This window comes from Lipophrys pholis, assembly GCF_963383615.2.
Source record: "Lipophrys pholis genome assembly, chromosome: 13".
Classification (NCBI taxonomy): domain Eukaryota; kingdom Metazoa; phylum Chordata; class Actinopteri; order Blenniiformes; family Blenniidae; genus Lipophrys; species Lipophrys pholis.
Genome location: NC_137632.1, coordinates 664387 through 808565, shown reverse-complemented (window position 1 = coordinate 808565; position 144179 = coordinate 664387). Strand labels below are relative to the sequence as shown.

General features: G+C 43.6%; 2 protein-coding genes across 4 annotated transcripts; both read right to left on the bottom strand.

Annotated features, from left to right (window-relative positions):
* Positions 1–1631: 1631 nt before the first annotated feature.
* sec22a (SEC22 homolog A, vesicle trafficking protein) lies at positions 1632–16656 on the bottom strand. 3 transcript variants are annotated; one of them, XR_013935892.1, is made up of 8 exons: positions 16529–16656; positions 14700–14910; positions 11554–11717; positions 10485–10664; positions 9863–9981; positions 8135–8200; positions 3586–3868; positions 1632–2894 (listed from the first exon to the last, which is right to left on the bottom strand). XR_013935892.1 is itself a non-coding variant. In XM_080478011.1 (7 exons), the coding sequence occupies exons 2-7, from the start codon at positions 14879–14881 to the stop codon at positions 3668–3670; spliced, it is 912 nt and encodes a 303-aa protein (XP_080334137.1). In that variant the 5' UTR covers positions 14882–14910; positions 16529–16651; the 3' UTR covers positions 3075–3667. The 3 variants fall into 3 exon arrangements, 2 of the variants coding, with proteins under 2 accessions (XP_080334137.1, XP_080334138.1); XM_080478011.1 differs by lacking the exon at positions 1632–2894 and having other exon boundaries at positions 3075–3868; positions 16529–16651; XM_080478012.1 differs by lacking the exons at positions 1632–2894; positions 3586–3868 and adding an exon at positions 6273–7308 and having other exon boundaries at positions 16529–16651.
* An 8096-nt stretch (positions 16657–24752) lies between these two features.
* Positions 24753–143175, bottom strand: pdia5 (protein disulfide isomerase family A, member 5). The gene is made up of 17 exons (XM_080477918.1): positions 143072–143175; positions 124413–124539; positions 119595–119682; positions 95064–95147; positions 94409–94454; positions 86323–86415; positions 84158–84218; positions 82212–82279; positions 75707–75798; positions 65705–65776; positions 58847–58983; positions 49678–49748; positions 47849–48012; positions 47369–47499; positions 43771–43841; positions 29035–29169; positions 24753–26505 (listed from the first exon to the last, which is right to left on the bottom strand). Exons 1-17 carry the CDS (start codon positions 143135–143137, stop codon positions 26425–26427), a joined length of 1587 nt encoding a protein of 528 aa, XP_080334044.1. The 5' UTR covers positions 143138–143175; the 3' UTR covers positions 24753–26424.
* Positions 143176–144179: the final 1004 nt, after the last annotated feature.

Genomic DNA, 144179 nt, shown 5'->3' with positions numbered 1-144179 from the left:
TTGGGTCCACTTGGTGCTCTCTTTACCGTCCCGAGGCAGCAGAGACGTGTGTCCCTCTCGGTGGCTGGGGTGACAGTTGGTCGGAAAGGAGTCTCACCAAGTTGAGTTTTGGACCCCTGTGGTGTCTGGGTCGGGTTCGGGGTTGACACAGTCCTCACTGTAGCTTTAGTAAATAGAAAAGTCTTGAGTAGAACCTTAAAAGTAGAGCCTGTTTCAGCCTCCCTAACTGAAACTGGGATCTGGTTCCACATCAGAGGAACCTGAAAGCTGAAAGCTCCGCCTCCATTCTACTTTTAGAAAACCTAGGAACCTCCAGTAAGCCAGCACTGTGAGAACCAAGAGTTCTTCTGGGGAGATCTGGGACCAGCAGTTCTTTAAGATATAATGGAACCTGGTTGTTAAGAGCTTTAGAAGTTAGAAGGAGGATTTTAAATTCTCTTCTAGATTGAACAGGGAACCAATGAAGCGAGGTTAGTATTGGAGTGAGGTGCTCTCTGGTGCTGGTTCTTGTCACGACTCTGGCTGCAGCATTTTGAATCAGTTGAAGAGTTTTTAAGCAGTTATTGTTTCAACCTGATAATAGCGAGTTACAATAATCTACTCTCAAAGTAACAAATGCATGTGGTAGTTTTCAAAGAGCTTGATTCTCTCAATTCTAGGACAAATGACCATATCTCTCAATGAAAGGCAGAATGTTCCAGGCCACTGATCCTCATCCTCTGTCAATCTGTTTTTGTCCCATTTTTGACAAGTAATGATCCTGAGTTCTGCTCGTCAACAGAAAGAAGCCAGACTACGAAGCATGAACTATGAACACTGAGAAGAATAAAACTATCGCTTTCAGAATACATAAAAGCAGATAGATTTCTTTTCCTAAAGTCTCACTGATGTCTCACAGCCGGTCTGCCTCTACCAAAGGATCGCATGTGGGACCCGGGCTGGACTTTACCTTGGTCTGCTCTTGACCATTCAGACTTTGGACACTGTGTCTTTGAGACAAAGGATTTTTGAAAACCCAACTTCTGATTGTAGACTCTGGATCTGAAACTGTTGACTCTTGGATTTGAGATTGGAGAAATCCATCCTTTGACTCAAAGCTGGAGTGTCTTTAACTCCAAACTCTATTTCCTCGAATTCAACTCTTGACCCTCTGGATTCAAAACTCTGGAAACTTCTCAAGACTTCGGTCATAGTTCTGTAGACATGGCCCTGAACATTAGATCACTGGTGTCCACCTCTGGTCCAGGAGAGATTTTAGATGCCTGCTTGCTTCAACACACCTTAATCTAACAATTCTTTCTTCAATAGGCTCCTCAGACAGCCCAATAAGGAGCTGCAGAAGATGTAAAACATGGCTGGATGGGGGACTCTCCAGGACCCGGGCTGTAGACCCCTGCTCTAGGTCCTTTCACTCTAAAATTTTGAAGTTTAAAGGTTCCGGTATCCCCCTGTCCTGCCATATTTTCCCTAATGCCCTAGAACATCTGAGGTGACCACCAAAGGACACCAACCCCACACTTTATATTCCACTGTTCCAGTCATCCATCTTTCCCTTATTTTCTTTAATTTGCCATTTCAAACCTTGAATTTCATTTCTTTTCCCACGAAACGCCCACACAACACTGTCTCTTGTGCAGTCTTTGCTTTTATTTCCCTGATAAGATATGTAACAGTACATTAACAAATGTCCAGAGAAAGCAGACCTGCAGGTCCTCTTCAAAGCTGGATTGGAAAGCATTGATTATCAGAAGGTATTTCATCAGGAAGAAGATGACCTGAACATGTTTGCTGGAGGTCAATGATGTCTCAGCGCACTTGATGTCATAAATAGTCTTTGGTTTAGGAGAAAACTCCCGAAGCGAAGCTTGCACTACATGCTGTTGACTGAGCTTAAGGAACTGAAACCACTTAATATCAAACACCAACAGTGCTGATGGGTTTGAACAACCACAAATGTGTCTGCAAATCCAAAGTGGGAGACTGTTAAGTGGTAAAAAGCTCTCCTCAAATATTTGGTCAAATTCCCTGATGTGCCTGAAGACACACATGCATCTGGCGGAGAGCTGCGGCAGACTGCAGTTGATCCATATGGATGCAGCCCCAGGGTCCGGCGCGCTCGTGAGCTGCAGATTAATTGCAAAGTTTATTCTTGAAAGTGGTGGAAGATTAACTTTGACTGGGGCTGTAACTTTTTAAAGATTTCACGACTTAAACCTGGATGTGGTTTGATCGAGAAGATAAAAAAATGTGGCTGTATGAAGAGAGTCTGTCTGAAATATGAACAGAGATCTGCCAGTCGAACAGTCCAAAGGTTTGAATTTCAAAAAGAGAGGCTGAAACTCCCGGGGGTGCGGCGGGCCTCGCCGCCGGAGTTGGGGGGGCTCTCGGCCCGCTCGGCCCTGTGCCCTTTATCCTTCTCTTGTGGGCTCCTCTTGCCTGGGGGGGAATTCCTCTCTGCATTCTCCGTCGGGGGGCTCACTCTGAGAACTACTGCTATTATAGACGACTACAAACGTTTTGTCCAGCTGTCATTTTGCACCCAATGTTTTATGTTTTCTGTTCTGCTACAAGAAGTCGGCGTTTACCCGTCTTCTGGATAAAAAGAGGTTAGAGAAGAAATGTGGTGGACGCTGTGGACACGTTCTGCTTTTCCATATCACACTTGAACCAAAGGTGGGATTTATTAGCGTCTGCTGAAAAGATTTGAGTCTTCATCAGTAAACATTTTATATGGAAACAGGAAAAGAAGAATTGTTTTTGATGCAGTTAAAAAAAGTGACATTTTATTTCACGGTGTAGTTTGTGTATCGCGTAACAGATCCAATGTGTTGACTTTGAAGCGAGGTGGAGGGTGAAGGAGGGTGGAGGAGGGTGGAGGAGGACAAGAGGCAGCACTGTAGGGAGTAAAAAAATATTCATCAAACACAAGAAGGGAGGAGACGTCAGATTCCGTCAGTGTCTATTCAGATGTTTTCTCTTGCACCAGACGGGGGGGGGGGGGGGGGGGGGGGGGGGACTGATCCCGATGCTTCCGGACAGAGTCTCGTTAGAAAAAGAAGATATGGACACAGATTCACAAACTCGTGATTTATATATAAAAGCATGTCTTCAAAAGAAAGAAAACAAAGTCAGTCCACAAAACAAATACATAAAAGTGATATGCACTAATGAAACCTTGATGATCTTCTGGCACTTAAATAACACGAAACATATCTGTAGATTCTGATCATACATATAATAAATAAAAATTTAAAAAAACGTGAAAGCAAAAACTGAAAATACAGATTTTTATTCTGCTCATCTGAATCATTTTTGCGTGAATTGTTTGCATAAATCCATGGAACAAGGATTGTTTGTCAAAAAGCCACATTTTGTTTGTATCTTCATACGATTAGCTACCCCCCCACCCCCCCCCCACACACACACACAGTGTTTACATGGAAAATGATCTTTTAAAACACATGCTTTAATATATAAATACCCCGACATATTCATGAATCCTTTATGTGTATCCACTGGTGTTGAATAGAGATCAGAGTTTTATGAAGGTCAATAAATGATGCACAAGTGAGATGAGAGTTTTACCAGAGTCTTGGTTTCTGCTGTTTTTGTCCAGTGCTTCCAGCACCACAACATGTCCCTGTGTTTTTTCTGTCGACAACCTGTGTCAGACGTTGTAGTCCGGTGCCTTGCCCAGCGGCTGCCTCAGTCTGATCTGCAGCGTCATGAAGGCTCCCACCGCCACGTGGAAGAGGATCTGCCACATGTTCCTCAGTTCATACAGATACATGTTGGACAGGCAGATGAGTGCGAACGCCAGGAAAGATTTACTGTTCCTCCACACAGAGAAGTAGGCAAACAGGTAACACTGTGTAGAGAGGAGCAGAGGACAAGTCAAGTGGCCTTCCTCACACTTCCAGATACACCATATGAGGAAGAGTCATCACCCACTTAGTGCACAATTATTATGTAACACTAATTCCTAAAAGCAGAATGTAATGACTTCCAAGTGTCAGAAATCCACTAAAGTTTATTCCCAGCAGAACATAAACAACAAATATTTTACACATTGTATTATTCTATTAAACCCAGTCGCTCTTTTTGAAATCGATGGCACCAAAACATCTTCTAAGAATTAGAAGAGAAGGCAAACCAAAATTGAGTAAAATTTAGATTTGAGTATTGTAATCGTTTAAATATTGTGTCAACTAAAAGCCCTTTAAAGCCTTTAATCACAATGTTCAACAAGCAACATGAAAGGGGCGGAGCTTGCAGCGTCTGACCAATCAGACACACAGAGAAATCCCGCAGAGCAGTTCCCAGATTACTGAAGGAGCAGTTAATCTCAAAGATTATGAAGAATTCAAACACATCCAGCAGCTAAAAGCAACACTGCTGCTGCAGCCGAAGCCAGAACATTCCTGACTTGGTGAGATTAAACCATTTTAATTCATGCGTGATATAAACGCTGATCGCTCAATTTCACTTTATTCCAGCAGAAACGTTTCAGGCTGAACTTCTCACTTCTCTTCTTTTAGTTTAGATTTTCCATCACTTGTTTTGATGCTGAGTTTCTCTTGTGTTTTATGTTGGAATATTAATTCATCACCATGACGACAAGAGTAGTTCTGGTTCCATAAATTCATGGTTCTGCAGTTCTGTCAGGTGTGATCATGAACCTCATTATTCCAGATCAACCCTCATGGAGATAAACTGACCTGGAACAAGTCAAGAACAAGAACCTCCTTCAAAGCCTCAGAGACCAGGATTTATTTTATTATGTCAAAAAGATTGTTCTGAATAGATCGTTTGCACTGACGTCACCAATTTCCCATGATCCTCTCTGATTCGCGAGTGTCCGCCATCTTTTATGACAGCTTTTATTTACCACACACCGGTAACTGTTGAGGAAGGCGCAAAATGTTTTGTTTCATATTGTGTTGGTGCTTTTTTGAGGGGATTTTCAACACAGAATGATCTCATACATAGACTTACAGTAGTAGACTTCTACTAGATTGTAGACATACTATTATAGATCATTAACAATACAGTGTAGACTGGAGGCTCTCTACACATATAGTTTGGATCTACTAGCATATGTCTACACTGTCGGCTCGTTGGAGCAGACACTGACACACGGGACAGATTGACGGCAGAGTTCATTGAATAAAAGTCCCTCATTAGTCCTCTGACAGGACATTTCTTCACCAAATGGAACCGTCTTCAGCAGCCACACAGCGCACAGGAGGAGGTGATGGAGGCCGGGGGTGTAGCTCAGGAAGTTACGGTTGTATTGACTATCGGAGTAAACCAGAGTACCGGAGAGAACCTGAAAACTCCACACAGAAAGGCTCCTGCCGGGATTTGCACAAGGACCCTTATTTATTTTTTTAACTGGGACCTTCTGGCTGTGAGGAGAGAAGCTGTGGACTAATTTACATCGTGTCTACATCGTCCTCACATTTTAACAAATTGCTGTAGTGGTCAACCCCACCGCACTCCTCAATCTTTACCTCGCTTTATCTGGAATATTCAATCCCTGATAAATTTGGGAAAAATCACATGAATCCGATACGAAGATATGTTCTTATGCAGCTGTATACATAAAAGATGGCGGACCCAAGTGAATCAAAGAGGATCATGGGAAATGTGACATCATGTGCAAATGATTTATTACATCATTTTCCAAGATATCTGATTGGTCAGGAGGCGGAGCTCTGACTGCTTATCGAGAACATATCCTGGTCCAGAGCAGGTTAGACTTTCAGCGTCAGTCACCGGGATGGTTTATCCCGGTGAGAAGTGAGCGAGTGTCGTAGTACAGAAAACCCAGGGTTAAACCTTGAAGTTATCTGGATAAGAGAAAGCCCAGCTTCGTAGTACTGTAGTACTCAGGACCACAGTGTCTCTGGGCCCCATTTACACAACAGTGCTTACACAAAAATGTTGCAAGAGAAATCTATAAAACTACCAAGTCCCAGGAGAACAATGGAGTCCTGACGAGGGATGGGAATTGATAAGATTTTTCTGATTCCGATTCCATTTTCGATTCGGTTTAACAATTCAATTCTTTATCGATTTATTTATTTCTTTATTATAATTTTTTTTAAATAAGGAGTATAAGCAGGTAGATTAGTACGGGTGGGAATTGATAAGATTTTATCAATATCAATGCCATTATCAATTCTGCTTGTTAATCCAATTCCTTATCAATTCTCCTAACAATTCCTGAGTATTGTTTTGAGGGGAAAAAAGTAGTTTTACAGTTTTCTGCACCAAAAAGAACAATTTTATTTTTTCCAAACATGAAACTTGAATTATAATTTTTCCTTTAAAAAAGAACAGTCAAATGTGTATTTGCCTTCATTGCCCCCTGGAATTTACACTTTTTCGAATTTTGCAATGTTGACAAGCGAACCCTCTCTGGGAGGCGGAGCCTGGAGAGGAAGGAGGAAGTGACGTAGCAGGAGGAACGTTCTCTCGGTCTGCAGGGAATGCTGTGTTTTCATTTTGTGTTGGTGCTTTTTTTGAGGCTATTTTCAACATAGAATGATCTAATACATAGACATACAGTAGTAGCCCAAACCTCTACTAGATTGTGTATGTCTAAACAGGAGACATACTCTAGCAGATCGTTTCTCACTGTATGGTGTGAAAACTAGAGGCTCACACATCTAGTCAAGGATCTACTAGCATATGTCTACACTGTCGGCTCGTTGGAGCAGACATTCACACACGGGACAGATTGATGGCAGAGTTCATTTATTAAAAGTCCCTCATTAGTCCTCTGACAGGACATTTCTTCACCAAATGGAACCGTCTTCAGCAGCCACACAGCGCAGCGCTCTGGGGAGGTGATGGAGGCCGGGGGTGTAGCTCAGGAGGAGGTGATAGAGGCCGGGGGTGTAGCTCAGGAGGAGGTGATGGAGGCCAGAGGTGTAGCTCAGGAGGAGGTGATGGAGGCCGGGGGTGTAGCTCAGGGGGAGGTGATGGAGGCCGGGGGTGTAGCTCAGGAGGAGGTGATGGAGGCCGGGGGTGTAGCTCAGGAGGAGGTGATGGAGGCCGGGGGTGTAGCTCAGGAGGAGGTGATGGAGGCCAGAGGTGTAGCTCAGGAGGAGGTGATGGAGGCCGGGGGTGTAGCTCAGGGAGCCATGGTGCAGGTTGTTTTGACTATTGGAGTAAACCGGAGTACCGCAGGAGAACCAGCACACTCGGAGAGAGAACATGAGAACTCCAGACAGAAAGGCTCCTGCCGGGATTTTCTGTTTTAACTGGACCTTGTGGCTGTGAGGCGAGAGGCTGTGGACTCTGTGGATTCAGGACGTGGTGAGTGAACATGTATTAACGTGTCGTATTATTTAGTCCTTTATCGTCTCCCACTTTAGACCTTCTTCCTCCATGTTTCCTCCTGGTTGAAGGAGCTCTGCGTAGCAGTGTGTGACGTCATGCTACGTACCGCAACACGATTTGACGTCGTGCTGGAAATCAATCGTTAAGAAGAATCGAACACATATAAGGTGGACGATTCCCATGGAATTGATCGATTGCAACCGGTTTGCGACTCCCATCCCTAGTCCTGACACTCTTGAGGAAACATGGTTCTGATCGTCCAGCTACTGAGCATGTGCACAATAACCATTAACTACAGCCGTGGTGCGCACGTGTAGTAGCAGCGTTTCAGAAAAGTTGTGTTTTCCCTCCGTTTCCATGGAGACGAATTCAGAGCAAAAGTTCCACCTTGTGAGTCATTTTCAAAAAGTTGCATGTTTCCCACCATAAAATCTAATATTTTCACAAAAAATTCCCACTTACAATGTTGTATTGGACAAACTATGGTCAATTCATGCTATTCTGTTTTTATTCACTTTTAAAACTGCGTCTCAACTTTTTGTGAGGAGCTGTTGAATTTAGTGCCGTTTTCATATGAAACCAAAGCCGCCCGCCTCTGTCGACCAATTTGCGCTGGTCCATTTGGTGTTGGAAGTGGCGTGAAAGCGGTTGATGAAAAGATTTTGGGAGAAGCCGGGCTGAAAGGCATGGAGCTTCTACTAATGTGAGTGTGTCTGACAAGCTGCTGAGCTGTAAAGTGCAGGGCTGTTAGTCAGCCAGGCCCGCTCCACACACCATCACTGACCTGATACAGACAGGCTGCTGTGCCCAGGAAGAAGGCAATCACGTAATTAAAGTCCTCGTCGTCGTTCTGCGTACAGGAAGAGGAGACACAGAGAGAGGAATGAAGTTGTTATGAAACAGATATTTAATCCAGTGAATTCATATTGTTTGTTTCATACGCTGTGTTCACTGCGTACACACACAAGGTCCTACACCTGCACCACCCTGGTCTCTGACGGTAATGGTGCATCACTATGTTAGTGGAATAAGGGGGAATTGTGACGCACCTGAAGATAAGCTGCACCCACCAAATTAAAAAAAACTAAAAAATGGAAGATATACAGACCTCACTTTTCTAAAAGCCGCAGGAGTCCCCGTTGTAACAGGGCATGAATTTCACTGCAGGATTGCAGTTTTTTTGTTTGTTTGTTTTTTCCTTCAAGAAAAAAAAATGAAACATGGCTACCGTGGTGGGGGGGCAGGCGGGAGAGGGAGAAGAAGAGAGAAAGTGAATTCCAGCAAAAATACAAACACTGAGGGTGTTATCTCAATTATTTGCCCATTGTGATTCTGAGGAGGAAGATTTTCTTCTGAGGGGGATGTTGATTAGCCACGGAGCGCAGCAGGTCGGAGTTACATGATGTACCTGAACGCATCACCCAGGGCGTGGAATATTTCAATGATGAGGGTGTGTGCCTGAAGCGCTAAACGACATTTGATGTACCAGTAATTCCACTGGACAGTTTCATTGATCCACTGTGACTTGTTCAGAAATTTCATTGGTCTGATGCAAAGAGGCTAAACGTATCAGCAGCATGAAGCGTGTTAACCCCTAAAAATCCATAAGTAAGCCGCGTCATTGTTCAAGCTACAGGGTTCCAAGCGTGTGAAAAAGGGAGCAGTTTAAATTACAGTAAGTGGGGGAAAAAAAACACTTGGACAATTGTCAAAGTGGAAAATTTCAAAGAGCTTCAATATCATCTGATATCAGCCAAGGTGAAATAAGCAAAGGTCATTCATCCTGCAGGAATACTGGCAGACCATTCATTTCTATTGGTGTGCAGGCTCACAGGCATCCTGCAGACTACGTTCAGATCAGAGCCTTTCCACACTGGTAACTTTAAATATCCCATCTACAAGAATCAGAACTGGAAATATTCAAGTTCCCGAAATGGTAAATATACATGTTTCCAAGGATCACAACCGGTAAATATCTAAGTATAATAACTGGTAAACATCTAAGTCTCCAAGGATCAAACCTGGTAAATTTCCCAGCTTCCTTAGATCAGAACTGGTGACTTTCCAGTTAACAAGTATCATAAATTGTAAATTTCCCAGTTTCCATGTGCATGAACAAAACTTAAAACTCATACCTTTCCAAGATCCAAACAGCAATGACATAGACTGGCAACATTTTGGGTGAATGAAAGCATCTTAAACTAGTAACTTGAAAAGCTCCCAGCTGCATGAATGGAACAGCTGGCCAGTGTCACTAACTCTCCACAAGGCAGAGACTTGGAACTATCACAGTTCCCACCTGCAAAGCCACACATGGGATTGTTGAGAGTCCTCAGCTGCAACCTTTGCTGCTCCAAGCTGTTCAGAAGTATAACGGACCAAATCTGGTAACGTTGCATTTTCCCAGCCGCATGAAGAAACCAAAACATGACAACTGGAAACTCTCCATCTTCCATCTGCAGGGTTCCATCTTTACAACAGGGTGTATAAGTGTATAAATGTAATGTCTGACCTGTAGGATGCTCTCGATAGCGTGGACTCCACGCAGCAGGTTCAGACCTCCACACAGCACACTGAGGACACAGGACACGATGCCTGGGAGTGTCACCGGCTCCAACAACTGCGTGGGAGCTAAGAGAGAGCAAAGACGCTGAATTACAACCTCAGCAATATTAGAAGAAAAACTCTACAGTACACTTGTTGTGAGAAAACCGAGGCGAACAAAGCGGCTCTGATGGATGTCGAAGGGACCGCAGCAGCTGAAGTGACCTGAGGAGGCGTCGCTCAGCTGGGGCAGCTGAGGTGTGACAGTGTACAGACCGGGGGGTCTGACAGAAGTACTCACTGCTTTGTTACCCTTCTTTATCCCCAAGAACTTCAGATTTAAACAAAACTGGCTTGAATGTAGCAAATCCTTGTTCAGTCTTCATCGTTATTAGAACGTTCCACACAGCGAGCCACACTGTACAACTGGAATCACGTGAAGTTTACTGTCTGCTGATTGGACGATGAAAACAAGCTGAATCACAGCCTACGATGTCCGTGAGTCGACGTGAAGGCGAGTTGTCCCGTTAGCAGAGCAAACCCTGATTGGACTTTGTGAGTATATGTATGCAGCTGGAGGTGGTATCTACCTATGCCCTTGTACTTGGCGGCGACGTGCACAGAGAGGCCATTGATAGCCTGCAGGTCCTCAGGGGAGAGCTGGTAGGGCGGTCGCAGCCGGATCTCTGTCTGCATGTCAGCCAGGTTGATCTTGGTGGACAGGGAACGAGGGCTGTTGTATCGCTGTTTGGTCTTCTGGATGAAGGTGTCTGACGGACGACAACAACAAGCGGTTAATAATACAAAGAGGAACGAGGGAGACAAACTGATCCCAAACAGGTCGACTGTCAGAGCAACGGCAGGATCTCAATCTTTCAAACTCTGGCTTCAGCGTAGGAAGATTTGCTTATCAACAGAAAGAAGCACTTTGATCAATTATGGAACAAAGTTCTTTCCAACGAGCCAAACGAGGAGATTTGCTTTTCCCGGAGGTTGGCATCGTGGGTTCTGCCTACAACGTTTGGCAGCACATCAGCTGCAGCACATAGCCGGAGCCAAGCGGACTGTTGGATTTTTATTACTCTTCTACGACTTGTTAACCAACATTGTGATCGATCAGCCACCATGTGGAGTGCAAATTGAGCGAGAACATGGAGCAGCTGCCGTCAGTTCATACAGTTTTCACTTTGTCCCTGCATCGACTCCATACCGGGGTTAAGAGGTGTACTGAGGGTTTACAACATTAAGGGTTTAATATAAAACTAATATCTGACAAGAAATTACAAACAACTCAAAATAAAACAGTACAGAAGAGGTTGGGAAATATCCCAGTCTCCAAGGACCACAACAGGCAAATTTCGCAGTTTTCATTTGCATGAACAAGCAAAAAACTTAAAACTCATAATTTTTCAAGTTCCCAGCAGCAAGGACCAAGACTGGTAAAGTTACGAATTCTCAACAGTAATAAAAACCAAAAAGAAGAAATGAAAAACAGGAGGGATTCAGAGGGTTGGTGAGGTTCAGTTTCAGGGGTCGTCTCAGCAATTATTAGCAACTTCCACAGTCGATTGGTCTCATTTTTATATTAGACAGCTTTTCTGCTTCAACGGGGATTCAAACTCGGAACCTTCACACTCGAGGTCGGCCACGAAGACTCACCAAACTCGATGAGGGAGTACGGCCGCACGGCGCCGACGATGCGTTTGGTTTCATAGGTAACGATGAACTCCTTCATCAGCTCGTCCAGGAAGCAGAAGGCCAGCACGTTGGGGTAACTGGCCGTACACACCATCATGTAGCCTACGCCGAGCGAGCTGGTGAAGCTGAGACACACACAAGCAGGATTTTAATGCAGCGCTCATCTTCTTCCTCTGTGATTAGAAGGAGTTCTATACACTGACAATTACACTTTCATGGTTAATTAAACCCAAAAACTACGTTCTCTGCAGACACACCGTCGAATAGCCTCGCCGTGTTAATGACATCGACTACAAAGTAAATCCCCGACCCAGGTGAGAAGACTCTTACATTATCAGAGATGCTAGTGAAACAATGGAGAGGAGAGCCGGTTATCACAAAATAAATGTCAACAAGCAGGAGAGAGTGCTGCGATGATTATCAGAGGGATGAATGAAGGAGAGAAAAAGCCCAAAGCGCCGACGATATCTGGACAACCAGCAGCAATCTGACGCTACAGTCCGTCACCGAGCAGCTGCAGCACAGCACTGACTCCTGGGTAATACCATGTCCTCCAATCAAAAGGTTCACAATGACAAAAACACTTCCCACTTGGCTTTGAGCCAACCGTGCATCGTTCCAGTAAATATTCATCAAGCTTGACCAGCGTAAAACGACTGACTCAAACTGGACGTCGTTTAACTGGAGACACTGTGAGAAGACAACGCTGCTCGTCATGACGAAGAACGTTTTCGAGTAAGAAGGGACAACTTCCGTTGTGTTTTGGGGTCTGTTAATGCTACAATGGCGCTCGGAGACACTGAAAAGGCCATTAAAAAAAAAAAGAAGCTCAGAAAATTGGGGGAAAATGCAACTTTTCTGAAACACTGCACTGCGCATGCACATCACGGTCATCCTCACTAGTTACTCTGCACATGCTCAGTAGATGGAGAATAACAACAACGTGCTAAGCACGTCGTTTTCAGCATTTCCATGTAAATGGACCATCCGTCCATCTTCTATCCTGCTTATCCAGCTGAGGGTGGCAGGGTTCTGCAGTGGGCGAGGGCAGGCTCACCTGGACAGGTCGCCAGTTTCCTGGTAAATTTAAAACTTTTCTGAAATGAAAACACACAAATGTTTTCACTTGAACTTCTTTACAAGGTTAGTTGTTTTCTGAGCGTTTTCCCCTTTTCTTATTTTTAAACTAGTAACCAAATTAACATTTCAAATGACACTTCATCATTAGAGTCCTTCAAAGATTCGCTGCCATATAAAGCCATACACTGCTATAGGCAGAGTACTTCATTACGACTATGACAGTCAGTCAGCGTTTACAATTTAACAGAATCTTGTACTAGTTGATATTCTGGTTATTTTCCTAGATTCCTCTGACCCTAGTTATCTTTCAACATTCCAACATTAGTATCACCACTTTATTCTTGGTTTGATCACATTTAGAGACTTTTCCTCTGTTATAACATTTTATATGGAGCTTTGCTCAGTGTGCATGTCACTATTAAGGTCCAAATATGACATAAAGCTTTAGTTACACTGTAAAGACTCACGGTGTTGGAGTTGGGAAACACCTGGAATCCTTGATCATAGCTTGAGGTTATAAATGTGGAGTGTGGAAATCCTCCTGCCTGGACCCAGAACATCACAGGACAGATTAACCTGTGACTTCAAACACTTCCTTCCTCATTTGGACTCTTCAGATGCTTGGGGCGCTCATTGATTAAAAGAGATTCTAATCAAAGGGAAGCCGGGTTTGCTGAAAGGTAAAGCCGCCTCATTGATGGCTGATGGGTTTCTCCCTGAAGGTCGCGTCCTCCGCCTTATTAAGACTAATTAGCTCTGAACAAACACTGCAGGACTGAGTTTCAAAGACTTTCCCCCAGCAGCAGCTGGACGTTTAGAAAGTCTTTGACCCGTCAAGTGAAGCCGGATTTATGAAAATCACTGACGGTAAAGACAATTTTAAATCAGAACTGTGTCTGAGAGATGAAGAGAAGGGCGGAGAACCTCCGTCAGTACGAGGTCAGTGTGAAGGAAGACAAATCAACTACATTTAGACCTGAACAGATCTTTAAATAACAAATCAGATTCATGAGCTTTTCTTTATTTTTTTTGGGGGGGGGGTTTACAGAGCAACAATTTAATAGCGAAAACGCAAAACTTTGGTTGTATTTTGAGGGGTCCGTTTGCTAGGGCTGATCCAAAGAGCAATTTCCGTGCTCCAGATATTCAAGGCTTAATTATTGACATATATGAAATATTCAGCTCATGCAGCAGCGGTTGTTGACTTTGTAGCCAGCCCCTCAAAACATGCCCTCCGACGTGCTGGAAGTGAGCACAGGCAGCATTCGTTGAAAGTCAAGTAGTGACAGCGGCGTTGCAGCAATATCAATATGGGGATTTCACCACAACGACCGAACATTCCCTTCCAGCCCTGTCGTTTACACCACCGCGCTCGAAGCCACTGAAAACACAACCGTTTAAAAACGAAAGGCCCCTGCACACTGAACAAGAAGAAAGTTTGGTTGCTGACTCCAGCCAACAGCAAGAAGAACGTCGTCTTCGTCAGGACATATCATAGCTCCCATTCATGCTACATGCTACATGCTAATGAGCTCCAGGACTCACACAGTAGCGAGGCGACGTGCTAAACACGATTAAAGTGTGACTGATAGGATCATTAGTGAGCTGGGATGTTTGTGCAGCACACGGCACTGCAAAGCTTCTTCTGACAGAAGGAGCCGAGTCATCCTGCCAGCTTACCTTTTGTGTGTATTGGACACACTTTTTAACTGTATATTTTTAAAGAATGTTTTTAAATGAATGATACACTTCTAATGTAAACGCTTGAACTTCGTAGTTCTGTGGCATAAATGAAGACATTTTGACTCACCTATTTTTAAAACATATGTATTAGTTCTGAAGGGCTTTACAAGCGCTTATGAATTATTAAAGTTAACCAGGGTTAATATAAATGCATACATAAACAGTAAGGACTCCCAGTGTCCCTCCAGGATGAAAACACCACAATACAAAGACATGACAAATATCAAAACCGCCCTCATATTTCTGGGCCTGTTGAACTTTTTTCTTCTTCACTGAAGACTTACTTGACATTATACGGTCCGGTCTTCAGCGTGCAGCGGTCAGGAAACTGCCCCAGTTTCTTGGAGAGACCTTTAAGGTGTTTCTTGGTTTCCTGAAGCTCTTTGTCCTGCTCGTAGTCCGTGGAGGCGGAGAGAGGCAGGCCGTCCCCGACCCGGACCACAGAGGCAAACAGCACCATCGACATCCTACAGCTCGGCCAGTCTCATCAAGGCCCTGCAAACAAATAAACAAACAAACAAACAAGTCAGAAACTCATCAAGGCCCTGCAAACAAACAAACAAACAAGTAAACAAGTCAGAAACTCATCAAGGCCCTGCAAACAAACAAACAAACAAACAAACAAGTCAGAAACTCATCAAGGCCCTGCAAACAAACAAACAAACAAGTAAACAAGTCAGAATCTCATCAGACACACACCAAATGTCAAAGACCCCATTCACACGACATTTCAAGTGAAAACTTAAATATTCTTCCTTTTCCTTTGCGAACAGTCGGGCATTCACATGGCAAAGTTTTGAAAACGATGTTCGTTTAAATGGAAAAGAAACGCAGAAAACAATGTTGTTTTCATGTTGGGCCACTAGTTGGTGCTGCTAGATGTTTTTATATTGAAACCACACACGTACGTTCAGAGAACAAAATGCTAGAAAGATTAACAACAGGAGAACACAGACAGATGACTAAGTTGGATTGTTACTACAGACTATACTTTACTTGACTATAAAACCACAAGTAGCAGCATCTTGGCCGTATGAGACACAGTCAGAGCCTTTTCAAATAGTTGGATTTTCCTCCATTTCCATGGAGATGAATTTGGAACGTTTTCAAACAGTTTAATCTTGGCAGCGGTTTTCAAAAAGAAATGTTTTCAGTGGCTTGGAGAACCGTTGTCATGTAAACGGACCTACAAAATGTAACCAAAGTTTAGCATTTCCACTAGGATATTTAGTCGCCTAAACCGGGTCTTAATGTTGAAAAGATTTAGGTTTACGTTTTTCTTTGGCACTTAGCCTGTTAGTCAAGCTTAAAAAACTACAATAGTCAACTTAAAATGTTGTATTGCATTGTATACACTCAACAAATAACAAGAATCATAATAGTAGTATATCTATCCATACAGCATGGACATGCGGTTATTGACTGACACCATGTGCATCACTGTGAATCTTGCAGAATGTACGACAAGTTTTGCACAGTTTCACCAATCGAAATAAATGTTGACTAGTTCTGTTGGAATAAGCTTGATTAGAATAAATTAGCCTGCAATCATCACATGTCAAACAAGACTTCTCAATGAGGCGTTCAGGTTCCTGTGTTTCTGAAGGTAAACTTGAGCTCCTCTATGAACAGAATGGGGGGTGAGAACCATGGACAGCTCCTCACACTGAATGAAGGGGCGCGAGGAGCAAAAAATCACTTTATTTCATCACAAAATCTGAAGTCCTCCCAGATTTCAAGACTCATTTGGAGCTCAGCCCCAGGAACAGAAAACATCGAAGAGACACTTACAGCTGAATGTCACATCAAATTAATCACCATATGGCACAATCACTTTACCATACATGAGCTTGGCTTCCACAACCCGAAAAATGTCGATGCAGAATAGATATACAACTTCAAACTTGAGGAAAAACATGTTTTAAAACCGAGCGAGCAGCCAACCAATGTTAGCCGATTAGCTCCAGCACAGCAGAAACAGGCTAACAGCTGCTTACTTTCAATTCCCTCAACTCGGATTAAAGCGACAGAAAGACAACAACCAGAGCGGCAATAATCCTAACCCTAACAAACCGACAGCTGTGTGCTTGCTTCTTTTTTTTTTTTTATTTACCTGGCAAACGGAGTTAGAATCATGAGGAAAGCTGAAAGATTCTCAGCTTTCAAATTGAATTGTTAGCATCAAGGCTGCTAACAGCTAACGAGCCAAGCAGTGTTTACGTGGCTGCGGCGCGGTGCATTGTGGGTCCGCTACTGTCCCGGCAGCTGCATAAAATAAAACAAAATCCAATTCAATATAAAGAAAGAAAACAAAAATCATAAAAGAAAAAAGGATCCTATGTACAAAACATGAAATATAATAAACATACATATATAACAAAATGAAAAGAAAATATAAAAGAAAAAAAATCACAATAAAACAAAGTTTAAATATCAATTCAAAAAACTAAATCCCAGTCCAACTATGGATGAATGAATGAAGGAAAAAAAATAATAATAAAGAATGAAAAAATAGATGGATAGAAAGCTTATAAAACAGTCCAAGCAAAGTTCTTGTGCATAATAAAATACGGGTTTATGAGAAATGCAAATCAGCACGTCCTGTTCTGAAAAAGTGCACACGGATTAAATAACACAGAGCAACACATTACAGACTGAATGTCCATAAAAGATGGACTCTAACGCGACTATGTGGGTTATACTATGACTCCATCCGGTTGGCTGATAGATAAACAGGCTGCTGCTGCTCTCGAACCGTGATGGTTAATATTCATGATCTCATTATCTTTGGAAGAGACACTGTTATATTATTTAACTTTTTTATACATTTGGGCTCTCTTTATATTCTGATTTCAAGCCGCAGGAGGCCAGTAACAAATGATCCCGCCTCTCTAATGCTTGAATTAAAACATGAAAAATAAATGGCGTGTACACGGAACTCGGACCAGAAGTAGGCCAATCGCTCCAATCAGCATTTTCCTTCATTTCTCTGAACGTCCTGCTGGAGGAGGGAATGAAAACCACAGTGCAGAGATGGTTAGAGGCCTCATCCCTCACACGTCTCCCCCGAGCCCTGGCACTGGCACTGGGACAGCCTGGGGGGGGGGGGGGGGGGGGGGGGGGGGGGGGGGGGGGGGGGGTGGAAAGTGAGGAAGACAAACACACAGAGGGATGATGGATGTCTGCCGCTGCTGACAGCTTGATGGATCGCCGCAGGTTGTCGGTGAGAGTTTAGTGGAGAAAATGTGAGGTGAGGGGAAGACGGTGTCGTCGTTCACACTAAACTCTCAGCATTCACATGCATCCCTCACGATTGTCTCTTTCCTGGGATGTCATCATTACAGCTTTCAGCGAGCAGGGTGACGTCTCTAAAAATACATCTGTGGAGCAGTTTCTCAGCCTGACACCATTCTGACTGCTGTTTTTAGTCATTTCTTCCAGAGCAGAGAAATGAAGTGATTACCTGGATGATTCCAACAAGCGGAGCAGGGAGTCGGATCAGGTGTGACTGAAGACGGGTCGGAGACAAATAAATAGCTAAATGTTTTTAACAAAAGGGATTTTATATGTTGGGTGTTGCTTTTGTTGAATGTTACTTGGTAAGAATTGCAGTAATCAGAAGGTAAAACCAACATTTTATTAATGAAAAAAACAGATTCAGGGGTTTTCATAAAAATGTAAAATATCATTATGATTTTGATATAATTTGGTATTTATATGATTTAGTCCAGGAGTCTGCAACCTGCGGCTCCTTGGACCTTCTGCAGTGGCTCCCTGAGCCTTTCATAAAATCTCACCTAAATAATATCTTGGTTTTCATCTTGTTTTATTCTGGATGTGCACAAAGTCTTTTTCAAAAGGCTGCTTTTGCCAAAAATGGCTTTTAAAAGAGGCACAAATGAAATAAGGAAAAATAGCTACAACCACAACAAATTGGTGGGAAAATTCAAAAACAGTTTAAATAAAACCCTAAAATGAGGATTTTTTTTTAAAACAAAAAAGCTTCAAAATGGCAACAAAAAAAAAAAATCCTAAAAAAGACTTAAAATGGTTAAAACAGCTAAAATGTCTAAAAAGTTCTGCAAAAGAAGGTTTCACCTGTAGAATCAAGAAGTAAAGCAGCCGGAGATGTGGGGAAATGTTTCTCATCTTAAATTCTAAATGAAACTTTACAGTTTATGTTCAAATCCCAAAACTACATGTAACTTTTTAAGAGCTGCATCGGACTCATTTTATTTTAATGCTTAAACTTGTTTGCAACTCCAGTTAAATGTGATTTGGAAAATTAAAAAAAGCTCTTTTGGTCATGAAGGTTACAGACTACATGATGTTTATGGTACGTGTACAATGCTTGTGTAATACTTTGCATATATTTTCTTGTTTAATTCTGTTCCCATTATTTATTCTTATATCATTATAACTTGTGTGTATTGCTCATACATTATCTAATACTATATGATATATACATCATTTTGTATACAATTCTGTGTGCAAGAAAATCCATAACTGATTTTTTATTATAATGAGTATCTCCATTACTATAATTATTGCAATTAAAGTAACTCAATAAATCTTGAGTATTTACTGAAGACTAGAATAGAATGAGTTTATGAATGGAATCTACTTGGTGGTGGCTTGGTGGTGTAGTGGTTTGTTCTCTCTGGACATGAGTTTGATTCCAGCCTCAGCTGTTAGTGTGAAGTTTGCATGTTTTGCTTTTAGGGTTGTATTTATGTTTGTATATGAAAAAATGGTTTTCTAATAAAGACAAGTTGAAAAAACTGATTTTCTAGCAGAAGAAATGCTTGTAGAGAAAATCTCAGCAGACTGAACACCACTGAGTGACGAGGTCATCCTCAGGTGAGGTGAAACCCCAAACTACCTCAACACCATCATCCATAAAGGGAGAATTGCCTCTGAGTGGGGCAATCGAGTCTGAGCCGACCTCCATCCACTAACTACCCTCTGCCCCTCTTTGCTTTCCTCAGGCTGAAAGGTTCGATCAAGGAAGAACAATGTGGTCTGTCAGAAATGAGGCAGGAAAGCAGCAGTCCTCCACCTCTTTGTGAACCTTAAAGTGGAAGTGAGGGATTAATGCCTCCTCCTCCTCCTCCTCCTCCTCCGAACAGAGTCCAGTGGAGAGCAAGGTTCTCCACCTTCATCCTGGAGTCATGACTTCCATCCCGACGTGTTTGTCGTCCTTCAACTGGAGCCCAAGTTTGATGGCGGTCACTGAGGAAGGCGGTTTCTTGATGCAGTTCTGGAGCCATTTGTCCAGATCAAGACGTCACCATCAGGTCTGCCGAGGACCCGTCTCGTTTGTCCTCCGTCAGAGACGCAGAGAAAAACAGTCAAAAACAATCAGGCACAAAGAAACTGCATCCATTAGTCTGGAACCCAGCAAGGACAAGCTTTTCCTTTTTTTGTAATGTTTTCATCATGAAGCTTCATTCTGCTGCTGGTCTGTCTGAAATACTCAGATTACTCCCATCATGTTATTCAAAGTGAGAAAACTCCATCGAGTTTAAATCTATTACACATAACAGATGTTCTACACCTTTTATTAGTTTGATTCAGTTTATGGATCAGGACAATGAGTCGGTTTCAAACCACTGTCAAGCTTCTTTTTCCTTCAATGCTCGCCCAGCTTGAAAGGACATGGATGGAGCACAGATACGACGACGTGAGGCCAACTCAGTTTCAAAAAGTGTATTTGGTTTTTCCAGCTTTTTATAAACAGGTTGAAAACCTTAAAGAAAAGGGTGAAAAGGAGAGTAAGGAAGACGAGTTCTATTCCAATGTTTTACATGAAAGAACAACCTGAGCTTTTTACTATCTTACATCATGTATTTATTAAATAAATTAATTTCCTTCCGATTAATATTTAACGGTTTCAACCCAAAACATTTAACTTATTCTACTTGTAAAATCAAATCATGTACTTTGATGTACATATCTTAACTGTTTTAATCAAAGTCTAACTTTAACAATGTTTTTTACCCATAGACTTATTTATTCATTTTAATCTTTATGTAAACTTATTTATCCAAACTCTTAACCAAATTTTATTACTCTTCTCTTACCAATTAGTAATTTTATTCTTCATTGTTTACCATAAATTGCACTATGAAATCACAATATGTATCAATTGGATCAAACAGTAACTTAATATATTTTGACTAAGACATTTCTAGACAAACAAATTGGTCAGGCAAACACTGGCTGTAGAGTTGACTCTTAAATTCAGGTCAAATGACATATAAACATGGAATCAACCTGAGTACTTTGAGATTACATATATTTCAACTTAAATACTTGCTTTTCAGAGCTTTAACTTTAAAACAAAGCATAATAATTCAATAAATCTGAAGCCACTCACCAACAACGTCCCTGAGCTCCTCCACTGCATTTCCTGAGTGTCTAATCACACAGGTGCACCTGATTTTAAGGGCAGGAGGCACATGGGAGGAGCTTGGAGCTTAAACCCAACACTTGTGTTGGGGCTTCATGTTGGGGCTCCATCTAGTGTTTGAATGTGGAACTAACCTTACACCTGACTCAAGGTGGAGTGGAAAGGTTAGTAGTGATGGGAGAGGTCTTCTTCTCTTCATTTTTGGCAAACCAACCACTATTTGACAGATGGCGCGGTGGAGTAGTGGTTTGCCGCCCGTCCCGCCTCGCCGTATTCAACCTATGTGGAGACTGCACGTTTTCTCCAGCTGCATGTCAACATGCATGGAGGGATTTGTAGCACCGTGTTATGTAATAATGGTGCAATATGTAATAAATGTTCACGTCATCATGTAATAACACTGCAGTTTGTAATAACCTGTTCCATGTTGCCAGTTATTACAAAATGAGAGCGTTTCACTTATTTTTAGAAAAATTTAAGAATTTGGTGCACCATGTAATAAATCTTGTTCTTATCTGTAAAGATGATTCTTTGTTTAATAATTAGGAAAAATTCTCACAATAATTGGGAAAAGTTCAATTCCCTGGTTGGGCGAGTGTTATAAGTCAGTCCTTGTTATTACTCAATCAGGTGGAACTTTTAGATCAGCTGCTGATGTGGCTGGTGACGGTTTTTTTTTCTTGAAGAAATTAAACCAGATTGTAAGTTTATTACAAAATGCGTTCAAGACTTTCATTACAAAATTTGGCAGATTATTATATTATTACATAATGAGATGAAAATATATTACATTATTACATAATGCCACGCTCCAGGGTATTTGGTTATTCTACTCTTACGTTACACAAAGTAGTGAACCTGAGGCCCCGTTTACATGTTTCAAGTGAAAACGCTTCATTTTTGCGTTTCAAAAAAGTCCCATGTTTACACCGAAACATTCTAAGAACAACGGCCGTTTCCATGGAAACAGGAGAAACAGGAGAAACTCTGAAAACGATGTGGTTAACATGTTGGACCACGAGTTGGTGCTGTTGGTTGTTTTTAGAAAGAATGAATATTTCAGGTACAGTTTACAGTGCAAAACTTGAAATGTTGTGCATTCAGTTGATAGTAGTGAAATGTTTTCACTTTTCATTTATTTATTTTATTATAATTGCTGTAGCCGAAATGAGTCTCGACTGAAGCCAAGGCTTCTTTTTGCCTTTCTCCTAAAACGTCCATAAAGTTCCCCTGAACACCAGAAACACAAAGAAGAGGGGAAAAACTGAAAAACTACATAACAGAAGTAAAATAAAAGAAGAGAAAAAACTAAAATTTACTTTAAGTTATTCTTCTTAATCATTTCTGCTTTCAGTCATTTTTCATTGTAACATTTATTATTTTACCTTTCAATGTTTTTTTGAACCACAACAGAGATTTATACAATTTTAAGTCGCCACTAAGTCCGTTCCATAAAATGACCCCCAGAAAGGAAACACATCTATATTTAACATTAGTTCTTACATTACCTCTGTCAAAGGCACCATTCCTCTTTAATTATAATTATTTTCTCTTAATTTAAAACATTTTTCAATTCGAGTGTTAAGACTTTTATTTTTCACTGGAAATAGTCTTTCTAATGTTTTTAAGTATACAATATCTATGAATCTTAAGGTGCAAGATTCTATGAATAGTTTCTTTGTGTTTTCCCGATAGGAAGCTTTATTTATTCTAATAATTCTTTTCCAGAGTTTAATGAGGGTCTATATGTCTTCTATATTTATTTACCCAAACCTCAACACAATATGTCATATATGGCATAATATGTGAGAAATACAATAAATGCAAACATTTCTTGTTCAGAAAGTCGCTTGTTTTATAAATAATACCAATACTTTTAGATCAATCTTTTTCCTATATTCTATATGTGGCTTCTAACTGAATTTATCTTCCAGGAATTTGCTCTTATACTCTCTTTCAATTCTTACTCCATTTAGGATTAATTGACTGTCACAATTTGTCCGAGCCCCACCAAACACCATACATTTTGTTTTATTTTCATTTAATGATAACTTATTAATAAACCATTCATATAATGCGATCATCTCCCTTTCTACGATTGTAAACAATTCTTTAGTGTCTGGTCCTGTGGAATACAAAGTTGTATCATCCGCAAATATTATACATTTCAATTTATTAAATATTGTACAGATATCTTTTAAATAACGTCAAAATAACTGAGGTCCCAATACAGAACCTTGTGGAACACCTCACATTACTTTTTATACTGTGACACTGTATTATTAATTTTTACAAACTGACATCTATTATCTAAGTAACTTCTTCTCCAGTGTAGTGTAACACCTCTTATGTCATAAGGATCCAGTTTCTGCAGAAGTAAGGAGATTAATCATGTCGAATGCTTCACGTAGATCAATAAAAGCACTTACAGAGTATTGTCTCTTATTGTTTCTTGTCTATAGCTGAAGATATATCTTCTATAAATACCATCACTGCTAAGGAAGTTGATCAGTTACTGCTGAACACACATTGATGATCACTCAATAACTCAGGTCTGTAATTTGATAATATATATTTGCCATCTTTTTTAAAGATTGGGACCACCTTAGCCATTTTCATACTGTCCAGAAAAATACCAGTTTGAAATGATTTGTTGCATATGTAAGTGAATAGTTTAAGGCAGGACACAGTCCGTTACTTCCCTTATACGTGACATATCAATGGTATTATCTTCCGTAGACTTTTTACTCTTAAACTTTCAGACCACTTCTGATACGTCACTCTCACAGACTCCCCCCAGGAACATTGAATGCTGAATGCTGAATGCTGAATCACAGTTATGGTCTACATTTCCTTTGCTAAATAAGTATGAGGAATATTTTCAATAACTGAATTATTTCTAAAATATGTTAGAAAGTCATTTTTACTATAACCTTTTATCATACCATTGAGCACTGAATGATGACTAATGAAAGCACACACACACACACACACACACACACACACACACACACACACACACACACACACACACACACACACACACACACACACACACACACACACACACACACACACACACACACACACACACACACGGAGCAGAGAACAAGACTATAAACATTAACAATGGGAGATCACAGACATTCTACTGGACAGACCACCAAGTTGGGTTGTTATTACGGTGACTATCAAAATAAAATTCCATGTGCAGAATGTGCAGTAGCAGCGTTTTAGAAGACTTGTTTTCTGCCATCGACATGGAGATGCAGTCAGAGCTTTTCCAAAAGTTGTGTTTTGCATTAATAGTGTTCCAAGTAAAACCAGTCAGGTACGGGAAGTCTTTGTGGACTACATAAGGGGGGGTAAGTCCTTAAAGGAGTGCAAGGCATTGTGGGAAGGATAGGTATTGTTTTACATATGATGATATGTAAGCGTTGAATATGTATGAATCATCATCTTTATTCATCTTATATGTTTGTTTCTTCGTTTTACTTTCTTAAACAGGCTAATAATCTGCTTATACAACACCTGTGACATGTGAAAATGTCTGTTCAGATATTATCTTAAAACAAGTAAAAATTTAAACGACAAAACAAGTTGTGTTTCCTCCCGGTTTCCATGGAGATGAATATGAGTGTTTTCCTCCCGGTTTCCATGGAGACAAGTTAAAGCGTTTCCCAAACATTTCCACGGAGATGAGTTTGAGCGTTTTCAAAAAGTTGAAAATGCTCGATTCAGTGTCTCCGAGCATCATTGTGGTTTCCATGGAAACCTAAAACAAAAGGAAAGTGTTGACAAAGCGTTGAGGAGTAAACGGATGATGAAGTGGTGACCCGTCTGAACCCGGGACCCTGAATTAAAGAACAGAGGTTTAAACAAACTCCATTTCATTCGTCCATACGACACAAAAACAAGCGGAAAAGCATCTTTGGAAAAGGTTTGGTTTTTATTTGTGATCTCCTTGCTGCGTGGGGCAAGCTGTACATATGGCTGAGCACAGACAGAACAAAGTCAACAAAGGCAACAATGACTTCTTGGCATAAGTGTGAAAAACATTTCCACACGACACAGATTCCTTTGGGATACGGGACGAAGCCTCTACGATCGAACCAGTGTCTCATGTGAAGAAACAAAGAAGGAATCAGAGGTTGTGATTACAGCGATATGTCACCAAAAACACCCTGGAAACACAAAGAGGAGGAAACAGCTCAGTAACGTCTCATTTGGACGAGTTGACATCACACAGATCGTCGGGGTACGGATGTAAACAACACACGACTCGGATCCACTCCAAATGATTCGTCTGGAATGCAGAAATGAGAAAACAGCAGTTCCCTTTAACCGTGATTCGCTTTCCCTGAGAACGTTTTTCATACTGAAAGACACCAAAGTCTGGGACAAGAAGAGACGAGTCCCGCTGCAGATAAGACTGAATATTCACCGAGGACAAAACTCCAAACTAAAGTCCCAAAGGTAAAATGAGGGCGGGGCCAGAGGCTGACCGACTCCTCCGGGTGGCCGCCCTTTAAAATGCAATGAAGTGAAGGAACTACAATGCAAATGAATGGCAGGGACACGGCGCTGTCATTTAGCACCTGGATCCTTCCAGAAACACCATAAAAAGAAAACAGTCACCATGGCGACTCATTACAACTTAAGCTGTTTGGATTTCAGGATTCAACCCAGGGCCCACACACTCAAACTTACAGCTCATAAAACAAGAAAATAAAACCCTGATTACTTATTATTCCAGCAACTTGTGACAGCAGGTGGGATTGTGGGATATTTGGGATTATGGAAACGAGGCTCCTTCTTGTGATGCTATATTTGGAATTTCATGTATTTGTTCATTTGTTATCCTTCACCTTCGACGCGCTTGTGAGAAGATTGTTTCAGTTCTTCTGCCCTACGGGCACCAGGCCTGGGATTTCTCACCATTCCAGATATTTCACTTCTTTTTCCTTTAAGGCCACAGTTTGAGGCGAACAGAGAAGTGTCCTCTAAAAGCAGACGCACACACAGTGAAGACCGTTCAGCCAAGAGTTCACCATTTGAGAGGAGACAAAGAATATTCTGGTTCTGGAGGGTCGTGGTGATCGATATGAAAACAAAAAGTGAAAAATCAGCAGAGACTGACAACCATGAAACACACACACACACACACACACACACACACACACACACACACACACACACACACACACACACACACACACACACACACACACACACACACACACACACACACACACACACACACACGGGTCAGTATTGCATAGATACAGAATCGGGTGTAGCTTTTCACATCAAGTCACAGTGTTTGGCAAAAAGAAAGAGAAAGAAAAAGAAAGAAACCATCTAGTTTGTTCTTGTATCTTCTGCCGTCAGTATCTTCATGGAAAAACTAAAAAACAAACTAAACAAAAAGAAGTCTCAAGTGGTTGGTCTGATTGCGAGTATTCTGTTGGTATCTTTACAAACCACGGTGTACAAAAATAGCCTTTTGCTGAGGTCATCAAGTCTCCCACATCAGTGCTGTTCGAGCCCCTGCCAGGGTCAAAGGTCACAGTGCATCGCCCCACCACGCGCCGCCCTCAGAGCTCCTCCTTCTTCTTCACCACCTTCTCCTGGTCGTGTCCTCGGAGGCTGCGCATGAAGCCGATGAATCCCGCCTCCTGAGAAGACAAGGGACAGTTAAAACCAGACGGAGTCCAACCTGAGGCTCGCAAGAGGCCGTGACCCGGCGCCAAAGAAACGGGAGATGACGCTGCTACGGCGCAGGCTCATGCAAATGATGTTTTGATGTGAAACGTTGTGGTGTAAACGGGATCTTAGTGTCTGTGGAGATGATCTAGACTGAAACACAACAGAGAACTGCTGGAGGACAATCTGCTGAGCTCCCCGCGACACATCAACATGGAACTGTGTGAAACCGGTACGCCACCGAAGGCTGCTGTGCATAACCCTCCACCGAGGACTACTTTACCATAAATAATGCAGTTAACATAATACATGTATTCAGTTGTGGCCATTTGTGGGAGTGAGACTGCTGGAGGAACACAGTGAAGCTGAACTAAACTGTGGCAGAGCGGTGATGAAGCCCCTGATGGGAATCAGGTGTGGTGCCTCACCTCTCTGCCCATAAAGGAGGAGAGGAGCCGCCAGACACTCGGGGTGGCAGGCGGGAGTGAACACAACCACGAAAGAGCCTGAACATTTTGATTTACTTTAATAAAAAGAAGTATGGTTTATGGATCTCTTGACTCCGCGTCTCTGTGGGGGAACCAGTCGGACTCACAGGGCAGAGGAGCGCCCCGGGAGCAGCGGCTCCCCAGAGGACAGCGGAGGAGACATGGGACAGCGGCTCCCCAGAGGACAGCGGAGGAGACATGGGACAGCGGCTCCCCAGAGGACAGCGGAGGAGACATGGGACAGCGGCTCCCCAGAGGACAGCGGAGGAGACATGGGACAGCGGCTCCCCAGAGGACAGTGGAGGAGACATGGGACAGCGGCTCCCCAGAGGACAGTGGAGGAGACATGGGACAGCGGCTCCCCAGAGGACAGCGGAGGAGACATGGGACAGGTACTCGTTAGCTTTGCCCGGCTGCAGCGGGAGCAGGCTCAGCAGAATGAGGAGTTGATGGCGGCGCTCTTACAGGCGAAGGAGAGGCAGGGATGTCTCCTGGAGGCTGCAGCCTTGCAAGGCGAAGTCACTCCAATGGAGCAGTTTGGGGTTCAGTGACTTGCCCAAGGACACTTCGGACGCAGGCAGAGATGGGAATCAAACCTGCAACCTTGCGATTTGGGAGACGACCGCTCTACCAACTGAGCTATGCCATCCCACTTTATCAAGGTTTGAAAGTAATTCAGAATGTTTTATATAAAGTACAGCCAGTAGTATCTAAATATGAATATTTGAATTATTAATGTATCCACAGTTGTAATGTAAGTAAATATTCCTCCAATGGCGCACCAACACCAACAATCATGAAGTTTCAAGTTTTCCATTTCAAGAATATTTATATTAGTTGTAAATGATTTTCTACCCTCTTGCTATGAGTAGAATTCTCACCCTGATAGACTTTTCAGAAGCTTGTTCGTTCAATTTCCCTTCATCACCTCCAGTGTCTCTGCAGTTTTTATTTTGTGCCTCCAGATGCTGCTGAACTTTCACTGGGCCCCGAAGACCACAAATAGATCCTTCTGAACCTAATTACAAGCACATACGTCGTCACACAGTTTAAATTAGGAGGAGAACTGTGTAGAAGGATGCCTACAAATCTCCAATTTATTCTGCAGTGCAGAAAACAGGTTGCATTGCACCTTTAACATCAAAGATACAAACGTGGAGCGCTTCACTCACGGCATGAAAAGACGGAGATGAAAGAGGAAAACAGTGTGAAAAGGGCTGTTGTGATTGTGATGAGAGCTGAGTGCTCATTCATGTCTTTGTAACGTGCCTTGAGGAGGTCAGTCCGACGTGTCAAAACAAGATTTTAATTGCATTTTATCCTCCAAGCCAGCCCGTGTCAAGTGGTAATAAATCATTGTTTTTTAAATCTTAAGGCTTTAAATGTTGTGTGGAGGTTACAGGTAGACTCACAAAACTTGTGTTAATGATGCACACTAATAAAAAAATAATAAAATAAATGTGCACATAAGAGTAAGAACTTTGCACAATGCTTTCTGTTTCATGATTTCAAGTGTAAATATTTCATCTTTAAAATGAACCTTAACACAAACTTCTTATTCATGTTAACGATAAAGTTCCCATCACTACTGCCAAAGTGCACTCCTCAGCAGGGTTCTATTCACATGAGCACAAACACTTTACTCAGTGTTTATGTCAACAGAAGGTGACGACTGTATTTTCTAGACAGTAAGTCACATTCCAGTATGCACTGTTTTGTTTTGACAGCTGCAGTTTTTATAAGTCCAGAGAAAAGCGATATTTAAAGGGTGGCGGTCTGGATGATTTCACATCAGCTGTTCGGTCACTTAGAACCCGTTTACACAACGTTTCAAATGAAAACGTCCTTTTTGCCTTTTCGTTTCTGAAACGTTTCCATAGCAACGTTATGAGAACGATGTCCGTTTATATGGAAACGAGAGAAAAGCTGATAATGCTGCAGTTGGATGTAGAGCCTCTAGTGGGTGCTGGTGGTTGTTTTGTTGTTTTCTAAAGCACTAAGTAGTGAACTTACCCCGCGATCGCCATTGTATTTCTCTACAAACTTTCCATAGTGGTAGTAATTGAAGGTGGGGTAGCCCTCCACTCCCTCCTGCTTACAGACGTCATGGTTCAGTCCTTTGGTGCAGTCCACGGCAGCGTACACAATCTGAAAAAAACGACAACAACTTTTAGTCTTTGAATGTGTTTGGGCCTAGACCACCATGCTCACCCCCACTCCGGACAGGGGGGGGGGGGGGGGGGGGGGGGGGGGCGGTGACCACGTTTCTTTGAGAACAAAGAAACATGTGGTCACCACTGGAAAAATTTGCCATTGGTCACGTGACCCCCCACCAGGGAGCCCCCACCTCGGAAGCTGCATCCCTGCAGCTCACCACCAGGGGGATTCATCAACTCCGCCAAACCCATGGTCTGGAACCCTGAGACCAGCCCAAGGAGATTGTCTAAGACACAGCCTGAGCGCAGCAGGGGTCGGACCATGACGCACAACTATAAAAGTCCAACACGCGAAAATTCAACCGTCTCCAAGACGGACTCGCGTTGATCCAGTCGCAGAACTTCATATGGGGACACAAAGGGCCACGTGTTGACTCAGACGGACTGGGCCGGAACTCTTCCAACTGGCAGGACGAGCTGGAGAAGCCGTGGAAACGTACTTTTGTTTCTCTTTTCTTTTTCTTCAACGGGACCCACACAGCTGCAAGCCAACTTCCTTCCCCTCCAGCCGTGCAGCTCTCCGTGCCTGCTCACCTGAAACTCGCTTCTGCACCCACGCAAGAAGTGCCAGGTCACTCACAGCGCGTTTGCAGGGTGGAACACGGGGGGTGTTCCACCCTGCAAAACGCAACTCAGGTCTTCCTGTCCCTGGGACACTCAGAGTGTTTAATGAGTAAATGACCATTTACTCCCATTAATAATTTCAATTTTTTATAAATTATTTCCAGTGATTTATTAATTTCAGTAATCTATTACTTACAGTAATTTAATGCTAATAACCAAGCATAAATCCCAACAAATGTAAGAAACTGTTAGAGCAGGGAAGGAAACTCCTTTTCCAAACCTGAAGTAAAAAAGATTGTCTATTAATAATAAGCAGAAGGTCTCATGGTCATGATAAGCTATTGCTTCCATTCTGCATCGGGAAAATTCAACAACAACAAACATGAACAAGCCGACTATATCCTAAATAGGTTTATGTCATGTTGACACTCATTTCCTTAAAGGACCACATTAACAATTAGCACGGCTGTTCAGTGATGAGACAAACCATGACTTGAATTTTGCTCAATAAGAATTATCTTTTTGATTAAAACACAATTCTGATGAGTTACTGAGTCTTTGTCAGGAAAACATGACATTTTTCAACATTTGGAGTTCAGTCAGTAAAAACACTTTTGGCTCCATTAAGCATCTTTTCTTTTCACGGTGAAAAAAACTATTTTGTGAGGTAACAATCGCTAAACCCAACCAATAATGTCATAATGGCCGATACGTGAAAAAGGTGATGTAATAAAGCCGTTAATAACAGTAAATCTCATGTGATTGAGGATTTCCCAGAGACACCCCGAGGGCCAGTCAAGCAGAACTAAAGGGCCACGTATTGCCCCCGAGCCTCAGGATACCCCAGTGGAGTACATTCTGTGTCTATGTGTATTGTATTTTTCTTCCTATTCTTAAGATCTCATTGATGCTGAAGGGCCAGTCAAGTACAACCAGGGGGCCTCAATTGCAAATGAAGCAGTCATATTTAATGAAACTCAAAAGGTTTTATCATTTAAAGAAAGACCATTACGAAACAAGGCTCCCACTGTTATGTCATCACTCCTGATAACAGGTATGTCAAATGTACCCCCAAAGGTTTACTGTTTTTCAGTTCCAGCAACATTCGGCCAAATGTTTTCTGCCTTTGAAGATGTAAATAGTTTAATCCACTTAATTCCACTGCGATCTGCAAGTTGTAAAACACATGGTGAACTGAGGGATGAGCTTGATGATGTACTGATATCTACTTAGGATATATCAATACTTTGTCGTACCAAATAAAGAAAAACTTATGTATCTACGTGGCCCCTGAGGTAAAGTGAGTTTGACAACCCTGCCTTATAATCTTTTTCCATCAGTAAAAGTTACACAATAGGATAAAAGTTTGGTAGAGCTGCAGTTCAATGATCTTTTTTAATAAAAACTCAGCCACCCATGGTGAAGTGTAATGTTGCTGCTCAAGCTGCTGGCCTCCCACATCTTCTAAAACCTTTTAAATGGAAGTTTATATAGCTCTTTTTCAATTATTACATGGCCCACTTATTACTGTTTTTGTTTGAAAATTATTTTAATTCAGATTAGACAGTTTAATTATTTTGGGAAGCACAATTAAAATAAACTTTATCATAGGTGTAGTTTAATAATACAGTATATGCCCTTAACACGGTGGATCCTCTAATAAAAGCTCTAAATAGATTCCGAGGAGTGACTAACACATCCAGCCACTGTGTTACTGTATAAATACTAAAGAAAGAATGGAGAAGACTGAAACCTGCCATCCATGTGCTCACATGTATTCCAAATTGAATTTCCAGGTGACTGGAATTGAACGATGCGGCGCTCTTCCGATAAAGTGTTTAGAGCGAGCTCACAACCACACAGCAATCAATGCTCCACAGAAAGCAGCAGCAGCAGAGATTTATGTTGCGTGGCTGTTGCACCGATTAGTGACGGGCCGTCCCGATGAGGCGTGATTGCTGCCTGCCTCGCACACGGCTGGCTCAGCATGTCCTTTTTGGACAGCTGAAGTGTCCCCCTCTCTCGGGGCGCTGAGCGCCGCACATTGAACACGTCACCGTGCAGGAGTCGCTCCTGCTCCAGCTGAAGACGGGCGAATGGAAAAAAAGAAGAGAGAAGTGACACCGTTCCACGCAGCTGACCGTGACAAGACCCCGAAAACTTCTTCTCTATTTACAGAATGCATGTCATTTGTTTTTAACGGGAGTATAAGAATGTAAAGACGAGAAAATCTGCACGAGAGACAATATTTGGTGAAACACGAAGATTAGGAGTCAAACACAGGTCCCCCTTGTAAACGAGATGTTGCATCTCAAGGGGCTTTCCTTACAAAATTATTATTTTTTTTTAAATTTAAAATAAAAAAATTCACACATTTTTTTCAGGGTGTTTGTAAAAACAACCATAATGCAACGGCTATAGTTTTTTTTTCTTCACATTAAAATTGGCTTTATGTTGAGACTGTAGTCATTTTCAATAGTAATTGTTCAGTTTGTAAAAACATTAACATTTTCATCATCTATGTTGGGATTTATGGTTGGTTATTAGCATTAAATTACTGTAAGTAATAGATTACTGAAAGTAATAAATCACTGGAAGTAATTTATGAAAAATTGAAATTATTAATGGAAGTAAATGGTCATTTACTCATTAACAACTCAAAGTAATAAATTATCAAAAATAACTTATTAATGAAAAATTATTACTTTGAATAAATTTATTATTTATCTATTAATAATACATTGGGGCACCACCAGATAAACTGGAAATCGCTAATACCGAAATATCAGTCTCGTTTGTAAAAGTTTACTTAAGTTAGTTAATATTTCTGCATAAAATATAACAATCTTAAATAGAATGGAAGGTGTGAGATCCGAGCACAGACTGTTCAGTGAATTATCAACAATAAATACACAATAATCACCAAGAATCATTCAATTCAGCTAACAGACGTCTATTAACAAAAATGTATTAATTCATTAATAATTCTGAAATCATCTCATAAATCAACAAATTTAAGTAGCAAACGACATCGAACACGGAGATCTAATCTATTAAACAGCAACACTATGTACAAAGAGTGTGTGTGTGTGTGTGTGTGTGTGTGTGTGTGTGTGTGTGTGTGTGTATAGTCTGGAGTGATGAGGGTGATGGGTGTAATGACCCCGAACGTCCACCAGGTGGAGGCAGACGTTGGCAGATCAATGTGAGTGGGTGTAGCAACCTCGAACGGACGCCAGAGGGAGGCAGGCGTCGGTTTCAGTGTGGTGACCGTGACGACTACTCGGGGCGTGCGGCGGCGCGCAGAGGGAGAGCGCAATGACCTGATGCGTCCACCAGGTGGACGTCAAGAGGGATTGCGATGACCCATGCGACCACTAGAGGCGTCTGACTCGCTCTTCCTGGTTGCTTAGCGGCCAGATAAACAAGATGTCCTTCGCCTGCACATGCGCGAGGACGGTCTCGGAGTGAACGGTCCACGGAAGCCGGTTATGTTACGGTGACAACCGGACGGCGTCGGTTTGGCTACTAAATGTGGCTATGTGTTTGCGCTTATCTGGATCAGATGAGACGAGCGGTAGCGGATGCGCGTGGTGCGCGTGAACGGGGTTAATGAACGAGAGAGAGAAAGAGAAGGAGAGTCCTGGTGAGGTTCTGTTCTGAACCCTGGTTCCTCCACACAGAGATTGAAGTAGCTTCTGGAAGCGACTTCATTCTCTGGTTTCTGTGGCGGGGGAACTCGAGTTCGTACTACGATGGCACACAGAGAGATGGGCTGCAGCGGTGTGGCTGTGGCTTAATGGCACATTAAAACACATTGCATATTAGCTTCACGCTAATCTAACAATTTCTGCCCACACAAAAGCTCTTACTGTCGCGGCTGCGTTGTTCAGCACCGTTCGTGGTGCTGTGCGGTTCTGTGAGGCTGCGGTAACTTGTCTGTTATTACCGGGTCTGAATGCAGCGCCGTGAATTCCACTTGGGCCTCACAGGGTTGCAGGAGTGGGGAAGAAGTTGGCTTGCAGCTGTGTGGGTCCGGTTGAAGAAACGGAAAAACACAAGAAAAAGTAACTCCACGGTTTTCTTGCATGACGCGAATCCGTCTTGGAGATGGTTGGATTTTCGCGTGTTGGACTTTTATAGTCATGGTCCCGCTCCCGCTGTGTTCAGGATGCCTCTCAGCCAATCTCCTTGGGCTGGTCTCAGGAGTTGGTGGATCCCCCTGGTGGTGAGCTGCAGGGATGCAGCTTCCGAGGTGGGGGCCTGGGGAATTTTTCCAGTGGTGACCACGTTTCTTTGTTCTCAAAGAAATGCGGTCGTCCCCCCCTTGTCCGGAGAGGGGTGAGCATGGTGGTCTCGGCCCAACATGTATATTCTGCGCCATAACAAAAAAAAATCTTTAAAGTTTAAATTTGAAGATCATTATAGCACTATTTCTCCAGTCTGGCTCACTCAGGATGACAGTGTTGTGCATGTGGCCCCTGAACTAAAACGTGTTTGACACTCCTGGTCCATATGTTCACAAAACCAAACAATAGAACAAATTCCTCATTCAACTTGTAATATCTGCACTGTGCCTTTAAACTGACGGAACACTCCCATGATGCATCACTGCAGCAGAAGATATGAAATGGGCTCACTTTCCCTCTGACTTTCCCCACAATATGAAAGATTTATGAAAAGTACTTTTTGATGTCACTTGGGCAGCTTTTGTGGGAACAAGAGGAACTGCATTTCTCTTTTATGGTGTTTTTCTACCTCAAAGTGGATTACATGACATTCACCCATTCCCACACACATTCACACACCAATGGAGGCGCTGCCATGCAAGGCGCTCAGTCCGTCCAATGGGAGCAGTTTGGTGTTCAGTGTCTTGCTGAACCTGCAACCTTCCTATTGAGAGACGACCTGCTCTACCAACTGAGCCATGGCCGCCCAAGAATAACCAGCCCCCTGAGCACCGGCGGTCCAGATCACGTCCTTAAGACGTCGACTCCATTCCTCCAGAAGACGTCTGCAAGGAACCAGAATGACAGTTCTGTCTACGTCTTTCCTGGACATTGTATGGATGTCCTGTCTGGGCGTCATATAAACGTCCAAACTGGACCTCTGGATCACATGACGCAATGAAATTTAAAAAAAAAAATTGCGACCACACCTGGAATTGAACCCAAACCTCTTTCATGACAGGTAAGCCTCTTGTCCACTGGACCAGGAGTCTGCTGTTGGTCTAGTGCATATGTGTGAAACTCCGGTCCTGGAGGGCCGTCGTCCTCCATGTTCCCCTGTCTCCCTGCTTCAGCATGGCTGATTGCAGTGAGCAGCTCGTAATCTGACTTTCTGTTGAGCTCAGTGATGAACCGTTCATGAGACTCAGGTGTGTTAAAGAAGGGAGACATGGACAACATGCAGGGTTGCGGCCCTCCAGGACCTGAGTTTGACACCCCTGGTCTAGTGGATAGCAGTCTTGCCTGACATGGTTTGAGTTTGATTCAAGGTGGGGTCGGAATAATGTTATTTATTTTCATGGCGCCACGTTTCATTCTGGTTCCCTCAAGACCTCTTCTGGATCAATGGAGTCCACGTCTCCTCGCTCAGTGGGGGGGTTTGTTTTACCCGGTGCAACTACACAGTCTACCAGACTCACCGTAAGATGTTCATATTTCACCTTTTTAAAATCAAGTTTTTGTTCATTATTTGAAGCCACTTATAGCAGCTGAGCGACAGCAGCTTTACTACGTTACTACTACTACGTACTTTCTCCAGCTACAGTCTAACTGCCGGCACTCATGTGGTCAATCAGAGTGGCTGTGAATCAACGAGAGAAGATGAAGCCGAACTGTTGTTGCTCTTTGAGGGTCTGCAGCCAATTCCGCTATTGACCCGTCTTCAAGTGACAGAGGACCCCACATCACGTCATCGATTGGACAGCAACATTTCAGAGGAGCAGCATGCTGGCCTGGTTCCCATCCCACCGAGGAGCGGAGCTGGACTAAAGTACACTCGTACACTCAGGGTTGGTCCACAATAGTGCCGACACTCACGCTGCTGAATATAGACCAGTGAAAGGAATAGGGAATATTTTAATGACTTCATCTTAAATCAAATCAAGATCTCCTTGATGTTATTCCTCCATGATGACACATTCTGAAGCAGCAGGACTGACATTATAAGAGGAGAACAGTGAAAGTGATGAGGAGAAGAAACGTAACACTACACGCACAATAAGAAAAGCCATTGGTGCACCTTTAAAATGAAGATAACAGCATACACTTTCTATTTTCCCCGGAGACAGCTCTCTTTTTTTGATTTCTTTCAGGATTAACTTATCAAGGGATCAGTCAGAAACTCAACATTAACGGTTAAGTGCAGTGAAAAGCAGGGGACATATTTTAATTAATAAAGAGCCCATCATCCCGAACACAGTCAGAACCTCTTCAGCCTGACCTACTGCCTCAATCAAGCATAATATGTTAAGTTGCTTTTAAAAAAAAGAATATTCCTTTTTTATATATTTTTTTGTTCAAAATAAAAGATCACCAGTCAATCATTTTTGTGCAATTTGTTTGAGAAATGTGCAAAAAAAAATATGTTTGTGGATATTCATGGACACACTGAATCGCATGCCTGCTACTGACAATGCAAGTGAATGTGGTTAAAAGTAACTCATAATTTGAGCAGTTTGTGAGTTTTGAACTCGGACAACTAGATGGCATTATCCATCCACAGATTCCTCCAGTTGCAGGAATCGGAGTACTACCATGAAAACCCCACACACACATGAAGTAAACATGCAAACTCCACACACAAAGACTTGAACCAGGAATCTTCTGGCTGTGAGAGGAGAGCACTCTCCACTACTCCAGCACGCCACCTCCAGGCAGCTCATATTGAATTCCTTGGAATGAAATGAACCTCAGTGACCAGAGAGCGGCTGGGTAAACAAGCTGCTCTGGCCTGCATGCACCTTTAACGCTGCTAATAATTGGAATGTGGGGAAAAGAACCAACCCAGCTCCCCAAGCTCCCCCAGCTCCCCCAGCTCCCCCAGCTCAGCCAGCTCCCCCAGCTCCCCCAGCTCAGCCAGCTCCCCCAGCTCCCCCAGCTCAGCCAGCTCACCCAGCTCCCCCAGCTCCCCCAGCTCAGCCAGCTCCCCCAGCTCAGCCAGCTCCCCCAGCTCAGCCAGCTCCCCCAGCTCCCCCAGCTCCCCCAGCTCAGCCAGCTCACCCAGCTCCCCCAGCTCAGCCAGCTCCCCCAGCTCAGCCAGCTCCCCCAGCTCCCCCAGCTCCCCCAGCTCAGCCAGCTCCACCAGCTCCCCCAGCTCAGCCAGCTCCCCCAGCTCAGCCAGCTCCCCCAGCTCACCCAGCTCCCCCAGCTCACCCAGCTCACCCAGCTCCCCCAGCTCACCCAGCTCCCCCAGCTCACCCAGCTCCCCCAGCTCACCCAGCTCACCCAGCTCCCCCAGCTCACCCAGCTCCCCCAGCTCAGCCAGCTCCCCCAGCTCCCACGCTGTCATACAACACAATGTGGACTTTTAATTGTTTGCATCTTTAAAGCTGCTGCTAAGCCCGTGTTTGTCTTTGCTAAATGAGGCAAAGGCAGCTAATAGACTGTGATCAACACCGGCCCGGTACAATACATTGGGGGCTTCGCTTTATAAATAGAGAGGACTGCCAAGTAAACACATGCCCACTTTGCAGATTTACTCCTGTTCAAACAAAACTTCAAACCTCCTCGAGCCACCGTAGGAAGACGGGAGAAAAAAGGTCTTCAACTTGTGAATTTAAATAGACTTCAGCGATGCAGCGGTGCCAAAGTGCCGGAAGCTGTTGTGGCCCCGAGACACCGACTCGCAAAAAACCCCAACTGTTCTCAAAGTCTCTCCAAAAATACAAAGTCAATATCTCTGTGGGTGGTGAGCAGTGTGGTGCAAGTTACTGAAAATTACTTACTGAGTATACCTGCTAGTTACTTCTATTCTATACATTACTATGGATTAATACAGGTACATCTCAAAAAATTTGAATATCATGAAAAATGTTTAATTGTTTTTGTCACTCACTTCAGAAAGTCAAACCCAGATATGATGGAGGATCATGACACAGTGAAATATTCAGCCTTTATTTCCTGAAATGATGATGATGATGTCTTACAGAGTGAAAACCCAAAATTCAGAAAATGAGAATCTTCTGTAAAGTCCTGGTGTCTCACCCTCATCAGCTGATGAAGTCCAAACCCCTGCAAAGGTTCCCTGAGCCTTTAAATGTCTCAGTCTGGGTCAGGAGGGGACACAATCATGGAGGAGACTGCTGACTGGACAGATGTCCAGAAGACAGTCATTGACACCGTCCACTGAAGGTCTTTGCTGAAGAAGCTGCTTGTTCACAGAGTGCTGGATCCATCATGTCCAGAGAAGGTGGAGTGGGAGGAAAAGGTGCAGCCTGGACAGGACTGTCCAGCAAAATACTGGACAAGGACGGACTGAGGCTGGAGTCAGTGCATCAAGAGCCACGAGGCACTGACCAATCCTAGACATGGGATCCTAATGTGTCTTCCTGGGGTCAAGACACTCCTGAACAAGAGACCAGGTCAGAAGAGTCTCACCTGGACTGTGGAGGACAAGAACTGGACTGTTGCTCAGTGGTCCAACGTCCTTTTGTCACAGGAAAGAACATTTTGATCTCATTTGGAACTCCAGGTCCCAGAGGGTGGAGGAAGAGTGAACTCCAGGTCCCAGAGGGTGGAGGAAGAGTGGACTCCAGGTCCCAGAGGGTGGAGGAAGAGTGAACTCCAGGTCCCAGAGGGTGGAGGAAGAGTGAACTCCAGGTCCCAGAGTGTGGAGGAAGAGTGGACTCCAGGTCCCAGAGGGTGGAGGAAGAGTGAACTCCAGGTCCCAGAGTGTGGAGGAAGAGTGGACTCCAGGTCCCAGAGGGTGGAGGAAGAGTGGACTCCAGGTCCCAGAGTGTGGAGGAAGAGTGAACTCCAGGTCCCAGAGGGTGGAGGAAGAGGGAACTCCAGGTCCCAGAGGGTGGAGGAAGAGTGGACTCCAGGTCCCAGAGGGGGGAGGAAGAGTGGACCCCAGGTCCCAGTGGGTGGAGGAAGAGTGAACTCCAGGTCCCAGTGTGGAGGAAAGGTGAACTCCAGGTCCCAGAGGGTGGAGGAAGAGTGAACTCCAGGTCCCAGAGGGTGGAGGAAGAGGGAACTCCAGGTCCCAGAGGGTGGAGGAAGAGTGGAGAGGCTCAGAATCCACCTTGCTTGAGGTCCAGAGTGAAGTGTCCTCAGTCTGTGATGATTTGTGCTGCCATGTCCTCTGCTGCTGTCCCTCCACTGGGTCTTCTGAAGTCCACAGTCCAGGCAGCGTCCAGCAGGAACCTTTAGAGCTCTTCATGCTTCCTCCTGCTGACGAGCTTTATGGAGATGCTGAGTTCATGTTCCAGCAGGACTTGGTACCTGCCCACACTGCCAAAGGTACCAAAGGTACCAAAGGTACCAAAGGTACCAGAAGCTGCTTCAATGACCCTGGTGTTAGTGCGCTGGACTGGCCAGAAGAACCCCAGAGACAATTTCTGGCTATTGTCCAGAGGACGGTGAGAGACACCAGATGACCTGAAGGCTGCTATCTAAGCTCCCTGGGCTTCAGTCCACCTGAGCAGTACCACAGGTTGATGGCCTCCAGGCCACGCCCCTAAGACACAGTACTTCATGGTAAAGGAGCAGCCAAGTATAGAGGGAAGAGAGATGAACAGACTTTTCAGAAGTCTTACAGTTTTGTTTAAAATACCTATAATCTGGATGTTAGTGAGGAAGATGCTCTATAATCTGATGTTAGAGGAGGGAGATGCTCTATAATCTGGATGTTAGTGAGGAATATGCATGTGAATGATGGGTGGATGAGAGCATGTGAATGATGGGTGGATGAGAGCGTGTGAATGATGGGTGGATGAGAGCGTGTGAATGATGGGTGGATGAGAGCGTGTGAATGATGGGTGGATGAGAGCGTGTGAATGATGGGTGGATGAGAGCGTGTGAATGATGGGTGGATGAGAGCGTGTGAATGATGGGTGGATGAGAGCGTGTGAATGATGGGTGGATGAGAGCGTGTGAATGATGGGTGGATGAGAGCGTGTGAATGATGGGTGGATGAGAGCGTGTGAAGCCTTCGGAGGCCGAGGTGAAATCATTTCTTTCTTGGTGCCATTTAAAAAATAGGAAGACAATAAATATTTGACAATCATGCATATCAGACCGAAAATGGTTGTTCCTGGTGAAGATACTGTAATTCTATGATGGAGAATATGACAAGATTAAGTGTTAACTTTAGGAAAAATCCAATCAATAGATAGTTAGGAAAGGCATGTTTTAATATCCTGATGTGCAAAACGAGGGGATTAAAAAAAACACTCAGTTTCATCTGTTTAAGATTAATATTATCAGGAAAAGTTACAGAGCATTGCCTCAGAACACTGGATGACTAAGTTGTTGAGGATACATCATTGATCTACACCAGCTGACACTGAGTTTGAGACATTCCAAACAAATGAGGGAGAGAGCGGGCTGGAACAATATTCTGATGACCATTTTCAATCAAAAGGCCTCATCTTGATGTTTTCTTCTTCACGCTTTCTAAATTACAGCATTGACGCGTGCCCCAACTTTCTACGTGTGTTAGTGTGTGTGTGTGTGTGTGGGGGGGGGGGGGGGGGGGGGGGGGGGGGGGGCTTGGGTGTAAGCCCTGCAGTCAGAGGGTATTAACAGGAGTGGGAGGGCATCAGGACATGAGTCCCTGAGGGAGGATGAGTGTGTCCTGTTATGACTGTTGAACCTTCAGTCACCTTCACGGTGGAGGAAACTGGGGGCTTCAGCTAAGCGGTCTCACTCCTCATCCCCATCATGGGGAGAAAAATACCGGCAAGGAGGCGGGAGGAAGTTCACCCATTTCATCACGCGACTGTAGAAAGATGTTATCAGAAAAGATAGTGAGTACAGTCACTGCTAAGTTCTGAAGAATGTACGAAACTCATGTTGTTGGCGAGAGTCAGAGGAGCTTGTGTGGTTTTTTCATGTATTTACAACCCAAATGTGCACAGCTCGTCAAAATAAAAGCATTCAGCTATTGTAGTAATGACACACATAAAAACCTCAGTATATTACTGTATGAACAGTATGCATTGGGCAGAGCTCAGCAGTTTGTGGGAGGAAGATGCTCTATGATCTGGATGTTAGAGGAGGAAGATGCTCTATGATCTGGATGTTAGAGGAGGAAGATGCTCTATGATCTGGATGTTAGAGGAGGAAGATGCTCTATGATCTGGATGTTAGAGGAGGAAGATGCTCTATGATCTGGATGTTAATGGTGAAATATGCTCTATAATCTGGGTGTTAGAGGAGGAAGATGCTCTATAATCTGGATGTTAATGGTGGAAGATGCTCTATAATCTGGGTATTAGAGGAGGAAGATGCTCTATAATCTGGATGTTAATGGAGGAAGATGCTCTGTAACGTAGATAAGGTTCTGTGTCCAGTTTGTTAACGAGTCTCTTTCACAATCTTAGATTTGCAGTGGCTCAGAACACCAGTCATGTAAACGGTTCCCTGACACGGAACGGAAGAAAAAATACCTGCATGTTTGTAGGCAACAACTTTCTTCATGTAACAATTCTTCTTCTCTTGTCATAAAGTCATGACAAAGCAAACGCATGCTTTCAAAGAAAACAAAAAACGAACTGAGGAATGGCTATCCCAAATCTGAAAGATTACTAAACGTATGTAACCAGATGGAAAGACGTAGAAAATAATCCAATCAAGGACCACCAATTCAAGCAGTTCTGCAGAATAAGGAAATAGACTGAATATTAAACAAGCTGGAAAATCCATGGCTAAAATTTCAACTTCAAAATTGGAACACAAATCAAATAAAGCAGAATCTAACCTGAGAGACAAATGATGGCTAATTAGGTAGAGTGCACAGGATCCAGACTTTAAACCAATTAACTCAACTATAGATTTAAAATATGGATCAACAAAGGAAAAATTATTTTCTCTTGAACAACAAAACTTTTACAGGCACTTATAATTACGGAATTATTACAATAATGAAATAAAGAACAGCCAATAGATGTGGAAGAACCAGCACCAAAAGAAGTCCTCGGGGCAGGTCCAGGTTAACCTGCTGAAGGTTCCATTCCAACTCTGTACAAAGCTTTGTTGACAAAAAAAAAGAAAAATCACAGACTATCAACAAAACTAATGGGGAATGGAAAAACTACTGAAACACAATGGAAATGTACTAATTCACACACAGAAGGAATTTGCCTGGAAATGTTTAACGAGGTTCTTTATCAAACCAAAAATAAAATCTTACTTTATAGGAGAAGATTCAAAATGTTAGAGAACAACTTAATGATGCTTCTCCTCTGGGAAACAGACTTTATCAAAGGAAATACTCATAAAAATCTCTACCAAATAATAATAATAATAATAATAATAATAATAATAATACTAAGAAGAAGAAGAAGAAGAAGATTAATATTAATAGTAATAATAACAATAATAATAATAATAATGCATAGGTTTGATTTAGCGTTTTTCTCGACCCTCTAAGACTCTTTCCATTGCATTATTCATTCCCTCCATCCTGGATGCTGGTGAACTATGTATGTAGCCACAGCTGCTCTGGAGCAGACTGACGGAGGAGAGGCTGCTAATCTGACCACCACCAACCACTCACTCTCTCACTACATTCACCCTCTGACCACCACCAACCACTCACTCTCTCACTACGTTCACCCTCTGACCACCACCAACCACTCACTCTCTCACTACATTCACCCTCTGACCACCACCAACCACTCACTCTCTCACTACATTCACCCTCTGACCACCACCAACCACTCACTCTCTCACTACATTCACCCTCTGACCACCACCAACTGACCAACTCACTCTCTCACCCTCAAAAGTAATAGAATACAATTCAATCAATGCACCAGCAGTTCAAGTCTTTCCAGCTGTGGCTGAGCTCTCCTCTGGTTTCAGGTGTCTCCTCACTCTGTCCTCCATCTTGAATCGTTCCCTCTGTGCCTCATCAAACTCCGCCGTCGCCGCCGTGTGTATTCGTGATGTGCTTTGTGTTGTCAGTTTCCATTTTGTTTCATTCACGTCAGGTCTGTCCTCGTCTGCTCGTTTTGTTGCGCCCGTTTATCAAAGTCTGTTCTCGTCTGTCTGTTTTTGACCCGGTTTGATCTACGTCTGGTTTTCTGCTGCTGCTGCTTTCTTTATGTGGCCGATCAGCGGGGTAACTGACCGAGGCCGGAGCCTCAGTCTGACCTGGAGATGAGACACATTAGCCGTGCTACACGCTCCATGATGAAGAGTGTCGGAGCTCACACACCAGCGATCCTACATGATTCAAACATGAATCATGTTCATTGAATCATCTTTGAATCATCTTAATCAATGGACATTGTGTGTATGTAAAGAGAAATAATGATTATTCCTCACATTGCTTGAGATCAAATTGCTTGTAGTTTTCTGTCTATTTAAGTAAAAAATATAACAGTTCCAGGTCCAAAATAGCAAAAATGTCAAATAGAGATCAATTAACCAATCGATGTTATGTCGGTGGATTTGTTTAAAATGAACAATGAGTGAGTGCTTTAGCCAATTTATCAAAACATCATTTCACAGTACTTGGTACAAGTTTGTTGTTGACGTCACTGAGAAGCTCTTGGCTCAATTGTACAGTCGTATTAACGAATATATTGGTGTAAAGTTAGAGTTTTCTACTTTCTGTGAGTTTTGGAGTTTCCGAGATATAAACTGCAGGATTGTGAACTTCTCATGTAAAATAAATGTTTATCTTCATTTTCTAAATGTGGTGGAAAATGTTAACATTTGAATCTGATCAGTGTTATTGTTGACTGCTACACGAGTGTGTAAGTTGAATGGTGAATAAAAGAAGCGTCACTCACCTTGCGGTCCTCCTTAAAGAGCTCTGCTGCTGTGGTGAAGTGAGGCACGGCGCTTTTACAGTGAGGACACCCTGAAGAAGACCACACAGAAATCACACGCTGTGGCAGATATTTACACCCACACTATAAAACCTCACTTCCAGTCCTGCACACAAGCTTTTACATGGAGCGTACAAACACTTATTGTTGACCGATGTAAGCAAAATCCCGTCAATACATCATTTCCCCATCACCTCTGTTCATATAGACTGTAGTTATCAACAGGCAATTTGCCACAAGGTCACATGCATGTTATGAGAGGCTGTAGATCTCTTTATTGACGCCATAAACACAACCTCAGGAATCCAATAACCATCTATATACAGAATGTCAATACACACAAATCACATTTATAGACAGCTTCTTCACTTTGAGTGTGTGGATTCATTTAACACTGTGGTGTATGACTCTGAACAAGGACAGCTGGTGGATGTCTTCCTGTCCCCCATATCGACTCGTCCAAGTGATGAAATGTCTATCAACAGTCAAAAATCTAGAGGAAAGCTTTTACATGTTGAGCATCATTCAACTGCAACAATTATTTGAAATAAGAAGGTTCTTGAATATGACTTACACAGGCGCTAATCCATTTTATATTCTCTGTTGTTTATGGGAATTAATGGAAATTTAAGGGAATAAAACAGAAATTTACTAAACTGAAGGTTGGCCTTCAACAAGGAACTTAAATATAGTTGGCTAAAACAACCAGACTTAATGCAAGTAGACTCCTCATTCACATGTAAACAGCACTACTTACTGCAGGGCTATTGAGGCCACACCCCCTGCATGCACTATGGAGGACACGCCCCCTGAATGCACTATGGAGACTATTGAAGCCACACAGTTGAGCCTGCGGTCAAGTGCGATTTTTATAATATCATGGGGTAAATATATATAATAATAATTAATAATAATTTAACTTGGAAAAATGTAATAAAAATGTATTGATACAGTAGCTAGACAGCTGGTATGTTAGGTGCTAAATGTAAGTTATTTTACATTTCATTGATCATTTAAGAGGCGAGCTTATTAGAGGACCTTCAATGTGACGCTGTTTCTTCTCCTTTCATTGAAAATTCTGAACGGGACTTTTTCTGGGGGTGGGGGGCATTTTACTTTTTGATTGGGTGGGGGAGTTCATGTTCATGTTTTTGTTGTTCATTAAAATAATTGATTGTTCAAGAATTAAAACTAAAGTTGTACTCAAATAAATCTGTTGAAATGTCATGTTTTGAATAGTATTATTTTACATGGATGTTTGCTTATGACTAAACACAAATATTTACATTTCTGTTTGTATATGATATGGTTTGTTTAAATTACCCGATTTTCCAGTTAATTCCGATAAATTCCCAATAATTCCCCAAAATTGCCAATTATTCCCATAATTCCTATATACAATTTCCAATTTGGAATATTTCCAAAATTCCCCATGGAAAGTTTCCGGAAATCTTCCGCCCTCTGCAACCCTAAGTTGCGGCACAGAGTACAGTATATGTGATGACAATGGCTATATTAGAATAAAAGGGCGAGGATAAAATATCAAACAATGCAGTTGATGAAGGAGAAAGGGGGGCTGGGCCTTCTCAGTAATCTCAGGGATTACTACTATGCTGCTCAAATTAGACCTTTAATCTGTTTATGTTCGCCCGTTTATTCAGCTGGATGGAAAGATGTTGAAGGGACTATTACAAAAGATATACCCATTATGGCCCTTTTACCTGACAAAAAATACAAATGAATAACAATATAACTGAAGACTTTATGTACGAGTCTCTTCTGAACTCTGAATAGAAATATGCAAATATGCAACTTAGAAAAATTGTCTAGAATTTTAAGGCGTTGTGCGTACGATTCTGACTTCAGACCAAATGCACTTGAAGGAAGGTTTAAGGGTTGGGTCTCAAAAGGAATTACAACCTATTATGCTTTTATCCACAAGGGGGCATTTATGACTTTTAAATTCTTACAGAACAAATATGGTTTAGGTCAAAACGATTTCTATAGATACTTACAGGTTTGGCATGATTTTGATCAAAATCTAAAAATAACTAGGGATGTCCCGATTCGATAGGTAGATATCGGATCGGGGCCAATATTGGTGATTTGTGAGTCATCGGGAATCGGCAAATCCAGCCGATCACCCCGCAGATCTAAAAAAAAAAAAAAAAAACCCAAACTTTTTCCCATCAGCTGCCGTAAAGCTGAACCGTGTGCGACCTGCCGTAAACTGAGGTGAGCAGCCTGAAGCCACTGAGAGGATCAACCTGCAGTCTGGAGGGAGTTTAAGGTGGATAACCAAACCAGTCCTGAGAGGTGGAGCACCAGAGCTTCACCACAGTCCTGAGAGGTGGAGCACCAGAGCTTCACCTCAGTCCTGAGAGGTGGAGCACCAGAGCTTCACCATAGTCCCGAGAGGTGGAGCACCAGAGCTTCACCTCAGTCCTGAGAGGTGGAGCACCAGAGCTTCACCACAGTCCTGAGAGGTGGAGCACCAGAGCTTCACCTCAGTCCTGAGAGGTGGAGCACCAGAGCTTCACCACAGTCCTGAGAGGTGGAGCACCAGAGCTTCACCACAGTCCTCCTGAGAGGTGGAGCACCAGAGCTTCACCACAGTCCTGAGAGGTGGAGCACCAGAGCTTCACCACAGTCCTCCTGAGAGGTGGAGCACCAGAGCTTCACCACAGTCCCGAGAGGTGGAGCACCAGAGCTTCACCACAGTCCTCCTGAGAGGTGGAGCACCAGAGCTTCACCACAGTCCTGAGAGGTGGAGCACCAGAGCTTCGTTTAACACAACTAATCTGATAAGACATCTAAAAAGTAAACATGCGGTGGAGTACGCTCAGCAAAGACCATCATCTGTGGACAAAAGATGACGTAATGGCCCCCCTCCTGCCCCACCGAGGTCCGCTACGTCACCTAATAACCACAACAATCAGGGACTAGAAGCTCCAGTGGAGCTGCAGAAGCTAGAAGCAGGCGGAGCGGGGCCATAGACCTATAAAACTAGAGTTATATATAGTGGGTTATGTGTTTATAGTTGGATCCTCCACTTTTCCTCCTTTAGCACTCCTTTATCTTTATCATGCAAATCTGTGTGAACAGAAACTTTTTAAATTAATTTTGATAGGTTTACCAAACCATAGCCGCCGTGCCGTTCATTGGAAGCCATGAAACACTTGTCCATTTGTGTTTTTCTCATCTTTAACTCGCTGGAGCCATTTTCAATGAATGTAATCATTCCTCAGTGTCCCTGTGGATTAGGTGGGGTTCACATACTGAGTAATGAGGCTCTTGGCCAGAAGCTGCACGTTCTGTACGCACACTGTTTTAAACCCAGGATATCATGACATGGAGCTCCACAGAGCTCAGCTGTGATTGCAGTGAGTTCCTGTGTTTATCTCTATGGCAGAGCATATGAAGGTTAACACTCAGTGAAAACAGTCAGTTATAGACGAGCCTATGAGGATTTACTTCAGAGCTTTGTGGAGGAGGCTCACTTCCAAACCAAGTTGTTAGTTAGCGGCCGTAGAGCTGAGTGGACGCTGCAGACACTTACAGGGGGCGTAGAACATCACCAGACCGTGCCTCTTCTTCTTCAGGGCCTCTCGGAAATCTTCGGATCCAAGATGGCTGACGCTGGACGGTTTGTCCTCCCAGGACTGCTCCGGCGGAGGAGGCGCCTGCGGACTGTGTGTGAAAGAGTGCAAATTAAAGCTTTTTGAGACGTGGATTTGAAAAAAAGCATGTGTAACACTTGGCAATGTTTTTCCCCAGAGAGAAGTTAGTCATGACGATTTAATGGAACTCACACGGAGCTTAATATAGAATCTCGTCTTGACCTGTGATTGTGTCTTTGTGCAGACTATATTGATGTCACTGCAGCTTTGACAAAAAGAGAAGTCTGCTCCAGTGAATGCAAACCTTGAAAAACAACACTGAAGCTAATCAAGGCTTCACCGAGCTTGAGGAGCGCGCAGAGTGTGATGTGTTGATGGTGCACCAGACACAAACAGGTACAGTGAGCTGTGTGACTCACTTGTGCATGAACTCGATGATCTTGTCTTTGTTGCGGATTTGCGGCAACGTGTACTTGTCTTCACCTTTCTCAAAATACTTCACAGTGGGGAAACCAGAGATCTTGAAACGATCCCCCACAGCCTTGTGCACCGTGGTATCCACTGCTGCTAACACACCAGGACTCTGAGGAGAGAAACACAACAACATCAACACAAACCCAATACTGCACTTTCAGCCAGGCTGAGGTTTTTTCTCCACATAGAGGGCTGGCCCACAACCTTTAGGGGTTGGAAGAGGCTGTAAAAATTAGCAAAACATTCTGGAGTTGACCTGGAAAAGGTGGAAAACCACAGATTGACAGCACTGATTCTCAAACTGTGGGATGAGAAGAGGAATAGGAATGCAATCAACTTATATCATACAAACATCTGTTCTTGCTTGCTTCATTTAGAAGAAAAGAGGTTCATCTTGTTAAAAGTGAAAATAAGGCCCAGATTACACAAAATGGTTCCAGTCATAATGCATCGTTTTTGCTTTTTCGTGTCTATATGGCAACGACTGTGGTGCTGTAAAATAGTGTGAGACCAGTAAAATGATGCCATAACACCCATTCAACTTCAATTTTCAAGTTTTTCTTGGATGTGGCACACAGTAGGGGTGAGGAAAACGTCGATATTTTCACAAAACCAAAGAGTTACGACAGAAAATTACAACAATTTCAACATAAATCCAATTTTAATGAAACCTTCTGGTGCAAAATAGTGAAATGTCCAATAAACTTCAACTCTTGCTGTTGCATTGTGGGAGTTTTTAAAAACTCACCTAACAGCATGACTTTGAGTTTAATGCTAGTTAGAGGTCTCAGCTCGGGTCTCAATGTTGTGTTTTGTCAACTAATCCTGAGAAAACAGTTTCTTTGAAATGCATTTTTACCATTTGCTTGGTGATTTGGCGGCCGGATTTTAATCTCTTGTGGGCCCACCAGTCTTGTGTTTGACACCCGATTTTGAGAAACAGTAGCTGGAAATGGCTTCAACTGACACCAAAGAAAACAGTCTGTTCAACTGAAGGCCGTAGACAGCAGCTCTACTGCTGTTTTAATGTACAACAGCAAAAAAACGAAGCTTTAGGGATCTTCAAAGTAGTAATTAGTTACCTGTGTGGCAACACGTGACAGCGTTTCTGGAGGTATGTTTCTATAAGGTCTGTGTTTGATGGCTTTTAAGAATAAATTAAGCATGATGAATGGTATTTTTACGCTTGTATTATATCACAAAACACAGCTTATCTGGCTCAAAACACAACTTTCGTGTAATTGTTTTTTTTAATCAGCATGACAAGCGGAGTAGTGAGGAGGAAGAAAATAAATGACATAGTGGGTCTAAGAAGCTCAGGGTAAGAGTGGCTCCCGTCCATCCATATGAGATAATGACTCGGCTTTTCCCATTGACCTCCAGTGCTGGGCAGAAAGCCACAAGGACAAGGTCCAAGCTGCGGACCGGGGGACGTTCATGGATGAGATAATTGCTCCAGTCACCAGGCAGGAGTTTTATAGGCCCTGCCCCTGGCTGGGGAGTATTAGATTACCATGGGGGCACGGCATGGTGGAGAGGAGAGAGGTGAGGAACACGCCCGACTAATCAGAAACACATCGAGAAGCCGGACTGTCGGAGCAGCCGGCGTGTCGGCCAGCAGCCTGCAGGCCAGGAGGAGGGATTAGTGCAACCTGCTAATGAGGCACTACCACAGGAATGTGTGTGTTCATCAGAGTGTGACATGTGAAACACAAGGGCCCGTCCACATGCGCACTCTACACATGTAAACACAAACAGAGGTCGTGTCACTTACGTCCGAGTCCTTGTTGAGGATTTCGGCTGCGTCGTCATACTCCGGCTTCATTTTCTTACAGTGGCCGCACCCTGAGAGAATAAAAGCACATAACGATTTGGAACATTTGGAACAATAAAGAGGGATTTCAACTGGAGCACAACAAAAAATACATGAAAAAATGCTCCCTGAAAAATGACCATGCATAGTAAAATGAATTAAACTTGTAAATCAATGGTAAATGAATCCCATTGTCAGCCAGCTCTAATGACACGTTGAATAAAGCTGTCAAACCTGCGTGAGTAAGTGAGACATTTTCCTGATTACAAAATCACCTCTCAATCTTACAGAAGGTATAATGTACACAAAAGGATAATCATATATTCCAGGAGAAATGGCATTGAACAACCCCATGAGTTGATTTATGGGCATCATCTCTGCACCCACAGAGCTGTCTGGTTGAATCAATGCGTCACCAGCTGTAATTCTCCTCCGCTCGCTGGTTTGCTGGAGGGTTTAAGTGCCATCGTGCTGATGGTGAAGCTGGAGTCTGGTATGTTTAGCAGGAGTCTGATGAGCAACGACATGTCAGGTATGAGTGTATCGGAGAGAACAAGGTCCAGACTAAAGGCCCCGTTTACACGACAACGTTTCAAGTGAAATGCATTGTTTTTATTTCAGAAAAAGTTTTGCATTGAAAATGATGTCTGTTTACACAGAAATGGCATAAACACTGAAAACGATGTAATTTTCATGTTGGGCCACTAGTGGGAGCTTTTGGTTGTTTTTGTAATGAAACCACATACATGTGTACAATAGCAGCATTGCTGCTGCCGTCGTTTTCAAGTAAAAACGGAAAAATTTAAGTGCATTCTAAGGGGTTCGTTTTTAGGCCAATGGTGGCCGGAGCCACTGAAAATGCAACTTTTCGAAATACTCCGACTGTGTCTCCGTAGAAACCGGGGAGAGCGCAGGTTTCTAAAACGATCTGGCTCCGTTTCCGTTTAGACAGCGAAAATGCTGCTCCTGCACATGCACACCACAGTCATGACAGAAGGTTCTTCTGCACATGCTCAGTAGATGGAACAATAACCTCCAGAGTGTCATGACTCTCAGTGCATATTCTCCTGGGACTTGGTAGTTTTATTTTGACAGTCACTGTTATAACAATCCAACTTGGCGGTCTGTCAATGTTTATAGTGTATTGTTCTCTGCTGTATGTGTGTGTGTGTGGTTTCATGACAATAAAAAACAACAGCGCCAACTTGTGGCCTGGCACATTAACGACATAGTTTTCAGCGGTTCTGTCATTACTGTGTAAACGAACATCTTTTACACTGCAACACACTCACACCTCCAGATTGTTTTTGGACTGTGGGTAGAAAAACTTGATGCCACACAGGGACAACACACAAAATCTCCAAGGCAAGGCCTTCAGATCCACAATTCACCAAACTGTATTTTAGAAAGATTTTACACAATTCACTCCAGTTCAAATTGTCTTAATTAAGAAGTAGAGCAGTTTTTCCTGTTAAGCCAGTGTTGCAACTGTTCTTTTAAACAAATCTGTTGGCTCTGAAGCACCATGAACACCCTCAGCGTTAGACCCTAACCCTAATCCAGTGTCGGAGGAATGTTACATATTGCATGAGCGGTGGAGGCACTGGCAAACTTGTTTTTATATTCGGACAGAAAAAGTGTTTTCAAATTTGTACCACAACTTTGGTCTCACACTGTATACAAGGTGCTTTGTCTTAAGATGTAATAAACATGCTGTTTGATCGGGGATGAGAAATGTGCTCACAGCACTGCTGTGCACAGATGCATGAAACAAACTTGGTCCATTTCCAAACCGGGTAAATTGCCCTTGTCATAACAGTTCAGGAACTCCTTTCTTCAATATACAAGGCAGCGCTGGCACGAGCTATAAATCAAGTGTGATATGCCTCGTGGGAAAGAAAAGCTGGTTCTCTTTCAACCGAGTCATTGTAGAGTGTCATCATGCAGATTGTGTTGCGGCTCGCCAGCAAACCGGAGTGACTAGAAGGACTTTGTCTGACCCTTGAAAGTGATGAGCAAGAGAGAAATCTGAATGTCCGTCCTGTGCCCTGCATCGGCGCCGCCCCGCATTCGAAACAAGCCACGCATGAGGGGCACGATTAGGAGGCGAGGGGTGGGGAGGGCTGACAGAAAAACACTGAAATATTGCTGAGTCAGACTTAATGTGGGGGAGAAGAGCTGAGAGTTAGGAGAGAGAACAAACTGGCTCCACACTGATACACAGTAGAAAAAAGAAAAGCGCTGCCTTGGCTGTCAGGGTGTTGAGAGGTCATCTGGTGTCTGCCTCCACTGCAGCAATTCACTGCTCCAAATACAACATTGTGACTCAAACACTTCCCAAACCGGAAATGAATGTAGTTTGCAAGGTGTCTCCAACTTCTAATTAGTAATTGTTAATAAAATAACTGTTTGTCCTGTGATGGACTGGTGAACGCGCAAATATACTTTAGGCCCCCATTTATACAACAACGTCTTCAACCTTTGTTCCATTTTGGTGTCTGTTGACATGACAACCGTGCTCGGAGCCACTGAAATGGCTCCCAAGGTGAAACTTTTGGAAAACGCTCCGCCTCCGGGGAAACGAAGGAAAACGCAACTTTTCTGAAACGCTCCTACTGTGCATGTGGACCACGGTCCTAGTAAATAGTTCCTCTGCACATGCCCAGTAGAGCCAATCAGAACAACCTTTCCTCCGTGGTGTCATGACTCCCAGTCCATATTCTCCTGGGACTTGGTACTTTTATTTTGACAGTCACCGTAATAACATACCAATTTTATCAGCTGACCAGTAGAATGTCTGTGTACTCCCATTGTTAGTGTTTATAGTGTACTGTTCTCTGTGTGCATGTGTGTGTGTGGTTTCATTACAAAAACTAACACCAGCACCCACCAAGGGACTAAAGATGGAAATTTGCTGTTATCTATAATCTTGTATATTTACATGTGTATGTTCATCAATATGTGTTGTCCCTGTTTTAGATAAATAAATAAACTTAAACTCAAACTGGTGGCCCAACATTAAAACTACATAATGTTCAGCGTTTCCATGTAAATGAACATCATTTTCAAAACGTTGATGTGTAAACGTGAAACTTTTCTGAAACGAAAACACAACGATTTCATTTGAAACGTCATGTAAACGGGGCTTCAATCCTGTCAGGGGTGAGACCGTAGGAATAAAAAGGGTTAAAATCGGACTTTTTGAACTGCTGATGCAGCAGAAACAACCAAACATTTGAGTAATCAAACATCATCATGTCACTCAATGTGTTTCTTCTCCAATCAGCCTGTGCTTGGACATGACCGCGCTTCGCCCCAATGCACACAGAGAGAAACTTTTGTTTTGGACCAGGACACGATCGGGCTCACTCTGGAAAAACAGAGCGTTCAGTCGGAGGTTTTGCTGCCGTAAGAACCTCCACGCAAACAACCCCCACTGAGCAGTGTTGAGAGGGTGGTGAGAATAGCTGCGCTGAGGGGTGGACAGAAATGCAAGCTGATGGCAGCGGCTGGGAGACCATTAATCTCACTCTGACAGCAGGGCCATTAAGAAACAGCACTGAAGCAGCAAGGCTGGGCATCTGTGCACATCTGCGTGTGTGTGTGTGTGTGTGTGTGTGTGTGTGTGTGTGTGTGTGTGTGTGTGTGTGTGTGTGTGTGTGCGTGTGTACGAGAGAGGAAGACAGGTAATTGTGTGCAATAAATGTTTCGTCAGGGTGTGAAATATGCGTTTGATTTGTTACAGGTAAACAGATACTTCAGTGTTGGCGCGCGTGTGTGTGTGTGTGTGTGTGTGTGTGTGTGTGTGTGTGTGTGTGTGTGTGTGTGTGTGTGTGTGTGTGTGTGTGTGTGTGTGTGTGTGTGTTTGAGCCAGCTGATCCTGATCTGAGAGTCTGGGTGACTGGCAGAGGAGGCAGGACCAGTTTGTTTCCTGCACTCACTTTATTCAATCATGTTCTTCCCTAAATATCAACATGAATATGTGCAATTTCCTTCTTGTTTTATACTTTAGCAGGCTCCCTGCAACTTCTAGTTGCAAGTCTCCACCATAATGTGTCCCGATTCTTATAGAAATGATTGTGGGAAATTGAAAATATGACAATGTTTTGGAGGTCCAGACCTGTGAAAATATACTCCACATTTAGTTTGGATACTAGAAACTCAAAGAAACATCCTTCCTAAGGGCGTGTTCACATTCCCCTGTTTGGTCGGGACCAGAGTCTCTTCAGTAAAAAAACATTTTGTTTGGGTGACGAGAACATTACCACGAACTCTGAACCGGAGCAAACAAGATCTCTGGTCCCCTTGAAAACTTCAGTATCGGTTTGGTTACAAACGATCCTTCCAGCGGGCGGGGTGAGACGACGTGACGTGGTGCGCAATGCATTATGGGTAGTAAACAAACAACGCTAACCGCGCAAATCAGAAGAAGCAGACGCAGAAAGAATAAGTTGGAAAATACCTCGCTGGTAGACGTGGAGTAGTGAGGAGGAAGTAGTGAGGAGGAAGTAGTGAGGAGGAAGTAGTGAGGAGTAAGTAGTGAGGAGGAAGTAGTGAGGAGGAAGTAGTGAGGAGGAAGTAGTGAGGAGGAAGAAGTGAGGAGGAAGTAGTGAGGAGGAAGTAGTGAGGAGGAAGTAGTGAGGAGAAAGTAGTGAGGAGGAAGTAGTGAGGAGAAAGTAGTGAGGAGGAAGTAGTGAGGAGGAAGTAGTGAGGAGGAAGTAGTGAGGAGGAAGTAGTGAGGAGAAAGTGGTGAGGAGAAAGTAGTGAGGAGGAAGTAGTGAGGAGGAAGTAGTGAGGAGGAAGTAGTGAGGAGGAAGTAGTGAGGAGGAAGTAGTGAGGAGGAAGTAGTGAGGAGGAAGTAGTGAGGAGAAAGTAGTGAGGAGGAAGTAGTGAGGAGGAAGTGGTGAGGAGGAAGTAGTGAGGAGGAAGTAGTGAGGAGGAAGTAGTGAGGAGGAAGTAGTGAGGAGGAAGTGGTGAGGAGGAAGTAGTGAGGAGGAAGTAGTGAGGAGGAAGTAGTGAGGAGAAAGTAGTGAGGAGGAAGTAGTGAGGAGGAAGTGGTGAGGAGGAAGTAGTGAGGAGAAAGTAGTGAGGAGGAAGTAGTGAGGAGGAAGTAGTGAGGAGGAAGTGGTGAGGAGGAAGTAGTGAGGAGGAAGTAGTGAGGAGGAAGTAGTGAGGAGGAAGTGGTGAGGAGGAAGTAGTGAGGAGGAAGTAGTGAGGAGGAAGTAGTGAGGAGGAAGTAGTGAGGAAGACTCATTGATTTCTGGTCTGAAGACGATATATCACGGTTGTTTGTGGCTACCCATTAGCCACAAGCTAACTAGCCTAGCCACCACAGGCTGAAGGGGTGGGACTTCCTCTTTCGGTCCGGACCAATCAACAAGCCGTGTTTCTTCTTTACTTCCTCTCTGCTCAGTGTTTGTTTCAGGCAACAGCGCCCCCTAACCAGCAGCTGGTGTAGCTGTGAGGTTTTCCAGGCAGTTTGGTGAATGTGAACGCCACCAACCAAATGAAGGGGTGAACATTCTCGGCTCCGCCCCTCCCCCCCAAGTGAACCGAGTCCCGGACTATCCAATGTGAAAGACCCCTTAGTCTGATCTAATTTTAAAATACAATTAATTAAGATTAATGGGATTGTTTAAAATAGAGTTTCATACTTTTTTTTCGTCGATGTAAAGATGTTTATTATAAATAAATCTTAGGCTCCATTTACAATACAACATTTTAAATGAAAACGTGTTTTTGCGTTTTCGTTTCAGGAAAGTTTCACATTTACAAAGCAACTTTTGGAAAACAATGTCCATTTACATGGAAACGGCAGAAACTCTGAAAACGATGTAGTTAGCATGCCTGGCTAAGAGATGGCGCTGTTGTTTGTTTTTGTAATAAAGCCACACACAGGTGAACAATATGCTGTAAACATTAACAATGGGAGTACACGGACATTTGTAAGTACAGACGACCAAGTTGGACTGTTATTACGGGAGAATATGGACGAGGCGCGCCACTCTGCAGGCTGCCATTGTCGTTATTGTCCATCTACTTACGTAAAAAACTTAATGCCGTACATTATTTTTTCTTCAGGCTTTAGTTTGGACACCTTTGACCTCGGGGAGAACTACCAGGTCTCCTCTTTGCTGACATACATGTTATACATTCATGTTACACGTTAAGAAAAATATAGCAGACAAAGGTAATATACACGGTAGCTCCAGAAAGTACGTTTGTTTGGGAAATACAAGAATTTTGTTGGATTAAATCAGCTTTACTTCCTTTTCTGACATGATTAATGTTTGTGTGTCCGTGTGCTTCTATAAACTACAACTGTAGGATTAAGGTACATTTTTAGACAAACTGTGTCTATAATAGTGTACATATGAAATGAATTATCATTCGTCTCTACATTCAACCTGATGCATGTAAAAATAAAGATGATCTCTGCTTTAGCAAAGCTTGGTTTTACACTACAAATATTTAAAAAAAAAACACAAACAAATCCATGTCATATTTGACGGATTATTGAAAGAACTTGAACTTTTTCTGGATTTTGGCAGTGAGTAATAGCACGGCGAGTTTACTGTAGTAGGTTCAACCTGCAAATATCTAAATGATTTCACTGGGTGTGGCGTGTGTTTGCCCTTAGGATTGAATCCTGGTTGCTCTGGAACAACCTGGAAGCAGAAAACTTGACAAAAAAATGCAAAGAAAAATATTGAATGGCCAAACACAGGAAAATGAGAGTGGATGAAAACTTGACCTGCTGCCAAAGTGTGGTATATGTAGAGAAGTGTGCAGACTGGCGTGTGAATACCAATGACAAGCAGGCGTATGTGAAGCATACGGTGACAGGGACGTGTGCGTTGAAGGCTGAATCGACTGCGGCCTGCTTGTTTTCACCTTCAGTCTTTAGTTACTCCCTCCAGCTGACTGGTGAGACGGAGCGTGACAGTACAATAGTGACGTAGCCTCTGTGGCTGGACAAGACTTCGACCCGAGAGGGATCCAGATTGTTTTCAACAGTCGGCCAGCTGCACATATTTTGGAAGTTAAACTATTTTCTCCAAGTTAAACACAACGTATTTTGAAAAGAGGATGAAAATACAACCCTGTTATATCACACCGTCATTCTTATTAAGACAACAGCAAAAGGTCATATCAGGTTTTTTGTTCTTCTTTATAATAAAACGAGCACTCTCCACCAGGGGTGTCCAACAAAAGGCCCATGGACCCAACCTGGCCCGCAAGAGGCTCTAATCCGGCCAAACCACCAAGCAAATTGTAAAAACTTCTAAGAAGATACAGATTATTATTTTTTTTTAAACAAAATTCTTAAGTGTAACGACACAACCCAACAACACAATACTGAGACCCAAACTGAGACATTAGTGATGAAAGATAGCAAACTAGCATTAGCCTCAAAGCCACGCCATCAGGATGAGTTTGTAAAAACTCCCATAATGCAACAGTTATAGAAGAAGTTTTCTGGACATTTCACTGTATGTCAACATTTTGATCACGTATACTGAGCCACAACAGAGGAATACTTTGAAGTTTATATTTAGAGATCACTATTTTACCTCAAGATGAAGTTGAGCTGTATGTGCAACCCTAATTAAAATACAGTCCTGACTGGCCTCCATTCAAACCCTTCATGTTGGAGGAGTTTCACTAATCTCCACACACTATTGGTCTATTGGTCAATATCTTTTCAGTCCGAGGTTTTCAGCGGTACTTAAAGTACTTAAAGGAGTCATATCGGACAGCTTTTCAACACTTTCACGTGATTCCTATTGGTCCAAAAACATTATATTCAAAGTTCGTTGCCCCAAATCCAGCTTGTCCTTGATTTTCAGCCGTCTGAAAATCCAATCATTCAAACTGCATTCAGAATCTGCTGTGTCTGTGTGAGCTGGACTGGCTCCGCCCACACATGCCCATCTTGGGAAGAGGAGGAAGTACTTCCTCTCGTGGTGCCATTGTTTACATTCTATCACTATGTCACGGAGAAATGCCGTTCAACCAAACCCATTTAGAACAGAATGTGAGCCAGACTCTGCAGCAGAAGAGTAGTAAAACGTATTGAGTGTCTGAATATGTTAATTAGTTTGGTTGTGTTGTTAGTTACTACCAAGTAGTAACGCTAGCTCCTGCTAACTGAAGGGTAACTTACGTTTTTTCATATTATACTGAATTTATTCAGTATATCATTACTCTTAATAAGTGTTTAAAATCATATCAGTCATAATAATGAATTTTTAAAATTTGAAAACACTGCATTCCTCTATAAACTATACTGCTGTCTACTTTACTTCTTTCTATTTCTCAAATTCAATAAGCTTTTTATTTGTAAGAGCATGAAATGTTCACTTTTTTTGTGATCGGTGCTCCAGTGCAAACTGTGTCACCATGACCACCGAAGCTGAGATTATCTGCTGTTCGGAGATACACCAGGGAGCAATCTCATCGCCAAACTAAAAAATCATTTGTCTGAGCGACTAGTGACACATTTCCTGTTTGTAATTCACTGCAGGTCACTGGACGCTACAGGAGGTGGAAGAAGGTGTCATGTGGTTGATCATCCTGGTTTGGAGCCTGTCTGCTCTAACATCTACTTCCTGCAGAATACTGCCACATGTACAGAGCGGAGGACAGTACTTTACAGCCCAGAGGAATACACCAGCATGTTGTGCTTTGTGAAAATCTCAGAGTCTGAATAGTCAAAGACGACTGTAGTCACACATACTAATTCAAGTATAGTACATTTTAATATACTGAATTTGCCTTGTTTTAATTTAGTTTTCCTAAACAGATGTGTATTTTTTTTCATGTATACACAAGAATAATTTCTGCAGACACTTTATTTACATATAATAAAATATGAAAAACAGCCACGCTTAAACTTAGGTCCAACCTTGTACAATCAAAACTAAAAGGGTGTGATACACACCACCAATAAATCTCTACCAGACTAAACATTTTGTCCATTGTGTTTAGTCCGCTTGAAAAGCAGTTCTATTCAGAACGACAGGAATGCAAATTCCTTGGGCTAAAGAAAATGTCAATCAAACTTTATGTTACACTTCAATCTTGTGAGTGTGGATCTTGCTCCTATTCACTTGGTTTTCAGACTCACATGGAGCATAGAACATGATCAGGGCGGCAGGGTGTTCCTCCAGGAAGCCGTCAAAGGACTCATCCGTCAGGTGAAAGACCGCCGAGTCCGTCTCCGACCACGGCACCTCGGGGGCCTTCGGCTGGGGGGGCTGAGGGCTGAACAGGAAGGACAAACAGTGAAGGCCACATCGGGGAAAGATATTTCACAGGAAGCACATGATCCAGCTGACGTGTATGAATCAGTATCGTGGATGGAGACACAATTAAAAAAAATACAACTCCACCCAGTGTGTCACACACACACACACACACACACACACACACACACACACACACACACACACACACACACACACACACACACACACACACACACACACACACACACACACACACACACACACACACACACACACACACACACACACACACACACACACACACACACACACACACACACACACATCTGGACTGAAGCGGCCCCGCCTCAGTGACGCAGCTCAGTGCTGCCATGCCAAAGTGTGAGTGGACGAGACATAAACAAATGCATACTCCCTTTGCTTGTGTACACACGCACACACGTCCTTTCAAAAACAAACAACACAATGACTCTTCTGCAATCTTTTTCTAATCATCACTGATCAAAGCTGAAGTGACAAGAGGAGAGAGCTTTGAAAAACACACAGATTGAGTCACTGGAGACCTAAAAAGTCTCCTACAAATGTTTCATTTGTATTCTGAATTCTATCTATTCATAAGCTTAGATTTAATATGATATATATATATATATGTCCTCCTCTATATATATATATATATATATATAGCTAAAAAAAATAAAGGGACCACTAAAATAACACATCCTAGATTTCAATTAATGAAATATCGCAGTTGAAAGTCTTTATTCAATATATAGTAGAGTGTGTTGAGAACAAAATAACATAAGAATAATCAATGTAAATCAAAGTGATTATTCCATGGAGGTCTGGATTTGGAATCCTATCAAAATAAAAGTGGAAAATCACATTGCAGGCTGATCCAATGTCAGGTAAAATTCCTCCAGACAAGTCAAGATGAGGCTCAGTAGTGTGTGTGGCCTCCCTACAACCCCTGGGCATGTTTCTGATGAGGCGGTTAATGTTCTCCTGAGGGACGTTCTCCTGAGGGATGTTCTCCTGAGGGACGTTCTCCTGAGGGATGGCCTCCTGAGGGACGGCCTCCTGAGGGATGTTCTCCTGAGGGACGGCCTCCTGAGGGACGTTCTCCTGAGGGACGTTCTCCTGAGGGATGGCCTCCTGAGGGATGGCCTCCTGAGGGATGGCCTCTTGAGGGATGTTCTCCTGAGGGACGTTCTCCTGAGGGATGTTCTCCTGAGGGACGTTCTCCTGAGGGATGGCCTCCTGAGGGACGTTCTCCTGAGGGATGTTCTCTTGAGGGATGGCCTCCTGAGGGACGTTCTCCTGAGGGATGTTCTCTTGAGGGATGGCCTCCTGAGGGACGTTCTCCTGAGGGACGTTCACCTGAGGGACGGCCTCCCAGACTTAGATTAAAGCATCAGTCAACTCCTGGACAGTCTGTGGTCAACGTTGGTTGGTAGATGGAACCAGACATGATGTCCAGATGTGCTCAGTTGGATTGAGGTCTGGGGAACGGGCAGGCCAGTCCAGAGCATCAAGGCCTTCATCATGGAAGAACTTCAGCCACATGAGGCCTGGCATTGTCCTGCATCACAAGGAACCCAGGAACCACTGGATCTGGTCTCACGATGGGTCTGAGGATCTCATCCTGGTACCTGATGGCAGTCAGGGTACCTCTGGCTGGAACATGGAGGGCTGTGAACCATCCAAAGAAATGCCTCCCCACACCATTAATGACCCACCGCCAAACCGCTCATGCTGGAGGATGTTGCTGCAGCAGAACGTTCTCCACATTCTCCAGACTCTGTCACGTCTGTCACATGTGCTCAGTGTGAAGCTGCTCTCATCTGTGAAGATCACAGGGCACCACTGGCAAATTTGCCAATATTGCTGTTCTCTGGCAAATGCCAATCGCCCTGCAGGGTGTGGGGCTGTAAGAACAGCCCCCCCTTGTGGACGTGGGCCCTCATAGCACCCTGGTGAAGTCTGTTTCTGACAGTTTGAGCAGAAACATCACATTAGTGGCCTACTGGAGGTCATCTTGCAGGGCTCTTGCAGGGCTCCTCCTGTTCCTTCTTGCTCAAAGGAGGAGGTAGTGGTCCTGCTGCTGGCTTGTTGCCCTCCTACGCCCCCCACCACGTCTCCTGGTGTCCTGGCCTGTCTCCTGGTATCTCCTCCATGCTCTGGAAACTGTGCTGGGAGACACAGCAGACCTTCTTGCCACAGCCCACATTGATGCGCCATCTTGGATGAGTTGCTCAACCTGAGGAACTTGTGTTGGTTGCAGACTCGCCTCCTGCTGCCTCCAGGACTGAGAACACTAACAACATTCACAAGTGACCAAAACATCAGCCAGAAACCAGGAGAACAGCATCGTGGTCTGTGGTCCGCACCTGCAGAACCACTCCTTTAAGGCCGTTTCATACTTCATAAGAACAAGAAGAAAGTTCGGCACTGTGGGATCCTCTCGAACTAAATGACGTCATTTCCTTCTTCCAGCGCCCTCTGGCCGAAGAAATGTGTTTCCGCTGTACCAACCGTCCTGGCCGGACTATGTAGGAGCTGCACTACTGAAACTTCTGCACTGCCGTGTGCTGCGCGTGCGTGTTCCAGCTCTCCAATGACTGTCAGTCATATCTTAATCATATTTAGCTTGTAACATCACTACCGTGTGAGCCGCTTCACAGACGAGTGGCTGCTGTGAGAGGGCGTGGCCTGCGAGTTTGACAGCTTCTCCTCGGAGTATGAACAGTGCTGCCGAAAAAGCAGCTGCCTGACGTCACTGCCAAATTTTCTTCATGTTCTTATGGCTTTATGGCAAATGGGAGTATGCAGGGGCCTTTATAGCAGTTGTCTTGCTAATTGCCTTTCATTTCCACGTTGTCTGATTCATTTGCACGACATTCGCCACTGGTCACGTGACCCCCACCAGGGGGCCCCCAGGCCCCCACCTCGGAAGCTGCATCCCTGCAGCTCACCACCAGGGGAATCCACCAACTCCGCCACACCCATGGTCTGGAACCCTGAGACCAGCCCAAGGAGATTGACTGAGACGCAGCCTGAGCACAGCAGGGGTCGCACCATGACGCACAACTATAAAAGTCCAACACACGAAAATTCAACCATCTCCAAGACGGACTCGCGTTGATCCAGACGCAGAACTTCATATGAGGACACGAAGGGCCGCGTGTTGACTCAGACGGACTGGGCCGGAACACTTCCAACTGGCAGGACGAGCTGGAGAAGCTGTGGAAATGTACTTTTGTTTCTCTTTTCTTTTTCTTCAACTGGATCCACAGCTGCACCTGAGAAAGGTGAGAATGACGAAGGAGTCGAGTCGGCTTTCTTTATTGCCTCCAGCAGCATGACAGTTCACTTGTCAAACATGTTTTCCGTGTGTCACAGCACTCCAGTGGAGGGGTTGCTCCACCTCCACTGGCTGCTCCGGCATGACGTGGGCAGGTTTCAGACGGTCCACTGAAACCCAGACATGCCTACCCCCCATGTCCACCATTAAGTTCTTCGGCCCCGCCTCCAGGACGTGAAACAGGCCATCATATGGTGGCTGAAGTGGGGAACAGTGAGCGTCATGTCGAATTAATACATACTCAGCTGCCATCAGGTTCTTTAGGACTAGGACCGGGGCAGAGAGTGATGAGCTGGAACTGGGTCGAACTTTGCCCCAGCATCAACTGCCGTGGCCAGCCAGCAGGGACCATGAGGCGGGGCTGCCCTGGAGACACGTCACAGAGGAGTGTGGTCACGCTGTCATGGAAGACCACATCCTGCAGCTTTAAACCTGTGGCGGCTGTCCTGAAAGCCTGGAAGTAACAGTCAGTCTGCTGGTCACTGGCCATGGCAGCATAGTTTACTCCAAAGTGCACAGAGTTCACATGTGCCCGGGAGAGGCAGTCGGCCACAGCATTGTTTTTTCCGGACACATTCTGAATGTCTGTTGGGAACTCTGAAATGGCAGAGAGGTGGCGCTGCTGCCGCCCAGACCATGGCTCCGAGGTCTTGGACATGGCGAAGGTGAGGGGCTTATGGCCCACAAAAGCAGTAAACGGCCGGCCTTCCAACAGAAACCTAAAGTGACGTATGGTGAGGAAAAGAGCCAAGAGTTCTCTGTCAAACGTGCTGTACTTCCTCTCATTGACATGCAGTTGTTTGCTGAAAAACGCCAGAGGCTGCCAGGCTCCAGCCACCCACTGCCACAGCATTGTTGTTTCTGGACACATGCTGTGTTGAACTCCGAAATGGCAGAGAAATGGCACATACCGCCCCACCATGTAGTCTGAGCAATCGGTGGTGAGCGCTACCGGTGCCGTTGGAAATGGGTGCACAAGCATGGCGGTATTGGAGAGGGCAACCTTGGCCTTCTCGAAGCCAGGATCCTTTCTGGGGACCAGTCCACGTCCTGCTTGGCCTTTCCGCCCCTCAGCACCTCAAACAGGGGGCGCATCAGATGAACTGCTTGTGCAATGAAGCAGTTGTAAAAGTTCACCATGCCCAGGAATTCCTGCTGTGTCTTGATGGTTTGTGGGAACAGAAAAGCAGCGATTGCTTCCACTTTACCCGGTAAGGGCACCACTCCCCGTGAGGATACATGGTGGCCCAGAAACTCCAATTTCTGCCAGTCCAAAGCAACACTTAGCTGGGTTCACGATCAGCCCATGCTCATTAAGTTTCTCAAAGAGCTGCCGCAGGTGTAGCAGGTGCTCCTCAGGTGAGGCGCTGGCCACTAGGATGTCACCCAGATATACCAACAGGAAAGGCAGCCCCTTAACACAGAGTCCATCAAGCGCTGGAATGTCTGTGCTGCACCTTTCAGTCCAAACGGCATCCACAGAAACTCAAAATGTCCAATTGGTGTGATGATGGCAGTCTTGGCCACGTACTGCGGATGGACCGGTACCTGGTGGTAACCGCTCACCAAATCTACCTTGGAAAAAAATCACCCTTCCTGCCAGGTTGACGGAAAAGTCTTGTATGTGTGGAGCCGGTCACCGATCATGTGCAGTGACATTATTCAGGCGCCGAAAGTCCCCACAAGACCTCCATCTTCCATCCGATTTCGGAACAATATGCAAAGGTGAACCCCACTGGCTGTCAGAGCATCGCATGATACCCAGTCTCTCCATAGTGGCAAACTCTTCCTTAGCAATCGCCAGCTTAGCAGCATCCAGCCGGCGAGGGCGAGCAAAAACCGCTGACCCAGTCGTGGGGATATAATGTTCCACACCATGTTTGACGATAAAGGCTGAGAAGTTAGGGACCGTCAGCTCAGGAAACTCAGCCAGAAGCCGTTGGTATACACCTATGTATGCATACATGCATGTATGTATGCATGTGTATATATATATATATATATATATATATATATATATATATATATATATATATATATATATATATATATATATATATATATATATATATATATATATATATTCTCACTGTTATTGAGTTGCTGATAAATCTACCACACACACACACACACACACACACACACACACACACACACACACACACACACACACACACACACACACACACACACACACACACACACACACACACACACTAAAGAAAACACAGATTTTCTTCAAACACATTTCTTAAGAGTAGTGGACACAACAAAACACCAAGATCAGAGCTGAGATTTGGGACAGGGCCGATCCAGTATCAGGATCGGGTTCCGATATCAACGTAATTCACAGATCAGAAATTTCCGATCCAACCTGCAGAGATTTCTGATCCATGATCCTGGTCTGCTTCATGATCCTGGTCTGATCCATGATCCTGGTCTGCTTCATGGTGCTGAAATGATCCCCAGTGTTTCCCTGCTGCTGCTCTGCTCGCTGGCTGCAAACTGTGGACTGGATTTCCTGAAGGGAGGCGGGTCTCAATGAGACCAGGAGGAATGAGTCAGGAAATCCAGTCCACAGTTTGCAGCCAGCGAGCAGGAAGTAAAAAACAAATCTGAGGTGTTATAAAAAAGATTTTAAATACTGGAAATGTGATGAGGCTTCCAAACAGCTGAACTTTCACGTTTTCCCAAAATGTTTGTAGTCGTTCTTGTTAAATTAACTTTAAAAAAAATCCCTCTTTTGTCGGTGTGTTTGTTCCAATTCGGATTAAGTGCTGTTGAACCTAAAGAGGAGGAGTAATTACACTCAGGATAATCATTTACTTTAAAACGTGGTAACTACTCTGTCAGCTTGATTGCTGATAGCTAGTGTGGCAATGGCTTTTAAATTACACTGCAGGGCCCTAAATAAACGGAGTAGTAAAAGATTAGGACTTTGGAGGGAATTGTTATGCCTGGAGGCTTCAAAAATGTCACTCCATGGCCCTCGGCCGCCGGCCCGTTCACAGTGGAGGCTTTCTTTCCAGTGGAAGGGTGAGACACGGGCCCAGGGTGTGAGCAAAGGTGAGAAGAAAAAAACAAGACCAGAGCAGAGCAGGTGTAGATTGATGGCACCGTGGCGAGATGAGTCCGAGTGAGGAGAGGAAAGAAAAGGTGTGATGGAGACCAGGGGTGCAAGCAAGAGGTGACAGACATTTAAGGTGCGAGCTGCAAAGGGTTTATTTCCTGTTGGAGCCCATATTAGTCCAGAAACTGCTTCCAAACTTTTAATTAGATGAACCAGGGATTCCAAACGTCTCAAATAAAAAAACATCTCGGGGGTCGCCTCATTAAAAATGTTTTTGTGAGGGATGTGACGGAAAGTCAGACTTACTTCTTTAACCAGTCCCCGATGTCTTTAGGTGTGGCTCCATAGTTCTCAAAGTGGTACAGGAACTTCCCCTTCCTAAAAGATAAGAAATCCAAACAAGACCATCAATAAACATCCAGCAAAACCTCAATAAGTTAGAAATCCCTCAATTAATACTAACATACCAACAGAGATAAGACAGGTGTCAAACATGCAGGATGGATGTCAGACGACCTTAGATAGAGTGGAGAGGCGAGATATAATGTGGCGAGGCGTGGCAGAGCACTGAGGCCTAATGAAGGAGGACAGGCGAGCAACTGGAGATGCACACAACTGGGCGAGTGAAACCTGAAAGCTTCCATTGTGTTTTGGGGGTCCGTTTACTTGACAAAGGCAGATATGTCCACCATGGCTGTAGTAAATAGTTCTATTGGAAATGGCAGAAATGCTGTAGATTTCATGTTGGGCCATTAGTGGGTGATGTTGATGAAGGTGGATTGTTCTTACGGTGACTGTCAAAATAAAAGTACCAAGTCCAGGAGAATATGGACTGGGAGTCATGACACTCTGAATGAAACATGGTTCTTATTCTTCATCTACTGAGCATGTGCAGAAGAACTGTTAACAGCTGTGGTACGCATACGCAGTAGTCAGTGTTGTGCCTGAACGAGTTCAGTGAACGCTCGTTCATCAACTCGTTCATATTTTAGGCGAATGTGAACTGAACGTTCTGTATTTCTGCCTGATGAACGTCACTGTGAGTGGCGCTCATTCTGGTGTTAGTGAGCGGCTCTCACAGTTCAACATTGTTTAAGAGAGTACCAGATTTCCATAGAGCCTTCCAGTGAAAACCCAGTAAGACTCACTGTAAACGGGCCTTAACATGTCGGAGGAAAACAGCCGATCTGGCAACAGCAGCCCCCAGAGTGGCTCCACCGCCTACGTCATCAACATGTGAAGCATCACAACAAAAACAAGTAGAAGACAGCAGCTCTACCTCAGACTCTGTCTCCACCATTAATACTTCATGGTATGGTTACAGTACTTCCCAGACAATAAGCCACTCTGTTTATGTTTTACTTGCTTTGAACCCTGTGGAGGACGACTCGGCTTTTTAAGGGTTAACAAGCTTCATGCTGCTGATACTGGGTGATGATGCGTTCAGGTGCATCACGTAACTCCGACATTTCTTTTTATCCTTTTTAAATTTGGTGGGTGCAGCTTATATTGAATAGTCCAGAAATCATGGTACTTAGAGTGTAGGGGTGGGAAGCTGCAGCTGGCTACTAGTGTGGACTGAATGGGAGGCAACGATGGGGAAATGCCAGTATTCTGAGGGTAATAGCTCGCAGCAACATACAGAAAAAAAAGAAGAACTATCAACTAGTTCATGTCCCCCGGCCAGCTCAGTTGGTAGAGCATGAGACGCTCAGTCTCAAGGTAGAGGGTTCATGTCCCACACCGGGAGCCACCTTCCCGTGGGCTCTCCACCTGCAGGAAGGTTCTTAATGGGTGCATTGTGATCTGGGTGACGGTGCTCAGACTGACACCCCCACCACCCGGGAACGGATAGGATGGAGAAAATGGATGGATGGACTCATTAATTTTTTGAACTGTGAATTTAGTTCAAAATGTTGAATTATGAACTGAACTAGTTCATTTTAAAATTTGTGAATGGGACTTTGAACTAGTGTTGTGACGATACCAACATTTTGGTATCGATACCGATACCACCATGTAGTTCGATACTTTTCCAAATAAACAGAGAAGACAAAAAAGTCATTAGATCAGCCTGTCTTAAGTAGGACCAATGTCTTTAAATGGTTTGTTACTATGCAGTAATCTGTATAACATTAAATGGCTAAAATTAAATATTTTCATATTATATTATTTTATATTATTTATTATATTATATTTATCATACTAATATTCATAATTGCTTTAATTTGAAGTTGTGTAGGTCGAGTATGAAGCGCTTATTCAGTTGCGGATGTCGGGTCGGAGCGCGGCAGCGCTCGTACACTCGTCTCTGAGAAACCAGAGTGCAGAAAAAAGAAAAGTGCAGAAAGCGGCGCGCTGCTTTCTATTGTCCAAAACATCCAAAAGAAGTCAGAAAGAAGAGCAGCCCGCCGACGCCTCCCCCTCAGAGACACTGACGACTCTCCTCGGTGCAAATTACAACAGTGACGCTCCGCAGCGACGGAAAAACCCCCAAAACATACCGGTACCGGCCAGGCCCAGTATAGTATCGTTTTAAAGGCGTCAGTACTGCGATACCAATACAGTACCGGTATACCGAACAACCTTAGTTTGAACTAGTTCATGTAGAAACTGAACTTTCCCAACACTTGCAGTAGTAGCGTGTTCAAAAAGTTCTGCCTTGTTTTCAAAACGTTCCGTCTTCAGTGGCTCTGAGCACCATTGTCGTGTAACTCGACACCCAAAACACAACAAAACGTTTGCGTTTTCACCTGAAAACTAAATCGACGTGAGTTGACGCGATTGCCCAAGACTAAAATGTCATAAACATGAAACAAGATCGAAGCCCTCGCTGTTGTGGATTTCATCTGGGAGGCAAGAAGGGGGAAGGAAGTTTTGAGGGCCGGCAACATATGGCAGATGTATGTATAACAACTTTAATCGCAGGTTCCAAACAAATCTGCCTCTTGCCGTTCTGGCGTGTTGCATTCCCTGCAGTCGGGCATTTTACGTAAGCATTGACTGTTATGGTCTTTCATTTCCCAACACAACCCACTACATGTAAACTAAACAAACAGGCCGCAGGCTGCAGCAGCAGTCATGATCATCCCTAACATCTGACACCATCTACATTTTATCGCAGGTTGTCTTTGGTTGCAAGACAATGACGAAGGCTGTTCTTGAGCCGATCTCACAGTGCAACGTACGAGCAAAGATTTAGAGCCAAGACCATAGAAATCACCACGATTCTTCCAAAATTGTTATTTTTCATCAGGGACAGCCTGAAATTGCAGTGTGGAGCGGCCTTAAAGATACCAAGTTAAACAGAGTCCAGCAGATCAAGATTTTACGACAACTGGATCAAACAATTCAGAAAGAAAAGCTTAAGGTATAAAAGATGTTCTACGAGCTTCAAAAGGTCACGATAACACATTTGACAGTGCTTAATATTTTTTCTGTGTCTTCTATTTTGTAAGTTGAGCTTAAAAATGCATAAAAGGATGGCAGTGACCCGTTTGTAATGCATGAGAAATGAGCTGGAAGCATCTCCTGAGCTCCGCAGTCAGTGCAGATTCAACATTTAAGCAGATTTCCCTCACAGGACTGAATTTATCTCTTCCATTCACTACGGCTAAATGAAGTCTGGAAAGCAGACGTGGTGGCTCAGCCCGGTGTCGTAGGATCAGTGTCAGTAGTTACTGGCTCTGGGCAGAGTGGCGACGACCTCGGCTGCAGCTCCAGAGATACAGAGCGGACGATCATTAAAGGTGATACACGACTACACACACTGGATTGGAGCTTAAAACTCGAATCTTAAATGAACCAACTTCTCTGGTGAAAAGTGGCTGCGAGGAATTCAATCAGTGAGATTTATGACCGACTCCATATCCGCCTGCTTTATCTCTGCTCCGTACACAAAACCTTGTAAAAATATGTGGAGAAAATCTGAAATAAATGTCATTTGTCTGACGTCTCCACTGTTTTTGTGGGCTGGAAGGACGATGGAAGGACAAGGAATCTGGGAATTTCACTCATTTATGAGTTCAGAGTTGATCAAACTTGAGATATTGCTGGAGGTTTTTGGGGTTGGAAGCTTCTTTAATCTGCAGGAATGAAAACATTAAAAGACCTTGAAAAGTTGGTCTAACAGTGGGTGCGATGGTGAGATAATTCCAACGGAGTTGATGCTGATTTACCCTGCAGTGATTAACTGCTGTTTATCAGTGAGGGCTCATTACTGAAGCCAATGGGCAGGAATGCTGGTCAGCTGGCCCTTTCCTGGACCCTAATGTACTCCCACATACACTTACAGAGTCCACAGTAGTGCACGTGCATCTCTACATACAGAACACTGGCAGTGGAAAGGACACGGGACAGAAAGGGAAGGCGGCCGCGGCACGCACACCCGCAGACGGACAAACCACAGAGGCACTTAATCGGTCCCTTTCTAATTAAAAAGCCGGAACCGAATGAGAGAGTGTTTAATGTGGAAATGAAGATGATAAAGCTGCAGCGGGAGCAGTAAGGCGCAGAGCGCTGTGGCACCTCAACAGCTTCATGGTAGAGTGCGTCCCAAAGAAGCTACCTGTGTTGGGAACAATGCATTATGAAGTAGTGTGGCTGGAACGCCACGACGACAGACACTGACTCACTCCCTCCTGCTTACTGATCCACTGGTAACGGGAAAACCTTTCAGAGCCGCCGTCTCATTGGGCCCTGATGTGAGTTCAAAGCTCGCTTTAGCCGAGGCTGTCTGAGCAGTTACCATTTTGCTAAATCATGTTTACCTGAGGTAAAGTGCTTTATGAGGCTGAGGGAAAACACTTTGGTTTGGCCTTTCTGTTTCAGATAAGTTTAGTCTTTAAATGACAAAGTTCGACTGGTTTATGTATATCTAGAAATTAAGAACAACCTCCCCAAAAGGAAAAGAGATTTGTGTCCATATATTTGTAACTACAGGACTTCAAGGGCAAACAATGTAATAAAGCCAATAATGGAATCAATTAGTAAATGATCATGATTGCGAGTGTTGCAGGTTGTGTTTCCTCAAGGAATTAATATGACCACTGTCCCATCCACTATATCAGTTGTTCATAGACAAACTGCACAAAACCTGCAATACAATCAGCTTTCATTTCCAAGAAATGCAGCCATATTTGTGTATTTTTACATTACGGGCTGCAGTTATTACATTTTCAAAGCATTTTGAATGACATGTTGATAACTTAGAACACTATTGACAAAGTGATAATACAATAATGGCTCAAATATATATTAATTGGTCGTCTCCCAATCGGGAGGTTGCAGGTTCAAAACCCATCTCCACCTGCCCGCATGCCGAAGTGTCCTTGGGCAAGACCCTGAACTCTAAACTGCTCCCATTGGAGTGACAGCGCCGTGCATGGCTGCAGCCTCCACTGGTGTGTGAATTGGTGAATGTGATGAGTGATGTAAGGAAATTAAAAAGGTTTTCTACTTCCCACTCCTTTATCGAGCAATGTGCGGTGTTTTGTTATATATTGGCTCTGTGTTTATTTTCATTTTATGTTTTACTTTTTCTTTCTTTTGTATGTATGAATAAGTACTTTTTTTTAATAGATGTTTGAAATAAAATTAATTAATTAATTAATTCATGTAAAGTGCTTTGGGGCTGCTCATGCAGCTGTAAGGCGCAATGTAAGTGAAATCCATTTCCCATTTAAATATATCCTATTGGCAAGATATTACATTGAAAAAGGCCAAAACATCATTGGCAGATATTACGAGATCGATTGTTAATTCTCAATCATAAAACGTAAATCAATGTGGTGAAAGGAGGAGTTAAAGTAGTAACTTGTAAAACATGAAAATGTTTAAAAACCGCACCACTACTTTTCCTCTTCTGCTGCCGTTACTGACTGAAGCATAAAAAAGAGCCTAAAGGCCGAGAACAAAAAAAACAGAGGAACGAGTCTGACAGTGTGATACACAGTGTACCACACTGTGTATCACACTGTGTACCACACTGTGTTCCACACTGTGTACCACACTGTGTATCACACTGTGTATCATACTGTGTACCACACTGCGTACCACACTGTGTACCACACTGTGTTTCACACTGTGTTTCACACTGTGTACCACACTGTGTACCACACTGTGTATCACAGTGTGTACCACACTGTGTACCACACTGTGTATCACACTGTGTACCACACTGTGTACCACACTGTGTACCACACTGTGTACCACACTGTGTTCCACACTGTGTACCACACTGTGTACCACACTGTGTACCACACTGTGTATCACACTGTGTACCACACTGTGTATCACAGTGTGTACCACACTGTGTATCACACTGTGTACCACACTGTGTTCCACACTGCGTACCACACTGCGTATCACACTGCGTACCACACTGCGTACCACACTGCGTACCACACTGCGTATCACACTGCGTACCACACTGCGTACCACACTGCGTACCACACTGCGTATCACTGTGTACCACACTGCGTACCACACTGCGTTCCACACTGTGTACCACACTGTGTACCACACTGTGTACCACACTGTGTTCCACACTGTGTACCACACTGTGTATCACACTGTGTACCACACTGTGTACCACACTGTGTACCACACTGTGTTCCACACTGTGTACCACACTGTGTTCCACACTGTGTACCACACTGTGTTCCACACTGTGTTCCACACTGTGTACCACACTGCGTACCACACTGCGTACCACACTGCGTATCACACTGCGTACCACACTGCGTACCACACTGCGTACCACACTGCGTATCACTGTGTACCACACTGCGTACCACACTGCGTTCCACACTGCGTACCACACTGTGTACCACACTGTGTACCACACTGTGTTCCACACTGTGTACCACACTGTGTATCACACTGTGTACCACACTGTGTACCACACTGTGTACCACACTGTGTTCCACACTGTGTACCACACTGTGTATCACACTGTGTATCACACTGTGTACCACACTGTGTATCACACTGTGTACCACACTGTGTACCACACTGTGTGTAGAAAGTCTGCAGGCACATTTAAACACCAACAGCAAACTGGAATCATCAGATTATGGAGGGTAGAAATTTCCTCTAAAAACCTGCAGAGACAAAGTGCTAAATCAATGTCATGAGTGACCTGAAGGTGAAGACAGAAAGCTTTGGTACGCTGTATTAAAAGCCTTCACTTAGTCGATGATGTTAATTATTAAAAATGTTTGCTCGCTGGGAGCCTTTAGGCTGTGTTTGCATAAACAACAAAGTGAGAACCACTTCCAGGGAGAAGAGGGGATAGAAACCACTGCTGGGGTGCAGTGGTTTGCTGGTGACCCTCAAAGATGAGCTGATGTACCAACATGGGATCAAACCTTTGACTCCATTTATCATATCATTTAATTGAAAACACAAACTTTTCATACAATTTAGATTAATTCAACACAACCTGAATAATTTCAAGCATTTTATGTTTTATTCATGATTAATTTACCGTTTACATCTCCAGCGAAGAGGCATGGTGTTTTCACTTCACCCTCCTGTTACGTTCATTTGTCAGGAACAGCAATTTGACCCAGTGCATGTTTAATTATCCAAAAGAGGTCCAAAACCCCCAAAATCCTAATAAGTATTGTTAATATTTAATTACTAACTCCATTACTAACTATTCTGTCAATATTTAGTGTAATGGTGTTTCTTACCTCTCACAGGTTCAATTAGGATAATTCACTCACGTTTCATAAAACAAATACATGTTCAAACTTTTTTTAATGTTTCACCACTTTATTACTTTTGAAAAGCCAATTAAACACAATAGTTTTACATAACACAATATAATATTTAAATTTAACTTTACATACTTGCACTGTTTGTGATCCAGAAATGAACAAAATAACAAGCAATAGTGATATGAACAGTGTGTGTGTGTGTGTGTGTGTGTGTGTGTGTACATCTACACAGTACACAGTGACCATCACACTGCGCTGTGCAGATACATTTTGCATATTTTGCACAAGTCATGCTTGTCTTGACATCATCAGATGGCCTTCAGACCTGCACCTCTTCATCTTCATCTTCCTCCAGCAGCAACCTAGAAACAAGAGGACCATGATTACTTTACTATGATGACAGCTACTGCTTTCTGCTGATTCCAACACACACACACACACACACACACACACACACACACACACACACACACACACACACACACACACACACACACACACACACACACACACACACACACACACACACACACACACACACACACACACACACACACACACACACACACAGACACACAGACACAGACACACAGACACACAGACACAGACACACACACACAGACACACACACACACAGACACACAGACACACAGACACAGACACACACCCCCCCCCCTACCTACCAGTACTAGGTGTGGTCCCCTCCTGGATCTCCCTCAGTGCGGCTGCAGCAGCTGGGCTCCTCTGCAGGTGCTGCCTTGGTTGGATGTGTCACAGGCGCCTTGCCCAGCTCCTCTTGTACACACTGAGTGGAAAGCTTTGACTCATTCCACTCAGGGAAGATCTCAGTCCAAACGGATTGTAGGATGATACCTCGATCGTGTAATAAAAGATGAGCGAAGGCCAGCGTGCAGTCATTCGCTTGGTGCTGTAGGACCCAGATACTTTGTCAACCCCCCCTCTGGTGGCATAGTAATCCAGGATCATGGTTTCTGGTTCTCTCTTGTGCTGATTTCAGCATTTTTGTGCAGAGTGCTCATGAGCACAACATTTTTCTCTTTTTGGGGCAGTAAGACACGAGGGCTGAGTCTACGAAGGCAAACATGGAAGATTGGGGGGCTAACATGGAGGACTGTTCTTGATTACCAGCAGCTCAGCAGGGAGTTCAGCCCTGTTCTTTCGGACAGTTCCGACCATCGTGAGCTTTCTCTGTAGAAGCTCCTGACCCAATTTGCAGTTTGTGAAAAAATTGTCACAGGTTATGTTGTGAACCCTGAGTCAAGCATGACCCTTGTGCCCTGATTCCTCTCCGGGGCTCCTCCAACCGGCTGTCCACTGTAAACCTGCATGTTGCATCCATAGCTGGTCTTTACATCACATGCTGCCCAGATTTTAATTCCATATTCAGCTGGTTTCTCACACTCTCATTGAGAGAATAGAGAGACAGAATGTTGTGTGTGTGTGTGTGTGTGTGTGTGTGTGTGTGTGTGTGTGTGTGTGTGTGTGTGTGTGTGTGTGTGTGTGTGTGTGGGGGGGGGGTGTGTGTGTGTGTGTGTGTGTGTGTGTGTGTGTGTGACCTGAACGCTATCGATGTGATATAAACATGCAGGAGGTTGCAATTATGTGCGATGAACCATTTTCATTTTCCATGTTGATTACACTAATCAAGGCAAGCAGAAGAAGTTTCATATCGAAAAAATACTTTTAACTATTTTTCCTAGATCTTCAAACTTTAAAACGGGTCAATTTGACCCGGAATGTAAAAGGAGGGTTAAGAAAAGTTTCGCATTCATGTGGCAACTTTTTGAAAACTATGTCTGTTTACATGGAAACGTCAGGAGCGCAGAAAATGATGTAAGTAGTTAGCATGCTGGCCCACTAGTGGGCGCTGTTTGTTTTCTGGATGAAACCACACACGTATGCAGAGAACACTGCACTGTACTTTAAATTAATAATGGCGGGTAAACTGACATTCTAGTGGACAGACGACCAAGTTGGATTGTTATGACAGTGACTGTCAAAATAAAACTACAGAGTCCCAGGAGAATCTGGACTGGGAGTCCTGACACTCTGGACAACGCCATGTTTGTTACTGTCCATCGACTCGCATGTGCAGAATTTACTGGGGCGATTGCTGGTTTGATAGCAATGAGGTGGCTGGCGCTCATGGCAGCATCAGCGATATCTCAACTCAGGCCTCAGACGGAGATTTTCTTTGAAATTTTGACCATTTGCTTGGTGGTGTGGCCAGATTGGACCCTCTTGTGGTCCAGTTTGGGCCCACGGGCCTGATGTTTGAGAGCCCTGCTCTAAACTAATTTTACTGAGTGTTCCTCTTGCTCATTCACTCTACAGCCCTCTGCACTCACCACAATCCACCCCATCCTGAGAGAAGATCTTTCAAAGGGAATACCAGAAGATTCCAAAGTTTGATAGAAACTTTCTATTTGACATCTGATGGGAGCGACTCTGACCCTGGAGGGCCACCTCTACATGCTGTCAGTCTGCTGCCATCGTGTCGGCAGCCCGGACTGCACCGTGTATTTGAAGTCTGAAGTGAGACGGATGAGAGGACTCCACTCACTCAAAGTAGCAGAAGGTTGGGTAACCTTTGACGTTGTACTCCTGCTTCAGGCCGTCGAACTCGGCCGGGTGCACGTTCATCCCGGCCAGCACCTTCAAACACATAAAACAGAGAAAATGAGGGATCAGAATGTCGGTGACATGAACGAAAAGCTAAAGAAGTACCAAAAGAGGTCATGTGTTGTCAGACAGCCTCATAATAAAGAAATGATCACTCCAAGTGTGAAAAGAGCCACACCATGAAACAAGAGGTTCAGACCAGCAACGATCGGAGGGCTTCATTGTGTTTTTCCTCTCATGTACCCTCAAACACTTCACTCTTGGGTCACGTTGTATAGGGCAGTTGGAACCTTGCTATTTTCTTGTTTCATTCCAGCTTGCCAGGAAGCTTTTCAGTGTAATGTTTTGTTACGGGCTCTCCAAACAGCTTCTGAATCTCCCCGTGGCAGACGAGTCAGCAAGTCTTCACCTAGACCAGGGGTGTCAAACTGATTGTGGTTCAGGGGTTGCATATAGCCCCATTTCATCTGGACTGGGCCAGACCGGTAAAATAGAACAATAATAAACTGTAAATTCAAACTTTTCCTTGATGTGGCACAGAGTGTATATGATAAAAATATCTATATTACTACTAATGACTAATACCTTAAGATAAACTCAATTCTAATGATACTTTCTGGTGTGAAACAGTGAAATGTCCAAAAAACAATCCAAAGCAAATTAATTTGTGAAATTTTGACAATTTACTCAGTGGTTTGGTGGGCCATACCGAAGCTTCTTGGTTTTCTCCCACAAGCCTTATGTTTGACACCCCTGACCTAAAGTGTGGCATGGAATTGACCCAGTTTTAAATCCTGGCTGCAGCAGAAAGAATATCTGTGTAGAAATCAGCCAAGTTTGTTGGCTGCTGTTAAAAGGGAGCAATAAATAAATAGAGTGTAAATAAATAGCTTATTTTTACAGATTTTTTTTCCTTGTCTGTAATTTGCAGATTTATTACACAAAATGAAAGAAGTCTGCCGACTCTCGACAGCTAGTATATGTAAAGAACTTGCATTCAGAACTTCAGGCAATTTTAGAGTGACCAACTCCGAGAGGGACCCAGAGTACCTGCAGGAGACATGCAAACTCAACACAGAAAGTATCCCGAGCGTGGATTTAAACTGGGGATACTCTCACTGTGCAGACAGAAAACTGACCACTATCGTACAACCGAGACCTAACTGGACTGGAAGTACTCTTCAATTGTGGAGTAATGTGACCAGAAAGCATTTTAGAAATCAAAAGTACACAGGTACATTTTCTCTTAAATGGGATCAGAAATAACGCAGACATGAGCAGAAATGAATCACGTCTGCGGGTTAGAGATCCTTTAATGTTCATGAGAAGGACAGAAGTAAGACGGACTGTAAATTATGTTCTGCCACAATATCAAGAAGAGGCCAAACCTAGTTCACACACCATCAACCTAATCACCAGAGACATTTGGACGAGCAGGAGGACTTTACTCCGAGCTGTGCTACATGCTACATGCTAAAGAGTTTCAGGCTCACGCACTAGCGATGCTACATGCTAAACATGATTAAAGTCTGACTGATACTCTCATTCCACACGAGCTCAGTCCTTCGGTCTACAGTCTGTGTAGAAACATGTTATGCACCACCTAATGCGTACTGCAGATGTAGTCGTGCACTGGAGCCTTCAAGGCAGTCGGAAGTGTGTGTAGCCTTTGGGCATTGTTTGTGTACGTAGTATAAATTAAGCTTAATTACATTTAATAAGTTATATCGGTAGTCGGTGTCAGCAAGTAACTAAAGGTTAGTACTCATACTTGTACTCATGCATTCCTAATCATTTCTGATACTGAAATTTAAGATTAAACCTTCTAGTATCTACCACCTTCCACATTTTCCAGTAGAAACATACATACAGACATAACTGTCTGTAAATACTAAAGCTCGCTTTATATGTTAAAAGGTGCCAATGAAACAATTCAGGTACCACCAGACCCACAGACTCTGCTTATATGTAACATTAGAGAATATTGTGTTTTATGAAGGGAAGTCATCTCCCTGGAGAATAATTAATGAAACACATTTCTGGTTGCAACTAAATGCCTTGAAGATCTGAGTAACTTGTCCTCAAGACGGCATCACATTAAGGCCCTGTTCACACCACAGCGTTTAACGTGACAACAGCTAATCTGCTAATAAAAGTGGGGGAGTTTCCACTGCAGCAGCAGACACAGAGACGATGTAGTTAGTCTGCCGGGCCACTGGAGGGCGCTGTGGCTTGAAAGTGAAGAAAGTTTTGCGGATACACTCTAATTCGTTGTCGTGGAAACGGGGCCCGAGAAACTTTGATGCAAAGGGACTTGTTTTGCCTGTACATAAGACATTATGCATGTGTTAAACATTTGCATAAATTTACGTAAAACTTTCCAGGCTGTCTCAGAAAAATCCCTTAAAACCCGAAGAATGTGATTAATTGAATACGAGCTTGATGTCAAAATCACACAATGAAATACAAGATTCTCATAATACATTCCAAACCACATAAAGTAAGGCATTGGCATAGTGAAGATAAGGCTGGGCAAAAAAATCAATTTAATCGAATTGTAGATAAAAAGGCTTTTAGTTTGATAATTCAAAAAAAATCATAGATTGTCTTTTTTTTAGGCCAAATGGTCCAGCCCTAAGTGAAGAACATGTTTTTCACCCTGAAAAGCTCCGACATGTCAGGCTCACCTCTACTCGTCCCCATGGCGCCGCAGCAAGAAATGTGTGGAATAACTTGGCTGACCACCAATTCAGCGCTCACCTCTGAGCAGCACTATTAGTCTCCTGCAATAACGCACTCAACGATCTGTGCAAAGACCTTGTTTCACAATCAGGGTTTCCAGTCGAGAGGCTTAAATATCCACTAATCATCAGAGAGGAGTTAATTATGGCGTCAGTCATTTCCTGACTTCCTGTCCCTCAGATTGTCCGTCTGGTGTTGGGGAGGAGCAGTGTACAAGCTGGAAGCGTTCATTTTCTGAGGTCATCACACAAGTTGGTTTGTTGTGGTTTATTTCTTTCACTGCACTGCCACATGACAAAAAATGGAAATAAAAGAAACTAAACACAAACACTTGACAGGATGAAATGACGTGTATTCACTGCAGCTGGAGGAGAAACGTGACTCGTTCTAAGCTACAGTATTTCCTGTTAATGTGGTTATGGTCGGTGCCTGTGTTAGCTCCTAATGACTTGTGGCCTTCTCCCCTCCTTGCTGAAGAAGAGAAACAACTCCATCATGGCACATATTAAACTCAAAGCTCTCTCAAGAGAAAGCATATTTCTACATCTATTAGCATTAATGTTTGTTGAACACACAGACATTTCCTGTAAAGCAGAGCGTTTACAGTCATTTCTATACAATGGTTCTGAAAAAGCCAACTTAGGCACCTAGACTTAGACAGAAGCCACAAAGTGTTGGCATGTAGCCTCGTCCCCATTGTGCTTCAGAAATCAAATTACTCGTTTCAAAAAGTGACGATAGGCAGAATCATCGTTACACAAAATGTTGCAAGCATTATACATGACAAAAGACTAAACTGCAATAAGCTATTTGATCATGAAATGTACAATCAAGCTGTATGCATCAACACACAGAACCATTAACCATTTAATTGCTTTCTTATCAGAAATAAACATGAGTGTGGTCGCCATCTTGGATGGGTCTCCAGTACTCTTTAGCCCCGTTTCCAGCGCACAAAAAGTGCAGGGATGGAATGGGTTGGTCCGGTACAGTTCGGGTTTCCACTGCAAGAATTGTGGATGGTTCCAAAATAACCGCTTTTCCGTCGCCCTTCCGTCGGGGTACTCAGGACAACTGAACTGGTCTGATTTTGAGGAGCCGTCAGCTGATTGGTCAGTGATTTAAGACACGCCCTCAATATCTTAATATGTCGGCTGTATGAATCCTCTGTTAACATATTCAGCTTTGCACTGGTTGGTTTTTTTGCGGTGCAACTTTCACGTTGGTCCAGAACGAGCAGAAGCGAGTCAGGATGGAGACCGGGACTCGGGAGCAGACGCTGCGGCCGTAACCGAACTGGGATCGCAGCTCGGAGGCAGCAGCAGACGTCCGTCATCCAGCTGGGAGCAGCTCCGATGCACCACCGATCGCTCATCGCGTCACGTCACGTCGCTGTCCGGTGCTTCATTGCGCGGGCCGCCGCATGTCGCAAACACTGGCCGGGAGCTACGGTGCGCCGGCCAGCGGCAGACGCGACGCGACGCAGCGCGACGATCGGACTCGGACCGCATCCACACACGGAGCGCCGGGACACCAGAGCTGCTCCGAGCCCCGGTGTCCATCCTCGCATCACGTCCGTGCTCTCGACCCTAACGTGGAAGTTGCAGACCGACGTCGACCGGCTTTGTGCCGCCGGAGTGGCTCCGGTGTTACTCTGCCGGGGTGACGTCACCGGGGCCAGCCGGCGTTCGTTCTATCGGAACCAACACAGAAGTTCCAGCTGCAGTTCTGTGGCTGCGAAAAAAGTTAAGAAAGCAACTAGTGCAAAGCGAGGATGTAAACAACAACAACAGAGGATTCATAAGGTCCAGATCTGTCGCCCCGGCTGAGATTACTGTTGCAACATCACATATCTGTAGAGCTCTAAACCCCGCCTACATTTTAACTCTCTGCAGTGGAAACACGCAACGCTTTGAAGTACTGCTCCGTACGGCTCCATACCGCTCTGTACCGGTCCATACCACTCCGTACGGCTCCATACCACTCCGTACGGCTCCATACCGCTCCATACCACTCCGTACGGCTCCATACCGCTCCATACCACTCCGTACGGCTCCATACCGCTCCATACCACTCCGTACGGCTCCATACCACTCCGTATGGCTCCATACTGCTCCATACCACTCCGTACGGCTCCATACCGCTCCATACCACTCCGTACGGCTCCATACCGCTCCATACCACTCCGTACGGCTCCATACCGCTCCATACCACTCCGTACGGCTCCATACCACTCCGTACGGCTCCATACTGCTCCATACCACTCCGTACGGCTCCATACCACTCCGTACGGCTCCATACCACTCCGTACGGCTCCATACCACTCCGTACGGCTCCATACCGCTCCATACCACTCCGTACGGCTCCATACCGCTCCATACCACTCCGTACGGCTCCATACCGCTCCATACCACTCCGTACGGCTCCATACCGCTCCGTACGGCTCCATACCGCTCCGTACGGCTCCATACCACTCTGTACGGCTCCATACCACTCCATACCGCTCTATTCCATCCCTTCCCTTAGGAAATCAGGCATTTCTTAACTAAGGGGGTCTTTAATCAATAAAAACTAAAATGTCTCACTGAGAATATTTAACCTATTTTCATCATGAGATTTGCTGCAAAAAGTAGACATGTAGGTACAATCTTGGTACATTTTGGTGGAATTGCGAAGAGGTGATGGAGCAAGACAGGAAGTTACCACATAGCTGATTTCAAGAAAAACATTTAGTGTTGTAAAAGTCACATTTCACATTATTGACCCAATATTATATAGGATAGGCAGACAAGCACAACTAAGATGCACAGAAGCAGAAAAATCAAGGTAACATGATCAAAACCTGCAGATGAACTTGTGATTAATAACACAAGGCCCCTGCTGTGTATTAGGAGCAAGATAAAAATGATTTCATAACAAATCATACTGCGATCATTGTACACACCATTATCACATATAGCTTGTCCACTTTATATTGTGTCGCTCTAAGTGGAAATACACAAAAAAAGATGTATCACTACATGCTTTTCCAAGTGAAAATATAAAACATGTTGCTTTATTAAACCCAACTTAAAGTACACAGTTGGTTGGTTTTATTAAATCAAGAGCCATAATTCTCATATGGTAGAAGTGCTTAGTCACAATTCTGCCCCTGAGTGAAATAATAGAGTTTATGGTTCTTACAATATTTAAAAATGTCTATTCCTGCATGAGTGGGAAATACAGCAGGAAGATGTCTAGTAGAATTAGTGACGGTAAAATTCACAATACAAATAATGCACCTAGTATAATCTGCAAACACACCTGTACAAGACTATGAAGTAATACAGTCATTAAAACTGGATCTATGAACTATTGAGTGAAAGCACAGACAAAACATAAATCAGGTCCAGCAGAGAGAAGAAAAGCGTTTCTGAATAGCTTGTGAAGAGAATCCCGGTTATTGTTCTTCTATATCAAATCCTACGGTGCATAAGTTGATTGCACTCGTGAGAACTTTTGCAGAAAAATCTGAGCTTGGAAATCTTTAATTTGGGTCGCATTAGCTGTCTGTACTTTTGTGGATTGCCAAGCTACCTCATCCAGACATACACTGCTGGCCCACTTGATTTGATCTCCAAACATCAGAGAGAAATGGCTGCAGATCAGAGGCTGCTAATGCAACCAGGCCAGGAAGAGAGAGTGCATGAAGTTAGCAGACTCACATATCTTCCCTTGGTCTCTGTGGCTGCTTGCTGAAAGATGGGCTGCATTCTCTTACAAACCCCACACCCTGCAAGCAGGACACAAAAACAAGAAGAAGAAGAGTTAACAGACAGAACGCAATGGAAATGATAACATCGTCCGTTACAGGTTTTCCATCATCTGTCAGGAGAACACATGTTCTGCTTCAAATAACTCACTCATGGTTCTTCTAAAGGCAGTGGCGACCTAAAGGTTAGAGCAGCGAAGCCCTCGAGCCCAGGAAACTGATAAGGTGGAGTTAAAGTTGACTATGAATGCAGACAAATAGTTTGCATGGGGATCAAAATAAGAAGCTTTTACAAGAATGCATGATGAAAACAAAGGACCCGTTTACACAGTCCATTTTGATCTTTTGAGACACAGGCAGCCAGGGGAAATGTGCTCCACCTTCTTTATGTTAGTGAGGACTCTGAATGAGCGGACGCTGTCCGACAGACCCGGAAACACAGCGTTACAATCATCCAACCTGCGGAAAACTAATTTCTCTGATTCTTGTTTGTTTAGAAATCCTTCAATTCAGATGGCAGTGGGCTGATTTTGTTATTGTCTTATTGTTTTCAGATTCAGATTCCTTTGTTTATCCCAGAGGGGCCATTCATTTGTAGCTCCCTGTTGAACATTCACATGCACGTACTCGGTCCTCACTCATTCAATCTGTCAGGAATTAGCAGAACATAAGAAATCAATAAAACTAGAAGATAAGCATTTAGCAAGACAGCACAAGTCAGTGAAATGGTAAGAACAGTAATAAAAACCAATGAATAAGACAATAGTAATATCATTCAAGATATTTATGGTGATTGAAATGTTTTTGGAATGGGTGTAGTCTGTGTTTAAAAGCGTTATGGCAGAAGGAATGAAGAACTTTGAGTTCCTGTTGGTTTTTCTTTGGGGCACATAAGGTCTATCTGAAGGCCTGAGGGGACATTCGTGGTCTGGGTGGCGGCGGATCCCTTTTGATTTCTTAGCTACTTGTTCCTCCCAATTGAATTTCAGGTCTGAGTCCAGAACTCCACCCAGACTTCTGCTTGATTTGTTGTCTTAGTGACATGGAGTCAAGATGAGCACTGACCTTTACCCTTTCTACTTTGGAGATGAAAACAATTACCTCCGTTTTTTTCTTGGTGAAGTTGTAAAAGGTTGTGACACATCCACTCATTAATTTCATTTATGCACCAGCTCGGCAGGTATAAGGGCTCGTGGCCGTTCACTCACTCTGATATATAGAGCTGTCTGCAGCAATTTGAGCAACAATAGCTCGTCTCTTGGATCAAACCACACAGATCAGCATACACTCCCCATGCGCACCATTAGCTGTGATTACATACACCAAAAGTAATCCCATTACATTTGAACTACTTGAACACTTCAATCTGATTATATATGCACAGTGGAAATGATTATGGGACTGATCCACTGAAGTGAATCGGGTCACATCTTGGTGGATATAAACCGGCACAGCGTTCCCATTACTTCATTGGGTTTTCATGTGAACGGGACAATCTGATCCTGGAATCGGAAAGAATTGAATCAAAGTGACATAGAAGTGACCATATAAACGCAGCGAGCTGCTGACACTGCAGAGAAAATCTGACAAGAGCTGCAGCTTACGATCAACTGTAGGAAAATCTCCACTTTTCTATCCCACCCACTAACAGGGACCATGATGAAGGGGTCATCAGTGTTATTTACTTTACCTGTGGGAGGTTATAATGTCACGGCTGATATTAGTTTTCGGCATGACGAGCGCAGGAAAATTTCATTGTAGTATTGATTGAGAAGGTATAGTATTACCAAGTAAGCTTCACTTTATTGATCGCCCACTGTATTCTTTCAAGACAATATCCCCTGAAGAACAAGCAGCCAAAGTTATATTAGCACTGTAATTTAGATTTCATTGACTCACAGGGAGCGTAGAACATCATGAGGACCGGCCTCTCTTCTTTCTTCAGCAGCTTCCTGAAGTCCTTCAATGCAACAGAACAACCATCAGAATTTAAAAAAAAGAACAAAAAGATTTCTTTAAAAACCAACGAAAAACTCAACACTCCCAATTCCCGTTGAACGTAAATTAACTCTAAATTTTATGATTTACAATTCTTATTCATCCATGATTTACTCCCCAAAGAACATAAACAACGTATCAGATGTCAAAGATTGTGGTATTTTATAATTCTATTAAAAATAGAACTGATTTTACAAGTTAAACTCCCTTAAATTGTGTCTCAGGCCCAGTTTAGCTCCGTTTTAAATGAAATCTCATCAATTCTGTGTTTTTGTTTCAGAAAAGTTTTGCGTTTACACAGCAACGTTTTGAAAACAAGATCTGTTTAGATGGAAACGGCAGAAACGCCGAAAACAATGTAGTCTTCATGTTGAGCCACTAGTGGGTGCTGTTGGTTGTTTTTGTCATGAAACCACACACACACACACATGCAGCACAGAACCGTACACTGTAAACCTCAGCAATAGCGAGTAAACTGACGCTGATATGGACAGACGAGCAAAATGGATTGTTACTACAGGTTAACCCGACTCAACTCTAAATCTACCATTGAAGTACGTCTTCAATCATCCAGTGTCTGATTAGTCTCTGCGTTGGAGCACATGTCAGATTCTCCACATTGGTAAAAAAGCATTTCTTCACTATAGCAGCAGATCAGCCTTTACATCAGTTTCTTTGATCGCCTCCGTGTTTCTCGGGTTCTTTCGGAAGAGAGCAACATCTTTCTCTGACACCTTTGACGAGCGCCGCAGTAAGAATGGGCGAACCGTCCAGTTCATTAAATTAAAGGACTTTCAGAATGATGTATGCACTTAATCTAGGAGCGCCTCGGGTTGTCAGGCCGGTGAACAAGTTGGGAGGTTTTAAAGCCACTAACATCTGACTGGGCTGGCTGAGATCAGTGGATAGTTTCCTAGGATCTGCAACTGGAAGCCCTGGAACCACTAAGAGCTTCTCATGAAACTGCTTTTTATTTTTCATTTGTTAGTTTGCCAAACATTCTTTCAAAAGTATTTTTAGGTAAAGCTCTTTGAGAGACTAAACTAAACATTCAGAATACAGTCAGATCTACAGCTTCTAGATTAAAAGCATCTTACAAGCTTTTTATTTAGACTAGTAAACTGTTACCTTCTCTTTCATTCTGTATTTTGAGGCCCTGTTTATACGTGAATGTTTCAAGTAAAAACACATTGTTTTTGCATTTTTGTTTCAGAAAGTTTTGTGCTTACACGGTGACGTTTTGAAAATGATGTTCGTTTATAGGGAAGGGGCAATGGTTCTGCGTGGTGGTGTATACAGCTTGATTGGAGAATGCATGATAAAATTGTTATTGTAAATTGCTTGCAACATATTGTGCAATGTTAATTCCGCCTATCATCACCTTTTGAAACTGATAATTAGATTTCTGAGAAGTAATGGGGAAGAGGCCACATGCAAACACTTTGGAGCTTCTGTAGTTTATGCGAAGGCCCCCGTTTACACAATGTGAAAATTCATCGTTTTCATTTCACAAAAGTTTTGGGCAACATTGTGAAAATGATGTCTGTTTCCATGAGAACGGTTGAAATGCCGAGACGATGTAGTTCGCATCTTGGGCCACTAGTTGGTGCCATTGGTTGTTTCTGTCATGAAACCACACACATGCAGCAGAGAACAATCTGCTATCAACGTTCCCAGTGGGAGAACACAGACATTCTAGTGGACAGACTACCAAGTTGGACTGTTATTACGGTGACTGTCAAAATAAAAGTACCAAGTCCCAGGAGAATACGGACCGGGAGTCGTAACACCACGGATGCAAATATTGTTGTAATTGTCCATCTAGCCTTGGATGTGCAGATCGTCCACTTACTTGTTAAATGGATAAATAAAACTGAAGTTAACTGAACAAAGCACAGGAGGTCTTGTCTCGTGGAGACGCTTCTGTGATAACTTTAGTGCCTCATCAAACATTTAATAGAAGAAGAAAAACAGAGATTGCATCAACTGCTTCATCTCGGTGTGTGTCAACTCCAGTGTCTCCAGGTCAACCAGCTTCTTAAAAGGTTGCTTGTGTCAATACTTACTTTCTCCGTCTCTATGTGGACGACATCTTTAGCCTCGGGGTTTTCCTCCCACAGCGGAGGCCCTGATGGGTCTTTTAAAAACGCCACCATGGACTGAATGAAGGACATAAAGGAAAAGAAGTCAGTGATGAATCTGTGACTGTCCGTCAAATCAAAGACGTCACTTAAATTATCCCACGACTTGTCACATAGTTATTCCCCGAACAACGGGAGGAGTGTTGGTAATTTACGTGAGCGTTGCCGAAATCGCTCCTAAATTTAGTCCAAGCAACGCCGCGGGCTGCGGCAGATGGAAGCTGGTATAGATCACCGTCTTCGTGCATCCAAAGCTATTTCAGTACCTTGGAGTGTCTCTGGTAAAGCTTCCTGTAAATATAATGAACCATATGCCTGCGGAGGCAACAGCAGGGAATCTTTCATACAGCAGGGCGATAAAAATGACGTGTGGACACGGGCGGAATACTGAATGATCTGGTGGTATTATCAGAAGTGCTTGGTGAAGGTTTTTGTTGTATTGTTTTGAAGGACTTTCTAGTAAAGCTGCAACAGGTTTGGACTGCTGCAAGATCTACACTAAGCTTCTTTCCTCTTTCACTCCTCATGTTTTCATGTTCCATCTGTCAGTGGAACTGGAAGTTTGTGGCTTCTGCTCCCATCCGTCTGCAGAACCATCAACCCACTATGAGAACCATGGTTTTAATCCCAACCCACAATCTGTCTGTCCTCTCCTTTTCTCCTCCTTTATTCTCTAACACCAACCAGAACTGCAGAAAATCTCTGAGTCTGATTTTGCAGGTTTCTTCCTGTTAAAAGGGAGTTTCCTTTACACCATCTCATCTGCTCGCTCAATTGTTGGATTTTCCTCTGTAAAACTGCTTTGAAATGACTGTGTTGAATTTGGCACTATGGAAATAAAACTGAATTGACTGACTGTAAAGTTTTGTAGTTTGTTAATTTTTTCCACTGGCTCGTGTTGATAGGTTATTGTAAAATAAGGATGTAGAGAAATCTGTAATTATTTCTAATAAGAATTTCAATCAGAAGCATGAAGAAACAAGAGCAATCAGAGATGTTTTACCTCCGTCAAGAGTCAACATGGACACAGGGAAATGACACATATTCCACATCCTGATCAATTGCCTTCATTAATTTATTTAGTTTGGTGATCACATGATTTTCTTTTCATAATTTGAAAGAACACAAGGTAAGACAATATTGTTACCTTCTTCCAGGTTATCGTCTGAAATGTAGTTGAGGAGTCTGGCTTATCAGGGAGTTTCACTCACTAACTGGTGGCTCCAGCTGATTCTGATTCTCATGTGGAGGGAAGGTGGAGGTGATGGAGGGAGGAGGGAAGGTGGAGTTGATGGAGGGAGGATGAAAGGTGGCATTGAGGGAGGGAGGAGGGAAGGTGGAGGTAATGGAAGGAGGTGATGGAGGGAGGAGGGAAGGTGGAGTGAATGGAGGGAGTAAACAAGGTGGAGGTGATAGAGGGAGGAGGGAAGGTGATGTTGAAGGAGGGAGGAGGGAAGGTGGAGTTAATGGAGGGAGGATGGCAGGTGGAGTTAATGGAGGGAGGACAGCAGGTGGAGTTTATGGAGGGAGGAAAGAAGGTGGAGGTGATAGAGGGAGGAGGGAAGGTGGCATTGAGGGAGGGAGGAGGGAAGGTTGAGTTGATGGAGGGAGGAGGGAAGGTGGAGTTGATGGAGGGAGGAGGGAAGGTGGAGTTAATGAAGGGAGGATGGCAGGTGGAGTTTATGGAGGGAGTAAACAAGGTGGAGGTGATAGAGGGAGGAGGGAAGGTGGAGTTGATGGAGGGAGGAGGGAAGGTGGAGTTAATGAAGGGAGGATGGCAGGTGGAGTTAATGGAGGGAGGATGGCAGGTGGAGTTTATGGAGGGAGGAAAGAAGGTGGAGGTGATAGAGGGAAGAGGGAAGGTGGCATTGAGGGAGGGAGGAGGGAAGGTTGAGTTGATGGAGGGAGGAGGGAAGGTGGAGTTGATGGAAGGAGGAGGGAAGGTGGAGTTAATGGAGGGAGGATGGCAGGTGGAGTTTATGGAGGGAGGACAGCAGGTGGAGTTTATGGAGGGAGGAAAGAAGGTTGAGTTGATGGAGGGAGGAGGGAAGGTGGCATTGAGGGAGGGAGGAGGGAAGGTGGCATTGAGGGAGGGAGGAGGGAAGGTGACACCAGAGCGCAACAGGACAACAACAAACTACACTTCCCAAAACTAAAACATGCTACGACTCCATTTCCCACAATGCACTTTGTCAAGTGACAGGCTAAGCTTGTCACAATATATAGTGAAATGAAAAATTGTGACAATTATTTTGATCTTAGTTTGATTTTATGGGTTCATCCTTCGATCAAAAGGTTCCTGTGTACCAATTATCCATTTTCATTAGTTTTTGAGAAATCTTGAAAGCCTGAAAGGACTGGTCCCTCTGGGGGAGGGGCTACAGCCTGAAAGGACCGGTCCCCCTGGGGGAGGGGCTAAAGCCTGAAAGGACCGGTCCCTCTGGGGGAGGGGCTACAGCCTGAAAGGACCGGTCCCTCTGGGGGAGGGGCTACAGCCTGAAAGGACTGGTCCCCCTGCGGGAGGGGCTAAAGCCTGAAAGGACCGGTCCCTCTGGGGGAGGGGCTACAGCCTGAAAGGACCGGTCCCTCTGGGGGAGGGGCTACAGCCTGAAAGGACCGGTCCCCCTGCGGGAGGGGCTACATTCTGAAAGGACTGGTCCCTCTGGGGGAGGGGCTACAGCCTGAAAGGACCGGTCCCCCTGGGGGAGGGGCTAAAGCCTGAAAGGACTGGTCCCTCTGGGGGAGGGGCTACAGCCTGAAAGGATCGGTCCCCCTGGGGGAGGGGCTAAAGCCTGAAAGGACTGGTCCCCCTGGGGGGAGGGGCTACAGGCTGAAAGGACTGGTCCCCCTGGGGGGAGGGGCTACAGGCTGAAAGGACCAATCCCCCTGGAGGAGGGGCTACAGCCTGAAAGGGCCGATCCCCCTGGGGGGAGGGGCTACAGGCTAAAAGGACCGATCCCCCTGGGGGAGGAGCTACAGCCTAAAAGGGCCGATCCCCCTGGGGGGAGGGGCTACAGCCTGATAGGACTGGTCCCCCTGGGGGAGGGGCTAAAGCCTGAAAGGACTGGTCCCCCTGGGGGAGGGGCTACAGCCTGAAAGGACCAGTCCCCCTGGGGGAGGGGCTAAAGCCTGAAAGGACTGGTCCCTCTGGGGGAGGGGCTACAGCCTGAAAGGATCGGTCCCCCTGGGGGAGGGGCTAAAGCCTGAAAGGGCCGATCCCCCTGGGGGGAGGGGCTACAGGCTGAAAGGACTGGTCCCCCTGGGGGGAGGGGCTACAGGCTGAAAGGACCAATCCCCCTGGAGGAGGGGCTACAGCCTGAAAGGGCCGATCCCCCTGGGGGGAGGGGCTACAGCCTGATAGGACTTGTCTCCCTGGGGGGAGGGGCTACAGGCTAAAAGGACCGATCCCCCTGGGGGAGGGGCTACAGCCTGAAAGGGCCGATCCCCCTGGGGGGAGGGGCTACAGCCTGAAAGGGCCGATCCCCCTGGGGGGAGGGGCTACAGCCTGATAGGACTGGTCCCCCTGGGGGAGGGGCTAAAGCCTGAAAGGACTGGTCCCCCTGGGGGAGGGGCTACAGCCTGAAAGGACCGGTCCCCCTGGGGGAGGGGCTAAAGCCTGAAAGGACTGGTCCCTCTGGGGGAGGGGCTACAGCCTGAAAGGATCGGTCCCCCTGGGGGAGGGGCTAAAGCCTGAAAGGACTGGTCCCCCTGGGGGGAGGGGCTACAGGCTGAAAGGACTGGTCCCCCTGGGGGGAGGGGCTACAGGCTGAAAGGACCGATCCCCCTGGGGGAGGAGCTACAGCCTAAAAGGGCCGATCCCCCTGGGGGGAGGGGCTACAGCCTGATAGGACTTGTCTCCCTGGGGGGAGGGGCTACAGGCTAAAAGGACCGATCCCCCTGGGGGAGGGGCTACAGCCTGAAAGGGCCAGTCCCCCTGGGGGGAGGGGCTACAGGCTAAAAGGACCGGTCCCCCTGGGGGGAGGGGCTACATTCTGAAAGGACCGATCCCCCTGGGTTTTAAAGGGTCTTTGGGACCTTCAGGAGACCCTGTCCTGAAGATGGGAGGGTGACCCTGAGGTGTAGGGACTCAGCCTGTCCTAATGTCTGAGGCCTGACCGTGCAACGCCTGGATAGTGAGAATTAAAGTTTAAAGTTGATTCTAACTTTGACTGGGAGCCAATGAAGATTTGATGAAGTGGGGGTGATGTGGGCTGTTTGGGTGAACCTGTCAAAGGTCTCGCAGCTGAATTTTCTATGACCTGAAGTCTGCCGAGGACACTCTTATTGAAGCAAGGGGAAATGGAACCGCAGTAGTCAAGGTGAGACGAAATGAAAGCATGGATATTCATTTCAAGGTCTGGTTCTGACAGAACCCTCCTACTTTAGAGACGCTTCTCAGGTAGTAAAAGCAGGTTTTGGTCAGCTGGTGGGAGTGACCCTCCAAAGACATGGCCTGATCAAACCCCACCCCGAGGTTCCTGAGGCTGGTTCTAACAGTCCAGCCCATAACCAAGCTGCTTTTTGATCAGATGAATCTTTTATCAGGGTCAATGATCAGGGTTTGTGTTTTGTCAGCATTTATCTGGAGGTAATTTAACAGACAGATGAACAAACAGGCAAACAAAGGCAGGTGATTTTATAACCTCCTTGGCAGAAGTACAGTAACAAAATGACGGCATCAGGTCACATATTCAAATTTGGGACTATCGTAATAACAGCAGAGGGTTTTGTTATTTGAGTTTGATGAATTTTAAATGTTGAGATTTTAATTGTGGGGTATTCCCTTTGGGATTGAGTACTTTGTTTGTAGTTGCTTCACTTTGCCCAGCGGCTCGACTGAAGATTTGTTTGGTGTTTAGATTGTGGTGTAGAACAGGGTACTTTATAGGGAGCTTTTTTCTGAGACAGAAACGTCCTGCTGGGGCCAATAAGAAGAGGATGAGAGCAATGAGAGCACCTGGAGAGATCAGTAGCACTCCAAACAGATAAATATAAAGCTAATACTTACTATAAAGTGGTGTAAAGCTGAGGGCAGCTGCAGATTCCCATAATGACTCTGCAGGCTGAGGGAGAGACTTGAGCTGCAACACTCACCTCTTGCAACGTTTACATTTAGCGAATGCGCCTATCCAAGGCAATGTCAGGTAAGTAGTTTGGATCACGCAACCTGTTCGGTACTGAGGTATATGTTGAGTATTTTCTGAACGACGTAAACGCACCGTTTCTGGCCGATCATCCACAGGAGGCGGCGTTTTAGGAGCCCGAAAACAGGTTTTTTTTTAACTCGGGTCCCAGAGTGGGGGAATTCTAAAACTCCGGCTCGGCTTTGAGGTAAGGACGGCAAAGACGGTACACATCTGTGGAAAATGTCATCGTCCCCCTCTCATTCCTGAACCATCTGCAATGTCTCCTAATAACCACAACAGTGGCGGACTACATGCTCCAGGTGGCGCTGCAGAAGCTACTGATACTAGCAGGAGGAGGGGCAGGAGCATACACCTATAGTACTTGGAGTTGTATAGAAATCTTTTTTATATTTCTGTTCTCCATGTCTTCTTCTGTGTGTTTGGTGTATTTGCTGAGTCACAGCGCCCCTAAAGGCCTGGCATATGTACCACATGCCCTTCGGCATCGTGTTGAGCCGTGTTCATAGAAAAAGTGTGCACGTAATGTTTTTTGAGAACACCGGGGAGAAAAAAGACTTTGGCTTGTGTGGGCGGGGCCTAAAGAGACTGGATCGGCTAGAGTTCTGTAACTTATTCTTCTACCAAGAACCACAACAGAGAAGAGGTAGACCAGAGACTTGATGTTATAACGCCACGTCTTAGCAGAGTGTAGTGAGCAGGAGAGAAGGTAAACTGGAATGGGGGCGTTCAGACCACAACAGCTTGGTGCTGGGAACCAGTAGAGGGACACGGCCAGGCACGCAGCTACAATCTCAATTTAAATGCATAAGCTTTGAAAGTACTGCAAGTAAGGAGGTTTAGACACCAGTTTACATGACATTTCAAGTGAAAAGGCATTGTTGTGTTGCTATTATGTAGACTCTCAACCATAAAAATACCAAATCCCAGGAGAATATGGACTGAGAGTCATGCCACTCTGGAGGACAGCATTATTGTTATTGTCCATCTACTGGGCATGTGCAGAAGAACTATTTCCTACGGCGAAGGTGCGCATGCACAGTAGCAGTGCTTTCGCTGTCTATAAGGGGCCGGGCCCAGAGCGTTTCCAGTAAATATAGTTTTTGCCCATCTACATGACAACGGTGTTTTCGAAAAGTTCCACTTTAGGAGCCATTTTTATAAAGTTGCATTTTCAGCGGCTCCAAGCACCAGAGTCATGTAAACAACAAAGGTTTTGCGATATTGGCCCATTAATACATTAACTGTGTAAATATATACATATGTAAATTATCATGATCTATATTTTGGTATCAAATCATCATCATCATCAAGATGTTCCTTGTTTAATGTAGTTTTGTTTATTGTAGTGTATACTCAATCTGTCTGTACCTCAGACAGATTGAGGTACAGACAGACAGACAGACAGACAGACAGACAGACAGACAGACAGACAGACAGAGGTACAGACAGACAGACTGAGGTACAGACTGAGGTACAGACAGACTGAGGTACAGACAGACTGAGGTACAGACAGACAGACTGAGGTACAGACAGACTGAGGTACAGACAGACAGATTGAGGTACAGACAGACTGATGTACAGACAGACAGATTGAGGTACAGACAGACAGATTGAGGTACAGACAGAGGTACAGACAGACAGACTGAGGTAAAAACAGACAGATTGAGGTACAGACAGACAGACTGAGGTACAGACTGAGGTACAGACATACAGACTGAGGTACAGGCAGACAGATTGAGGTACAGACAGAGGTACAGACAGACAGACTGAGGTAAAGACAGACAGATTGAGGTACAGACAGACAGACTGAGGTACAGACTGAGGTACAGACAGACAGACTGAGGTACAGGCAGACAGAGGTACAGACAGACAGACTGAGGTAAAGACAGACAGATTGAGGTACAGACAGACAGACAGAGGTACAGACTGAGGTACAGACAGACAGACAGAGGTACAGACTGAGGTACAGACAGACAGACTGAGGTACAGACAGACAGACTGTGGTACAGACAGACAACTCTCCATACACATAGACAAATAGTTTTGCTTCAATAATACCCCCATACCTAATGAATTGAAAAGTAACCTTCTCTAGTTTTCATCTTTGTGGTAACAGTATGTTGTAGTGGTTAGTACTCTCACCATATAGGGGGGAAGACCTCACGTTAGACTTGGGGGCCGTTCTATGTGGAGTTTGTATGTTTTCCTTGTGCACGTGTGAGTGTTCTCTGGTTAGTCCTCCGCCCATCTTATTTGTGGCTCTAGATTATGTGTATGTGTTAATGTGAGAGTGTGTGGTAGTGGGTCTCTCAGTTTGCCCTGTGAAAAACTGGTGACCTGTTCATTTACAAATCAAATTCCTTCTCTTTCTCTTCCTGTAAAACAGTGTGCAATATCTGATGACTCATTCTGTACTCAAGTTTGTTTCCTCAGTCTCGATCCAATAAAAATATGTCTTAGCAGGAGTCTCTGCATCGATAGCAGTGAATGTGGAACGGAAATAAACTCTCACTTAGACATCTTTCCAGTTGGTTCCAAGTGTTTTTCATGTGGAGACAATTTATGACCCTGGTGTGCACCAGTCTGTGAATCTATAGGGCTTTTCAGACCAAACAATTGGAATGGATTGCAATCAGTGTAATAACATTCATGTGGTTTTGCCAAAGCTGGCCATTCACAGATGATTAAAGTACATTGAAGTGGCTCTTCCACTGAATTAATGAAATAAATCAACCTGTGCTCCAACGGAGTCATTAAAACTTTGTGATGGCTGATAAAAAAACATGAATATATTTTTGTGAAGAGCCGTTTACAGCTGAGAGGTGGGCTACATGAGAAAAGCAGGAAGTGAAAGGAGCGCTCACTTTGAAGGTAGCAGGCCTGTTGTACTCTGTGTGGAATGTCCCATCTCTGCAAGAGACACAAAAGCACAATGGTGGACAAGGTATTCTTAACCAGCAAACATCCCTTTCCAAAAAGCTGTGAGGTGTTTAGGCCCCTCCATGCTCTCCTCATTACGTGGCGGCAGAACGTGCGCGGGCGGCGGGCGCTACATGATTCCGCGGGCGCTACATGATTCCGCGGGCGCTACATGATTCCGCGGGCGCTACATGATTCCGCGGGCGCTACATGATTCCGCGGGCGCTACATGATTGCATCCATACTCCACTCTAGGCTCACTTCATTAACGTTCCATAACGGAACGGAACGATCCCAAAACTATCTCCACTTCTGCTGCCCGGCGTTCTCCACCTTTCTTAAAGTAGCTTATGTTTCATTTCAGGAGTTCTGAGCCTCTGGCTCTTTATTTGCTTTTAAATTGTGGTTGTTCTGACGGGGAGGCGGAGGATCTCCTCACACAAGCGGCCGGTAGCTCTGGAGCATGAGCGGTCACGGGTCACAAAATTTGGGCTGCGGGCGATTTTGACGTCAGGAGTCCACTGCGCACACGCAGAGGCGGAAAGCATGAATGGGCCTTTATTGAGCGAGTGACAGACAACTGAGACTCTGGATACTCACTTGTAATGCAGCAGCTCGGCTCCTCCATGTTTGGAGCTGGGATCCACCTTCACTTTCTTACAGAGCTTTCGGCCCTCTGAATCACTAAAACAGAACAAGGAAAAACACACAAACGAGTTGGTCACATTAAAAAAACAAGAAAATCCCTAAAGTTACTTTTTTGCTAATAAGATAACAAGAAGACAGAGTCCAGCTCCACACTGCTCCACAGGCCCCGGTACATGAGGGGTTCAAGAGAAAACAGCAAACTTTCAACTTTTCGAAAACAGTTCCCAAAATAGAAGTTTTCAAAAAGGCTTTGAAAATGGAACTTTTCTGAAACACTGTGCATGTGCTCCACGGGCACAGTAATTAGTTCTTCTGCTCATTTGCAAGTACAGACATTCAAGTGGACAGACCAAGTTGGATTGTTATTTTGTTGACTGTCAAAATAAAACTACCAAGTCCAGGAGAGTATGGACTGGGAGTCATGAAACATTGTCGTTATTGTCCATCTACTGAGCATGTGCAGAAGAAGTATTCATTACTACCGTGGCACGTATGCAGTTTAGAAGCATTTTCAAAAAGTTGAGTTTTCCACAGTTTCCACGGAGATGGAGCTGGTCTCTTTTCAAAAAGTTGTGTTTTCCTGGGTCTACATGTAGAAAGAGTCAGAGTGGTTTCAAAAGACCATCAAAGACTCAAAAAGTTCCACCTTGGTAGAAGTTTTCAAAAAGTTGTGTTTTCAGTTGTTCCAAGAACCGTCATCTAATCAGACACCCAAAAGCAGTTTTTCTTTTTCACTTGAAAATGTTGTGTAAATGTGGCTTCACTCACGTTTCACAGCAAATAATACGTGAAACAGATGGTAAATATGGTTAAAGACCATCATAAAGACCCAAAGTAATTTCACTGACACTATGCCCTATACGTTTTCTATTGTTTGGGGAAAAACAAAACAAACAAAAATTTGTACAAAACTTTAATACAGAACGTGATATGAACAAGCGGAAATTTCTGAAAAGAAGTAGTACAATCTGAAATTCAACCCGATCTTATTACATCTTATTAGGTCTGCCAAGTACATAGAATCATCGTGTATATTTAGGGTCCAATCACTGACAATTGAAACCATAGAGATTATTATTAGGGTACAAGCACTGAAAGAGCCGAAGGGCCCTATTGAAATTGTAAAGATAATTATTAACTCTTAAACCTTTTTCATTATGGGAAAACAAAGTTTTGAGGGCCTAAACATACATAACTTTTTGCGACACTAATCACACACGTGACTAGAAAAATGGCTCAACGGCGCCACCGAGAAGAGGTGGATGGCAGCAGAGAGCTTCAGGCAGTGGACAGTTTAAAACCCCTCCATCTTGCAGTGAACCAGTCTGGTGTCTTCGGTCGTCTCCTGCCAGCTCAATCATCCACTTGCCTCACAGCAACCGATCAGACACCAAGACACACAAACGGATCCCGTTTCACCTCGAGCTACCAAGGCGGCACACATATCTAACACCCCAAGACGCACAAAAAAGTCTCTTACACTCATACCAGCAACTCAACAGGAAGTCGCTATTTTGAAATATATATTGGATTTTCACAGATTTTGGAACAAATTCAATTTTCTAGAGAGAACTGTCCGAGGGAGTAATTCCAAATGACCTGAAAATTGGCATAGTGACAGAAAACAGATTGTTGAGTATTAATATGGCACCATACTATAAAAAGGCACGGCCAAAAATAGACGTTTCACCACAAGTCAGTCAGTGGAGTGGACAAAGAGGAAGTGATGTGTAAAAAGCTTGATTGGCCTCAAACTTGACAAATTGCATCAGAGACCGGCCCTCATCACAACCATAGCATTACTTTTACTCGTACCGCCATTTGGGGGCGTGGAAATGGCTAATCACGCTATCCACCGTGAAGTGCAATGTAAATAGCCTGTACACGGTCTGACACCGGTGGAGGTAGAAGATCTGTCCGGCCTACCAAATCTGTCCAGGGCCAATAGGATTGGCTGTGCTGGCGTTTGGCTTTATTACTGGCTGCAAGTTCCGTCAGTGTAACTAAGTTAGGAAGCTAACGTTAGCTTTCACAGTTAGCTTAGTAGCTTCATGGAAAGCTAGCGTGGCGGGGTGCGGTGACAAGGTCTCTACGAGTGGTTTTATGCCTCAGAATGTCCCAAAGCGGCAGTGATCTGTCTGGTTTAGCTTCAGGAGAGACCGGAGGTGTCTGGTTTAGCTTCAGGAGAGACTGGAGGTGACTGGTTTAGCTTCAGGAGAGACTGGAGGTGTCTGGTTTAGCTTCAGGAGAGACTGGAGGTGTCTGGTTTAACTTCAAGAGGGACTGGAGGTGTCTGGTTTAGCTTCAGGAGAGACTGGAGGTGTCTGGTTTAGCTTCAAGAGGGACTGGAGGTGTCTGGTTTAGCTTCAAGAGGGACTGGAGGTGTCTGGTTTAGCTTCAGGAGAGACTGGAGGTGACTGGTTTAGCTTCAGGAGAGACTGGAGGTGTCTGGTTTAACTTCAGGAGAGACTGGAGGTGTCTGGTTTAACTTCAAGAGGGACTGGAGGTGTCTGGTTTAGCTTCAGGAGAGACTGGAGGTGTCTGGTTTAACTTCAGGAGAGACTGGAGGTGTCTGGTTTAACTTCAAGAGAGACTGGAGGTGTCTGGTTTAACTTCAAGAGAGACTGGAGGTGTCTGGTTTAGCTTCAGGAGAGACTGGAGGTGTCTGGTTTAGCTTCAAGAGAGACTGGAGGTGTCTGGTTTAACTTCAAGAGAGACTGGAGGTGTCTGGTTTAGCTTCAGGAGAGACTGGAGGTGTCTGGTTTAACTTCAAGAGAGACATAAGGTGTCTGGTTTAACTTCAGGAGAGACTGGAGGTGTCTGGTTTAACTTCAGGAGAGACATAAGGTGTCTGGTTTAACTTCAGGAGAGACTGGAGGTGACTGGTTTAGCTTCAAGAGAGACTGGAGGTGTCTGGTTTAGCTTCAGGAGAGACTGGAGGTGTCTGGTTTAACTTCAAGAGAGACTGGAGGTGTCTGGTTTAGCTTCAGGAGAGACTGAAGGTGACTGGTTTAGCTTCAGGAGAGACTGAAGGTGTCTAGTTTAACTTCAGGAGAGACTGGAGGTGTCTGGTTTAGCTTCAAGAGGGACTGGAGGTGTCTGGTTTAGCTTCAGGAGAGACATAAGGTGTCTGGTTTAACTTCAGGAGAGACTGGAGGTGTCTGGTTTAGCTTCAGGAGAGACATAAGGTGTCTGGTTTAACTTCAGTAGAGACTGGAGGTGTCTGGTTTAACTTCAGGAGAGACTGGAGGTGACTGGTTTAGCTTCAGGAGAGACTGAAGGTGTCTAGTTTAACTTCAGGAGAGACTGGAGGTGTCTGGTTTAGCTTCAGGAGAGACTGGAGGTGTCTGGTTTAACTTCAGGAGAGACTAGAGGTGTCTGGTCTGGTTTAGCTTCAGGAGAGACTGGAGGTGTCTGGTTTAACTTCAGGAGAGACTGGAGGTGTCTGGTTTAACTTCAGGAGAGACTGAAGGTGTCTGGTTTAGCTTCAGGAGAGACTGAAGGTGTTCGGTTTAGCTTCAGGAGAGACTGGAGGTGTCTGGTTTAACTTCAGGAGAGACTGGAGGTGTCTGGTTTAGCTTCAGGAGAGACTGGAGGTGTCTGGTTTAACTTCAGGAGAGACTGGAGGTGTCTGGTTTAACTTCAGTAGAGACTGGAGGTGTCTGGTTTAACTTCAGGAGAGACTGGAGGTGTCTGGTTTAACTTCAGGAGAGACTGGCGGTGTCTGGTTTAACTTCAGGAGAGACTGGAGGTGTCTGGTTTAGCTTCAGGAGAGACTGGAGGTGTCTGGTTTAACTTCAGGAGAGACTGGAGGTGTCTGGTTTAACTTCAGGAGAGACTGGAGGTGTCTGGTTTAACTTCAGGAGAGACTGGAGGTGTCTGGTTTAGCTTCAGGAGAGACTGGAGGTGTCTGGTTTAACTTCGGTAGAGGACTGGAGGTGTCTGGTTTAACTTCAGGAGAGACTGGAGGTGTCTAGTTTAACTTCAGGAGAGACTGGAGGTGTCTGGTTTAGCTTCAGGAGAGACTGAAGGTGTTCGGTTTAGCTTCAGGAGAGACTGGAGGTGTCTGGTTTAACTTCAGGAGAGACTGGAGGTGTCTGGTTTAACTTCAGGAGAGACTGGAGGTGTCTGGTTTAGCTTCAGGAAAGACTGGAGGTGTCTGGTTTAACTTCAGTAGAGACTGGAGGTGTCTGGTTTAACTTCAGTAGAGACTGGAGGTGTCTGGTTTAACTTCAGGAGAGACTGGAGGTGTCTGGTTTAGCTTCAGGAGAGACTGGAGGTGTCTGGTTTAACTTCAGGAGAGACTAGAGGTGTCTGGTCTGGTTTAGCTTCAGGAGAGACTGGAGGTGTCTGGTTTAACTTCAGGAGAGACTGGAGGTGTCTGGTTTAGCTTCAGGAGAGACTGAAGGTGTTCGGTTTAGCTTCAGGAGAGACCGAAGGTGTCTAGTTTAACTTCAGGAGAGACTGGAGGTGTCTGGTTTAGCTTCAGGAGAGACTGGAGGTGTCTGGTTTAGCTTCAGGAGAGACATAAGGTGTCTGGTTTAACTTCAGGAGAGACTGGAGGTGTCTGGTTTAGCTTCAGGAGAGACTGGAGGTGTCTGGTTTAGCTTCAGGAGAGACTGGAGGTGTCTGGTTTAACTTCAGGAGAGACTGGAGGTGTCTGGTTTAGCTTCAGGAGAGACTGGAGGTGTCTGGTTTAGCTTCAGGAGAGACTGGAGGTGTCTGGTTTAACTTCAGGAGAGACTGGAGAGGCTGGAGGTGTCTGGTTTAACTTCAGAAGAGACTGGAGGTGTCTGGTTTAGCTTCAGGAGAGACTGGAGGTGTCTGGTTTAACTTCAGGAGAGACTGGAGGTGTCTGGTTTAGCTTCAGGAGAGACTGGAGGTGTCTGGTTTAACTTCAGGAGAGACTGGAGGTGTCTGGTTTAACTTCAGGAGAGACTGGAGGTGTCTGGTTTAGCTTCAGGAGAGACTGGAGGTGTCTGGTTTAACTTCCGGAGAGACTGGAGGTGTCTGGTTTAGCTTCAGGAGAGACTGGAGGTGTCTGGTTTAACTTCAGGAGAGACTGGAGGTGTCTGGTTTAACTTCCGGAGAGACTGGAGGTGTCTGGTTTAGCTTCAGGAGAGACTGGAGGTGTCTGGTTTAACTTCAGGAGAGACTAGAGGTGTCTGGTCTGGTTTAGCTTCAGGAGAGACTGGAGGTGTCTGGTTTAACTTCAGGAGAGACTGGAGAGGCTGGAGGTGTCTGGTTTAGCTTCAGGAGAGACTGGAGGTGTCTGGTTTAGCTTCAGGAGAGACATAAGGTGTCTGGTTTAACTTCAGGAGAGACTGGAGGTGTCTGGTTTAGCTTCAGGAGAGACTGGAGGTGTCTGGTTTAGCTTCAGGAGAGACTGGAGGTGTCTGGTTTAACTTCAGGAGAGACTGGAGGTGTCTGGTTTAGCTTCAGGAGAGACTGGAGGTGTCTGGTTTAGCTTCAGGAGAGACTGGAGGTGTCTGGTTTAACTTCAGGAGAGACTGGAGAGGCTGGAGGTGTCTGGTTTAACTTCAGAAGAGACTGGAGGTGTCTGGTTTAGCTTCAGGAGAGACTGGAGGTGTCTGGTTTAACTTCAGGAGAGACTGGAGGTGTCTGGTTTAGCTTCAGGAGAGACTGGAGGTGTCTGGTTTAACTTCAGGAGAGACTGGAGGTGTCTGGTTTAGCTTCAGGAGAGACTGGAGGTGACTGGTTTAGCTTCAGGAGAGACTGGAGGTGTCTGGTTTAACTTCAGGAGAGACTGGAGGTGTCTGGTTTAGCTTCAGGAGAGACCGAAGGTGTCTGGTTTAGCTTCAGGAGAGACTGGAGGTGTCTGGTTTAACTTCAGGAGAGACTGGAGGTGTCTGGTTTAGCTTCAGGAGAGACTGGAGGTGTCTGGTTTAACTTCAGCAGAATGTCTGATTATTATGAAGTGTCCTTTTTTCCCCTATTCCTTTTACTTTTTACTTCCAAGTACTTTCTAAGTGTTTTTTCAACATGCAAGCACATTTCCTCAACAGAACCTATTTGTTCATGCATTTTTACTTGTTGCATTTTAGGGTTTTTTCCATGTAAAGGGCTTTGAATTCCCCCGTGGATAAAATCTGCGATATAAATAAACTTTCCTGGCCTCGCTACTTGTACAGAAGGAGCAATAACTAGCAGCTACCAGTATTGACTTAATGCTGTAAAGACCTGTGATGGGTAACAGTGACATTTAGTCTGTTTCTCATATCCCAAACAGGTGAAACAATAAACGGAGTGGTTTCTAAGACTGAAGATAAATATTGTAGCCTTACTTTATGATGTGATATTATGACATTTATGGTGTCAAATGGCCACGAATCTCAGTTTGCTCGTAGTACATCAGAAGGATAATCTGTGTCTGATATGTTTTAAATATATTTTGACAAGTGAGAGAGTGAAAATATTAATGGACAAAAAATAACAAATTAAAAGTAAAAAAAAAAAAGTCTACAAATCTAATGTAGAGATGTGCAACTGTTTTCATTAGATGACCAAATAGAATTTTCATGACAAATATCTTTCTGATATTTTCTGACTATAATATTAGCGATAGCTACAAAGGTAGAATTTTTATGAAGAAGTTTAAAACCACTACAAGTGTAAAAAAGTCATCATTAAAAAAACATTGTCTAAAGATGTGTCACTCTAAATATATTAAACATCAAGAACACATTACTAATATCGATCTTATCCAGAATGATTAAAGAGTACCTATCTATAAGCTGATAGAATACAAAGTGTTAAGTGTCTTTCTAACGCCATGGCTTTCCACACTTGACAAAGGAAGGACCCGACAAATTCAGAATTTCTTATTTTTATTCTTCCAGTGACATGAAAGGTGAAAAACCTTTGAACATAAAACACAACGCAAATAAGTTCAAGACTTTGCATCAAACAAGGTAAACACAAATAAATACAATTTTAGGTAAGCCCATTTAATTAGATTAAGGTATATTTTAAACTATTTTTTACTAAATCACCGCAGGGAAGTAATACTTTGATATTATACAACTTTTATACATAAATTCAATATTTTTTATTCAGAATTTTATTAAAGAGAAATGTGCATATTTTAAATACTAGGACATCTGAGCCCCTCAAGTACATGGACAGACAAGATTTTAAATACATTTTAAACTCTTCTCATCTTCTGATTTAAACACCTTAATGAACTGAGTCAATGAATTAAGCAAATTAACTATATAATGATGAGATCACCTTTCAACAGTTCAGTCATTATGAGTTCATCCTTTTGGTTTCAGTCGTCACTGTGAGCGGCTCTCACTCTGGTGTTAGTGAGCGGCGTCTCTCACTCTGGTGTTAGTGAGCGGCTCTCACTCTGGTGTTAGTGAGCGGCTGCTCTCACTCTGGTGTTAGTGAGCGGCTGCTCTCACTCTGGTGTTAGTGAGCGGCGTCTCTCACTCTGGTGTTAGTGAGCGGCGTCTCTCACTCTGGTGTTAGTGAGCGGCGTCTCTCACTCTGGTGTTAGCGAGCGGCTTTCACTCTGGTGTTAGTGAGCGGCGTCTCTCACTCTGGTGTTAGTGACACTGTTGTAATTTGCACCGAGGAGAGTCGTCAGTGTCTCTGAGGGGGAGGCGTCGGCGGGCTGCTCTTCTTTCTGACTTCTTTTGGATGTTTTGGACAATAGAAAGCAGCGCGCCGCTTTCTGCACTTTTCTTTTCTTTTGCACTCTGGTTTCTCAGAGAGAAAGCGCTCCCGCGCTCCGACCCGACATCCGCAACTGAATAAGCGCTTCATACATAAATCGACCTACACAACTTCAAAATAAAAGTCAAAACAACGTATTTTCAAAACAATCTTCTCTCAACCGAGCTTGTACTTTGAAAATAATACTGGATGTGCATGAGTAAATTGTGTTCATGTGAGAGTGAGCATGCGTAGCTTACTCAGAGAGAGAGAGAGAGAGAGAGAGAGAGAGAGAGAGAGAGAGAGAGAGAGAGAGAGAGAGAGAGAGAGAGAGAGAGAGAGAGAGAGAGAGAGAGAGAGAGAGAGAGAGAGAGAGAGAGAGAGAGAGAGAGAGAGTAATACTGCTACAGCCACAAGGCCGTAACTTGTAGAAACAACAGGTACTAGAAGTACTATATGAAGTACTTTGTCTTCAAAACAAAAGAGCACGGTGTCTCCATCAACACTGAAGCTCCACTGTGTAAACAGTGTTAGAGAACACGTCTGGTTAAGAGTGGAAACACTACTAACCTGCTACACTACTAACCTACTAAACTACTAACCTGCCACACTACTAACCTGCTAAACTACTAACCTGCCACACTACTAACCTGCCACACTACTAACCTGCTACACTACTAACCTGCTACACTACTAACCTGCTAAACTCCTGAAGGACAAACACCCAGACCTGCAGAAGGAGTTCAAAGAACCACAGCTAGTAACTTATATACCATGAAAATATAGCTCTGGAAAAAAATGTAAGCTATTATAAATATTAGTATTATAAATATAATAAATAATATAAAAGAATATAATATGAAAATGTTTTATTTTAGCCATTTAATGTTATACAGATTACTGCATAGTAACAAACCATTTAAAGACATTGGTCCTACTTAAGACAGGCTGATCTAATGACTTTTTTGTCTTCTCTGTTTATTTGGAAAAGTATCGAACTACATGGTGGTATCGGTATCGATACCAAAATGTTGGTATCGTCACAACACTAGTCGCTATTCCTTCCTGCAAAGACTGATGGAGGCTACGAGCGCTCCTACTGAGCATGCTCATCCCACTCCCTCCCTCCCCTCCCTCCTGCTCATCCAGTTGTAAACAAATATGGCCGACCCGTAGCGGTACGACCCGTAGCGGTACGACCCGTAGTGGTACGACCCGTAGTGGTACGACCCGTAGTGGTTTGACTGCCGGTCCATATTCTAGCTTTATGGTCCAGATCAGTAGTTTAATAGTTGAGACTCTCCCTGATATCATCCGGTTCCTCATCAGTCCACTAGGATGTCAGGTTCTCTCCATTTTCTTCAGCTTTATGTCTGTGTAGTTTCATTACAAAATCAAGCAACAGCGCCCTCCTGTGGCCCGGCAGACTAACTACATCGTCTCTGTGTCTGCTGCTGCAGTGTAAAACACACTCCTTCTTTTAACAGATTAGGTGTTGTCATGTGAAACGTTGTCGTGGAAACGGGGCCAGAGTGTCAGGAGATCCTTTATTCCTGAGGCATTAAGACTCTTATAACTCCTCCTTGTAAATAATGTGCGTTGTGTCACTTGTTAAGCTCCCTCTGCTCTGCCACGCCGTCACTGCTGAGCTCAACTTTGTGTAACTTTGTATATATGGGCAGTTAATCTCATAATTCTTCTTATTTAACTTTACTTTTAGTTGAAATAATATTTCTTATTTAACTTTACTAAAATCATTTCATTCTGTGTGGAGCCATGTCAAAGAATTTCCCCCAGGGTTTAATAAAGTGATTTGATTCTGATGAAAACTACACAAACACATGAATGCCAAATGTCAAACATAGAAATAACAGTAATCTCTCTATCTATCTATCTATCTATCTATCTATCTATCTATCTATCCATCTATCCATCCATCCATCCATCCATCCATCCATCCATCCATCCTGGATTGTAGTTTGTCTATGTGGAGTTGCCGTAGTTCATATTGTGTGTGACGTCATCGGCAGGCGCAGACCCGATGGGCCCTGCCCCGGACAGATCTGGTCGCTACACTGGCCCTCATCACAACCATGTGATCACTTTTACTCGTGCCGCCGTTTGGGGGCGTGGCAATGGCTAATCATGTCATGAAACAGGAAGTGCAATGTAAATAGACTGAACATGGTCAGATCGGCCTCAAAGTTTACACATAGCATCAGAGACCGGCCCTCATCACAGCTACGTCACAATGACGACCATCAGGCATAGCGCCACCTGCTGGAAACAGGAAGTCAGGCGTACATGCTCCATTCTGGCTGAAACTTTATACTTCTCATGAGAGTCCACATCTGATCACTACCTGAAGACGGTTACAACAATCGAGGATAGCGCCACCTGCCTGAAACAGGAAGGTAGGCGTACATGCACAAAACCTCAACATGCGACACATTCCGACATGCGTGGGTGTGCGAGGACCCGTTCAATGCTGCTTGCAGCTTTAATTGTTTGTTTTTTCTGTATGTCTGTTAGCAAGATTACGTCAAAAATACTGCACGGGTTTTGTAAAAATTTTCACCACAGATAAATATTAGGCCATGGAAGATTCTATTAAAATTTGGAGGTGATCCAGAAACTTGTTTTGTTAATAATGATACAAACATGATGATGGGCTTCATATCAATGGTTTTTTATCTTGAAACGGTGCAGTTAATGTTTCTTGTACGCTATATACCACGCAGGGTCACTTGCAGGTCGTTGGACTCGCTGGTGAGCTGGGTTAAGCTATAAAAGTGACACCCCTGATGTAGGAGAAAGAAAAAAGTATCCCATAATAATGTAGATTCTTCTTCTAATTTGTATAGATATTCTCTTTCCTCAAACAATAACTGCTAGTCCCTGGGGTGTATGCTATCTAAGTAGTTAGCATTTGTAAGTACTTAAGCCTTCTCCCACAGTCAGAGTAAAGTTAATAGGTGACTTTAAACTGCCTGTAGGTGCCAGTGCGTGTTATTGTCTGTTTTTACAGCCCTGCAGTGGACTGGCAGCCTGTTCAGGGTGCGCCCTGTACACAGACCTCAAGAAGAAGTAATTGAAACAAAACTCAAGAGGATCTGCAGAGACTGGCAGCATTTCCAAAAACAATTCACCTTGTTAGTCCATATATGTCAAACAGTAATTCAATGTTGGCACAGGGGGCAAGAAATTAAGTATTTGAACTTTATTCATGTTTTAATTAAGAGTAATGTATCTTTACTTGAGTATTTATCTTAGAATACTTGAGGCAACTCCGTGAAAATGTCATCACAACTTGTAAAACAGTAATACAACATATTAGGCCTAAAAACTAAATAATTACAGGAAAACAACAACTTTGACTACATACTTCACTCTACACTAAACATAGCACCACTTATAATTCCAAACGTCTCAAAATACATATTTCTCGGACTTGAACATTTTTCAATTAAATTTATTCCTTGCAAAATTTTCAAGTTTTGATTTCATTTCAATCAGAAAGGTCAAAAGATCATGAAAGATCATGGAGGGACTGCCTCATATACTAAGCTTTACAAAACATAACCCCATAATAACCCTCTCCAGAATCAACACCACCTGAGATTTAGGTAAAGATTACATGGCTCACTCTGATCAGTCCCCCGAAATTACGTCCAGATTGTTTTTCTTAGAAGAAAAAAAAGAAGAAGAAAAAAACAAACAAACAAACAAAAAAGTCTCATCCTGTCAAATCCTGAAGGGACTGATGGTTCAGGAAGCATTGAAGTGGTAAAAATAAACATTGCTGACATGTTTAATGACATTGATTCAATACAAATGTATTAAATAAATTAATAAAATAAAATGCTGCCTCCAAATGTAGTTGCGTCTCATCTTTGTGCAATCACATAAACCAGATGTACATAAACCAAGAGATACAAGGCTACATGGTGAATTCATTACTGCCATAATAGGTACATTTATATTAGATCTGCAGTGACAGTCTGCAGTACTGATTATGTGCAGCATAGAGTGCCATCATACTGGCTTTCTGTTGTATAAGGCTTCTTTCATAATTGAAAAACACTGTAGTTGGAAAGAACATTAATATGGATCTAAACACCTACACATACATCACACTTTCTCCAGCGGAGCATCGGAGAGCATGGAGTTCCTCCAAAGAGAAAAGTGTTTTCATGTAATGAGACATTGCTGAAAGTGGAGTGTTTACAGGAGAGACGATGGTCGTGGATGTGCCTGTCCAGCGTTGGGTTTTCTAATGAGGCGTACATCCGTGTTCGTCTGTGCTCGTGTTGGCAGACAACACGTCAGGTAACAAATGTGTGCTTAACGCCACGTTCGGCTGACTCACGATGGCAGATGGCACCAGTCAGGTCGCACCGGGAGCAGATGTGACCTCGACACGTGTTTGGAGATGACGTGCAGTCACCTGATTGGAGACCAGGCTGCTGCTTCTAAAATCTTGATAAAGTGCCACAAGTAACAGTGGTAACAGTGGCAGGTAGGGAGCAATGTAGTTTGGACTAAGCCTTGTATGAGGCGTTCAAGAATCTGTAGAAAGCAGACGAGGGACGGTCACCTCAGTGAACTTTTAAGAAACTCTATACTTCAAGGTCCTCACAGCCAGAATGTTGCTGGTTTGAACCTTGATACCAACAGGATCTTTCAGAGTGGAGCTTGGTTGGATGGATGGATGGATGGATGGATGGATGGATGGATGGATGGATGGATGGATAAAAGCATGAGGGAGTGAGGAATGGATCGGTACGTAGATGGACAGAAGAATGTCTGGATGGATAAATGTGTGGAGGGAAAGATAAGGTAGACAGAAGAATGGATGGATAAAAGCATAGACCAGGGGTCCTCAATAGGCGCCGGCCCATGAGCTGCACATCAACATGAAATAAAGTGAAATTTGTGGGGAAAAAATGAGCTGCTCTGCCTTGTTTGGACCTCATCCCACACCGTAGTTGAAGCCAGAGTCTGAGCGCACCTGACCTGATTACGTCAATGCTGCTCCGCTCGGACGTTCATGGATTTCATTTTCCCGACCCGCCAAACGCCCCGTAATAGAGCAGAAAGTCGAAGATAAACAAAGAAACAACCTGACCTGCAGCGTGAAAGAGCGCAAAGTCGACCAGGAAAAGCTTAAGTTTCCCTTTTCCTTAACAGCAGAGGACATAAGGCCCGTGGGTCAAAACCGACCAAGAGGCTCCAACCTGGTACCAAGCAAGGAGGTTTTTAAGGATTTATACAAGTTGTTTTTTTTATATATTTCATTGTATTTTGCACCAGAATGTTTCGTTAAATTTGACTTCATTTTCAGGAACTGTTTGATCTTGTAAAAATATCGAGAATTTCATTACATACACTGTGACCACAACAAAGAAGAACTTTGAAGTGTAAATTTAAAGGTTATTAGAGCGATATTTTTTACTATTGTTCCTGTAGTGTTTATTGTTTTGTTGCAGCCTGGGGCGGCTTCGAGGCCAAATTTGACCAACTCAACTTGCTCAAAACCTCACCAACTTTGGCACGTTCATCAGGACTGACAATGGAATTAAGGACATGTTAAAATGATGTCCTTAATTCTATTTTCAGGTAGGTCACATTTAAAGGGGCCAGAGGCTGTGATTGGGCCAACCCCAACGGGCCAGGGGGCGAGGACGGAGCAGGAGAACAGAGCAGGAGGAGGAGGAGGAGGAGGAGGAGGAGAAGGGGGAGAAGCAGGAGCAGGCATGCTTTTTAATGCTAATGCTCGGCTACTTAGCTTAGCAGATTAGCATGTGAGATAAGACCAGATTCCAGGTCAGAGACACCCGGAGAGGAACCTGAGTGATTTTCAGGCGAAGAACATTTAGGGGGCTTTTCCACCGGAAAGAACCAGGTTCTAGTTCTGGTCCAGGGCCAAACTTAGCTCCAGTTCTTTGTTTTTCCACTAGCAAAGCCTCGGCCAAACAGGGGCTGAACTGGTGCTACGCTGGCCCCACTTCGTTGCTGGACCAAAGAGGAGCTAGACTGGGACCCGACGCATCATCAGCTGGGGGCGGAGTTATCTCTGGAGGTATCTCTGGAGTTATCTCTGGAGGTATCTCTGGAGTTATCTCTGGAGTTATCTCTGGAGTTATCTCTGGAGTTATCTCTGGAGTTATCTCTGGAGTTATCTCTGGAGGTATCTCTGGAGGTATCTCTGGAGGTATCTCTGGAGGTATCTCTGGAGTTATCTCTGGAGTTATCTCTGGAGGTATCTCTGGAGTTATCTCTGGAGTTATCTCTGGAGGTATCTCTGGAGTTAACTCTACCTAAAAGCCTAAAGTGAGGCTGTACTGGCTTTCTGAAAACTCCAGCGAACACGGAGCCCCAGAGTGGTTGTAGAGAAAAAAAAAAAAAATACACGAGGGAACGATATAATAAGTCGTTCCCTGAACTTAATAATACGAGGGAACGGGATTATTTAATCGACGTTCGCGGAACCGCGGCTCTCGAGATGCTGCAGAGCTCCACCTGTCACTCAGCTACGTCAGATATAATTTAGAAGCAGTTTTCCATTGTCTCCGCTCCGATATTATTTTCTAACCCACAGAACTTCTTTATAATGAATACTTTGGTTCATCAGCAACTAAAAAACAAACTACAAACTACTGTAAATGAAAGCTGGAGTTTATAGAGCTAAAATGGGCCTTTTAACGACTTCATGTGAAAGAGAACTTTAATCAGAGTGTTTACCTAGGTTACCATGGAAACAGCTTTCAGAGCAGCGTTCTGTCATTCTACACCTCCATTCCTCCATGTTGAAGCTTTTGATTCAGACACGTCCAGAAATAAAGTGAAAGCAGCAGAAATTCTCAGTGTAACGCCCAAATGTTGAAAAATAAGACCCAAACTCATACAGGCGTTATTTATTTCCCCTCTATGTCCACTCTGGGGCTCCGGACTAAAACAAGACGGATGTGAAAAAACACCAATAGAGACAAGAAGAGACGTAATGTCTTCTGGCTCTTTGGTGCATCAGAGGTTCAGGTCAGACTAGATGGAGCGACCCGGACTAAACCACTGGGACAGTCCGTCTCCTGGTTCCTGGACGAGGCTGTCAGAGCGGAATTGGTGAAATCAGTGACGTATAACATTTTGGAGTGACGCAGTGACGTAGCTCTCACTGGCTCCGTTAATGGTGTAAAAAGAACCGGTTCTTTGGTGGTGCTCATTTAAGAACTGGCTCTGGCACCGGCCCTGAACTAGAACCTGGTTCTTTTTGGTGGAAAAGCCCTATTAAAGAGGCCAGGGGCCGTGATTGGGTCGACCCTGATGGGCCAGGGGGGCGAGGTCCCGTCCAACGCTGCTTGCAGCTTCAATTGTTGTTGATTTTATATGAGGCTGTAATAAACTCCTCTCTACAGTAAAGTATGAAATGTACTAATGTATACATGTATTCTCTCTAAAGACAACTTGAGGTTAATATCAGGACAGAAAAAGAAGCAGTACTAAGTATTTTAGTTCCATGTGGACAATGTGGGGGTCTGTGTGACGTCATCATCTCATAATAAACTAGTTCTATCTTTAAAAGCTCAGAATGACTTTATTAATCTCTGGGGAAATTCTTTAGCAAGGCAGCAGCAACACAATGTTTCCAGCTCTAACGCAGCTCCAACCATTGGGACTATTTTCAGGGACGGGGTACAGACGAGGCTCATGGATCAGAAATCTCCGCAGGTTGGATCGGAAATTTCCGATCTGTGAATTATGTTGATATCGGAACCCGATACCGATACTGGATCGGATCGGCCCCATGCCTAATGTACACAATGGTTGTTATCATAATCACCTGGGACAGACGTCGCACCCTAAACTAGAGGTTGGACAAGACTTTGTTGTTTCTGTTCATTTTTAGACAGATTCAGTAACCCGAACCCCACAAATTCAAAACGGCCATTTATCTCTGGTAACAATATTTGGTTGATAACAGAAAAACGTATGTACAATTAAACATATCAGACAACCTCGAGGCATGAGCTGTGCCTAAAGGAAGTCTGTTAGATCTTTCCAACACAACAATCCAAAAGTATTTCTTTAATTAGTCAAAGCTCTGCCTGGAGAGTTTACTCAGGTCGTGTCACAAGCCATGCAGTTAAACTGCAGATGTCGGTGATGTGTGTGATGTGACTATGTAAATTGTTCACGTACATAGATAAAATGTACAAAATATTCCAAATGAATGAAAAGCCGATGCAGACTTAAAGACGTCTTGGCTGGTTTGTGCAAATCATACCAATATGAACATATAAAACAGCTTTAAACAGCTTTTGTTCTTTACACATCTATTCTTATATTCGCCAATGAGACCAAAACGCCTTATTTCTCTTTTCAAACAGATTCAGCTATCATAGCAGACATTACTCTATATACATCTTGCTCACACAGTGGTGGGAATTTAACTGAATGATACTTATTGGGAAATAACAACACAAATATAAATTTTACTTTGTTTTCTCTCGCTCTGGCACAGTAGTTTCTATGTCTTGCCAGGTGCACACATAAAGTGACCATTTTAACACTTTTCCCAGAAACACTGCGGTGATGAGAAGATGAAAGTTGAACCGACCTGCCCAGGGTGAGAACAAAACACCAGCAGGTAATGTTCAAAGGCATCGTACCTGGGTACATGCCAAAGGAACAATCGGTACAGGCTGACATCCTGTTACTCATTTGGTCATAGAAATACAGCAAAGGTGAGTCAGGAAAAAAAAAAAAAGACTGTTCACTATTATGTTTCTGAAGTGCCGATTCTATATACCGACCAATGAAAAAGCTGTGCTCAGAAAAAAGGAAAGTAAAATTGGAGCCGAATGAAGCTGGAATGAGTCAGTGCAGAGAAAACAAAGACCATAAAAGGTCCACTGGATGAGCTCAACTGCATTCATCAGGAGGGATAACGTCGATAGATGCATCAGCAGGGATGGTTCAACACTGGGGTCAGTGGAAACTCTGCAACTGGCAATTAATGCTGACATATTCAGGGAGGCTGGTTACAATAGATGTGTCAAGTGTTTGCACGCAGTTTTTGAATAAATCTCCACATGAGCCAAATGTATTTGGAAAACAGACCAAGAGAATTAAACACAGTCTGTTACTATCATCCATCACATTTTATCCAGTCTTAAACTCCTGGTGTGACCTCTAGGAAAGTGGTGGATCACACAGCCAAACAGTTACTTCACCTACAAGCTGTAACTCCGTCTGAATTTCTCATGGGAACGACATCGTGTTCCCGAAGCCGGGTAATTAGTTTCTTTTCAAAGAAAGTAAGCAAACCAAAGCAAAAACAAAATGGAAACGGATGGTAAAGTGTAACTAGACCTCACCTACAGAGCTCTTTTTATGAAACAGAAAATTAAGCACACACTCACATGGTGGTAGAATCCAAGGTCTTCACCCACCATGTTTGTTTGTTTGTTTAATGTTTTTATACATGGTTCCTGAAAAACAAATAATCTTAAAGAAAAGAAGCTTTGTACCGGATTTAGCCGTGGCCAGTTTCCATCTGTAGTCCTCAGGCAGCCACACAACATTATAATACATATTTCAAATATAACTTACATTAAAACTCTGAAACATGAGCAACAACCGTTAAAATGTTTCACCTGGTTTCATAAAATACATACAGAACACTAAAAATCTTGTGGAATATATCATACAAACAACGCAACGAGCAACACAACATTACAATAGACATTCTACCTATAACCTACAGTAAAACTAGTAACGATATTATTAACATTAGCAGCAACCATTAGAATTCAGGAATTCAGTGTGTTGTCCAAGAAGTCTTCAACACTTTGATGAAATGGGGATCGATCCACCAACGGTGCAATTACTGGACAACACATTCTACCAGCTGGGCCCAGTTGTTCAAACCTGGGTTACTTTAACCACTGGTTAAACCCTAACCGCTGGTTAGATCCTTAACCCGCCGTTAGCTAATCGACTGTTAAATATGCCTTGTTTAAAACATGGGGACTCATCCCGTTAGTTAACGTCATCGTTACCAACAGTGGTGAGTGTCCCTGACGCCGCTCCACCCAAGACTCCGCCCAAGACTCCGCCCACTTTCAAGTCTCCGTGCTTCCGTGTTTTGTCTTAAACTTAGTGGTGTTTTTATCTGCTCTATTAAACTACCATAAAACATGACAAACTACGCTGCTACCAGGATATTTAAGTGGAAGATGAAAACTGAGCTGGATGATCAGACGAGGCTTCAAGTTGCCTCATCTTTTTTTAATTTGACCCGAGAGGACGATATAGAAAGTGGACTGAGTGGCCAGAGAGAAAAATAATAATTACGCGTGGGAACGAGATAATAAATTGTTACCTTAAATTATTAAAGCGAGGGAACCAGATCATTTAATCTCTGGCTTCAGATTCAAGAAAGGAGAGGTCTGCATGAGCCAGCAGGGGGCGCTCCGCTATGAGACGCTCCACAGAACTTCTTTCTAATGAAGCCAGACTTCTGGTTCCTCAGGAACTACTAAACAAATTACAAACTACTGGAAATGAAAGCTTGGAGTTTTTAGACATAAGATGAACCTTTTTAACGGCTTCATGTGAAAGAGAACTTTAATCAGAGTGGTTACCTAGGTTACCATGGAAACGGCTGTAGAGCAGCGTTCTATCATTCTACACCTCCATTCCTCCATGTTGAAGCTTTTGATTCAGACACGTCCAGAAATAAAGTGAAAGGAGCAGAAAGTCACTATGGAATGTTGGAATGGTGAAAAATAAGACCCAAACTCATTTCTTAATGATAAAGAGGAGAGACATGAGAATGAGATCTTCTCTTTCTGGACCAAGGTGAGTTTAACTCGTCTGGACTTCACAGGTTTAGTTAGAAAAGACAAAGATCTAATGTTCTCCGTGGAAACGAGGCTCTTAAAGCTCCAGAGCAGCAAATATGGTGGGATGGAGGCGACATTGGTGAAAAATATAATACGAGGGAAGGAGATAGTAACTCTCTGTGTCCAGTTAGTAATTTGATGTTACTAATTATTATCTAATTTCGACGGTTATATATATTTTTATTTTCTCTACGTCCACTCCGGGGCTCCATAGAGGAGCAACTCTTCATTCCAGTATCGACTCTATCAAAGTTCAGTCCTCCACCCTGTCCTTCCTTTGTTCAACTGCTATCATCAACACCATGGTGAGAGTTAACCACTGGTAAACAGCTAGTGGAGGTCCAGAGGTGGGTTAACTTTAACGTCAAGATAACACCTGGTTAAAGTTAACTCAGTTTTAAACAACAAGATAACACCTGGTTAAAGTTAACTCAGTTTTAAACAACAAGATAACACCTGGTTAAAGTTAACTCAGTTTTAAACAACAAGATAACACCTGGTTAAAGTTAACGGTTGGTTCAATGTAATTAACGGCTGGTTAAACGATAACCCGGTTTTGAACAACCGGGCCCTGAACTACCGCTGCCACAGGAGTTATAATGCTCATCTCAGACCCCAGCATTCTTTAAAGCTAAAAATGTCTTCAGACCAGACAATTCAAGCAAAGTAAATATGTTTCCTGGGTTCCTTCAAACTAAGAAAACCTGTAAACAACCAGAACTGTACAGACTGAAAAACGCCTGTGGCCATTAAAACATGTTGTATTTCCAAACCAAAGTAAAGAAAGAACTCTTTTTTAAAAAACATTGGATTCCATTCCATTAGGGATTTACAAAGGAAAGAGGAGGTTTTTTCAAAAGACTAGTGGCTATGGAGGACTATTCTATACCAGATGCCATTCCTGCCAGGACTTGAACCAATGTACCTCCTACTCACAGTGAAGATAGAACTAGAATACATCAGGTAATGCTCTTATTATTGACAGAAGATAACGGTTGTTAAAATGATCGATCAAAAATCAAACCTACAAAATTTGGCAACCATTTGTTGATTACATCTACTCACTCAGCATTGATATAGAATCTGACAGCTAATTGAGCAGACACTGACGACTATGAGCAGACCACCTTCCCCCATATGGATGAGTATGTGTGATGCTTGTCTTAGGGGTAGGGATGGATTTGGATGTTTTTTGTTTGTTTTGTTTTACTCACTTATTTACTCTTCAAGCTTTTCACATCTTTTTGGAAGTAATCTTGTCTGGTTATGCTAGTTTTCTTTTTGTTTGTTGTCATTTTTGTTTTATCTTAAAAAAAAAGAAGAAATCACCACAGACCATTACAACTGACCAGAACAACTATACAATTTCACCTGTGAAATTTCAATAAATAAAATGTAAAAAAAAAAGAGGAAAAAAAGGGTCACTCTTGATGGTGGCACAAATTCTGCTCGACTTGAAAACTAATTCATTTGTTAGGGCTTTCTGAGAATGTATATATTCAGCTCACTGTGAGATCTGAGGCTCTGCGAACCCTAATTCATGTTGTGTTCGATACCTTGGTCACTAGCAATGACTTGTAAATGTGAATGGCCAGTACTTGTTTCAGATTCACATTACAGCTGCAAAGAAAGACATCACTAAGAATGGGCTCCATGATGAGGCACAAAAGTGCAAGCGGTGGCCTATGATCCTAAGGAAATCCTGAGCATGGAGAAACTCTCAAATATGCTGAGATTGAAAGGACATGTTCACAAAAGCCTGAATTAGTTGCTCACATACAAAAACAGCAAAAACAAAAGAACAAACTTGAGGTTTAGACACAAGTACACCTCCACAACAAGCTTTGTTCAATGACAATTGATCACAACTATCCGTTTTGTTCGCCTTAACTGCCTTTTTAACAGTTTTCATATATTCATTCATCTATCACATAACTTATCCATTGATGTTTATATAAAAACATCATTCTTATCATCTATTTATGTGAATATAATGTGTAACCCCTGTGTGACCAGCTCTTTTAGCCCTGCTCAAAGAATTCCTCTATACTTAAACTTGTGTTTGTGTACATATGGCAATAAAGTTTTTGAGTTGCCTTGAAAAGGTTGTTGGTTCAAATAGTGCCCGGGGCCTTTCTGTGAAGAGTTTGCATGTTCTCTCCTTGTGCACGTGGGTTTCCTCCGGGCCCTCTGGTTTCATGTGAGGTCATTTGGTGACCCTAAATTGCTCCCATGTGTGAATGTCAGTGTGAGTGTGATTGTCTGTGTGTGTTTGCCCTGTGATGGCCTGGAGACTGTCCAGGGTGTATCCTGTCCTCGTCCATTGTATGCTGGGAAGTGGGATAGAAGATTGATGGATGGATAAATATAGATGATTCAACAAGGTGGACAAGTGCATTCAAGCCCAAAGAAGGATTTGAACAAATGTGGAGCCAGATTTGCATTATGCCAAAGTCAACAGAGCCACTTTGTAAAGGATTAATGATGGATTCATCAGGCAAAGAGGATGAGGCCCTGCATGCCAATTAATTATTACTCCTCTAAAACACCAATCCTAATCCGTGCTGTGCTTGTTTGTGCTCTGCTATTCCCAAGAGAAGAATGTATCTGTTAAATTTCAACAGGACTGGATGAGGGGCAGGCCTGTCCTGTTCTCACCTTCCTGTATGAGATCATCCATCCCACTGGTGGAACCCAGTTGGCGAACCTTCAGGTCCCCGTCATCTGTTCAAAGTGTGTCTCCCTGGCCTCGGTGGCTCTCTTCCTTGGCAGCATTGGCCGTTCTCAAGCTGCGACGTGCACTCTACTCTCTCTTTTCCTCTGTCCACCATGAGCGCTGGGCTGGAGCTTCGATTTGGAACTGGTCCACTTGAGATGGAGGAGAAATATGCCAAATTGCACAATGCTTTGCTACAGAGCCTGGCACTGGACCCGTGTGTCCTGTAGTGATGAACCCAGATCGCTCAAGCTCCCCTGGTGGGTATCTGGCCCACTACAAAGCTCAGCTTAGCATTAGCACTCTCTCCTGGAAGCTGGAGCATTTGGAGAAGGAGGGGGATAATACGGGAGTTTTCTCGAGTGAAAATGTAAACACGAAGCAAAATAAAAGAGACATGCATCATAGCTTTGCTTTTTTTCCCATCTGCTTGGTTATGAATCCCAGATAAGCTTGTGAAAGTGAGAACGGGTACGAGATGTCAAACGGGAGTTACTCCCTCTGTCATTGTTTCCTGTTTTATGATACATTATTTCCTCTATGGCAAGAAGATGGTTCATACTGTTGATGGGTTGACAGGTATTAAAAACAGTGGAAGTGAACAACGGAAGGGCGAGAGGAACAGCAAGGAAAAGTCAACTCACCAGGGAGCAAAACAAGTTGTGCTGTCGGTGTCTCAGGAGAATGGAGTGTTTAGCACTTCCACAGTGTGTTCCAGAGATGAATGCACTCAACTTAAAAGGCAGATGTAGTGCTCTGCCCCTAAGAGCGAGTATGAGTAGAATATGAAATATTTCACTAGGACGAAGGTCTTCTATACATATTCTCTTCTGTCCATGTAGGAGGCTCATCATTGTGGTTTTATGTAGATAATGGACAGTTTGCTGTCCACTTCAATGCCCAAGTTAGGGAATCATCGATCCACGTTTTTTCACTTCTGATCCGATCCCGATACCTGAATGTGGATATCTGGCGATACCGATACTATTCCGATACCGGAGCTCTGTTTGCTTTACTATTATTATTATTATTATTGTTGATTTTATATGAGGCTATAATAAACACTTCTCTACAGGCCAGTATGAAATGTACAAATGTATACATGTATTCTCTCAAAAGGCAATTTGAGGTTAGTATCAGGTCAGAAAAGCGTGGAGTAGGACGCAGCTTCACGGAGGTGTGAATCGCCTGCTGTTCTCCTCGGAGAGCTGGGGTTTTAAAATGGTGACGTCTGGGTGCAGAGCGGCTGCAGAGTGGCTGCAGAGCGGCTATCTCGCTGTACTACTACTTTGCTAACATTGCACATTGCTGTGTTGCTTTACAAACATTGTACGTTGCTGCGATGCTTTGCAAACATTAGACGTTTCTGTGTTGCTTTGTAAACATTGCAGGTTGCTGTGTTGCTTTGTAAAAATTGCAGGTTGCTGTGTTGCTTTGTGGTGTTCTGAGTGTAAAATCCCTCCAATCAGCAACATGTTGCCATGAAAAGTTGGATAGCACAGTGCTACTTCCCTAGCCTGCTCGCTGGCTGCAAACTGTGGACTGGATTTCCTGCCTCATTCCTCCTGGTCTCATTGAGACCCGCCTCCCTTCAGGAAATCCAGTCCACAGTTTGCAGCCAGCGAGCAGAGCAGCAGCAGGGAAACACTGTGGATCGGAAATTACTGAATTACGTTGGTATCAGAACCCGATACCGATACTGGATCGGATTGGCCCCATGCCTAGCCCAGGTGCCCAAAGGCTCCCCCCTGCTCTTTGATCTACTTATCTATTCAAAGGGGCTGTGGGTAAAAAGTCGTTTTTCCCAAGTCACATTTTACACCCTCCTAGTTAGAAGGCAAACAGACAAAAGTCCAAAACTAACTGAAGACAGGGCCTGGAAGTAAACCCGATTTGATGAATACAGGCAAAAGAACAAGAGAGTGGTTTTTGACCCCATTTATGCGGAAATTATTCAAGTGAACACGCATAGTTTTTGCTTTTTCATTTCAGAAGTTTTGCATTAATGCTGCAACGTTTTGAAAACGTTTTCACAAAAATGGCAAAAATGTTGAAAACAGTATAGTTAGCATGCCAGGCCATGAGTTGGCGGTGTTGGTCGTTTACGTAATAAAACCACACACGCTTGCAGCGAACAAAACACTCTAAACATTACCAACGGGAGAACACGGCCATTCTTGTTGACAAAACACCAAGTTGGATTGTTATTATGGTGACTGTCAAAATAAAACTAAGAATTCCCAGGAGAATATGGACTGGGAGTCATGACACAAAAGCAATTACTATGGCTGTGGTGAGAAAGGCCAGAAGCAGTGTTCCTGCTGTCTACATGGAGACGGACACTGAGGATTTTCAAAAAGTTCCACCTTGGGAGCCGTTATCAAAAAGTTGCATTTTCAGAGGCTCCAGGCACCATTGTTGGGTAAATGGATACACTAAAAGCAATAAAGTTTTCCATTTTCACCTGAAAATGTTGTTTAAACAGGGCTCCAGAGAAGCTGTTTGACATTCTTCGAGTGTGAAGACCCCTGCATATCAGATCCTGCATACTTCCCATTCCCAAGCACTTTTATAAGGAGATCTTTCAACTTTTGATTTTTGGTAAGCTTAAAAATTGCTTCCACTCTGCTCTTATGGATCACTGGTGGAGATTGATGGGAAAATGTCAAAAAAGGTCCATCGTAAAAAGTGGGAATCATTTTTGAGTCAAACGTAAAAAGAAAACAATTCAGCATCCTTTGGATTCCTCACAGTCGAGAAGCAGGCAGCATTCAGCAAGTGCTTTTGTTACCATTTATTTACCCTTCTTAGAAAAAAAAAGGCTCACAATAAAAACCTTGAAAAGGAGAGGGAAGAACTAAATGGTATAAAGAGATGCCACACATTAGCCCCAGAGCTTCAATAGCTCTAATAAGTGGGCTGCCTCTTGTCAAATTGTGCTCTTTCAATAGAGCCACTGGAACAAGGCCATTTACACCCCAGTGGAAAAGCTATAAATTGTGCAGATTGATGACAGTAAAGACTTTCTTGAGACGAGTAAATTGCTCCGCCTTTTTAACTGCTGTCACAAAATTTCTTGGACAAAAGAGACTGTAATGTTTGAGAAAGACAAGTAGTACTGAAGCAGTGAATAGAGAAGAAGTCTTCAAAAGTGTTTTCTTAAACTGTCCCATTACTTACCCACAGTTGACCCAGGCGATGGTCCCTTGGCCCTTTACTGTCTGGGCGACATTGGACAGCAGCTTCAGGTGGGAGTCACCCGATGTAGCTGCAGACAGATGGACAGAATGAACCATGGTCAGCCTTGTTACCGGGACACAGAGGACACTGTCATGTCCAAGACAGTGAGGAGGAGTTGAGTTACAGTGGACCTCAGTGTCTAATTCTAAAGCAGAGGGAAGAGATCACTGCGTTTGTGATGGAAGAGCATTTGGGACGGTTTCAGGGAGGTGGCTTAAGTTACATCAGCTTTCAACATCTCACAATAGTGTGGCTGGGCAGGAGATGGAAGGATTGTATGGTGACACAAAGACTCCGTCGTCGCTGAAGCACACCGACATTTAAGTAAATAGAGGAGCACAGCAGGTATGTTGAAATTAACTCCAGCTTACTGCTGCTGCATACTGCTCACAACCCTACTTCCATCCATTATGAACATCATGCGTGAACTCATTCAACGAAGAAGTGGAGAGCTTAACACCTCTGGAGAATTGCACAAACACTTGTGTTGGGGATAAAATATGGCTGAGCTGTACAGTTTCCCCGCGTTAGGGGGAAAAATAAGAAACTAGTGTGACAAACTGTACCAGATACTGCAACACACGCTGTGATATTACTGATTTTCATCAGATATGGCAAGCAGAGCAGATTCCTTTGAGTAATATAAACAAAGTGTAATATTCCACTTCTTGTGTAACACTATTCATCATTCTTATACTCCCCTGAAACTTGAAATGTGTTTTTTTTTCACTGCACAAATAGAACAATTCCTCTCAATGCTCCAGGCCAAGACTATATTTAGGGGCACTGACATGACTCCCCCGAGTCAGACTCACAGAGAAACATCTGGTAATTCACTTTATTGCCATGTACAGAGCAGGAGCCAGGTTTTCCACCAACAGGTTCTTAATTGTTAATGTTTTATAGGAAAGAGTGACATGCAGTATCTTATTATGCACAATAACAGCGCTATCATTTCTCATGTAAACAACTATAGTCACAACAATCTGACATGATACAGTCATGCACAGTGTGGGAAACAATGAAGATCGAAAGGAGGAAGATGCTATGTAATCCTGATGTTAGGACTTCTTTAAAGAAACAGCTATGTCAACTAATGACACTGACAGAGCGTCCACACGAGAACGCCGGTTCACGTAAACACACCGTTTTTGGCTGATCATCCACAGGAGGCGGCATTTCAGGAGCCTGAAAACGGGTTTTTAGAACACGGTCCCAGAGTGGGGGATTTCTAAAACCCAGACTCGGCTGTGAGGTGTGGACGACAAAGACAATCATCTGTGGAAAAACGATGATGTCATCATCCCCCTCACCCCCGACGGCGGTCTGCGATGTCATCTAATAACCACAACAATCACGTACTCCATGCTCCAGGTGGCGCTGCAGAAGCTACTGACGCTAGCAGGAGGAGGAGCAGGAGCATAGACCTATAGAACACAGAGTTATATAACAGTCTATGAGCAGGAGTCTACTTCTAAATTTCTATGAGCTCCGTGTCGTCTTCTGCAGTTTTGGTGAGTTTGGTGAGTCACAGCGCCCCTAAAGGTCTGGCATATGTACTACATGCCCTGAAGCCTCGTGTTGAGCCGTGTTCATAGTGAGGTGTGGATGGAGTTTCTTTTTTTGAACGCCGGGGAGAAAAAAGATGGTTTTTGCTCGTGTGGATGGGGCCTGAGAAGACGCTAATGCTATTCACAGCTCCAGTGAAAACAAACTAATGCAACATTAGTCTCAGTGAAACATCTTTCATGTTAAGTTAGTTCTGGATCAATGAGGCATTGTGCCTTCACTGCAAATGGAGTTTAGTGAAATGGTAACAGAGACAAAAGAAACAGAAACAAAAGTTATAATTAACAAGCATACAGAAAATTCCTTTCTTTTACTAATATAATAGATATTTTTTAAGTCACCAAATGAACCGAAAAATCTTCTGCCGAGTCTCAACCATGTTTTTCTGTCATTAGTCATGTACATCTTCTGAAAGGCTTTCCTGAGTGTGAGAGTGTGACAATTCAAAGTCCTACACACAACGTTTTCAAGTTAAAAACTGAACATTTTCAGGGTTCTTTTGTTTTGTGTGTCCGTTTATACGACAACTGTGCTCAGAGCCACTGAAAACTCAACTTGTCAAAAACCCTATGACTACCGGGCATATGCTACCGGGCATGTGCTACTGGGCATGTGCACCACAGCCATGGTAAATAGTTCTTCTGCATGTGGACAATAACAAACATGGCAGGATCCAGAGTGTCATGACTCCCAGTCCTTATTCTCCTGGGACTTGGTAGTTTGACAGTCACCGCAATAACTATCCAACTTGGTCGTGTTGTCCTGTTGTACATGTTTATAGCGTATTGTTCTCTGTGTGTGGTTTCATTACAAAAACAAACAGCACCCATTAGTGGTTCTACATGAAAACTACATTTCAGTGTTTCTCATTGTTTTCAAAACATTGCCCTGTAAACATAAAACTTTTCTGAAATGAAAACGCAAAAACGATTTTTTTTCACTTAAGTCGTCATGGAACCGGGGCGTGAGTGTAAGAAAGAAAAGCAATAAATGAAATGTTTGAGTCAGGGTAACAGCGGTGATAAGAAGGAAACAGGGCACAGCAGTGTTTCCTCAAGAAAGGAAAATCAATGTGAGGAGCCGAGAAGTAGAGAGATCATTTGTCCAGAGCGTAAAGCCAGCCAGCTCCGCCACTGACCAGAGTCTTTTGAAAAGAAAATCCAACAACCAGCTGCTTCGACAAGATTACTGACTTCAGTTCACTCACACAAAATGTGTAAATGACAATGGATTCAATTGCAACCAGAGGGCCATAAGGGTTAGCCGAAAGTGAGGAAAGAAATGCACTATTGGCCATATTGTGTCACTGTGAAATGAGAGTCAATAAGATGAGCACATTCCAGCTTATTACAGAGACGAGCCACAAAGCAAGCTGCAGCTTAACTCTGCACAGAACATCATTAGTTAATATTAGGAATTAAAAAGTACAAATTGGAAACACAAAAATGTGATGTTAAATTGATTAGTGGCAACTGGAAGTTATTAATCATCACGTAAGTTGGATAAGAAAATCTGTAGCATGTCGGGGTGTCAAACATCAGGCCTGTGGGCCAAAACTGGCCTGCAAGAGGCTCGGAGCCGGCCGAACCACCAAGCAAAATGGAAACATTTCAAACAAACCATTGATTTTTTTCCCCCAAATTTCTTGAGAGTACTTGAGGGACACACCACAACGCTGAGATCCGAGCTGAGATATCGGCATAAAAGCCAGCAACTCGCTCAGCAACTTGCTTAAAGCCAGTAATTGTTTGGTTTCTGCAAAATTTGAGACATTTCCATCACGGATACTCACGACAAAGAAAAACTTTAAAGTTTAAATTTAAAGGTTACTATGCCACTATGTTACCGGTACAGGCCACCTGAGAAACAATTGGTCTGTATCTGGGCCCTGGACTAAAATGCATTTGACCAGCCGGCTCTAAACCTTGACAACTGTCTTTAAACTGGATAAATTATGTTTAGAAGATAAATGGGTTTATAATGTTAACTTGTTCTCTAATAAAACAAAGGGTATGTTTCCATGTTGAAAAGGGCGAGTCATAAGGTCTTACACACCAGAATTTACGTTTAATCCATCATCTTTATTAGTGATAGTCTTCATTGCTACTTTTTCATGTTTCCATGACGACTGAGCTTGGTGACGTAGGCTTCTCCATGTTCACCTCCTCATATAATCATACTACGGCACAAACACATTTTTCTATCCATTTTATTGCTCTCTGTTTGGTTTTGTGAAAATATCAACATTTTCATCACATACTGTACACGATGCACCACATCAAATAAAACCTCGAAGGGGCCGTCCACACGAGAACGCCGGTTCACCTAAACGAGCTGTGTTCGGCCCATCCTCCACCCGAGGCGGTTTTAGGAGCCCGGAAATGGTTTTGTTTTTTTTAACACGGGTCCCAGAGTGGGGAAATTCCAACATTCAACGTTCACACCCATATCACCGGTGGGAAAAAAAGATGATGTACCCGGCAGAGAAAAAATATAATTTTGGCTCATGTGGATGTGGCCTAAATCTAAAGGTTGTCATGGCAACGCCCCACCCGAGTCAAAAGTGGGCTGTATGTGGCCCTGGAACTAAAATGCATTTGACACCTCTGGTCTTATGACAAGTAACTGTATTTGTTGATTATTGTATTACAGAAGACGTTAAAAATCTGATGACTGAATTCGTGTAAAACTATAATAATGATGTTAAGGTGTTAGGAATAGCTTGTAAATGTTAAGCTCCATCTTTGATTTGTCCAACTATGGCTAAAGGAAATGAAAGGATTATACCTGCACACCTGTAGGGTCGCAGTCCAACAAAAGCAGACTCATCTTTCTCTGACTACAAAACTATTTCTCATGCAATAAAGGTATGAAACATTCAAAACATGCTTGCATATTGTGTCTGTTTGTACAACATCTACTTCCAGTAAATCACAACAACTCCAACGACAAGTGGTTTGAGACTTATTGAGATGATGCAAGAATTATTCATGAGCTAATAATATGACTGTCTGGGAATACTGCCTCCTCTCACAGTGAGAAATGTATTCTGCTATAAATAGACTTGTAAAACTGCATACGACAGGAAATTTCCTCCAACAATTTAACAAATGACATTTGTATCGCCGTGTGAAACCTGCAAATCCTCCTGTTTATATTCCGTAGGAGTGGGAGTGGGTTCTCTCCAACCTGTCTTGGTGTAGAGCACCAGAACGTTGGTTCTCGTCCTCAGCAGCTTCTTCAAGTCTTTGTGATCGCTGACTCTCTCTATGAGGGGCGACACCTTCACTGCCTCCAGCGCCGAGAGCATCCACACCTGGTGAAACACACAGAAAGACACACAACCTTTACCTGACCAGACATTTTGCTGAAACGCCAACATATTGCAACGAGGCTGGCAAGCAAATATTTATCATTGCCAGACAAGATATGGCCCAGGTATTGAGGTTAAAAAAGGTTAAAGGGAGCTGCTCTGAAATGTCAAATATTTCATTCCTTTATTTACACACCATAGAAATGCAGATTATGGGATTATATTACTTCAAATATGTAATTTTGATTATTTTGTAATTCTTTCCATAAAGTCAACAAGGAAAAGCTTCTATACAAATACCTGCTTAAAAGGGGAAACATGAGTAATCGATCAAAAAAACTAAAACTATAACACCACATCTTTATTTGGGGACACAATACACAGGAAGATCTGAACGGGACGGAGAGCAGGGAATAGAGTTGAAGAAGAGACGATTGGTTGACAGAAGAGGCCGGGACAAACTCGTTATCTTCATTTGCTGGATTTGTATTAATTCTGCTGAGTGGTACATCGAGGCCAGTGAAGACGAACTGCACAGAATTCACTTCAAACTATGATCCTAAATGTAACCAGTGTGGCATTACACCGTCTAATGTTTTAGTCCTGTACAACATAGGCCTGTGACCAGAACTACTTTGGCTGGACGATATATTGTCCTACAAATTATTGCCGATAAATGATAATTGTGACCAAATTAACCACAAATGTAATAATAATATATCATAATAAAGCAAGTATACCCTATAAATGCAATACACTTTTATTCCTCATTCTTTACCATTATAATTAGAATGTCAAGACCTTTTAAATAACTTAAATAAATAAAACAAAAAACTGCACTTGAATAAAAATAACAACCATAAACAATAAAATAGACCGCGTCTCTGTTAAGAAAAAAAACCAACTGAAATATAAAACCACACAGACTCAAAACAATAAATGATATTAAACAATAGAAAGTCCCAGCTGGGAAAACTGGGTTGGGTGGTCATGTTTTAGGAAACCATGGAAGTTTGATGCGTTGCCTTTTTTTTGCCACCACGTTCACACAGATTCAGTGAACTGGCTCACTTTGCTCGCTTTGCTCACTTTGCTCACTTTGTTCACTTTGTTCACTTTGCTCAGTCAGTGTGAAGTCCAAATATCCTCACACCGGGGCAACGTGGCAACAGTAGCTTCTGGCTTTGCAACCATCTTTTTTCTACTAATTTCTACTAAAGTACCGTGTGTGTGTGTGTGTGTGTGTGTGTGTGTGTGTGTGTGTGTGTGTGTGTGTGTGTGTGTGTGTGTGTGTGTGTGTGTGTGTGTGTGTGTGTGTGTATTTCCATGCATTGTAATCGTGTCCGTGCCATCACTAGTACAAAGCCCTTCAGTGGCGCCGACAGAGAACCGAACACTGCTCGCTGAGCCAATCCAGCCTGATGCTCCTCAGCGGTGAGACTGCTGTAAACTGCAAACGCTACACTTTGCATAGAAGTAATTTCTAGAAATAATCATTTAATGAATACTAACAATCATATTACCAGTGCAAGTATAAATATATATACTGGTGTATATTGTGTTTTGTGCTCTGATAGGATCAATGTGACAACAGAATCCATAGAAGCCAGAGGAATCGGGCTTAAAAAATGTGCCGGCTGCAGACAGAATTAGACGTATAGTGATGGTCAGGGCTTAAATGTCAATACAGATGTCTTTTTTAATATCAGACACATAACATGACAATGCTGTACCGTCTAAAAACATTTCAGAAATGCAAAAGAGTTAACAGTTGAAGTTACATTGAAAAACAAAGGCACATTTTCTGACAAATGAAATAAATCTAGTCAATCTAGCAGCAACAAGGTTAAGGAATGCTCATCTGAAATTGGTTCAATAGACTAAATTGTTCGGACCACATGGTGGTGCAGTGGTCAGCACTGTTGCCTCACAAAGCAAATATGCTAGTTTGATTCAAGGCGTTGGTCCAAAAGTCAACCAAACAAAATGCAACTGGTCCCACTGGAAAGAGTAGAAACAAACCAAGATGACGACACCAAAACCATTCAGATATCTTAACAAATAAGGAATTTATGAGCAAAAGAAGTTTACGAATTAGTGCAATTGTCTTAACTTTTTGGTAAATGTGTGTCATGTATTTATTTTTATTATATTGGCCAATAACAAATCAAATCCTGTCCCTCCTCTTCCTCTTCCTGCTCAGTCAATGTTTTTTGTGAACTATAAAAAGTTATGAAACTTCAGGAATAGAAACTCAAAATAATCAAAAATACATCGTTTTACCTTTCAAAAGCGTCACTTAATGCATTGAAGTTGTTTTTATGTCGAGTGAGTTTTTAATACGTTCCGGTGACGATCTGAATGTTGACGGAAGTAAACAATTCAAAATGGCGGACGGCGAGGAGTTTCCCCGACTGCGTAATTCGAGGGAATCTCGAGGAATAACGTGCCGCTATCCAATCAGAATGCATATTCTCCGGGTAAGACGCAGCGCGTCACTGACCAAAATGAGGATCACGAATCGGGAAGAAAATAGCGGCCGCGGTCTTCACAGACCTACTCCTGGTACTCAAGGTACACTTCAGTCTGACGCCCCTTCTACACAACAACAACGCGTTTTGGGGGTGTGTTTACTTTAGGTGCGATGGTACAGGCAGCGCACGGTTTGGTTTGGTTTTTTTGAGGGGAGGGTTCGCTTGTGTTCCCTTCTCGTGTCCTCAACTGTCAGGAAGCGTTAAATCTGGGTTAACTGGTCACTCTAAATCAAGTGTGACTGCGCTCTCTCTCTATGGATGGATGGAAAGATGGATAGAGAGATAGAGAGATAGATTTACTTTATTCATCCCGGACGGAAGTTAAAATGTCGCAGCAGCCAGGTAAAGAGCACATATACATTTATAATACAATAAAAGCACATTAGAAACTACAAGTAGTAATAAATATACAAACATTTAAAAAGGTGGACCCAAACACTGAGTGTGCAGTTAGAAGTATGAACAGATCACATATAATCAGACACAGAAAAATGGTTTGTGCAGATTTTGCAGTGCAGGAGGCAGCTAGTGTTTCAGTGAGGATCCGGGCGGCGGAAGTACATAGACTATAGAGTGTGATGGCACGAGGACTGTATAATCTATAATCGAGACGATGGAGACATCAACCAGCATATAGGGAAGCACTGATCCACCTTTTTTCACTTCTGATCCGATCCTGATAGCTGAATGTGGAGATCTGCCGATACTGATACTACTCTGATACCAGAGCTCTGTTTGCTTTAATATTATTATCATCATTAGGGACCGAGCAGAAAGGCCGAGGCCCTGAAAGGAGGCCTGGGCCTGGAGGCCAGGACCCTATTGTATTTGTAATGTTTATTATTATTATTATTAGTTTTGGTTTTTTGCAAAAAAACTGTATAAAAACCTCCTAAACGTGCTCAAGAACTCACCAAATTTGGCACGCTCATTAATACTGGATGCAACTATAAGAAAATGTAAAAATTAACCCCCAGAGAGCCAAAATGTGCTCTCTAGCGCCACCTACAAACACTACAACGGCCACCAAAAACACTTAAATCACGGCCGCGACCACGGGATCTTGTAAAAATACAGAGAATTTCATTACAGACACTGAACACAACAAAGAAAAACTTTAAAGTGTAAATTTCTAGGTTAATATAGCAATGGAGGAGGAGAACAGAGCAAGAGGAGGAGGGGAGGAGGAGCAGGAGGAAGAGGAAGAGGAGGAGGAGGAGCAATCAGGAGGAAGAGGAGGAGCGATCAGGAAGAAGAGGAGAAGGGGGGGAAGGAGGAGCAAGAGGGGGAGGAAGAGAAGGCGGGATCAGGAGGAAGAGGAGCAGGATGGGAAGGAGGAGCAGGAGGAGGGGGGGTCAGGAAGACGAGGAGCAGGAGGAGGAGCAGGAGCAGGAGGAGGGGGATCAGGAAGACGAGGAGCAGGAGGAGGAGCAGGAGCAGGAGGAGGGGGGATCAGGAAGACGAGGAGCAGGAGGAGGAGCAGGAGCAGGAGGAGGGGGGATCAGGAAGACGAGGAGCAGGAGGGGGAGCAGGAGCAGGAGGAGGGGGGATCAGGAAGACGAGGAGCAGGAGGAGGGGGGATCAGGAAGAAGAGGAGCAGGAGGAGGGGGGATCAGGAAGAAGAGGAGCAGGAGGGGGAGCAGGAGCAGGAGGAGGGGGGATCAGGAAGACGAGGAGCAGGAGGGGGAGCAGGAGCAGGAGGAGGAGGGATCAGGAAGACGAGGAGCAGGAGGGGGAGCAGGAGGAGGGGGGATCACGAGGAAGAGGAGCAGGAGGAGGGGGGAATCAGGAAGAAGAGGAGCAGGAGGAGGGGGGATGAGGAAGAAGAGGAGCAGGAGGAGGGGGGATCAGGAAGAAGAGGAGCAGGAGGGGGAGCAGGAGCAGGAGGAGGGGGGATCACGAGGAAGAGGAGCAGGAGGAGGGGGGATCAGGAAGAAGAGGAGCAGGAGGAGGGGGGATCAGGAAGAAGAGGAGCAGGAGGAGGGGGGAGCAGGAGCAGGAGGAGGGGGGATCAGGAAGACGAGGAGCAGGAGGAGGGGGGATCACGAGGAAGAGGAGCAGGAGGAGGGGGGATCACGAGGAAGAGGAGCAGGAGGAGGGGGGGATCAGGAAGAAGAGGAGCAGGAGGAGGGGGGATCAGGAAAAAGAGGAGCAGGAGCAGGAGCAGGAGATGGCATGCTTTTTAATGCTAATGCTAGGCTAGTTAGCTTAGCAGATTAGCATATGAGATAAGAGCAGATTCCAGGTCAGGGACACCCGAGGAGGAACCTGCGTGATTTTCAGGTGAATAACATTTAAAGGGGCCGGAGGCCACGATTGGGTCGACCCCGACGGGCCAGGGGGGCGAGGTCCCGTCCAACGCTGCTTACAGCTTTAATTGTTGTTGATTTTAAATGAGGCTGTAATAAACTCCTCTCTACAGTAAAGTATGAAATGTACAAATGTATACATGTATTCTCTCTAAAGACAACTTGAGGTTAGTATCAGGACAGAAAAAGAAGCAGTACTAAGTATTTTAGTTCCATGTGGACAATGTGGGGGTCTGCGTGACGTCATCATCTCATAATAAACTAGTTCTATCTTTAAAAGCTTCGCTGTACTACGGCTTTGCTAACATTGCTACTTTGCTGTGTTGCTTTGCTAACATCCACTTTGCTGTGTTGCTTTACTAACATTGCTACTTTGCTGTGTTGCTTTGCTAACATCCACGTTGCTGTGTTGCTTTGCTAACATCCACGTTGCTGTGTTGCTTTACTAACATCCACTTTGCTGTGTTGCTTTGTGGTGTTTTGAGGGTAAAATCCCTCCAATCAGCAACATGTTGCCATGAAAAGTTGGATAGCACAGTGCTACTTCCCTAGCCTGCTCGCTGGCTGCAAACTGTGGAATGGATTTCCTGCCTCATTCCTCCTGGTCTCATTGAGACCCGCCTCCCTTCAGGAAATCCAGTCCACAGTTTGCAGCCAGCGAGCAGAGCAGCAGCAGGGAAACACTGGGGATCATTTCAGCACCATGAAGCAGACCAGGATCATGGATCAGACCAGGATCATGGATCAGACCAGGATCATGAAGCAGACCAGGATCATGGATCAGGAACCTCTGCAGGTTGGATCGGAAATTTCTGATCCGTGAATTACGTTGATATCGGAACCCGATCCTGATACTGGATCGGATCGGCCCCATGCCTACCAGCATATACTTCTCAATTCAAAGAAATGCATCAAATTATAATGCCAGCACATTTCTTAACACTTCCTACAGCACACAAAAGGTAGACAGGCAGCTGTGAAGGACTTTGATGCTGTTGTCAAGCCAACGTGGCTGATGGCTGCCATAAAATGCGAGTGAGGAGTCTGTCATCTCCCAGTGACAGACGTACAATAATAGAAATAACTAGACTGTGCTGACAGTGTCTCCTGACAAAGCACTCTCAGTGACAGGCCCATTGAAAAGTAGCATTACTGCACCACTCATGACTTACACTGGATTTTTATCACCGCCAAGCCAATGCACAAGCAGCTACAACAGAAGGCATAAATGCAGCAGAGCAGTTTACTGCAGAGCACAAATGAATGATATGAGAAATGACAGTACCATTTGGTATAAATATGAGACGACCCCCTGTATAACACTGCTGTTATATGGAAAAGGGTTTCACAGACAAATCGAGTTTAATAGAGACATGAATTTTACCTTTCTAAATATAATAAAAACATGCAAGCAATGGATTTAACGGTGCAACTTTGCCAAGCTTCAGTTTTATACACCCGGGGTCGGGAACCTCAGGCACGGGTGCCATAGCTGGCACGGCTCAGCATAATAACTGGCGCACTGGCAAAGGCTCTCTCGATATGCATATTGTTTGGAATCTGCTGTCATCATGGCGAATCCCTGCCTCGTTTCATGAGTGCAAATGTCCTCTGCATCCTTGCATGTGCATTTCATTTGAATTTGTGGATGTTGACTGGGATATTCCCAATCAAACCATATAGTTTATGATTATTTAAATTAGCATTTTTTCCAGACTGTAAGTTGCTCCAGGGTAAACGTCAGACCACTCAAAAAAACGCGTCATGAAGAGAGAAAAAAGAAGTCGCACTGGACTATCACAAATTCCTCAAGCAAGAACAGACATTTATTCTGGGAAGTTATTTAGTCTGATGGATTTCAGTGTGAAAATGACCATCGGTGGCAGGTTAGGTTCATCTTCACAACGTGCTATCACCACTGTGACGTGATTTCTCCTGACCAGTCGTCACTTTATTCGCACATTTCTGTCCTTACTCTGCGACTCTTCGGCCCGTGGCCACGGCCAATGTAAGGTTGCTAAGCGACCAGCAGATCAATATCTATGCCGGGCTTGAGCAACGCTCACTGGTCTCGACCCGTCGGGCTGAGCCGGCCGGTAGGTGTACTCGCCACGCCCCCTGGCGGGGCGGGGAGCGCACCTCGGCACTCACAGCTGATTGAGGCCGCTGCCGGTGGCTATGCTAACGGCTGAATGATGAAGTTGGTTTCATATTCGATCATCTTGGTGTAAAAGACATTAAAGCGCCATGTGTCCCGGACAGAACACGACAGAGGCTCACCATAACACCAGCTGTGTTTAACTGGTTATATATTTTGATATATAAGTCACTCCTGACTATAAGTCGCAGGACCAGCCAAACTATGAAAAAAAGTGTGACTTATAGTCTGGAAATACGGTACATAAAGACCCCCTCCTCAATATTTGATTTGATTTATTTATTCATTTCGAACGAATGAACAATTTAAAATTAGACGAAACAAATGGAAAAGAAAGAAAGCTCTGAAGAATCCACTCATACGTTTCAGTTTGTTGTCTAATGGGTGGTGCACAGCTCGCTACATCAGGAACGGTAAGGAACGTAGGACAGTTCAGTGTTGGATTAAATGTGTTAATTTTACATACATTTTGATTTTAACAGGTTATTTTCCCAGTACTTAGATAATACTAATCAACACATTGATGAACGAGGGCTTGATTTTTGAATCTTGTTGTAGCCTGCTGCTGTTTATGGTACACTCATGGACAAGAGGAGCGTAATGGATTTCATCAGAATAAATTAGTTTTTTAAAATTTGTCCCCCAGCTAGCTCAGTTGGTAGAGCATGAGACTCACAATCTCAGGGTAGAGGGTTCGTATCCCACGCCGGGCGCCACCTTCCCGTGGGCTCTCCACCTGCAGGAAGGTTCTTAATCGGTGCATTGTGATCTGGGTGACGGTGCTCAGACTGTCACCCCCGCGACCCGGAAACGGATAAGAGGGAGAAAATGAATGAATGAAATTTTTCAAAATACATTTTTTATATAGAAGTGCCCGAATATTAGACCACCCCAACAATTATTTTTTTCCCGCAGAAAAAAACACCATTATATATTCCGACAATACCGTATCTAAAATGGTTGAGCATCCAAGTTATCTTCCTTGTCCTTTAATTATATTATATTATATATATTACATAGGTTTTTGCCACATTGTGTATAAGAAGCTCGGGCAAAATCTTTGCAACGTTTCAAACAGAACTTCAACTTCTGGATTTGAGCGAATCACAACAGGCTTAACTAATTATTTATAATTAAATATAAAATCAGCCCCAAAGAGTTCACTATCTTACTGTGGTGGGACAGAAAGTTAAATCAATATTATTCAAAACATGAATCAAGCTTTCAGTTGATGTGCAGATTTAGTTTAAAGATTTTCTTATACTGTGTCAGACAACTCTCTGGGCAACAAAATTTCATTAAAAAAATTACTTTTGTTTTTATAATGGATTTCTTGGGATTTCTTAAAAATAAAAACAAACAAAAATGAAATCAATTACACTCAAATGACACTCTCCCCCCCACATGTAGGAGCCTTTTAAACTCATTAAAACTAAAACATCCTATCGGGAGAAAATTCACAAACGATGAATATTTATCCATAACCTTACAACCAATGCTCTTTAAAACCTGCAGCTCCTGGCGCTTTCTCCTCTACCGTGCTCCACTTGAAGCTATTGTAATTCACAAAATCTGAATAGGTCAAAATAGACGGAGGTGCACATGATGATTCAGTATCAGTGGGACATCTGCATATTCATGATATTCTGTCTTTCATTTAGCATTTTGAATGAAGGTCCGTTTCTATGGGAGTGAAACAGTACATTGTGTCTCTGCTGAGAGAAAAGGTGCACTTGTTCACAACCAATCCCCTGCTGATGAGCAAAGAACAACCTGTGCTAATGTCTGAAATCCAACCATGGAGATTTATATAAATAAATACAAGGGTTGGTTGATTTATGTGTCCTTGAATGTTTCATCAAGTGACCCTCATTACCGTCACTACAAAGAATGCAAATATTATTACCGTGTCTGATTTCTGACCCTGAAATGATCATGCAATCATTCTTCTGCGATCCACAACCTCCCAAAAGGTTCAGATGATGTGTAACATGTTAATAAAAACAGAAACGTGATTTACAATTTTAAGCAACAGCAAAGTATGGTTGTTAAAAGTAAGATATTTAATGATTCACTGAAACAATATATTTTGGGTTTGAATGCAACACTTTTTCTTTTCCTTAAATGCTTGCTTTCCAAAACAATAAGGAATATGTACAAATAAAAAAACTGATTAAGTTAGTTGGACAACAATAGGGAAACACCAATATCACTTTCTTAAAGGACAAGTACAAGTACTAACCTTTAGCAACTTGCTGGCACCGAGTACCGATACAAGTACTTCTTAAATGCCATACAACCTCATTTATACTCCGTACATAAATGATATGCAAAGGCTATACATTGCCGTGAAGCACTTGCACACAGCCTCTGCGCCAGCACTACACACACCACAGCCTCGAAGGCTCCAGTATACTACTGCAGAAACGATGCATTTACACTATATTGTGCAGTCAAAGTAGTAGTTAAAGTGTTTCTCACATCACATGAAATCCAGCTTTCAGTGGATTTCTACAGAGCTCTACAGTAGTTGTAGCCCCGCCCCCAAGTGCCCTTATTGGTTAAGACCCGGCATGCAGCCAATCCTCAGCCAGTACTGCTACACGGACAGCTACTGTCATTATTGAGGACATTTATGTGCAAGAAGGTTTTCATACTGAAGATGGAAGAAGTTGCTCCTCTGTGATATAAAACATGCCAATCGGACTTAGTAAAGATGACTGAATATACTGTGAGGAGGACACGTTTGCTTCACTGTCCCACACTCGTCTCTTCTGAGCAGGACAGGTGGTTGGTCAGGACAAACCTTGTGACATCCATCAACCACAGAGAAGCTCCTTCTCTTCACACCGTCACCCCTGTGAGAGGGATTACGACTGTAAGTTCCCAACAATGTCCCTCCCCATTATCACTTCCCTCCCAAAGCGACGCTGCAGGTGGACGGCCTCAGCGCTAAGAAAGGATCAATGAAGATGAGATCCGAGGAGAGCATGCTCAACATCTGGAGATTAGTGGCTCTGGCAGCAACTTCATGCTTTAAGTTGTGGATTCAAGCCAAGAATACTTGGGGTTTTTTTCTTCATCACTTCGATTTTGCCAAGCATAATCAGTAGGAACAGAACAATGTGACAGTACCAGGATGATCTAGAGCTTCCAGAAAAACTCACAGTATCAAGAAAGAACTGAACAACATAACCTTAATGAAGGGAGGAGATATTCTAGAGCTATTGCATTAGATCACAATATGTTGTGTAGAATACAGCCGTGTCATCGGCTCTACAGCAGGGTGGGGTGGGGGTGGGGGGGGGGGGTGTCAAACACATTTTAGCTCCGGGGCCACAAAAAGAGGACCGGATCAGTAAAGTAGTCCCAATAAATAACCTTTAAAGTTTTACTTTGATGCAGCGCAGAGCACACATGATGAAAGTGTCTATATCTTTACAAAACCAATAGGGCTGGACCGGATCACCTGAATATCTGGTCATCGTGGAAGTCTCCGGATAGAAATTTTGAGATCCCATTTAAAAAATAAATAAATAAAATGTTGGACTGGAGCCTCTTGAGGGCCGGTTTTGGGCCACAGGCCTTATGTTTGACACCATTGGTCTAATAACACTGTGTAAGAAAGTATTCTTTTGATGCCTTATTATATTTACAAACTAAAATGAAGAACTAGACCTAAAACCTTAGAACTAAGAGTGACGCTCCCAACAAAATAGGTTGAATTGCATCAACAGGTAGAGCAACTACTGCAAACAAAGAAGGGTAATAATTACAGGTTGAATGGAAAGTATTCTGTCAATCAAACTGAACCTTTGAGTATAAAACAGAAACGTGGTAAGAAGAGAGCAAGAGCCAATCACAGCAAGCAACATAATACATCGTTCCACCAATCAGCACTGGCCACTTGTTTATCACGCCCTCATGAGTTTGGGTTCAGTCTTCGACAATACTACTTACTCTTCTTTCCACTGACAATGTATGTAAATACTTTTCACCAATCACACAAAACATTTTGGAAAAAGATTAATAGAATGAAGATAGAGTTAACACAGTTTAAGGTTACTGAAAGATGCGTTTTTCTACTTTATCAATTTAATCTGTGTTTTAAATACTTTTCAGTCATTTTGAAGACTTTGCATAACAGATTTGAAGGTTACAGTTATTTGTTTAAAAAGATGTACGGGACCATTGTACTTTGACGTTGGCAACAGTCACCCAACAGAAGTTATTTTCACACTCACCGGGAAAACCCAATAATCTTAACCCCTCTTTAGGTGTGCATGGTTCATCTGAATGTATTTAATTGTCATTGGAAGCAGGGTCATGAATGATTTAAAGTCTGGGTAGTTCTTACGTGAAATGCCAAAGTGTCAGGCGATGACTCGTATCAAACGTTCGGTCAACGTCGCCCGATAATGGGCCTACCAATGATTAACCATTAAAGTGAAGCAAAGACACTCCAAAAGAGTTCACCTTGGAGCATCTGGACTCGACTCAATGCCTGGGCTTTGTTACAGGCGCACAAAGGGCTCCCACGTTTCGTATCGGAGCTCGTCTGGGCGATTTGACCCCAAAGAAATCTATGATTTTAAAGAAAATCTGAGTTTCGATTAAATTTTAGATTTTTTTTCTCATAGCACTAAAAAATGACTGCAAACATTTTATGTATTGTCAAAAGTGCAACTTTATTGCTGTAATTGTCCTGAGAGTTAAAATGCATATAAACAATCCAGCGTTTCCTCTAGGATTGTTCAGGCTCTCACCTTAAATGGTTCAATTCTAAAGTAGGCGGAATACTACATTGATATTGAATGAACCAAACACTAAATAATATGAAGAAATATACTTATTTAAAAGCACACAACTGAACCACTATAAAGATGTATACAATATATATATATATATATATATACACATATATATATATATATATATATACACACACACACATGAATATAATATCGACAAAGAGGTATACAAAATAAATACAAAATAAAATTTAACTTCAGAAGCCACATTCAGTCCAGTTTCATCTTGAGTGGCTGAACTGGTAAAATAAAGCTTTAAAGGGGACATATCCTGCTAAATCCACTTTTTTAGCCCTTAAATGCATGTTGTTGTATATTTAGAGTGTTTAGAAGTACAGAAAAGTTCAAAGTACTCTCTTCAGGTGCTCCGTTGATATCTTTATATTCTGTTTTGGTCATATTTTGCGATCGGTTTCGATTTTTCTATTCTCTATTACGTTTTTTGAACAATGACGTCACAGTATTCTCAGCGGAACTGCCAAATTAGGACATCGACATTTCGAGCAATCCGCCATTTTTGTTTCTCGCTGCGATTTTGTAGTCCAACCGAAGTTACGAGAGGATAAGTGGAAATGTTCGGTTGTTGGATGTAGTAACCCACAAGCTTCGTTACACCGTCTCCCAGCATCAGAACCTTTTCCAAGTGCCTGGTTGAGTTTTGTTTTTCACAGAAATGTACCCACATCTGTGGGTAAGGTCATTTTTGTGTGCGCGAATCACTTTAAGGACGACTGCTTCAGCAACCTCCGCCAGTATAAAGAAGGATTTGCCGAAAGACTTGGTCTGATTGAGCGGTCAGTTCCTTCTATCTATGGAGACGACGAACAGAGCACTTCGGTAAGCTGTATATAACGCTAAAAAGTGTGATGATAAGACGTCCCTGTCATTGTTTTGTTAGCATTAGCAGTTGCACCGTCTTCATATGTTAGCGCTGTGTGCTCGTTTTAGATTAGAATGTAACTTCTGTGTTAAATAGTCGTTGTAATACAGGCAGTATTGTAGTAGTGGGCATGGATGGAGAAGTTAGTGTAAATATAGTAACACACCATTGCGTTACATCCATATGAAGACGTTGTTCTGCAGGTGCATCATCGTCATTTTCATCTGGCTCCGCCGGGTCCGACTCTGGCTCCAACATGTATGGCTGGATGGACAAATCTTCCCTTGTTGACATTTTGTAAATAATGTGTGAATATAAAGTTTCTGCGCCGCTAGATAATTGTATCTGTTCTATCAAACTACAAAGATGGCCGAACAGGGTGGCGTTGAACCGAGTGTCACCTCTGCAACCTGGAGAGGAGGCGGGGTATGAAGAGACCGCCCCAAAACGAGTTGCTCTCAGAAGCACATCAGAAAAGGGGTAGAAAAGGGGCCTGTGGAGCTCTAATAATGAGGAATTCAGACCCAAGCATTGCAGTTCCGCTTTATATAGACCACAACTGTATGATTTAGATGTAAAAAGGAAGGATTTAAAAGCATGATATGTCTCCTTTAATAACCTTTAAATTTACACTTGAAAGTTTTTCTTTTGTTGTGGTCACAGTGTACAGGAGGAATTCTGCCAGATCACACAGGGAGTACTGAGAATGATTACAATCTCAACATAGTCAATTTTAAATAAAACATTCTGGTACAAAATACAATGAAATGTCAAAAAAAATGTAACTTTAATAAATCCTCTATAAGCTCCTTGCTTGGTGGGACCAGAGTGGGGCCTCTGGGTGGGTTCTGGCCCCCGGGCCTCATGTCCTCTGCTGTTAAGGGAAAGTTAAACTTTCGTGAGGACGTGACGTCAACATCGTCATCCTCCCGGTGCACTCGGCTCCGACACACACTCCAAATTTAGTGACCGCGCGATCTGTGCGCCGACTGTGCTACTAACCTCCTGACACCACAACGTCAGAATATTCCAATAATCGGGTCCAGACCAGGTATTTTGGCCGTTTCAGTGTCGCTCAGCTTGAAATTTACCAGGAAAACCTGTCCGATGTCCTCATCAGGCAGGTTGTCCTCGTTAAGGTGTGTTACCAGTTGAATAAACGTGTGTCCGTGCACAGTGACGTGTCCGCCCAGTACAGGGTGATGCTCTTACCGGGTCCGTTCCCCACAGGTTCTACTGTACTGCCTGTGTTCTGTCTGTTCCACCGAGACATTTGCATCAATTGAAAATATCATTTAAAGAAATATTCAAGTTTTAACCCCAGTCCTTTGGCCTTTGTTGCATTCTGTTCTACCAGTCCTTGTAGAACAGAATGCAAAGGCCAAAGAACTGGGGGAAATAACTCAAATTTGCACAATGAAAATCCTTTTTAGCGACAAATTCGATAAATCGATGAAATCGATTTTTTGCCCAGCCCTAATCTGAGCGTTACATTAAGCCAACACCTTAAATACCAAAACGGCAAGTTTGACCAGTAAAGAAACGTCCTCCCCATAATCTACCTGAAATGGTGACCCCATTGCACCACAACACTCTGTGCCATCGTCTGTTATATTCTAATATTTATGACCACGAGTGGAGAGTAACACCCATTACTGTGAGCAAACTTGTGATTTATACGTCAACCTTTTATATTTGTCATAAAGGCATGTCCTTTCCTGTAGCTGTAAAAAATGTTAACACTTAAGTGAGCAGCAGGTGCCCATCCCCTGCCTGCGAGTCCCCACCCCTCCACCCCTCCACCCCTCCACCCCCACCCTCCATCTGCGGTGACAGATTTGCCTAATAAATGGGATCCCGTTCCAGAGGTAGTGCTGAATCAGCACAACTTGTTCCAGTCGAGTCAGGCCTGGAGTTTCCTCTGACTAATGAGCTACTCAGGTGTGCCTCGTGTGTCTGGCCTGGATGATCGTAAATGAAGCCGTGTGACTTGCGATAAGGCACAGAGTGCTGATTTAGAGGCTTTTTAGCTCTCAAATGAGCAGACGAGCAATTAATTAGCAGCTTTTGCTCCTATCACATTTGGGCTATCTACCATGGAAAAGAGACTTGGACTACAAAATGCATCATTTAGCTGCAGCCGCGGGACACCAGATCTCACTGGTAACAACCACAATGTTTACATCGAAATAAAGTCGAGCGCTGGGAAAACTTCAGAAAATAACTCGTCTATATGCCTGAGCAGGAAACTTCAGTTCCAGTTTATTAGCCATGTTTGTAGTATGAAAACCACATTGGAAGAAAACGTGCAAGGAGTTCAGAGTTCAGAGAATTTAGCAGGCTTCATGCAGGACCTGATCAAATCAACCCTTAATCGGTGTGACCAACTGATAGTTCTGGTGATGAGCAGTTCCAAATATGTACCGTATCTAGAACAGCTGGACATATGAATAATGGCCCACGGCTGCTGATAAGAACAGCTGACCCTGTAAATCTTTAAACCAAACATCAGACTCTCAAAGTTACTGATATTGATTATTTTGGCCTGAAAGAAAGATGCATCATCGATAAGGTGCAGCAGTTTCATGTTTCCAGCCATAAGCAAGTGAACCAGATAGGTCATTGTGTGTGTGTGTGTGTGTGTGTGTGTGTGTGTGTGTGTGTGTGTGTGTGTGTGTGTGTGTGTGTGTGTGTGTGTGTGTGTGTGTGTGTGTGTGTGTGTGTGTGTGTGTGTGTGTGTGTGTGTGTGTGTGTGTGTGTGTGTGTGTGTGTGTGTGTGTGTGTGTGTGTGTGTGTGTGTGTGTGTGTGTGTGTGTGTGTGTGTGTGTGTGTGTGTGTGTGTGTGTGTGTGTGTGTGTGTGTGTGTGTGTGTGTGTGTGTGTGTGTGTGTGTGTGTGTGTGTGTGTGTGTGTGTGTGTGTGTGTGTGTGTGTGTGTGTGTGTGTGTGTGTGTGTGTGTGTGCCTCTACACAGGGGGTCTGGACTAAACTGTTTTGACAGGCAGGCCTCAGCCACCCGGACAAGCTGCCCTCTAACAAAGTGCTGCGGTGGTTTGGTGCCTCCACTGCAGAATCCCCCGGTAAACCCAGAGACACTCGCAGGACAAACAGGCGCTCATTTGTTGACATGGAGACTTCATGTAATGCCTGATATTGAACAAATTAGTTAATCATATCTCTTTATTAGGACTCCAGCTATTTGCTCATTCTTTCTCCAGCAGTTTATCTTCCAGTCTAATTATACTTTTGTTAAATTTAGATATAATATTGCTGTTATTGTTTATAAGTAGCACATTTAATTCTTATTTGATTTACATATTTATTCACAATTTTCAATCCCTGCCTTTTGTAACACTTGCATATATTGTTATATAAAGGCATTACTCATTCTATCGAGTGAGAATGACCAATTTAAATGACAAGCCAAACAAATCCAGATATAGAAAACGTAACAGGGCATTATTCAAGTGATATTTTCCCTCTAAACATTTATACCCTCTTCTCTAATATTTGTGCTACTACCTGCCTGCACGATATATCTGTTGCGGATGTAAACACCTTCAAATTACAGCCGAGAGTGAGCACTTTAACCTCGTACTCATGATTTACTATCAGTTCCAAAGAGCCGTGGCACTGGGCCGAGATATCACATTGTGTCACCATCCCAAAGCGCGCACACACACACACACACACACACACACACACACACACACACACACACACACACACACACACACACACACACACACACACACACACACACACACACACACACACACACACACACACACACACACACACACACACACACACACACACACACACACACACACACACACACACACACACACACACACACACACACACACACACACACACAGGTAACACCCTTGTTAAGCAGAGCACGCCACACAACAGGAAGCGGAGCAGGAAAAGGTCTGAGAATTGAACAGTAGACTTGAGAAGCCTTAATGCACAAGGTGACTGTCAGATGGAGAAACTATTAATAATTGATTAAAATGGTGGTTTCATCCCATTTTAGATAGCAAATGATGATCAAACGGCATATAGAAAAGAAATTTGGCATTTAACTCCATGGTGTTCTGACAATATCATGGACAAAGACATAGACCGCACGGTGGTGCTGATGTTAGCACACTCGCCTCACAGCAAGAAGGTTGTGGGTTCAAACACGGAGTTCTCATGTTCTCTCTCCGAGTGTGCTGGTTCTCCTGCGGTACTCCGGTTTACTCCAATAGTCAAAACAACCTGCACCGTGACTCCCTGAGCTACACCCCCGGCCTCCATCACCTCCTCCTGAACTACACCCCCGGCCTCCATCACCTCCTCCTGAGCTACACCCCCGGCCTCCATCACCTCCTCCTGAGCTACACCCCCGGCCTCCATCACCTCCCCAGAGCACTGGCGGCTGAAGACGATTGATTTGGTGAAGAAATGTCTCGTGTAGTGAATGTCTGCTCCAACGAGCCGACAGCGTAGACATATGCTAGTAGATCCTTTTGTGTGAGGCTCTAGTTTTCACACCATATAACAAACAATCTACTAGAGTATATCTACTGTCTAGACATACACAATCTAGTGTAGGTCTACTACTGTATGTCTATGTATTAGATCATTCTGTGTTGAGAATCCCCTCAAAGCACCAACACAATATGAACACAGCATTCCCTGCAGACTGAGAGAACGTTCCTCCTGCTACGTCACTTCCTCCTTCCTCTCCAGGCTCCGCCTTCCAGAGAGGGTTACCTTGTCAACAGCACAACATCCGAAAAAGTGTAAATTCCAGGGGGCAATGAAGGCAAATACACGTTTGACTGTTCTTTTTTAAGGGAAAAATTATAATTCAAGTTTCATGTTTGGAAAAAATTTAATTGTTACTTTTGGTGCAGAAAACTGTAAAACTACTTTTTTTCCCCTCAAAACAATACTCAGGAATTGTTAGGAGAATTGATAAGGAATTGGATTAACAAGCAGAATTGATAATGGCATTGATATTGATAAAATCTTATCAATTCCCACGCCTAGTGGAGGTGTGACGTGGTGAGGGTGGAGATGTGACGTGGTGAGGGTGGAGGTGTGACGTGGTGAGGTTGGAGGTGTGACGTGGTGAGGGTGGAGGTGTGACGTGGTGAGGGTGGAGATGTGACGTGGTGAGGGTGGAGGTGTGACGTGGTGAGGGTGGAGGTGTGACATGCCTTGTACATATTAATATTTAAAGTTTCTTATTTCATTTATACCCTGTCTTATTCTATATTTAACGTTCTTGACCATTTCTCCTGTGTGGAGCAATGCTCTAAAAGACGTTCCTTCTGTGATCACTAAAGTATTTCAATTCTATTTTTCTATTCTGTTCATTCTATTGCAATAACTTCACGTTTGATGCTTCGATTCCCCCTTAACCGGTCTCAGCTTAACACAGACCTCTGATATTCATTGGATTGGAGCAATGAAGCGGATTAATGAGATGTTGGGTCAGGTTCTGGTGGCTGTTAGTTACCTGTCAGTCAACGCGGGGGAGGAAGACCACACCGATACAAGTGGTCGTAAAAAGGCTCTTTTACAGACACTTCAAACATAAACCTGGAGATGTTATCAAGCCAGAGGAACCGCAGCCGCTCTGCATTATGAGCAGTTTGATCAATGTGGAGAGCAAGTTGAGTCGGGCTGTCAACTTCCCTCCTGCAATCCCGGGCGAAGGAGAAGCAAAAAAGCCATTTAGGATTATTTTAAACATAGTTACTCCCGGATTTAATGACGTACGCGCACCGCTTCCACTCGCCCCACCACAGCCGTTGTGTAATAAAATGAGGGAGTTTTGACTCACCAGCAACAGCAAGATGAACATTTTCGCCTCTCTCATCCGACTCCCCGAGCGGATCCAAGAGGCCATGATGCCGCTGCCACGTCTGGATACGCACGCGCACTCCGTTTTCCACGGATTCTCCAGCCGCGCCGCAGAGCATGACGGGAAACGTAGTTCTCCAGACTGAAGGCGCTGCACCTGACGCCTCATGAAGCAGCCGTAAAGCATCATGGGAAATACAGACCCAACTGACTGAACGTTGTCATTCGTAATTTGGTGATAAAAGCAATTGTAAGCATCGTGTTCCAGTTCTATGTACACACACACACACACACACACACACACACACACACACACACACACACACACACACACACACAGTTTCATCAGAATCATCACTATTTTTCAAGAATGCTGTAAAACTTTGCCCACTTAATCTTATTTTTATTTGTTTATTCTATTCTATCTTTTTATCTTTTAGTTGTCCTCCATACATCACTTTGTATTTTGTGATGATTGTCTTCTGCCTAACAGAAAATGAAACACAATGTGACTATGCCATATACATTTTGCAAATTGCAATTTTATTCAAATCTTTTGAAAATCGTCTCTCGCCCTGAAGCATCATGGGAAAAGTAGTTCTACCTGGCGCCTCTCCGAGCAGACACATCCCCGGATGTTCCCTGTTGTCAGGGTACCACTCGGTGTAAAGGCTCCAGACTACATGATTCTGTTTTTATCAGCATAATGAAGCCAATTACTTACACCAGAGGCTTATTAGTAAATTGACTTGTGATTGAATGTCTCTTAATTAGCTCTTTATCAATTCTCCTGTCTTGGAAAGTTGGCTTGACGAACTGTGCTCGCTGGGGTTGGATTTATGCAGGCAGTTAAACAAAACAATACAATAAAAAATGCACCAAAAGAAGTGTGTTTGGCTTCAAGATCTTGTTTTTATCAATTTTATCCACCTTGTTCATGTGTGGTGGACCTGTTGCTTAAATGTGCCATTCAAATAAATTGGCTTTGCCTTGAATAAATAGTAGCATGTGTTTATAAAAAGTCATGTTCATGTAAACCTGTTAGACTATTTATCTTGTTTTTCTCTGTTCAGTTTGCTCATAAGATG

Bases quoted from the DNA above. Each gene is read 5' to 3' on its own strand.
- sec22a (XM_080478011.1), bottom strand. From the start codon at position 14,881: ATGTCGATGGTGCTGTTTGCCTCTGTGGTCCGGGTCGGGGACGGCCTG. The intron at 9,982-10,484 runs GTAGATACCACC...GCTCTCTCTTAG, and splicing joins CGCCAAGTACAAGGGCATAG to CTCCCACGCAGTTGTTGGAG. The intron at 3,869-8,134 runs GTCAGTGATGGT...CTCTCTACACAG, and splicing joins CAGCAGCCTGTCTGTATCAG to TGTTACCTGTTTGCCTACTT.
- pdia5 (XM_080477918.1), bottom strand. From the start codon at position 143,137: ATGGCCTCTTGGATCCGCTCGGGGAGTCGGATGAGAGAGGCGAAAATG. The intron at 95,148-119,594 runs GTAAGTAATGGG...GTTCTGTTTTAG, and splicing joins ATCGCCTGGGTCAACTGTGG to TGATTCAGAGGGCCGAAAGC. The intron at 86,416-94,408 runs GTGAGCGCTCCT...TCCTTCATTCAG, and splicing joins ACAGGCCTGCTACCTTCAAA to TCCATGGTGGCGTTTTTAAA.